Genomic DNA, 139,346 nt, shown 5'->3' with positions numbered 1-139,346 from the left:
CCTGCCCTCAGGTTTCTTACTTATGGGCCATCAGGAGATGTAATGGAGGGCGGTCTCTGATCTTTCTCTTACCAATGATAACTTCATAAACCATCCCATGTTCCTATTTGCATTTGTAGGGCTAAATTTTAAGCCCAAGTAAAATATCCGTTTCATCACCACTCCTGGAGGAATTGTTTTTAATTCAAATATGGATTCTCACCACTCTAGCAGATTTTATTTTAAAACCACCTCTTACACATGATTTTCGAGAAAGACTCCTAAACTCCTATTTGGGAGTGGGAGGGCTATACACTGTTAAAGTGATACTATAGGGCTTCCCTGGTGGCGCAGTGGTTGAGAGTCCGCCTGCCGATGCAGGGGACACGGGTTCGTGCCCCGGTCCGGGAAGATCCCACATGCCGCGGAGCGGCTGGGCCCGTGAGCCATGGCCGCTGGGCCTGCGCATCCAGAGCCTGTGCTCCGCAACGGGAGAGGCCACAACAGTGAGAGGCCCGCGTACAGCAAAAAAAAAAAAAAAAAAAGTGATGTTATATCCCACCTGATGGGCCTGCCACCTTCCTTTGAGCTACAATAGCTGTTCCAAATCTTTAATAGAGATTGATAACAGTGGTTCTGGGGTTAGTCTTGGGAAATACAAATTAAAACTGGTAATAAGGTCCCCAAGTGATTATGATGACTGTAAGTGCCACAGTTTCCCCTCGCCCCCGGCGCTCTCTCAAAATGCAAACAACCCTGAAAGGCCATTTAACTGTTAAGACCTGCCGGGCCGACCGGCAGGGCTGTGCGGATCAGGGAGACGAGGGACGACGCTTGGAAGCCCTAGCAGGTCGAGTGGGGTTAGGGGTGGGTGGACAGACAGATGAAGAGCAAGGGTACAGCCACCAAACCAAGCCGGGTACTCTCCACGAGGACCTTGCACCTCGCGCCCAATCCTCTCGGGATCACAGGCCACAGCGAGTAGCGCGCAGGTGCAGAGCGGTGCCAGCGCGGCGCATTGCATGCTGGGAGTCGCCGTAGGAGCTGTGGGCGGGGCCGAGCGGCTCACCTTTGACCCCGCCCCCCAAGATTTTTCCCTGTTTCTAAGTAGAGCCTCTCTCCCCGGATGCATGACACAGACCTTCCCCACTTGCATCTCGCACTCTGGGCGACCCCTCTTCCAGGCCAGGAAACTTCGCGCCTGCGACTCTCCGAGTCGTCGACGATTCAGGCCCAGTGAGACCCCGACACGTCAGAACTTACGTTTTCGTCTCGGTAAAGCTAGGGCTTGGACTAGAATGAGCTTTAAGGTCTCTTCTAGCTTCCCCGCCCTGCCGCCACGCCCCCAGTCCTGGCGCTGCTGGGAATTGCAGTTCTTTGAGCCCGCTTTCTCCCCGGCCCGCCCGGACGTCATGCTCTGCGCCACTAGCCGTCTCCTAGCGGCCCGGGCGGCGACCGCGCTCCCCTTCCAGCCCAGAGTCCGGGGTAGGGAACTACATTTCCCAGGGCCCCCGGCTGCCGGCGCAGGGAACTACATTTCCCAGGGCACCCCGAGCCGCCGCTTGGTGACTTATTGGCGGGGCGGCTCGCAAGACCCAGCGTGCTTGCGGGCAGGAGGGCCATCCTGAGGAGGGGAAGGATGCCGCCGGCCGTAGGCGGAGGCCTGGCAGGGTCTGAGCTGCGTCCCCGGAGGGGCCGCTGTGGGTCCCAGGCTGCTAGGGCCGTGGGCCCGGACGTGGCCACCGAAGCTACAACGCGGAGCCCCAAACGGCCTGCTCCGAGCTCGCGGCGCTTCGAGGCGCCCGGCCGGTGGGCTCTGCTGGCCCTGGTGACGCTGATGTCCTTTGCCACCCGCTTCCACCGTCTGGACCAGCCGCCGCACATCTGGTGAGTGATGGGAGGGACTGGGCAGGCACCATGGCAACTGGGAGGGAGGGGCGCGCCTTCTCATTGGTCTGGAGGCACGGAGAGGGCGGGATTCACAGGCGGAGGGGCGGGGCCGCGCTGGAGGGGAAACAGGTTTCTGGTGGTTGCCTCTGCCCAGGTGCAGTCTCCGTGAGAGAAATCTTTTTGCTTCGGTGTGTGTGAGAGTGGGATTCCTTAGGATCTGAGGAAGCAGTCTTCATGTCTTGCAGGTTATGCTGCAGCGTCTCACCTGGCTCTCAAATGGTAGCTTTTAAAGGTGCTTTGAACTGACCCAGGAGAATTGGAAATTCTTAGTACAGAATTTCCTAAGGCCTGAGTTCCTAATCTGCAGGATTTAGACCTCCACGGAGGGGAACATTCCTATCTGAGTACCACATTCTCGGGAGCCAGAACAACCTGTTTGCCCACGGATGATAACAAGGGTCCCAGGAAGCAGGTCTGGGGTCATCCTGTGAGGATGTATTTTCTTAAAGGCTTTATTTTGTAGGACTAAGGTGCAGGAGTCAGATTTCGTTAAAAAAGCTTAAAAGGTCTACAGCTCGGAGGAAAATTTTTATACAGTTTGAAAATGGTTAATTTGTTTGGCCAAGACGTGATACCATGTTTTCTCAGTATCACTGAGGAGAAAGTGTAGAGGTTGTTAGAAATGGAACTCCTTGACTAAAAAGCAAGCAGGCTAACAAGCTATCAGGGTTACCCTACTTGGAAGTTAATGAATTAGCTTGTTACTATTTCATGAGTGCTGGCGGAAGATGTGAGACTCCTGGGTCAGAGTCAAAAAACTTATTACTCGTAGCAAAGGAAGCAGGATGAACATCGGCATATTGGATTCAGTTTCTCATGGCTCCGAAGTCCCACGGGGTGACGCTGTGGGCTCAGATGGATGACTGCACACACTGTGCGTTGCCTTGCAGCTAAGGAGCAACAAGCTTGGGGAATTTACAAAAAGCAAGCGTACTTTTTGCCCTGGAGAGAGATGTTACCTCATCTCTCAAGGCTGCTTGGTGCAAACACAACTTTGGGAAATGGCCCAGGTAAAGTGCAGTCAAGGCCCTGCATTCTCCACATACCCAGCAAGATGTGTGGAAGTACAAGAGACCCATGGAGGACTGTCTCTCCCAACAGTCTCACTCCTTGATATTACACTCTCTTGGCCTCTAGCAAATTTTCACATGAATGTGCAACTCCATTGAATACTCTGATTAACCTGGCTGAGGCAGGGACCCAGTCTATTTAGTTTGTCTCATACAACATTTATTTAAGGCTGCTTTCACCAGGAGTCAAAACAGCAGGGTGGGGCTTCCCTGGTGGCGCAGTGGTTGAGAGTCCGCCTGCCGATGCAGGGGACACGGGTTCGTGCCCGGGTCCGGGAGGATCCCACATGCCGCGGAGCGGCTGGGCCCGTGCGCCATGGCCGCTGAGCCTGCGCGTCCGGAGCCTGTGCTCCGCAATGGGAGAGGCCACAACAGTGAGAGGCCCGCGTACCACAAAAAAAAAAAAAAAAAAACAGCAGGATGAGGCCAACCTGTGGTGTTAACCTGTGCCCTCCGGGATGCTGGAGTGGGGTGGGGAGGGACCAGGAAGTCTTATTTCAGATAGCTGAGATGTAGTCTAAGGCCAGTCTGTTATCCATTATAGTCTGTACACAGATGTTTAGACTGACCTCTGATTTTTGATGTCACTGCCAATAATTACAATGAGTTCTCCCATTTAAAAAGCAACTCCCATGCCCAGTGGAAAGGCATTCCACAGCACATTCTTCCCTGCATTCTAATATACTACCTGAAGGGGTGCAGATCACTTCAGTTCAGGATTTTTTGTTAAATATTATTTGGATTTCCATCAGATTTGATTTAGATCATCATTACAGTGATTTGGTTAAGCCCCACGGGCAGCGAGAGTCACTGCGTAGCTGCAGCCTCAATCACTATACAAGGCATAACCTAAGGTCCCTAGGGTGTCAGGAGAAGCTTATGAATTTATATCAGTCATACTAACAGAAGGTTGTGCCAGTCTGTGTTTTTGCGCACATGCGAGGGAGGTCCATGTTTGGGAGTTAATGTTGATGTCGTCAGGGACATGAGGATAGTTCAAGACTGGCCATGTCCACATGAGTTTTTCTGATTTCATGGTGGAATAACAGAGTCAGCAATAGGTCAGATTGCTAGCTACAGCTGCCACTGACTTAGTTGAACTGTGTTAGTATTTTGCCAGGCTGGGTGCTGGGCCTAGGAGGCAAAGAGAGCATTCATTGTTTCCCTTCTCTTTACATTTCCAGGGGCCTAAGATGTTCCTTCCCCAGGTGGAAAGGTTGTTTGTTTCCTCCCACTGCCATAGAATCAGTGTGTCCCACTCTAGTACCTGTAAATTCACCTTTACTCCAACTATTGCATACTAATATCCAGACCTTTCTGTCATGGGCACTGTCAGAAACTTGACAGAGACTTATGTCTCCCATCTTGGCCCATGTGAGCCACTGTAGCGGGACCTCACAAGCAGTGTGCTCAACCAGGTGATCTTTATGCTCTAAAACCACGTCACTCCAACAAGAAAACCCAAGTGACTGAACTGGAATTAAGTTTGAATCCCATAAACCCCCAACTGCACCCCCAGGCTGATCCAGAATTGCTGTTAGGGGAGACCAGTCGAGCCCAGGAATAGTCAAGGAAGAATCTCAAATTTTCAAAATGGGTTTTTATAACCTTCCACCCCTTTTGTTCTGATCATTACCCAGTTGGTGGCCGAGAGGAGATGAACACCTAGTTAGGTGACCAAACTACTTGCCTAAGGTGTGTGAACAAGGAGGAAGGTGAGGGAAGTTGACTCAGAAATCTTTTTGAGAAGACTGTTCAGTGCTTGACAATATCAGATACCCGTGGATGGCCTGGAGTGTGGAATGTCATCAGATTTTTGGCTATTCAGCCATTGCAAAAAAAAAAAAAAAAAGGGTGTACCATTGTCAGACTGTAGATGGTTTGGAAAGCTGAAAACACAACACAGTTTCGTTTCAAGGGCCGCAGTGATATATCTAGAGTCAGATGATTGGACTGGAACAGCATCATCAGCACTAACCCGAAACGGTGTCAACAGCAGTGGGGCACCAGTGATAGCCTGGAATGAGGAACAAAGGCCTAGTACAATCAGTTTCCTTGGAGTCGTCAGTACCCCATGCAATGTGGCTTCCTTCACTGCAAGACAAACGTGCCAACTTTTGGCAGGAGTCACAAGTTACCACAATGTAGCAATGGCTTCTGCTTTGGAGACGTTTAGTCCTTTACTTTGTGCCCAGTCCATGGTGGTAGATGTGTTTCCATGCCTGGTGTATTGACGTATGCAGGTGGCAATGGCAGCAGTCTGGATGGTGCAGGTTTGATCAGCAGCTTGATTCTAATCCGTCTTATCAGAATACTGGCCCTTACTGGGGGCATCTACATGAGTGATCCAGATTGGCCCATTGGCAGGCAACCATGATTTTTTTCCACAGTTCTTGGCTCCGAAGAGGGGTGTTTTACATTTCTTAGTATATAGCCTTACACCAGATGGTTAGGCCAATGGCAAAAGCCTAAGGGAAAATAAAAATATAACTTGTCTGTTTCTTAGGAGTATTGTCTAAGGCAAGGGTGATGACTTTCAATTCAGTGCATTGTGCCAATCAACCCTTATTGCAGTCGGTCTTCCAGAAACGTCAGTGGGGCTGGATGATAGCTACTGCCCTGTGGACACCATCTGCTTTTAATTTAGCCTAACCATCAGTGAACCAGGCACAAACATTAGGAGGAACCTCTGGGAATCAAGACCCCACTGAGTCAGCGGCTTTGCTTCAGGCGGTGGAGTGGAAGATAGTTTCTTCCAAAGGGGCAGCTGCCACCTCTTCTTGAAAAACCAAGATGCCTCTAGGGCCAACACTTGAATATACCACTTCCATTTCACCAGCGAGCCTTGTTGAGCCCTTCCGTCGTTAGCCATAGATTTCAAGTTGACCCACCCCAAAGTGACAGTATCAGGCCAAAGAGTCCTAAGGTCTTCATGGTTCAGGCCCTCAAGTTCAACAAGAGCTTAGTAGTAGGTTGACAGTTGCCCCTTTAAAAGGGTGTGTACTTGGTACCTATGTCCAGCAGATGGCGCTGTCATGGAGCCCTCCAAGCCCCCCTCCCCAACCCCCCCACCCTGAAATTCCATCTTTAAAGCTGTAATGTCCCTTTCTCGTCTTGTGATTTATATTATTTCTGTAGGACCACTTGGGAGGGGACAGGATCACCTCTCACTAAATTAGCAGTCTCTCAATGGGATAATCTTGGACACATATGGGATAAATACGACTATGCCTTCAGCAGTGGACGCAACTGTAGTTGCAAGGGCCCTACCCAAGGCCACTTTCCCTTCCCTTCCCCACTGGGAACTTGGCTCAGACCCTATCAGTTGAATTTAGGTGCTTTTTCCCCTTTCAACTAACAAGTCTAATAGACCTGCATCAGGAGCTATAATGACAGCCACCTAGAGGTTATGCCATTCCCAGGTGGGAGGTGTGGCGAGTGCTGGATGCAGGGCGCAGGAGGAGGCCTTTTTGCTCCTTCAGCCCCTCGGCAGGCTTGGCACCACTTCTTCCCAGCCTGCCTTCCTGTGTCTGGTGAGCACCTGGGCTTAGGGGCTTTTTCTTTCAGTCCCTGTACACACTGCCATGGTCCTCCCTGCAGTCCTTGGCACCTTTGGTAATCCCTGCGCCTAGCAAATCCTCTTACTCCAAGGGATTGAGTAGGGTGCTCGTGTATCCAGTAAGACTTTGAGCTTGAGTCCCCCTCCTCCCCAGAGTTCCCCACCACACTAGGATGGGTGTGTATGGCCTTTAGTCCCCTTTAGGGACAGGGAGACCTTAGCCCCACCTGTAATCATCTTACTCTTTAAAGAAGCTGAGATTGTGCCAGAGGGGGAGGGATCACGGGACACGGAGGGACGGAGTGGCTCTGAGCCTCTAAGCAAGGCACACCTTTGGCTTGAGCACACAGCTCACCCGAGAACCTTTCAATGTTTTCATTTTACCCAGAGTTCTGCGTTGAATAGCAAGGTCCTTACCACTGGCACCGTTAAGCTTGGGGGCCTCCTAGATTCGTCAGCCCGTCCATCTTGCCTTTTGGCTGCGGCTTATTGCCCCAGGGTTGCGATTATATCCTTTCCTCCTTTTGCCCAGAAGGCCGTGGGCAGTAACCAAGGCAGCATTCAGACTGTTTGTTTCAATCCTGCCTCTCTCCCCTCAACCTCATTCATAGGCAGGACAGTGGGGGATTCTTACTACCTGCCTTCCCCACCGCTTGGGCAAGAGCATTCACCACCAGATTCCAGGGCGTCTTCTCTTATCCCTAACCCAGTCCATGATGGCCCTTGTCCTTTCTCTTAAGGAAAGCTATGACTCAGCATCCTATGCTTGTCACCAAAACTGTCAGGGTTGGGGGTTTTATGCTACTTGCCAACTAATGAGTTAGCCTGTCAGTGTTTTATGGATGCTGGCAGGAGACAAAGTCCTGGGTCAGAGACAAAGGCCTTTATTTCTCACAGCACAGCAAGCAGGATGAGCATCAGTATGTTGGCATCAGTTCCCCTTGCCCCCAGTGTCCCATGTGATACCCTGGGTCTGGATGAATGCCTGCACATGCAGGGGGTTGAATCACAGCTAAGGAGTATTGATCTTGGGGAATCTGCTGTTTTATAATAAGCAGTAAACAAGACTGCTCTCTGTCCCGAGGGAGACGTGGTGTCTTCCTCAAGGTTGCTGCAAGCATAACCCTGAGAAGTGGCCTGAGTAAAGAGCAGCCAGGACCTTGCATTCTTGGCGTAGCCTGCAAGGCCTGCAGAGCAAGAGAGAGCCAGAGAAGACCGTCCATCCCACCGCAAACACGCAGTAAAAGCCAAGAGGAAGCGTGACTATTGCTACTAGTTTTACTTGAAGTAAAAATCTTGCACCCCTTTATCAATATGTTTCCAAACAGACTTCAAAACTAACCGCAAATGTTGGGACAGTTTAAATAGTGCCCAGCATGTGTGGGACTTTATAGTCTGTAAAGTTCTTTCCCATGTGTTACCTCATACCTGCCTCCCTGCGAGGTGGACTGGCAGATGCTACTGTTGTCTTCATCACGTAGATGAGAAAAGAGATCCGGAGAGGGCGAGTGATTTTGCCAGGTCATGCCCCCACAGTGGGTGGCGGAGCTGGGACCGGATCTCTCTTTTTTCTGCAAATGTATTTTGTCACACTGCTTGGAAGGTATTTTTCTGTTTGACATCGCCATGTCACTGTCCTCATTTCATGTCAAGCCATGTGCTTAGCAGACGCAGAAGTAGATTTACCCTTCTGCCTGTTTATTAGACCCAGTGTGTAAAACACACAAACAAAAAAAAGACCCTGCATTTTTGGTAAGAGCATGTTTTGCCCCTTATTCTGTAGGACAGTGATAACTACTTATAGAAGCTGACCTGGGGATGGATAGTCACTAGAAAGCAACTGTTCTTCTTAGCTGCAGGGAGAGATTGAAAAACAGAAATGGCCAGGTTCTGCTGGGTTACTAGCCTGCCGCTGTGAAGCCCCCGTGTAGGGTGTGAAAGGTTTACTGTGGTTGTGTAGAAGAACAAGATTTTTGCATTGTGTCTAAAAGCTAGTGTATTAGAATCACTTACTTGCAAAATAATTTTTAAATAATTTGTAAATAATGAGGATAGGTTTTTAGACTGGTTGTTAACTTAGTAAGAAAGCCCTCACTTTTTATATACTTGTTAGTTCATTATAATAAGGTCAGTGAGTTCATAGTTAGCAGGTTAATTATCACAAGGTTGGGAGCAAAATCAGACTCCAGGCACAACCATGGTCTATAGGCTCTTACTGATCAGTAGCCCACAGTGTAGTTTGTAACAGCAAGAGTAATGTAGTTTCTAGTAGCAAAAATAGTCTTAGGGTTAGAAGTTAGCAGACTTGGGGCTTCCCTGGTGGCGCAGTGGTTAAAAATCCACCTGCCAAGGCAGGGGACACAGGTTCGAGCCCTGGTCCAGGAAGATCCCACATGCCGCGGAGCAACTAAGCCCGTGTGCCACAACGACTGAGCCTGCGCTCTAGAGTCTGTGAGCCACAACTACTGAGCCCATGTACCACAACTACAGAAGCCCACGCACCTAGAGCCCATGCTCCACAACAAGAGATGCCACTGCAATGAGAAGCCCTTGCACCACAACGAAGAGTAGCGCCCGCAACTAGAGAAAGCCCGTGCGCAGCCACAAAGACCCAATGCAGCCACAAATAAATAATAAATAAATAAATAAACTTATTTTTTAAAAAAAGTTAGCAGACTTGGAAGAAAACTCTTATTGCAAAACTTTTTATAGTATAGGAACTCTTCGCCTTTTTAAAATAAATAGAAACTCAAGATACAGAATAAGTATAGATTTAACTTAAATTTATGAAACTGGTTGGTAAGTATTTGCTAGCCTTTCTCAGCTGTCTAAATGAAGATTAAGGAACAGCCTGATGTCTTGCTTCCTCAAATCACTTGTGTCAAAAGCTTTTTTTTTTTAAAATCCAGATTTTCTCATTAACTGCTTGAAACTTATAACCTTTGGTTTTAACTGTAATTTTAACCATGCTTTATTAAGGCTGTTTGGGTTGTATGATAATTTTAAGAATTTCATTTCTCTTTCTGTTTTCTTTTTAGTTGGGATGAAACTCACTTTGGAAAAATGGGAAGTTACTATATCAACCGCACCTTTTTCTTTGATGTGCACCCGCCTCTGGGAAAGGTGAGCAGTGTGGTGAATGACGGTGCTCTCCTAAGAGTTGGAGCCAAGTCTTAGATTTGGATTTAATTCTTGGGCTTGTAGAAAGAATTCCCTGACATTCCAGAACAGCTGCTTTCATGGGAAACCTTTGGTGTTTTTAGGAGTCCTCTGGGCTCAGAAATGGAGAGAGATTCCACCAACTGATGGATGGATAAACAAAATGTGGTATTATCTATACAATGGAATATTATTGAGCCATAAAAAGGAGTGCAATATTGACACATGCTGCAACATGGATGGGTCTCATAAACATTATATTAAGTGGAAGAAGTCAGACATAAAGGGCCACGTATTATATGTTTCCAGAATTGGCAAATCCACAGAGACAGAAACTAGATTAGCAGTTGCCAGGGTCTGGGGGGAGGGAGGATTGGGGAGTGACTGTAAATGGGTGTGGAATTTCTTTTTGGGGTGATGAAATAGTCTGGAATTAGGTAGTGGTGATGGTCGCACAACCTTGTGAATAAACTAAAAGCCACTGAATTGTACACCTTAAAATGGTGAATTTTATGGTATATGAATTTTACCTTAATTGAAAAAAAAAAAAGAGACGGAGAGAAGGAATCTGTTGCATAAAAAGCAGAAATAGCTTAGGGGAGCTGACTGTCCACGAGGGCCTGAAACTCCTTCCCACTCCCCATTCCCAGCGTGCACGTTGTTTGGCTTGTTCCTTTCACATGATGTACAATTAGAAATTCCACCAATCAGAATTCATTTTACTCTCTTAAAAACAAACACCCCCGAGAAGGCTAATGGATTAGCCTTGGCATTTCGCTCAGTCCTTTCTTCCTAACTGGAGGCTGAGCTCTCTGGTACTAAGGGGACAGGAATTTGCCTGGTATGAAGATGGGGAGTGTTCTTGGAGCGTGGAGTACTTGGGGATGAAGGCAGGGGGTGAGGGGTGGCAGGGGTGGTGACTGTGACAGGTGGGCTTAGGGGAAAAGCACCAGAGCATGGGGTAGGGACCAGGGGCAAGGCCCTGCAGGTGGGAGCGGTGGAGAGGAAGGTGGGATAGGTGGCCTCTTCCTTCCTTCCTTCCTTCCTTCCTTCCTTCCTTCCTCCCTTCCTCCCTTCCTCCCTCCCTCCCTCCCTCCCTTCCTTCCTTCCCTCCCTCTCTTCCTTTCTTTCCTTTCTTTCTTTCCGGGTCTCAGTTGTGGCACATGTGATCTGTAGTTGCGGCATGTGGGCTCTTAGTTGCGGCATGCAGGATCTAGTTCCATGACCAGGGATCGAATCCGGGCCCCCTGCATTGAAAGCGTTGAGTCTTAACTGCTGGACCACCAGGGGAGTCCCTAGGTGGCCTATTTCAAAATTAGCTCCGAGCCCAGAGAAGGAGCAAAAAATGTAATGCCTCTTTCTGTCTCCTTTATAAGATAACAGCAATAAGATTGGAGCAATTGAACAGTCTCTTTTAGTCACTTTAGATGCATTAACTTATATAATGCTCAGGACAACCTTATGAAGTAGGTACTGTTGTATCCTCATGTTACGGAAGGGGAAACTGGCACTCAGAGACGATAAGTAGTTTGCCATAGGGATTAAAGCTAGTAAGTGGCAGCTGGTAAGGTTCAGACTGGCTTAGAGTCTGCTCTGTTAACCATTATACCACTGCCTGATGAACTTGCCTTGCCCCAGTATTCGGGCAAGTACATCTGTTACCGCTGTAGAATTAAGCCACAGAACGTGCTGAATATTTGCACTGGGCTAGCCTGGGACCCAGCCCGCCAGTAGAGGAGGAAACCTAGCCCAGTCTTTCATCTGGGGACTGCCTGTCTGTTTTTGGAGTCTGCTAGTGCGCAGCACAGTGAAGGCGTGTGGAAAACACTTGCTGATTTGTTTTTGCTGAAGCCTTCCCTTCCTCACATGTGGCCCCTGTGTGAAGGGAGAAATGTGAGGCTTCTTTCTACGGCTGCCCCCAGAGAGTGTGATCCATCTGCCCCTCGAATTTATCTCCTGATGGTCCTGTGCTCTACCTGGACAAAAGAGTGATAAGCAAAGTAGCTTTCATAGATTCTGAGGCCAAGTCAGTCCAAGAATCCAAAAGCCCCATGAAGTGGTGAGTAGAACGTTTTCTCCTACAGTACTGACCCCAATACCTGCCTCTTCACACTGGTCCCAGCCCTGGGCGCCAGGGGCTCCAAGGAAATAGGTACTTTTAAAAGAAATAAAAATACCTGCACATAGCACAAAGTTTGATCAGTACAGAAGGAAATAAAAGGTCAAAAGTTACCTTCCCTCACATTTTTATTCCTCAGAGGCAGCCAGGGTCACCTTTATTAACAGATTCTTAAATATCCTCTCAGAAACTTTATACAAATATAAGTGTGTATGCATTTCTACACACATATATACTAGCACACGGGAACAGCACATTATATATGCAAATGGGATCAGGCTAAAATTGTTGAGCAACTTGTATTTTAAACATAATATATCTTAACTTCTTTCCACATCAATACATAAAATGTACCCCATTCTTTTTCATGGCTGTAGATTATTCCGTTATACAGTTGCGCCGTAAATTATTTTGCCTCTCTTCAGCTGGTGGGCATTTATGTTATTTCCAGTTTTTAGCCATTACCAAAGGTAGTGCAGTGAACATCCTGGTACATTTATCTTTTCATAGTTTTGCAGGTGTAGCCAAAAGAGCCTCAGTGGCTGAACTAAAGAGTCAAATAATATGCACATTTAGATTTGTGTTAGACATTGTTAAGTTTTCCTGCAAAAATGCTGAGATACTACATACTCCCACCAACAGCGTATGAGGGTGCTTGCTCTCCTCACATCGTTGCCAGCACTGGTATGATGATACTTCCAAAATTTTGCGAATTTGAGAGTAAAAACTGGTATATCACTGTTTTCATTTGCGTGTCTTTCTGAATTACGTTGAACATTTTTCCATATGTTTTTTAGCCATCTGTGTTTTGTTTTCTATGAAAACATTTTTCTAGTAAGTTGCTCTTATTCTTATTGATTTGAATGAGTTCTTTAGTTAGGAAATTAGCTCAGGGCTACTTTTAACCTTATGGAAACTGAGAGGGAGCTGAATTTTGAGTGCTTGTTAAACGCTTGTCAGAGTGCTAAGTGTTTTACCTACAACATTAGCTCTAAGCCTCACAACCATCTGCAAGGAAGGTTTTATTACCTGTAGGTAAGAGATTATTATGATCAGAGAGCTAGTATGGGGGGCTCTGAGATCCAAACCATCTGTGCATTTCTTCACTCTACCAGACCAGCCAGGAAGTCTGGGGATTTATGCCAGCACCAGGCGGGTCTGTCCTCTGAGATCCCAGGGGGGAAGGGACATTCATTTGATTGTCATTTGTCAGTTTAAGTTCACCTGGGTATTCGGATGGCTCTGTCTTCTCAATACCTTATATTACTTTACATTAAATTAATTAATATTAAATTAACTTCTGGACCCTGGGATTCCTTTTTTTTTTTTTTTTTTAAATAAGGCTTCATAATAATTTACTGCTGAACTTTGGCTTCTGTACCTTGACACAGAACTACAGAGAGTGACTGTGTTTAGAACTACTTAGAGAAAAAAGTGAGCTGGTTAGCGGTCCAAATCCAAGCCCGCACAAGCAGCGTCGCTGGGAAGGGCTTTCCCTCCACACAGCCAGTGTATTCTGCCCCTCCACACAGCTGAACCCGAGCACAGGGGTCAGGCCAAGGCAGCCTGGGGCCGTTACAGATGCTTGATATTTGCTGACAGTTTTTATGTTTTAGCTGCTTCTGATTACGTGTGTGGAAAAGAAAATTTCACACTGTTGACGGTCAAGGAAAGACAGAAATGAAGAGGCTGACCCTCTCGAACGTTTTGAAGCATTTACAGCTCACAGTCTAAGTTTACAGTTGATTTGTTCTGTTTTGGGAGGTGCCAGGTGGCCTCCCTTTGGAATATTGGCGGTAGGAGAAACCAGTCCCAGGCCTTTTGGCATTGTTTCCACTGGGCCTTCTCTCTTCCCCTCTGGGGAAATGCATCTGTGTTTGCATTCTGCTTTCCCATTTTCTTCCCTTCTCTCTATTCCTGGTGTGTAGCAACTTGGCCACTTTCCTCCCTCCTCATTCTGACTTGGAACCTCATTTTCTTTTCAGTGGCCCAGTCTCCCAGGAATCAGCCCCTGCCCATGGCCTCCCCCATGAGCTGTCGTGTTTTACTTCATAACAAATGAAAGAAGGCTGAATGAGAGAGCCCCTCACTGGCCCTGCCCTTCGAATTGTGGGATATTTTTTCTTCCTAAATACTCAGTCTGCACTGTTCCCAAGAACTTGGCCTTAACACAAGAGAGGATTTGTTTCAGGCAATGAGCTCTGTAGACAAAAGATTCTTTGCTCTGCAACAGCTGCCAGAGAAAATATCACAGTGGGAGCTCCTTCTATGGACAGTTGTCAAGGGAAGCCAAGGTCTGGGCGCAGCTGGAGGGAAGTTCAGGGGGCGGAGGCATCTTCTCTCTGAGGCCTCTCCTTCTCTCCTCAGATGCTGATAGGCCTTGCTGGCCACCTGACTGGATATGACGGCACCTTTTTGTTCCAGAAGCCTGGGGACGAATATGAGCATCACAGCTACCTGGGAATGAGAGGAGTAAGGCTTCCTGACTTGCTATTGCCCAACTCAACCCTGGGGCCACGCTCAGTCATAAATGTGACAGCTGGAAGCCCTGGAGTGGTGGCAGGTGTAGATAAGGGGACTTTGGTGGGGGAGCATGATTGGACCTGTGCCCTGTAGTAGAGATTCAGAGCTGGGGTGGGCGGGAAGGAAGAGGGAGGCCACAGATAATAAGCGATGACACAGACAGGAGCAAGCGCACCCCGTCACCTGTTCTCCTGCCAACGTGAGGCATCAGATTTCAGATCAGAGGGCAGCCCGGGACTCAGGCAGCCAGGAATCTCCTGCAATCCCAACATTGGCCTCAGCACATTGGCAGGCTACGCGTCCTTCCCCTGCAGCCACAACTGCTAGGGTGTTGCCTACCTCTGAGGGCCTTTATTAACATTTCAGCATCCCCACACCCATGTCACCAGGTTCTTCTTTCTTTCCCCACGAAGTGTCGGGCACACAAGGGGTTTTCCAGTCTTTTAAGGGAAGTGTGTGTTTGCCTGGTCCCTCTGTGCTCTGAGTCCCAACACCAGCCTTGATGGGGCACGGCAGGGCCTAAATACCCAGCTGTCTGGGGACCTTGTATCTGGAGCTAATGAGACCTGTGGAGACTGTCCTCAGTGTGGCGCTCTCAGAGCAGGTTGCATTTACAAACCCCTTTCCTCAAGGAACCGCTTTATCAAAGCAGTTTAGATAAATGCCATGGGATTACTTGGGCTAATCACTGGCTTGTTTGTGTGGTCATACCATTCCATATTAAACAGGAAGTGTCCACTACCCTCAAGTTCATATTCTTAAGTGATTCTGTGTCTTCCTAATGATGTTTGAATACCACATAGCATGCATAATTGGATATAGGCCTGACTCACTGTGAACTTGCTATGGAAATGAAAAGGCCAAATATATCAGCCCTGTTCCCTTTCACACTAGAGCACATTGCTTTCTGCTAACAAAAAGTGACCACCCAAATGTGAGAATTTCCATTCCCCTGGGTTTGTCTGATTACTTTTGATGGACAGGGTAGGGGAATGGAGAGAACTCTGGTGGTTAAAAACAAAACAAAACTGAAAAACAACCCTCCAGATGCTGAAGTGTCAAGCAGTCTTTTTTCTAAAATCAAAATACAACCTATAGATTAAAGAGTGATTCCTGGTGTGATTGAATAAAAGGACCAAGGGAGAAATAACAGAAATAACATTAGAGTTCTCTAAAATATTAAAACACCTTCAGAGAGGTATTTCTCAACTTGCACCCAGTTTCATAACAGAAGCTAGTGTTTATCAAGAACTTTCTGTGTGGTAATAAACTTTAGCTCATTTAATCTAAAAAGTAAACCCTATGAGGTAGGAACTCTTAAGTTTCACATTACACAGAAGGAGAGGCTGAGATACAGAGACGTGACTTTGTCAAGGTCACAGCTAGCAATGATGGGACGGTCCGTTCCCGGAGTCTCCCACTTGAAATCGTGGGCCGTCTTGCCCACACCTCCCTGGCTGAACTTCGCTGATTTCTTGTCAGTGCACAAGTTGGTGCTTAGTGGGAACGTAAATGTTGCTTGATTTGATGCTTCACTGTTACACCACCCCTTTCATATTTAAACATATTGCAGGTGATTTTAGATCACCAAGTCATGCCATCATCAGGGCCCTCCATCTTAAAAGATTAGTTTGTACCAAGCCAAGTAGGTCCCTGATGCTTTGCTTAGTTAGTTACTTGACTGCTTCTCCCGTTCTTCCATAGTTCTGTGCGTTCCTCGGCGCTTTGCTGATCCCCTTTGCCTACCTCACTGTACTGGAGCTGTCCCAGTCCCTCCCGGCAGCGCTGCTCACGGCTGCCCTCCTCACCTTTGGTAAGTTGTCCTAGACCACGTTTCTTGGGATATTGACTGCCACACTATGAATGTAGCTGGAAATCAATATACTTAAAGATCCTGTCTACGGGCCCAGTTCTTAAGTAACTTGAGGATTGGGTAAATGTACTACAAGTCTCCTTTTATTCACTAGTAATACTTACATATATAAATACTTATATGTAGCAAGCCTTTATATTTTATTGGAGTGGTGAGTTGGTATGGGTAATCCCAAGGAATAGATTATCTGCAAGTTACCCACATTTGAGTTTGGAATGGATAACAAGTTTATGTGTGCTTGTGTGTGCTTGTGTGTGCGTGTGTGTGTGTTTGAAGGAGGCTTACAGTTCTAATTCTGCTTCTCTTAGGTTACTGTCAAGATTAGTTTGCATTCCTTAAACTAATTTCAACTGAATGCAAAGGTAGATGCCACAGAAGTAGCTGGGTGGCAGAGGATAAAATGGGAACTTTATTTCTGTGGATAATTCTCACATGGCTAATTGAGAGTTGATCCAGAGAAATTGATCCTGTTTTTAGCCTTGCTCATATGAAAGTGAATTCCTGACCTCATAGAGCTTAACATTTGAAGAAGTCCAGACCAGTTTAGGTGGTTAATTTAGGGGCGATTCTGGCTTTGTTTTTTTTTCTTTGTCTTCGTTGGGTCTTCGTTGCTGCGCGCGGGCTTTCTGTAGTTGCAGTGAGCAGGGACTACTCTTCGTTGTGGTGTGCGCGCTTCTCATTGAGGTGGCTTCTGTTGTTGCGGAGTATGGGCTCTAGGCGCTCAGGCTTCAGTAGTTGTGGCACACAGGCCTTAGAGTGTGTGGGCTTCAGTAGTTGCGGTGTGTGGGCTCAGTAGTTATGGCTTGCAGGCTCTAGGGTGTGCGGGCTTCAGTAGTTGTGGTGCACAGGCTTAGCTGCTCTGCGGCATGTGGGATCTTCCCGGACCAGGGATCAAACCTGTGTCCCCTGCATTGTCAGGTGGATTCTTAACCACTGCACCACGAGGGAAGTCCCTCTGGCTTTGCTTTGACAGATGATGTTGCAAGACTACAGGGTCTCTTTCTAGAGGACTGGTGGCTTTTCCCTTGGGTCTTTAACTTCCCTCTTCAGTTATTCGTTTATTCATTTTTCATTCCACAACTATTTTCAAGCATCTACTCTGTGCTAAGCCACTTTCTTGGCCTCAGAGGATACGCTGATGAGACACTGCTATCATGGAGCTTGCTCATTAGTGGGGCAGATGATAAATAAGCAAGTAAATTAAGTCTGTAATGTAACACCTTAAGCAATACGTACAATGTAGAAAATAGGGTAGGGTAGGGGATAGAGTAATGGGGAGTGATTCTGTTTTAGGCAGGGTGGTCTGTGAAGAGCCCCCTGAGGAGGTGGCCTTGAGCAGAGACCTGAGTGAAGCCAAAGATTAAGCCATGCAGAGATCTGAGGGAAGAGTGTTTGGGCAGAGGAAATAGCATGTGCAGTGGTCCTGGTGCAAGGCGGCACTTGGTGGATTCAGGGAACAGCAAGAAGACCAGTGAGGCCAGAGTAGAGTGAGTGAGGCAGAGGGTGTTGGGAGAGGAGGCTGGAGGAAGGCTTTAGTGGCCGTCTTGAGGCTGTCTGAAGGAGCTTGTTAGTCTGAATGAGATGGGAAGACATTGGAGGACTTAGGCCAGGCCATGATGTAATGAAATTTTGTTTAAAAGAAAAATCGCTTCAGCACCTGCATGGAGAATCAACTCCCAACGGAGACTTCGTATGAAGTGGTAAGATTCTTTCCCGGGTGAGTGTAGTTTGTGGCTGCACAGGCATGGTAGCAGAACTCCCTTTTTGATGGTGGAAATTAGCAGGAGCCCTCCTCTCAGGATCTCTGCATCTGAATGCATGACATGATCCCTTTGTGGGGCAAGGGCCTGGAAGCAGTGTGAGATATTCTTTCATATCATTGGGCTTTGGTGTACCCCAAAGCTGTGGCCTTCCACCTTCCAGATGACTCAGTTGCCCGTCTAATCTTGACTGCACAAATGCAACTAAGCACAAGGGGGACTGTTTCTTACCACTGGGGTGTTTGGTTCTCAGGGGGGCCCATCTCTGATTCCACTTTTTGACCACTGAGCTCATGTTTTTCAGACACAGGATGCCTCACTCTGTCCCAGTACATCCTCCTTGACCCCATCTTGATGTTCTTCATCATGGCTGCCATGCTGAGCATGGTCAAGTACAACTCCTGTGCCAACAGGTCAGAAACACCATCTTTGGGAGGGGGTGTCAGAAGCTGTGGCAGCTCTGGAATTTATATAATGGCCAGGGACAGGGTGGGTGTGATGCCTAGGGTGGGGGGCACCAGAATAGGTATTGTCTGGGAACTGTTTGTCTCCCTGCCCTCAGTGGTTGCAGCCAGTCCTGACTTGGTGATGGGAATAAGGTATATAAAGTTTGGCTTGAAGGGTCTACATCAGTCAAGAGGATCCCTGCAGGCCCCAGTCAATTCTAAAGCTGTTCTGGAGGGCCTGGCCTGCTTCCAGAATAGTCCCTTCCAGATCATCCTTCTGCCTCTGAGAGAGTAGAGTAGGTCATTCATTTTATTCAGACCAAAAGAGCTGGCTCTGCTAAGGCTTTTTCAGAAGTCACCTTAGTTTCGCCACAACCAAGCAGTGACCACCAGCTCTCTCCGGATTTGGGTTATCTTCTACTTGCACCACATCCCCTTCCACCTGCCATTTCTTTTTTTTTTTGTTTTTTTGTTTTTTTTTTTGCGGTACGCGGGCCTCTCACTGTTGTGGCCTCTCCCGCTACGGAGCACAGGCTCCGGACGCGCAAGCTCGGCGGCCATGGCTCACGGGCCTAGCTGCTCCGCGGCATGTGGGATCTTCCCGGACTGGGGCACGAACCCACGTCCCCTGCATCGGCAGGCGGACTCCCGACCACTGCGCCACCAGGGAAGCCCCACCTGCCATTTCTTGAATACATGCTATGTGCCAGGTACTGTGCCAGGAGCTAGAGGTACAGGAACACATAGGTCTTGGCTGTTCAGGAGCATTTGCTGTGGCAGGGGGTCAGCCAGGGGATGAGGAGACTGCAGCTCAGAGCACCAGGTGATCTAAGTGCAGCAAGCTTGGGAACCGACTGCTGGGCTTAGCACTGTGCTCCCCTGCTGGCTGGCTGTGTTACCTAACCTCTCTGGACCTCGAGTCCTCGTGTGGAAGAAGAGGCTGATGACAGGATCTGCTTCCAGGGGGTTGTAGGGAAGGCTAAAGAGTTAATACGTGTAAAGTGCTTGCAACAGTGCCTGACACATAGTAGGCACTCAGTAACTGCTGGCCTTTACAGGGTCCAGAGGTGGCACAAAAGACAGGGCTGACTGAATCCATCAGGCTTCTCTGGATTTTCCTTTTCCTTCCACTTGATTGGTCACCACTGAAGAATAAGCCCCTTGCTTACTTGAAGCCCTGTACTTAGCGAGGAAAGCGATGGCGCGTCTCCCCAGAAGAATCACCTACTGACTCTCACACTGTGCTTCCTGCAGTTTCAGGGGTTTCACAGACCACCTTCTCCTCAGAGCCATGCATGGTCCCTGAGGTTGGGGGCCCTCAAGAGAGAGGCCACAGTGCAGCCTCCCAGAGTCAGAGGACCTCTGCCTTCCCCATTGCTGCTCTTGCTTTTGAGTTTGGTTCCAGCTGCCAAACTGAACTCTGTGCCTTGTTGATTTTCAGGCCCTTCTCTGCCCCCTGGTGGCTCTGGCTCAGCCTGACTGGCGTTAATCTAGCTGGTGCTCTGGGGGTCAAGTTTGTTGGCCTCTTTATCATCCTGCAAGTGGGGTGGAACACCGTTTCAGACCTTTGGCACCTGTTTGGAGACCTCAGTCTTTCAATGGTGAGAACCCAAGTGCTTGTAGAAATGTCTTTGCTCCCCTGCTCCTCGCTTAGCAGAGCCAGTGGTCTTTCTCTGCTTCTGCTGCAGGTGGCAGAACAGCTGTGTTCTGGGCCCGAGGTGGGCTGCATCCGGCTGCCCTCTGTAGGGAGCAGGGCAGCAGGGAGTGGGCCATGGCTGACAGGCTGGAGAGGTATAAAGAGGGAGGATGGACTGATATCCTTGGGATTCTCTTTTGGCATTTGTTCCTGCATTGGTTTTTAAATGCTTTGCAAACAACCCAGCCTGAGGATTCTGTCCATCTGGGCTCATGCCAAATGTGTGACAGACACTGACTGCCTGGGACTTGAGGTAATATTGGTGGACTGACTTCCTGAACTTAAAATTTTCTTTTCCTGACCCAGAGTCTCTGCATCTGGAGGCTGGTAAGGGCCTTATGGTTTATTACAATATTATTTATTAAGAGCTGACTCTGTGTCAGGCAGTATGCAAAATGCTTTACTTTCATCATCTCATTTCCTCCTCATAACAAACCCGTGAGGCAGGTAGTTATTACCCTCTTGCCAAATGAGGAAATTGAGACCTAGAGAGGTAATAATGTTCCCAAAGTCATACAGGTAGTAAGAGGTAGATCTAGGATTCAAACAGGCGAGGCTGACTCCAGGCCTGAACTATTGATACTTTGCTGTAATGCACCTCTGAACCAAAGTCCCAACAAGTTCATTTATTCATTCAGAACATATAGACAGACCATCCGCTAAGTGTGAGACACAGAATATGCAGATGATTAAAACAAGATTCCTGCCCTCTAGAGACAATGGAGAGAGAGAAATAAGAAAGAAAGAAAGAAAAGAAAAAATAAGTCATGGTCCAGCCAACAAAGGCTGTGAAAGCACAGAGGAGAGCACAAGCCCAGTCTCGGGCAATCCAGGAAGGCTTCTAGGAGGAAGCTGAGGCCTAAAGTTAAGATAAGGAGCAGTTATCAATGTGATGGGTGGGGCTGGTACAGTGCAAGAAGCATGGGGAAAGTGCAGGGCGTCAGTGTGACTAGGATGGAGAGGGAGTGATGAGTGACGATGCTGAAGATGCAGGCCACACCTTGGCAGTAATGCGGGGACAGCCCGGGGTCCTCGGTGAGGGTCTGGACAGGCAGCGGAGGGCTGGCCCAGGTTCAGCCCCCTGCAGTGCTTGGTTGGTGGGGGGTGTTATGGGAAGGCTTAGGGTTTCCCCATGTCTTTCTTTCTTGATAGCCATTAGTTTTTCAATTGTTTCTGATTATGACTTACACATAAAAACTTACAGATAACACACATGTCAGGCATAAGGCAAATAATGCCTCACATGCCCAGCACCCTGCACTGGCTTGGTTTGCAGGTGACTGTGGGAAAACATCTGACCGCTCGCATCCTGTGCCTCATAGTGCTGCCGCTGGCTCTCTACACGGCCACGTACGCTGTTCACTTCATGGTGCTGAATAAAAGGTACAGCCAGAGCCTTTCCAGTGTCTCACTTCTGGTCTTCCTCTTGCCTCTAAGCCTATGGAGGGGCCGTGTGATTTCCTGGGTCTGGTTGGGATGCTCGGAGGGGACCCAGGGTTTTTTTTCTGTTGGTTTCCTCTTATGTTCTCTCTTTTGGGTACCCTGGCCTGAAGGAAGAAGAGAATGTTCTAATAACCAAACTGCCCCTTATCCCTAAACACAGTTCCTTGTGCTTAACAGGGATGGGCCACCATAAGCATGTGCAGTTGGAGTGAGGATAATAATAACAATAACACCAGCAGCAGCTCCCATTTAACAGGTAGTGACTATGTGTCAGGAACTGTGTTCAGCATTTTATATACGTTATCTCATTTAGTCATAATAATTCTTTTTTAAAAAAAATTTTTGGCCGTGCCACAAGGCATGTGGGATCTCAGTTCCGCGACCAGGGATCTAACCCGTGTCCCTTGCGTTGTAAGCACAGAGTCTTAACCACTGGACCACCAGGGAAGTCCCATAATAATTCTTTTGATTTTTTTTTTAAATCCCTGATTTATAAATGAAGAATTGAGGCTAAACAAGGCCAGGTATCTTCCAAAGTTCACCTAGCTAGTAAGTGGCCGAGTTATAATTTGGACCCCAGTTTCTCTGACTCTATCCCCCATGTCTGTCCACAATACCACACTGCCACTCCCTTGTACTTCTTTTAAACCAGCTGTGCAGAGCTCTTCCTAGGGCTCCTGGGAAATCACAGTTTCACTCCATTAATTTGGCTGTCTTCTCTCTGCCTTTCCCCACAGTGGTCCTGGCGATGGCTTCTTCAGTTCTGCCTTCCAGGCCCGGCTTTCAGGAAACAACCTTCACAATGCTTCCATCCCCGAACGTGAGTGTGTCTTGTCCTTTACGAAGGTAGAAGGACAGAAGGGATTCCTGGGAGTTGTATTGGAAAAGATGATATGACAGCCTGAGTTATTTTAGATGGGCACAGTGGGAGAAAGATCCAGTTAAATCTGGTCCGAGCACTCAAGAGAGTGAATAGGAGCACAGGAAGTGCAGAGGAAGACGTCCTGAGCAACGAGCTCTTTGACCCTAAAGAATAACTTGTCCGTCGTGGCTGTGGGAAGACCAACAGAGAGAATCTGGTGAAGGAACAAGGCCCTTCAGGGCTAGAGGTCAGTTCCCACCAGAGTATCCTGCTACTCGTATCCATTCACTATTCACACCGGGTAACTGAGCAAGTGTTAGCCACGTCGGAGACTGTAAGCGGATGCCCTCCAGAGTAGAGAGTCTGGGGTAGAGTCTGCAGTAGAGGACCTCTACATGATGTGACCATATGTGTTAAGTATAGAAAGAGGGAACGCAGAGCTGTGGGGATCAAAGGTGTAAGAGATCACTTCTGTTAGGGGGTTGGGGGGTGATCAGAGTGAGTGAGTTGCCTTGGAGTCAGGCCCTGGAAAAATGGGTAGGTTTCAGCAGAGGGAGATGGGGGAGAGGGCGTATCAGGCAGAAGGGAGAGCATGATCAAAGCCAAGAGCAGGGCAGAATTTAAGTCATAGGTTATATGCAGAAAAATACTGGAAGATAAGGTTGACAAGATAGGTTGGGCCCAGGTCATTATTTCCTGGAGGCAAGGACAATGTCTTTTAGTCTCTCCAGGGCCTAGAACACAGTGGGCCCACCCAGAGTGTGGAAAGAATGAAAAATAGGAAAGCAGGCAAATATTGGTTCGGAAAGGCAGACACTGGATTCCACACTGGAGAAGTCAGCCTTGAGTTGCTTGAGGAAATCCATGCAGTGGGGCCAGTGGGCTTGGGGCTGAGGCTTTCAAAGGAGGACTAGCCAAGTAAGGGATGGTCGATGTTGTGCAGTGGCTGTGGTCTGTGAGGAAACTGTAGAAAGAGGAAGACGACAGGGTGCGGTCAGGCCACTGGGCATGCAGGAGGAAGGGGCTGCTCAGGAGCAGTCCGTGAGGGAGTGTGGGGTTGAGATGGGGGACAGAGCATAATCGAGAAGCAGGCCTAGCTCAGCTATATTCTCTTCCATCAAGCCATCCTCTTTTTACTCTTCGGGCAAGAATTTGTTCTACCCTGCTCTGGGCTCCCACCATGTCACACCTTGTCGCACCTTTGCTGGAGCGTTTGCTGATCATCCTGTGCTGCTCAGTGTGTGACACCATCATCCCCAAGACTGGGCTCCACTAGGTCTGCAGCCAGGTCTCCTCCACCTTTGGATCCACCGTGTAATTGATAGGGTCTAGTGACCAAATGAATGAACAAAGGAAGACCGGAGCAGCCAGCACTGGTGCAGTGAGACCTGTTTCGGTGGAGTGGGGAATGGCGGGCAGCCAGATTGCAGGGCGTGGAGAAGAGGGACAGTAAGAAGGCACAGAGGCTCCTCCACAAGCCGGGGCCTGTGTGGGGAGGGGATGGATGCTCCTGGGTAAGCTGTTAACTCTGGGTTTTTGTTTTTGTTTTTTTAAATTCAGAGTAAAAACCCAAAACACCATTGAACAGTTACTACATGTGGTACTAGATTCAAAAGGCACAAAAGGATATATAGTGAAAAGTCTCTCTTAACAGTCTATAGTAACACTGTATCTTGGAGAATATTCCAGATGAAGATATAAGATGCTTCTTCCTTCTTTATTCCATGGAATGTATATGATAGACCTTGAATGAAGGACAAGTTGTTCCTAGTCTTTTGCTTTGATAATAGCATTGTTAATACCCAGCTTCTTCTGAAGTCCTTAGGAAGGGGGGGAGGGGACAGGCGAGACTATTTGGTGAGATCCTCTTGAGTTGACCCCACTGGGGTGAGAAGGCAGCCGCGCATCTTGCTTTCGGCAGTCCGGGACCCAGTGGAGTCTGTTAGGGGCTGGGGAGGCCTGTGGCTTCAGCGGCCCCTGCAGTCAGGGGCAGGTCTAGCGCTGCGCCAGCTCACACCGTCGCCGTCTGCCCGCAGACCTGGCCTATGGCTCTGTGATCACCGTGAAGAGCGCGCGGATGGCCGTCGGCTACCTCCACTCGCACGGGCACCTCTACCCCGAGGGCATCGGCGCCCGCCAGCAGCAGGTCAGTGAGCCCTTTGTGCGCTTGAGTTGCGGCAGCACTAAGCTGTTTGCCATGACTGAACCCTCCGTTCTCTTTCTGGCTTCCCCTCCTTTACCCGCACTGTTTCCCCGGCTTGAAACATCCTTTTCCTCTGCCTAACTCCAGCTTCCCTAGGCTTCAGCTGGGGAGTTCCCCTCTGACCACCATGACCTCCCTCTGCCTGCTCCTGGGTTAGGTGCGTCTGGTGTGGGCGGCTTTCCCGGCACCTTTACAAGCTTGTGTGGTAACCCTCTTCGCATTGAATTGTGAGTGCTTCCTTCCTCCTGTCTCTTTGCTGTTTGATTGCTGGCTCCTGGAAGGCTCAGTGCCCAGCACGAAGTGGATGATGGGTAGAGCGTAATGGTTATAAACACAGGCCTGGGAACCAGACTAGTTTATCTGGGTTCGAATCCTGGTTCTAGAGTGTGACTTTGAACAAATTCCTTAACCTCTCTGTGCTTCAGTGGGCTCATCTGTAAATTGGGGAAAATAAATAGTACTTCTCTCCATCATAAGGTGGTTGTGAGGATTAAGTGAGATAATCCGTATGACGTGCATGCTGGAGGATTAGCCGTGAGTATGATCTGAACGAGTGAGCGACACTGTCCGCGTCCACGTTAAGGAGTGGTGGATGTGGCTGTGGTGGATGATGCCTGAGAGGGAGAAGGATGGGGTCGGAGAGGTCCGTGGGGCCAGATTATGGAGAGGCCTTACGTGTTACAGTAGATTTAATTTTGTTCTGTAGACGCTGGGGAGGCATTGAAACTTATTAAGGGATAAGATGTGCTTAGATTTCTAGTTTAGAAGGACAGCTCTAGCAGGAGTGTGGTGGATTGGAAGGAGGAGGAGACTAGAGGCAATAATCATGACAAAGGATGGTGAACGGAGGCAGAGGCCACAGGGAGAGAGGTGGGAAGTGATTTAGGAAACTCTTCACAGGTTGAATGTCAGGGCCTGGTAACTGATAGATGTCAGGGATGAGCCATGTCCAGGTCTGTAGTCTGGAGGTCAAGGTGTTTGTGTGATAATGCTGTTTCACCATAATCAGAATTGGAGGAGGAAGCATGGCTTTGGAGATGAGTTTCCTTTGTGTATTTTAGCTCTGGGACTTGGCTCAGAAAAGAGACATGAGTGTGTAGCATACAGGTGTCAGTGACACAGTGGGGGATGGGTGACATTGCCCTGAAGCAGTGTGCAGAGGGAGGAGGGCCAGCAGAGGAGCCCTGGGGAGCAGGAGCACGTAAGGCAGCATTAAAGGCGCTCAGAGTGGTGCTGGTAGAAGTGGCTGAGAAGGAAGGGGTGGACGGGAAGGTTGGAGGAGAACGGGAGGAGAGTGCCGAGCAGAGGGTCTCCAGTGGGAGGAGATGCCAGCAGTTCAGGTGCTGCAGAGACCTCGGAGAAGGTGAGGACAGAGGAAGAGGCCTTCGAAGGGCAACATGGGAGGCCTGGCAACTCTGACAAGGGTGGCTTCCTTGGCGTGGGCAGGGCGGAGGCCTCGGATGCAGTGACCCGAGGAGAGGAGAGTGCGGAGGTCGGGGCTTCAGGGCTGGCTGCTGTTCTGAGAAGCTTGAAGTGAAGTTTCTCTTCCTGCAAAATGATCAAAACCTTTACTTTGTGAAAAACTTTTGCTTCTCAAAATATTTGATTGTTGTTATTTCCTTATTTACTAGAAAGTTGACCCAGAGTATTGGGTTTTGGTATCAGTTTCCCATTCTTGACTCTCCGCTTCTCTCTAGCACAGTGGTTCTCAACCCTGGCTGCGCTTTAGAGTCCATTGGAGAGCTTTTAAAAAATTCTGATGCCTGAGGTCCACCCCAGAGATTCTGACTTAATTGACCTAGGATGGGGCCCATGCAGTGTGCATTTTTGTTTTGGTTTTAAGCTCTCCAGAAGAGTCTAATGTACTGCTAGCCCTTCCATAGTGATACCTTGCTGCTGGTGTCATGTAGGAGATAAAGTTACAGATGTGGTGATGAGGAACATCTATACTGTGCAAAGGGAGAGAAGAGCCACGTTCTGAAAGGCCCTATTAAGCTGGCCTTAGTGTTACACACTTGAAGCCCATGGGTAGAGGCATGAAGTTGTGACAGTCATCTAGAGAGAGCACATTAGGCCAAGGGACAGAGAGCCTGGCTTTGTCACTGACTGAGTCACTGAGCCTTTCGCAGCCTGTGTCTTCATCTGTAAATTGAGGGGACCGCACTAAATAACCTCTAGTAGCCCTCCTCTGCCCTGTAGTTTAATGTCTTGTTAACAGCTCTAGGTCTCGATTTTTAAATGTTTTTAAAGCATAACGTTTATAAAGTAAGATTGGAAAGTGTAGAAAAGTATAAAAAAAAAACCCCAAAGTTACACATAATCCAAGGATCATTGTTTATCCACGTAGTTTGATGTACAACATTCTGCTGTAATAGCATACCTGTGTCCCTAGGAGACCTCATATTGTAAAAAACTCCATTGTAAAAATAAATGTTTCAAGGGGAAAAAGAGGCCATGGACTATATTCACAATAAGTGATTTTTCTAATAGGAATTTTAATAATAATGGTTTTTGGAAACAAAAAACAAAATGACAGCGCAGGGTGCACACACAAGCACCACAAAAGCTTAACATCCTTGAGCAAAATCGAGCTGGGTGAGCTTGATGTGTGCAGCTTTTGATGGGGAGCGTGGACTTAATTTCTCTGTGGCTGCCACAACTTTTAACGTGTATGTTCTTAATACCATTATTCCTAATTGTTTCTGAGAAAGCAAAAACCACTGAAACAAAGCAGCCATGATACACGCATAATTATTTTCCTACACGCTAATTCCAAATCTCTTTGCAAGTAAATAAGTCATGTTTTGTCCAATTGGAGTTATTAAAACTCACGTTGTAAGAGAGATGCCTTTGTTTCCGTTGCTTCTGGGTATTTATGTGCTTGTATACATAATTAGCATAATTGTGTGTATGCAGTCTCTATCCTGGGAGCTTTGGAGCTAGCTCCCTCCATTTGAATCCTGTCTCTCCAGCTGACAAGCTGTGAGACCTTTACTTAACCTCAGAGAATTACTTACCCTCAGTTTGCTTGCAAGTAAGGTGGAGGTAACCATAGTCCCTACAACCTAGCGATAAGACCTGTCCAGTGCTTAGAGCAGTGCCTAGTGATAAATGGTAACCATTTTCAACAGCAGCATGTTATACACCTTCTCCTGTGCTGGGTAAAAATGCCGTGAAACATTTTCTGCGGCTGCATAATATTCTATCCTGTGGACATAACCAGCACGTAACTCTTCCTTTAGTATTGGACATTTATATTGTTCCCAGGATTTTTGCTGGTAGTTTAATTGCAGCATTACATGCGTGTACACACATGCACACACATACAATTTTTAAAAAATCAGTGTATACAAAATGGCTATGTCTAAAACTTTAGGCTTCTAGGATAAGATTTTTTTTTTTTTTTTTTTTTACAGTACGTGGGCCTCTCACCGCTGCGGTCTCTCCCGTTGCGGAGCACAGGCTCCAGATGCGCAGGCTCAGCGGCCATGGCTCACAGGCCCAGCCGCTCCACGGCATGTGGGATCCTCCCGGACCGGGTCACGAACCCGTGTCCCCTGCATCGGCAGGCGGACTCCCAACCACTGCGCCACCAGGGAAGCCCCTAGGATAAGATATTAATAGAGTTTTTTTCGTTTCATTTGGCCATATTCTAGAAAATATTTGACCATATTCTAGAAAATACCATGAATTTTTCATTTAGAAAGTTTGAGACATGGTCTTGATGACTTTTTAAAAATGAATTAAATCCTCTTTGTGTGCTGGAGACTGTGTTACACAAGGTGTTATTGTTCCTCCCTTTAGGAGGTGGGAAGTTGAAAGATAGGATGCAGAAGGGTGCACAGAGACAAATCAAAAAGGCTTTTGTGGGAAAAGACCTCTAAATATAGAAGGAAGGAGAGAAAGTAGCATTTACCAAATGCTACTTCGGAGCCCTGTCGGGAAACACAGCCCCTCGGGTTGGTGGCTGGGGATTCTGAAAAAGGCTTAAGCAACATTGGCTTGCTATTGATTGTCCTGTGGCCGGCTGTGCTGATAGTGACTGTCTTCTCCCTCCCACCTCCTCCTCCCTCCCCCACCCTACCCAGGTCACCACCTATTTGCACAAGGACTACAACAACCTGTGGATTATCAAGAAACATAATACAAATTCAGGTAATGCGGTAGGGAACTGGCGCTTCTTGTATTATTACTTACTCCGAGCCCTCCTTAACATTTCTCATGCCTCCAAAAGAATGGTGCTGGGATGGGCTTTCCTGAGCATTCTTTGCCATCTTTACGGATCTCAGTTATCCTTTCAACAGTTATTTATTGAGCCCCTGCTACGTTACAAGGACTGTTGTTGGCATAGGGATAAGCAGTGAGCAAGACAGATAAGATCTCACTCTTAGAGCTGTCTTTTCTTTTTTAATTTTTAAATTTAATTTTATTAATTTTTTTATACAGCAGGTTCTTATTAGTCACCCATTTTATAGACAACAGTGTATACATGTCAATACCAATCTCCCAATTCATCACACCACCCCCACCCCCACCCCCCACCGCTTTCCCCCCTTGGTGTCCATACGTTTGTTCTCTACGTCTGTGTCTCAATTTCTGCCCTGCAAACCGTTCATCTGTACCATTTTTCTAGGTTCCACATATATGGGTTAATATACGATATTTGTTTTTCTCTATCTCACTTACTTCACTTTCTGTGACAGTCTCTAGATCCATCCATGTCTCTACAAATGACCCAATTTCGTTCCTTTTTATGGCTGAGTAATATTCCATTGTATATACGTACCATATCTTCTTTATCCATTTGTCTGTCGATGGGCATTTAGGTTGCTTCCATGACCTGGCTATTGTAAACAGTGCTGCAGTGAACAGTGGCGTGCATGTGTCTTTTTGAATTATGGTTTTCTCTGGGTATATGCCCAGTAGTGGGATTGCTGGGTCATCTGGTAATTCTATTTTTCGTTTTTTAAGGAACCTCCATCCTGTTCTCCATAGTGGCTGTATCAATTTACATTCCCACCAATAGTGCAAGGGGGTTCCCTTTTCTCCACACCCTCTCCAGCATTTGTTGTTTGTAGATTTTCTGATGATGCCCTTTCTAACCAGTGTGAGGTTACACCTCATTGTAGTTTTGATTTTCATTTCTCTAATTATTAGTGATGTTGAGCAGCTTTTCATGTGCTTCTTGGCCATCTGTATGTCTTCTTTGGAGAAATGTCTATTTAGGTCTTCTGCCCATTTTTGGATTGGGTTGTTTGTTTTTTTAATATTGGGCTGCATGAGCTGTTTATATATTTTGGAGATTAATCCTTTGTCCATTGGTTCGTTTGCAAATATTTTCTCCCATTTTGACTGAGGGTTGTCTTTTCGTCTTGTTTGTAGTTTCCCTTGCTTTGCAAAAGCTTTTAAGTTTCATTAGGTCCCATTTGTTTATTTTTGTTTTTATTTCCATTACTCTAGGAGGTGGATCAAAAAAGATCTTGCTGTGATTTATGTCAAAGAGTGTTCTTCCTCTGTTTTCCTCTAAGAGTTTTATAGTGTCCAATCTTACATTTAGGTCTCTAATCCATTTTGAGTTTATTTTTCTGTATGGTGTTAGGGAGTGTTCTAATTTCATTCTTTTACATGTAGCTGTCCAGTTTTCCTAGCACCACTTATTGAAGAGACTGTCTTTCCTCTGTTGTATATCCTTGCCTCCTTTGTCATAGATTAGATGACCATAGGTGCATGGGTTTATCTCTGGGCTTTCTATCCTGTTCCATTGATCTATATTTCTGGTTTTGTGCTAGTACCATATTATCTTGATTACTGTAGCTTTGTAGTATAGTCTGAAGTCAGGGAGTCTGATTCCTCCAGCTCCGTTTTTTTCCCTCAAGACTGCTTTGGCTATTCGGGGTCTTCAGTGTCTCCATACAGATTTTAAGATTTTTTGTTCTAGTTCTGTAAAAAATGCCATTGGTAATTTGATCGGGATTGCATTGAATCTGTAGATTGCTTTGGGTAGTATAGTCATATTCACAATATTGATTCTTCCAATCCAAGAACATGGTATATATCTCTGCATCTGTTTGTATCATCTTTAATTTCTTTCATCAGTGTCTTATAGTTTTCTGCATACAGGTCTTTTGTCTCCCTAGGTAGGTTTATTCCTAGGTATTTTATTCTTTTTGTTGCAGTGGTAAATGGGAGTGTTTCCTTAATTTCTTTTTCAGATTTTTCATCATTAGTGTATAGAAATGCAAGAGATTTCTGTGCATTAATTTTGTATCCTGCAACTTTACCAAATTCATTGATTAGCTCTAGTAGTTTTCTGGTGGCATCTTTAGGATTCTCTATGTATAGTACCATGTCATCTGCAAACAGTGACAGTTTTACTTCTTCTTTTCCAATTTGTATTCCTTTTATTTCTTTTTCTTCTCTGATTGCTGTGGCTAGGACTTCCAAGACCATGTTGAATAATAGTGGTGAGAGTGGACCACCCTTGTCTTGTTCCTGATCTTAGAGGAAATGCTTTCAGCTTTTCACCATTGAGAATGATGTTTGCTGTGGGTTTGTCATATGTGGCCTTTATTATGTTGAGGTAGGTTCCCTCTATGCCCACTTTCTGGAGAGTTTTTATCATAAATGGGTGTTGAATTTTGTCAAAAGCTTTTTCTGCATCTATTGAGATCATCATATGGTTTTTCTCCTTCAGTTTGTTAATATGGTTTATCACATTGATTGATTTGAGTATATTGAAGAATCCTTGCATCCCTGGGATAAATCCCGCTTGATCATGGTGTATGATCCTTTCAAAGTATTGTTGGATTCCGTTTGCTAGTATTTTGTTGAGGATTTTTGCATCTATATTCATGAGTGATATTGGTCTGTAATTTTCTTTTTTTGTAGTATCTTTTTCTAGTTTTGGTATCAGGGTGATGGTGGCCTCATAGAATGGGTTTGGGAGTGTTCCTTCCTCTGCAATTTTTTGGAAGAGTTTGAGAAGGATGGGTATTAGCTCTTCTCTAAATGTTTGATAGAATTTGCCTGTGAAGGCATCTGGTCCTGGACTTTTGTTTGTTGCAAGATTTTTTTTTTTTGCGGTACGCGGGCCTCTCACTGTTGTGGCCTCTTCCGTTGCGGAGCACAGGCTCCGGACTTGCAGGCTCGGTGGCCATGGCTCACGGGCCCAGCCGCTCCGCGGCATGTGAGATCTTCCTGGACTGGGGCATGAACCTGTGTCCCCTGCATCAGCAGGCGGACTCTCAACCACTGCGCCACCAGGGAAGCCCTGTTGCAAGATTTTTAATCACAGTTTCAATTTCACTACTTGTGATTGGTCTGTTCATATTTTCTATTTCTTCCCTGTTCAGTCTTGGAAGGTTATACGTTTCTAAGAATTTGTCCATTTCTTCCACGTTGTCCATTTTATTGGCATAGAGTTGCTTGTTGTAGTCTCTTAGGATGCTTTGTATTTCTGTGGTGTCTGTTGTAACTTCTCCTTTTTCATTTCTAATTTTATTGATTTGAGTCCTCTCCCTCTTTTTCTTGATGAGTCTGGCTAATGGTTTATCAATTTTGTTTATCTTCTCAAAGAACCAGCTTTTAGTTTTATTGATCTTTGCTATTGTTTTCTTTGTTTCTATTTCATTTATTTCTGCTCTGATCTTTATGATTTCTTTCCTTCTACTAACTTTGGGTTCTGTTTTCTTCTTGTTTCTCTAGTTTCTTTAGGTGTAAGGTTAGATTGTTTATTTGAGATTTTTCTTGTTTCTTTAGGTAGGCTTGTATAGCTATAAACTTCCCCCTTAGAACTGCTTTTGCTGCATCCCATAGGTTTTGGATCGTAGTCTTTTCGTTGTCATCTGTCTCTAGGTATTTTTTGATTTCCTCTTTGATTTCTTCAGTGATCTCTTGGTTATTTAGTAACATACTGTTTAGCCTCCATGTGTTTGTGTTTTTTTCCCTGTAATGGATTTCTAATCTCATAGCATTTGGTCAGAAAAGATGCTTGATATGATTTCAATTTTCTTAAATTTACTAAGGCTTGATTTGTGACCCAAGATGTGATCTATCCTGGAGAATGTTCTGTGTGCACTTGAGAAGAAAGTGTAATCTGTTGTTTTTGGATGGAATGTCCTATAAATATCTATTAAATCTATCTGGTCTGTTGTGTCATTTAAAGCTTGTGTTTCCTTATTAATTTTCTGTTTGGATGATCTGTCCATTGGTGTAAGTGAGGTGTTAAAGTCCCCCACCATTATTGTGTTACTGTCGATTTCCTCTTTTATAGCTGTTAGCAGTTGCCTTATGTATTGAGGTGCTCCTATGTTGGGTGCATATATATTCATAATTGTTATATCTTCTTCTTGGATTGATCCCTTGATCATTATGTAGTGTCCTTCCTTGTCTCTTGTAACATCTTTATTTTCTAGTCTATTTTATCTGATATGAGTAATGCTACTCCAGCTTTCTTTTGATTTCCAAGTGCATGGAATATCTTTTTCCATCCCCTCACTTTCAGTCTGTATGTGTCTCTAGGTCTGAAGTGGGCCTCTTGTAGACAGCATATAGATGGGACTCAGACAGTTGAGGCTCAGACTTAATCCAGAAGAGGTTACCTGGACACGTGCCTGGGGCACACTGTGGCTGCTTTCATTTCTGATTTAGAGCACACCAAGCCTTGCAGACCCCAGCATGTGGTACAGCTCAGGTTGTCTGGATGTGATAGAGGGCTGCTGCCCACTGGTCATCCCAGACCTGGGCCAGTCTGTTGGAGATCTGCGGGCCTGCCAGCCCTGTGGCTGGGCTCGTCTAGGCTGGTGCCCGGGACCTCCCTCAATGCCTGCGCATCTGCCTCTGACAGGCCAGGGTGAAGCTGCTCTGAAGCACACCTATGGGGCTCCCAGGGCTTTGTGACAAGGGCTATGTCTGGATCTTCTGGTTTTTCGGTCAGACAGCTGGCTACCTGCAGACTGTGCCCTTTGCTGCGGCCGAGAAGAGAACAGAACAGAGGGCATCTCCCGCTCACCTTCTGATTGTCTTATGCCACAGGTGTTCTCTCCTCAGCAAACACCACCTGGCTCAGCCTGTCTCGAGTCAGCTGCTCCTGACCTTTGTGGGGAAGTGGGCAGCTGCTCATCTAAATTTACCTTCTCTGTTCCTTTCGCCACCTCCCCTTATTGCCATGGTTTTTAGCCTTGAAACGTGGCCCGTATGACCACTGTCTTTGCATCCTAGTCCTCGGTAATATAAATTATGACACCATTGGGCAGGATCTATTTCTGTCCCTTATAGTACTGTTATAGATTGTGTTTTGATTCAACAGGCCAAACATAAGTGGTCTGTTGCAATGAGGGGTTCTGAGGGAAGACCAGCTTTCCTTCTAAAGTCATGTGGGCACGGACCAAGTCTTTGAACGTCCCTGTTCTGTTATTCCACTGTGGCTTCCAGGTTAAGGTGGCTGCATATCACTCCAGTGACTAAGGATTCATGTGAAGGCAGATCACTACAGGCATTCTGGGAAGGGGGAACTGTCTAGACAAAGGTCTTTGTGTTCTTGAGGGCCATAAGTGCCCCTCCCCCACAGATCCATATTAAGTAAAACTTCCCTCCCCTTTGACTTATTTGATTTGTCATCTTGCTGATTCTTCTTCTTTTTTTAAATAAATTTTATTAATTTATTTTTGGCTGTGTTGGGTCTTCGTTGCTGCGCACAGGCTTTCTCTGGTTGCGGTGAGCAGGGGCTACTCTTGGTTGCAGTGCACGGGCTTCTCATTGCAGTGGCTTCTTTTGTTGTGGAGCATGGGCTCTAGGGAGCGTGGACTTCAGTAGTTGTGGCATGCAGACTCCGTAGTTGTGGCTTGCAGGCTCAGTGGTTGTGGCTCATGGGCTCTAGAGCACAGGCTCAGTAGTTGTGGTACACAGGCTTAGTTGCTCTGCGGCACGTGGGATCTTCCTGGACCAGGGATCGAACCTGTGTCCCCTGCATTGGCAGGCGGATTCTTAACCACTGTGCCACCAAGGAAGTCCTGATTATTCTTCTTAAGAGACCTTAGAAGGCAGCGCAGGAATGGGCATTTCTACAGTTGAGTTCTCTAATTCTCTTGAGAGCCAGTGATTTGTCCTGGCAGATTTGTCTTTCCTGACCTTGAGTGTTAGTGTCTACTGCCTGGGACAGACATTTGCAAGGACCTTCTGTGTTGCTGTGATTACTGCCAACTCCTTTTCCACTGTCATCACTTTTCTAGATCCTCAATGGTCTTGACTTCTTGACAATACAGAAGTAGTTCTTTTCTTTCATCATTTTCTTTGCCTCACGTTTATCAAATCTATAGCCAGAGACAAGATAATCACTGGCCAAATATGCAGGGTTTAACATTTGATTTTGAAGAGAGCTGGGCAAATGGTCTTTTGCATGGAATTCATGTTTGGAAGACTATATTTTTACTTCTAAAAGGGAAATCTTATTATTTAGCTTCCCAGCTTAAAAATCCTCTAGTGGGGGCTTCAGTGCTTGTCAGATAAAGGCCACATTTCCTAGCATGGCATACATAGTCTGGCCCCGTTTGTCCATACCCTCACCTATTCCCACTCTTCTTCCTGCCCACCCTCCCTAACCATGTGAATTCATTTGCCACTGATTCAGATGAGTTTTGCTCTTTCATACCTCTCTGGCTTTTCCCCACTTGCTCACCTGACAAGTTCTCCCTCTCCTTTGAGAGTCTTTTCAGTCATTATCTCTGGGATACCCTTCCCTCATCCTCTGAGACAGTTCACTTTGGTCCCACAGCACTCTGTCAGTACCTCATGCGCATACCACGTTGTACTATAACTCTTTACCGGTAGGTCCTTAATTAATGCTAGCTTAATGAGTGAACGGTTTCAGACATCAATGCTTGTTTCTCCTTGACAGATCCCCTAGACCCTTCACTCCCTGTGGAGTTTGTAAGACATGGAGATGTCATTCGACTAGAACACAAAGAGTAAGTAAATTTGCTGTTTGGGATAAATGAGTGGCATGAGCATCAAAGGTACAGAGCTCTTTTAAGCTGGAAATAAACAGAAGTCAAATGTGGATGAGGCTCTAGTAAATGGAACAAGGCTGCTGTGCTAGAATGGGAGAATGATTACTTTGCCTGTTTTGGCTTTGGGAAGCTTTGGATTTTGAAGGTGCCTTTCAACTGCCCTTTTCCTAGGGGGAAGAAAGAAAAAAATTGAGTTGCCCAAAGCTTTTTCTTAAGCGGCTGCCTTGAGAAAGGTATAGGAGTCTGTTTCTGAATATGGCAAACTAGTTCATTTAACCAGTGTTCTCACTGAGAATGACTAAAAATGCTGGAAAATGTAGAAACATCTTAAAAGCATAAAGAACTGACAAGATAGTAAGGAGTTACTAGGTCAAAATCGCAGTGAAAGGGGGAATCCAGAGAAAAAGTGGGACACTGTGGCCACTTCTGCCTTGAACCCACAATCTTGAGTTTTGGTTTTTGGGTTTTGACTGCCTCTAGAGAGAAGAAGTTTTAAAGTCAAAGCTCTAGGCTCACCCGAAGTGGTAAATTATTGGATCTTCCCCAAAGTTTGTAACCCCCAAAGGCTTAGGGTTAGGATAAATCCGCCCTATCTACCTATATCCAGAGTGTGTTTGGGAGAGCAGGGCGGGGGGTGAGGTTGGTAGGGACACTAAATCTGGTTCCTGAGAAGCTGTAATTACCAGTTGATCTTCACATGGATTTGCAACCCAAATTCATTTCACCTGGATGGTCTCAAAATCTTCAGGCCATGAATTTAAATGAACATGGTCCTAAGACTGTGGTAATGTTCCCTAGGTGCCTGGCTAAAAGCAAATGTTAATCCTCTTTTGGGAAATACATGGTTATCTATTCCTATAAATAGTTTTTCAGTGACAGTGAATAGTACACAGTAAAAAATAACTAAGCACACAAGGAAATAGGGCACCATGTGCAAGAATGAGCAGGAAAAATAGGCAACAGAAGCAGCCCTGCAAAAATTTCATGTGAATTGTCAGATACAGAATTTTTTTTTTTAATCAGGGATTTTTTTAATATACATATAGAAAAGCTATGAGCAGTGTTTTTTCCCTAGTCAGTAAGATTATGGATACTTAAAATTTTAATTTAATTTTTTAAAATAAATTAAAATTTATTAACTAAATTTTATTTTTGCAAATTTCCAATATTTTTATAATGAACATTGATTACTTATTATGGATAAAAGTAAGGATTATTACAAAAAACATGAAGTAAACAAAATCTAAATGAAACCCTCCACTTCCCCCACAGATCCCTACTTTGTAAAACTGGTGATAGGAGTAGAAAGCATAGATGGTAGGGAGGAAGTTTACCTATCTCAGGCATACATAGATCACAAATTTTAATTTTCTTCTCCCTAAACCTGCCTCTTAAGTCAGGCTAGCTTGCCTCAAAGCCACCAATGTGTTCAGTCATCCCCCTGCCCCCCACCTGAAGTTGTGGGGTGAACAGGAAGTGAAGCCCCTTTCTTGGCGTATGGTCCAGTACTCCTCACGATATGTTGGATTTAATGGTTTGGATTCTAATTTTTCTTATCCAAACAGATGACTCTGAGTAGCCTTGGTAAAAGAAGAAACATTGCACATCTCTTTTCTTCAGGATAGTGGCACTTCTCTCTTTTAATTTCTAGGACTTCTCGGAACTTGCACAGTCACTATCACGAGGCCCCCCTGACCCGGAAGCACTATCAGGTCACAGGCTATGGCATAGTAAGTGAGCCACTCGAGTGTCAGCAGGATGTCAAAAACTGTGGGGCCTGGCTCAGGGCCATGTGGCGGAACACATCCTCCCCAGAATTCTGGAATGTTCCTAACGATTGGCTGCACAGGGACTCTTAACATTTAGGAACTTCCTGGCTAGGCTTTTTGCTGTGGGAAAGGCAGCCTATGAAGTCTATTTGTTTCCATCTCTTGCCTCCCATAATTACCATGCCATTTTTATGTTCTGACACTTAATAAATGTCAAATATGAATACTGTAAGGGTCCCTTTTAAAATCATATTATACTTAGAAGCCACAGGGCCACAATATGACCCCAGATGAATATACAAGTTTATCCTTTGCCAGATTCCAAATTCTCATTGGCTTTAGTTTTTTATTTTTATTTTTTTTGCAGTACGCAGGCCTCTCACTGCCGCGGCCTCTCCCGTTGCGGAGCACAGGCTCCGGACGTGCAGGCTCAGCGGCCATGGCTCACGGGCCCAGCTGCTCCGCGGCATGTGGGATCCTCCCGGACCGGGGCATGAACCCATGTTCCCTGCATTGGCAGGCGGACTCTCAACCACTGCGCCACCAGGGAAGCCCTCATTGGCTTTATTTTTAAGGATTACTTCCCTGTTCCACAGAGGGATATTGTCCCCATTGCTTTGGATTTTTGCTGCCTTGGGGTGATGCAGTTAATAGAGGAAGCTCTATGAGTATTTATGGCTTGGGGAGTAATTTGAAAACAGAAACAACTAGTGGGAAAGTAGATTTATGACTATCTGTTACGTTCCCTTCCAAGGGCTTTGGTGCTTCAGTAAAGATTCTGGGTTCCTTAAGGTGGAATTCCCAACCTCTTTCTATTTGCTCATCCCACATTATACTAGAGCCAAGACTCTGAACTTCATCTTTTTCTGGTGAGCATTTCCTGAGGAGAATGAGACACAACTGTCTTAATTTCCACAGTACGATATCTAGGCCAGACCTTTCTTCGATGAGTGAGTGTCCCCATGGCCACCAGTAATGGACGCAAATAGCCCATATTTATTTCTGTTGGCACACGGTGATGTCTTGAGTTTAGTTTAAGGGCAAAAACATTTATTTAGAACTTAAACTCTAGTTCTATAAAGTGAAGAATTAGAACTAAGTTTTGAGGAATTATACTACTTTTCTTGGTTGTAATCGCGAGTGCTGGGACAATGGCAGTCACTTGGTGTATTTCTATGGCCCTCTCGTTCCCTTTCCCACCTCAGTCATTTAGGCCAGTTTGGTCTTTGGCCAAACTGTAACATGATGGCATCTGAAAGGGTGACCATCTCCCTTTTCTGATACGTCTTCTCTAAAGTCATCTTACTTTCTTTGTATTTTTTTCTTGATTTATGTGGCAGAATGGGACAGGAGACTCAAATGACTTCTGGAGGATTGAGGTTGTAAACAGAAAATTTGGAAACCGAATCAAAGTGCTGAGAAGTCGAATTCGCCTCATCCATCTGGTGACAGGTTGTGTCCTGGGCTCCTCGGGAAAGGTCCTGCCCAAGTGGTGAGTCTCTGGGGTTTTGATGTCCCATTAGTGGCTCATGCTTTTCCTTTCACACTACGAGGACACCCAAAACTTCCATTTCGCAGTGGTCGATGTTTACCTCAGGTTTGCTTTTTCTTTGTGGTGAATGGAGGGAGGAAAGGCATCAGGAGTTTTATGGAGCCCAGAGCTCCAGAGTTCCTCTGGTGTTTCGTGTGTTGTAATAGTTGAGCATTTGTATATCTGGCTTGTGATAACTCTCTGGATCTATGTCTCCTTCTAAAATGGGAATGTTGTGTGCTCGAGTCCTCCTAGGATAGTTGTGGAATATAAAAGTGTGAGGCTGAAAAAAGCATGGCCACTGGGTTGGAAAGAGAGGGGCACCGTAGATTGAAGAGCAGTTGGCAGTGTTACTCTCCGGTGGGTTTCAGGTCTTCTGAGAGACATCTGTGACTACTTTTCACAGGGGCTGGGAGCAGTTGGAAGTCACCTGCACTCCATACCTAAAGGAAACCCTCAACTCCATCTGGAATGTGGAAGACCATATCAATCCCAAATGTGAGTGAGGCCATGTCCTGGGCTGGCTCTGAAGGGAACATTTCTAAGTAACTCTCATCTTAGGAAAAGAAACCTTTACAGACTCTGCTGCCACTTTATCTTATTGTTGCCATTTTCTTCCTTTTTTAAACCTAATCTCTTCATATGAATTGTCTAGATAGGGAGCTCCTTTTTTCTCCCCACCCACTCAAACTTCCCATCCTCTTTAAACTCCTCTCCCTAAAGTGACCTATGACCTCACTCGGGGCCAGAGCTGGTTGTCTCTGGTCACTTTCCTTGCCTCCCACTGGATATGACTCTCTTGCCGCCTATAATGCAGGTCCATCTGCTTGCCTCCTGGGCTATTCTATCCCCTCTGTGGTTACCTCCCCACCCTCAAGGCTTAGAGCAGGCCGGTTCTTTCCCTTTCTGCCCCTGTGTAGGCTCCTCCCCTCCCCACATCCAGCCAAGGCTTTTACAGAAAGCAATGGCTGCAGCCCTTGATCTGAGCCCCATATTTATACTACCAGGCTCCAATTGACATTTCCACTCCCGCGTCATCTTCAACTCAACGAGTGTCTGGATTCATCATCTGTCCTCTTAAGCTACCCCCTTCGCACTTCTGCTTGATTTCTCCTCTTCATGCTTCCCATTTCATTCTTTTTACCACCTAATTTAACCAACCAGCTAATTAACTAAGTAATTAAACAGCTCTTTGTTTAGATGCTGGGAGCCATGTGGGGCCCTGGGGATGCCTTGGTGAATGAGACAGGCTCGGGCCCTGTCCTCACAGACCTGCCTCGTGCGGGAGCAGCATTTGAGGGAGCGGCGTCATGAAGGCTGATGGTGCCGAGGGCTGTGGGAGCTCCGGGGCCAGGGCTTTTCGTCTGTTGCCATTGCCTCCCTCAGAATATCTGCTGAGTGCTTAATACGTGCTCAGTGAATGATCGAGAATCCTTCTGTCTCCTCAACACTCTCACCTGCTGGTTAGCTTGTCAGGAAGGCTACACTCAGACCCTGACAGTAGTGTGGATACCATGGACAGACAGCCATGAGGAGCGGGTGTGTGAGAAAGGTTTACGCCTCTGTCATTTCTTTTTCTAGTGCCAAACATCAGCCTGGACGTGCTGCAGCCCAGTTTTCCTGAGATAATGCTGGAGGCCCACATGGTGATGATCCGGGTACTGTGGCCCCTTCCCATTTGGCAGCTTCTCTAAGAGCTCTTGGGCATCCACAGATTTGGATCATGGATCAGTAACCTTGGTATAGACCCACTGCCCCCTTGTGGAGGACTTAGTGTCTTCACCTATACTGGCTTACTTGGTCTTCAAAGGCATTGAATGGTGGTGGCGATGATGGTGACGGTAATGATGATGAACACTTATGTAGCTCTTATGTGCCAGGCACGACTCTAAGCACTGCACATATATTAACTTAATACTTATTACAGTCTTCCAGAGATTATCGTTCCCAGTTTACAGATGAGGGAATTGAGGCACAGAGGTTAAGGAACTTGCCCAGGGTCACACAGCTAAATGTAAGAGGTGGATCCAGGCCTTCAGAGTCAGTGCTAGTTACCACTACACTCCTCTGCCTCTAAGTGAGTCTCACATCTGTTGAAGTGGCAGAGCTCCTGAAAATCATAGTGCCCTTGGTTGAAAATCATGAGACACTGATAGGTGATTCCATCATATGAAATTAGGATTAGTTAGGATGAACAGCTAATTTGAGTGTGTTGTTTATATGCAGCATAAAATCCCAACCAAGAGCCCACTCAGGTTCCCAGACAGAAACAAACTGTTTAGGGGGCATGGTTGATTCATTTTAAGGTTTTAAAGACTCGTCGTTTGTACTGTCTATCGTTAGTAGCTGACAGCTGACATCAAAGGTTTAAGAACAATTGAGAGAAGAAATCTTTAAATTGAGAAAGTTCTACCTAGTAGCTTAAAGTTTCCCCTGTGAATTGGAAAAACCCTGATGCGGTTTTGATGTTGAGGGGGAAACCTCTTTACTTTGGCTTCTGGAAAACCGATGTTCTGCAGGAACGATGTTTAAGAATCACAGTATCTCAAGCCAGTTTCGTGTATCTGTGCAGGATTGCAGAGAGGTGTAGCAGTTGTTATTTTTCCCCTGGTGAGCCATTGTCAATTGGTCTTTCCTGGAAGTGATTATGTAAGCAGTACTCAGTAAATATAGTTGACTTATTTCAACAGATTAAATTTAAAAATTCAAATTTTGTCATTTCTGCACATTGGGAGGTGATGAGTTGACAATAAGCAATCTCTGGGTACCTTCTTCTCTGACTCTCTGTTTGTAGCTGTCACTCTGGCCTGATGACATAGTTCTTTTGAATATGTGCCTGTCGGTCAAAATAGCGTTTTAGATCCGGGTAGAATTTTAAGACTAAGTCTAAATAAATAGTCTCGTTTTTTCTTTCATTATCTGAGAGGTAGAGTCAAAGAAGAAAAGGGACATAAGGAACCTTTCTTATTCAACTGATGTAGAGTCAGGATGGGGAGAGAGATCAAAATTGTCTGGACCATAGAAACTGCAGGGGACAGGGCTTCTGCTATCTGAGCAGAGGGCCTAAGGCCTGGGCGGAGAAGGCTGCCCAGCCTGCTGAGGTTAGCTGGAATAAGCCCACTAGGCGTTAAGCACAGAGAACAATGTGCAGATACACATGCCTATAATGGTTACAGACTTTCCTTCCTTCCGTTTCTTGGTTTACTAAAGGAGCTGGATTTCTTAAGAGTTTAACGTGTAGGATGCCCTTGGCTTGGTATAGCTCCGGCTGGAGTGCCTGGGTTTGGGACTGGACTGGACTGGTTGAAGGAATTGGTTGCCCTCAGCAGCTGCTCTTGGGTCCAGAATGATTCATTCTTCATTCCAAGGCCCTTCAGATGGCCATGATGGTTCAGGGGCTGTGCAGCTGACCCCTTTGGGCGTGACACCCCACTGGCTCTTTTAACCCTGGAGGATCAATCCAGCCACCGTAGGGAGGCCTGCAAATAATTCCCAAGACCTCAAGGAGTTGGGTTAGCAAGGCACTGGGTGGTGGTTCACTGAACCAGACCTGGATCTTTCTTGGGCTAGGCCAGTGGTTCTCAACAGAGGGCGATTTTTGCCTCTGAGGGGATATTTAACAATGACTGGAGACATTTTTGGCTGGCATCATGGAGGGCTAGGAATGCTTCTGGCATCTAGTGAGTAGAGGCCAGGGATGCTAAACACCCTACATGGCACAGGCCAGCCCACACCAGAGACTTCTCCAGCCCCAAATGTCAATAGTGCCGAGGTGGAGAAACCCCAGCCTAACTCCTAGCACCTCACTCCCCTTCTCGGGAATGACTTCTCAGTCTGTCCTGATGATGAGGCTGACGCCATCCTGCTGGGTAGGATCCAGGATCCTGCTCCTTTTCCTTCTTGTTTCAGCAAAGGCCTGCTTTTGCCATTTAGAGACAGGTTGTTGGGTATTCTTGGCTGTTGGACTAAATGGGCTGCGTCTGTCTGGGTCCTTCAGGCTAAAGTGTGCATTCTCAACCAGAGCGATATCGCTCCCAGGGGGCAAAATGTATTCTTGGAGGGTGGGAAAAAGAAAAAAAAGCCCTTAACTTTTTAATGTATAAAGCACAGGTATTCCTGCATTATGTAAACAGATATACAGAATAGCTATGGTATTAAAGTGTCATGAGGGGACTTATTGTGGTGATTGTTTTGCAATATATACAAATATTAAATCATTATGTTGTATATCTGAAACTAATATGTTATATATCAATTATACCTCAATAAAAATTTCTTTAAAATGTCATGGCGGGGGAGTGTTTAGGGAATAGATGTCTTAAAAAGGTTGAGGGGGGGCAGGCAATAATGGGAAAAAACGCTGAGAAACATTAGGCTAAAGTAACTTTTTCAAAGTCCAGGAACTTAGAGTTTCTGGGTTTGTGTTTGAGATTGGCCTTCCAAGGGAACAAGTGAGTCAGCCCTGATTTTCTGTGCCCCACCTCATCCTCTTGACACCTTATCCTTGGCCTGGAGACGGATATGTATTTTGTGCCTGTGGGAAACAAGTCTCTCATTCCTCTTTCTCTCGAGCAGAGAGGGTCTGAATGGACTGTCTTTGCTGGGACATGGAGGCTTGCTTGTTGGGAAAAGTAAGTCAGTTTTTGTAAGCAGGTGGGCAGTGACTGAGAATGAGCACCTGATTCTTCCCTGCAAGGGAAGGGGAGGGGAGAGGAGAGAGGGTTTCTCTTGACACCTGGCCACACATCAGATCCCCATCCCTCACGTTCCTGTCGGCCTTCTAGAGCTCTGCTTTGACTAGCTTTTCTTTGCCACTTTCCTGCAGGGGAACAATGGCCTCAAACCCAAAGACAACGAGTTCACGTCCAAACCCTGGCACTGGCCTATCAACTATCAGGTAGGGCCCGAGGCAAGAAAGAGGGCGTTGAGATTTGGTGGATGTGGGGTGCACTGGGGGCGCAGGGCGCGGCCTCGCCTGGCTCGGGGTGGCCAGAGGCGGGCTCTGTCTTCTGCCCCGATTCGGATCAGCCTTCCCAGGGAGCTCCCATAGAAGGCGCCCACTCCGAGCCTCCCGTCAGGGCTCCCTGTCTACGAAGGGTGACCCGTCTTCCTCCTCCTGGAACTCGTGCGGCTGGGAGGAGCTGAGCTCTGGGCCAGCAGCGTGTCCTCTGCTCCACAGGGCCTGCGCTTCTCAGGGATCAATGACACCGACTTCCGAGTGTATCTGCTCGGCAACCCGGTGAGTGCCTGCGCACCGCGCTTTGGGCCCTGAGCTGTGCCCGTGGAGAGCTGCTGCTTTCTCTCACCCTCCTGTTCTCGTTTCCCTGCAGGTGGTTTGGTGGCTGAATCTGCTGAGCATCGCCCTCTACCTGCTCTCAGGGAGCATCTTTGCTGTGGCTCTGCAGAGAGGGGCACGTCTGCCCGCCGAGGTTGAAGGTCAGGTCCCTGGGCTCTCCTGCCCTCCCACCTAGCAGTCAGGAGGGCGCCTGCACTCGGGGAGGGCCCGCCTGCTGATGGCCCTTCCTTTGCCTTTCCCTCCCCTTCTTCCCTCCTCTTTTGCTTTTTGGAACTCAGTCACCAAAAGCCCAGTGCTGTGTTAAACACTACATCCTCCCAACAACCCTATAAAGTAGAGTTTATTACTCCTGCTTTATGGATTAGGAAATCAAGGCACAAAGAGGTTAGGAAACTTGTCCCAGTAAGGGATAGAACTGAGGTTCACACCCAAGCGGACTGAGTTCACAGCCTTCACTTTTGACCTCTATGCTCTATGCAGAGCTTCCCACCTTTTCTCTTCTGCCCCTTCCTCGTCCCATGGCCCTGTCCTCTAGTCACGTAGAGAGCAGCCCCCAGGCCGTGGGCCACAGCATCTGAAACATTCACACAGGCTCTCTCTGCCTCTGCAGCTCCGCGTCTGAACAGACATAGTCCCCGACCGCCCCCTCTCCCACCTCCGTCCTTACCTCTGCCCGCACCTCCGCCCCGTCTGCTGCTGCAAAGACCTGCATGACAGCAGAGATATGGGAGCTGGAGCTGGAGGCCAGGCTGCCTGCTGCTGGGGTTTGGCGCCCCTGCCGTGGGTGCCGAGGCCTCCCTGGGCCGGGTAGCAAGCAGTTGCTCCTCTCCTGCCAGCTGCTGTAGGATTGTTCAACTTGGGCAGAGGAGAGAAGGAAGGCTTATGCAAGTCACACAGCAAGGAAGGGGCAGAGCTGGGCTAGACCAGGCTCTCTGCCCCCTCCCTGTCGGCTGACCGGGCTGTGCTGCTTGGGGCCCAGGGCTGTCCCAGGTCCTGCTGCAAGGAGGCGGGCAGCTCCTCCTGGGCTGGATGATGCATTACTTCCCGTTCTTCCTGATGGGCCGGATCCTCTACTTCCACCACTACTTCCCCGCCATGCTCTTCTCCAGCATGCTGACAGGTCAGTGCTGCCCTCCTGGGCCTGGGGAATGAGGGCGGGGCCGGGGAGGAGGCCACCATGGAGCGTCCGTGCTGGGGGGAGCCCTCTGCTTCCCTGACCTGGGGGGCTCTGTCTGCTGCCTCCCCAGAAGGCATCCTCTGCCAGACCGGTGCGAGGTTTCTCTTCCTTCCATAGGCCTTCTGTGGGACACACTTCTGCGGCTCTGTGCCTGGAGCCTGGCCTCCTTTTCTCTGGCTGGGCACGTACACACGCTGGGAATCCTGAGCCTGCTCCTGGGAATTGCCTACAGGTGAGCACCCCCTGCACCTTGCATTGCTGCCCCCCAGCACTGAGGCCTCGGTCCCAGGTGCGTTTTAGAACCCCCTGGCATGCTTTTGAAGCACACTGGTGTCCGGCTCCATCTCCAGAGGTTCTGATTCAGTTGAGCCCAATTTGGATCCTGTGGTCCAGCCACAGTTTTTAAAGCTCCCCACGTGACCCGAATGTGCAGCCAGACGGGCGAAGCACGGGCTACCTCTCTGCATTCTTTCCTCTTGCCAGTGGCTCCCAGCTTATGGACCACTCCGGCTCACGTGGGAGGGCGCCCCTCTTTAGTCACGTGGCTCCCAGCCAGAACAGCTCTCAGTGGGGTGAGGGAGCGGGTGGTGGAGGGGCGCCCGGGCTGTGGTGCGGCTCAGAATGGCTAGGAGGGGGTGTCGTTTGGTAAGCCGCCCTCTTCCCCACCTCGCAGGCCTCACAGATCCGCGCTGAGAATCACTGGCCTTTAGGGGCGGCGGGGCAACATAAAAACCTGAGCAGGGAATCGGGGGCCTGAGGCCCGGGAGCATTTCCACATTTTAACAAAAGGTCTGGGCCAAACAGTCCATGACCAGACCCTGGACTTCTCTGTCTCCTGGACCTCTTGGGAAGAGCCCTTTCCCTCACTGGCATTAAGCCAGCCTCTTCCAAGTTCACAGCCTCTGGTATGGCCAGGTGGCAAACTCATGCAGACATGGTGACCAAAAGGGGTGGGTCTTGTAGGTAGAGAGGGTCCGATGAGCCCCGGCAGGAGGAGCTGAATCTCATGGGTCTGCAGGGCACCTCGCCTCCACTGAGGCGGCAGGGCGCCCACTGCCTCCCCCTGGGTTCTCTCCCTCAGCTTCTACCTCTTCCATCCTCTGGCGTATGGGATGGTTGGTCCGCTAGCCCAGGACCCCCGAAGTCCGATGGCAGGACTAAGGTGGCTGGAATCATGGGACTTTTGAGGCCACTGCAAGGACTCCAGCCTGGGTCCAGGAACTTCCTGGGGACAGCCAGCTGTGGAGCCAGTCCCTGGACCCTCCCAGCTGTGGAGGAAGCTGCCTGAGGAGCCCGCGGAATTCTGCCACCTGCCAGGACCACGCCCTGGGAGCATACCCGGAGTGTAAGCCACTAGAGAGGGCCATGGCTCTGCTCTAACCACAGCCGTTCCTCCGCTGGGGCTGGCTCAGCAACAGGCGACACATCTCTCAGGCCCGTTTCCCCAAGTCTGCAGCATGAGGAGGGATGAGTGTGCAAGAGGGTGGGTGTGAGTGTGTGGGGGAGTGTGCGTGTGAGGGTGCGTGTGTCCGTATACCTGCGGAAGGTAGACCGTGACTGTGGACAGCTGAGTGTCATAAACTCTAAGAAGTCGTCCAGGGCTACAGTAGTATTCTCTGGGGGTTTTTTCACACTGGACTTGGTTTGTAAGATTCATCAAAAATTCTCAGACCTCCAAGAAGACTGAAAGCACTGACCCCACCTTGGGATGTCACCAAGGGCAGAGACGATGGTATCATCACGGCTGTGCTGCCCTCCTTCCCACAAATAAGCAAATACAGCTGAGGCCCCTGAGCTGGAGGGCCCGCCTCCCAGCTGCTTCCCCACGTGGCTGCCGGGAAGTCTCCTCCGTGGCCGCAGGCGGCTGGACTTCTGCCTGCGATGTGCGCAGAGGACTGGGCCCCAGAGCGAGGCAGCTGAGGACTCACCAGCCCTGTTGGCCCTCCTCAGCCCTCGGTTCCTCGCTGTCTGAGAACATCACGTCACGAGGTTGGTGGGAGGGGTGGCACCCTGTCCTTGGCTACTGTGTGTTCTCAGGCCCTGTGAGCCAGAGGTGATTTCTGGCTGCCCATCCCTTACCCTCTGCGTCCAGCCTGACTGTGAGGGTGGGCCCGATGCATTCTCCTGATTGCAGGGAGCCTTTGGGGCCCCTCTCTTAGCAGCTGAGGTGGATGTGTGGCAGCGCAGGGATGGGTATGGTGCTGGGCTGGGGTCCCAGCAGGGCGTCGGGGTGTGGGCTGCCTTGGCCTTTCCGGGCTGGTGTTCCTGTCACTCACTAAGCTTTCCCCAGTTTTACTTCTCTAGTCCTCCCCTGCTGACAGCCCCCTCCCTTTCACTTCATTTCATTTCCCTTACTCTGTGTCACTGTCTCACCAATCTCTTTTTCCCCAAAGACCCAGAGCACCTAGAAATGCCTTGGAGCTTCTCCTCTCTACCACTCTGAAGCCCAAGCAGGAAGCTCAGAGCTGTTCCTTTTACTTCCTCCCCATATGAAAGAGATAAAGAAAACCCTTGGGTTAGCACTGAACAAACCCAAGGCCAGTCCTTCAGCCGTCCTCCGTCCTCCCAGTGCATGACAAAATATTATTTTGTCTCAGAGAACTGTCATGCTTCAAGGTTTAATGATGCATCTCTGCCACCCTCCATCTTCCCTCCTCTGTAGCCCCCACCAGCTCTGACAGGGTCAGAGCTCTTTAGAGCATCTTTGCTAGGCGGTTGCCACGGAGACTGGAAATTGGTCCCAAGGACAGGCTGCGCTACGTACTGGGTGGTGGGGAGGGAAGCTTCTGGCCATGCTCGGACGTTCAGACCAACCATCATTAAAGTTAATAGAGGAAATGCAGCAATGTCAAAAGCAAGGCAGGTTCGTTAATTAGATCTGGGGCCTGATGACCTCCCTTTCCCAGGGCTGCAGCCCTTTTGACTTCCCCCAGCAGGAAGCGCTGCCGGGTGCTGAGTCTGGGCTGCTTGCTTAATTGAATTTCTGGAAGGGAAGGAGAACTGGGATGGAGAACCTCCCGCTCTCCCCTCCTCCTCCGCTTCTCCCTTTCTCTCCCCCAGGCCAATTTCGTTTCTTCTGAGCTGGGTGGGGGCAGCCATCTTGGTGGGCTCTCCTGGAGGTGGAATTCAGGAACCTGTGCTTGGCTCTTAGCAAAGAACAACGGCCCCACGATGACAACCGGAAGGTGGCTGATGTTCCCTTGTGCCTTATTTCCTAATAGGAACTTGTTGGAAGGGAGGTGCTCTGAAGGCAGCCACTCTGAGTGAGGGTGAGGAAGGAGAAAGCTCAGCCGGCTTCCTGCCCATCCCTCCCTCCTAATTTGGCCACACTGGGGACAAAAGTTTCCTTTGTCTCTTACACTGCTTTCCAAAGATGCAGAAGAACTGTCCGCCCACTCCCTCCTCTTCTTCCTTGCCCAGACTGGCAGACACTTCTCTGGGGACAAGGCCGCATGGGTTGATGCAGCTTCAGGTACTCAGGTTCTGTTGTTGGAAGATGCTGAGGAGAGGGGCTGTCGTGGTGGTGCTCTGAATATGGGCTCCAGCCCCCAGGAGCAGGCAGAATGTGACACGCCCCACAGACTTGCTGGCGGAGGAAGGAGACGTTTGTTAGCCCAACCTCCAGCCGACTTCTTGAACCACATTTTATATTGAAAAAAACTTTCCATAGATAATCAGAGGCCGTTTACTTTTGTAATAAATAGCACTTATTTTGAACGCCATGTTGTTCTTGTTGTACTTAATTGAACCTGACTTGCCCTCTGGCTCCCAGAAAGAAGAGAAGAATGTTTTGAGTGCAGGAACCATTCCATTGTGTCTGGAGTCTAAGGCCATTCTAATTCCAGCAGAGGCCCTGGGCTAGGCAGGCGAGCCTGATTACACCAGGGAACATTTAGGCCCTCTCATGGATAAGGTTACTTGAGTAATGTTGGTTGTTATTGTGATTTATTTAAACTTATTCTAAAATAAGTAGGAAGCTGGACCTTTTTCTCTTTTAACCTCCTCACACAAGTATAGAAAGGAATGAGAGAGAGTAACGGTTGTCCACTTCTGAGACAGCTGAGTGGCCCAGCATGGTAGCAGCAATGTCCATTCTGCTTACAGAGCGGCCCCCATCTTTTTTGTTTTGTTTTATTTTGGTTTTTTTGTTTGGTTGGTTGGTTTTTGGCCGCACCATGCGGCCTGCGGGATCTTAGTTCCCTGACCAGGGATCAAACCCGTGCCCCCTGCATTGGAAGCACGGAGTCCTAGCCACTGGACCGCCAGGGAAGTCCTAGAGGCCCCCGTCTTGACAGGGGTCACCTGTTATCAGGAGTCATGTTAAGGGTCCAAAGGAGGTAAGAGCTGACATGTTTTAGACAGAAGCTGAGGGAGGAGAGGAGTCCACTGCATTGTGAAACTGGGGATCTTCTGGGCTGTCTGACCAACCTCCTTCTTAGGACCGAGAGTAGCTGGAGGTGGAGAGGGGATCGTGCAGATCCTCAGGAGACGGAACTGCCGCGGACAGGAAGGTTAGAGAAGGACCAGATGCTGCTTGACGCACAGCTTAGCTTACCAGCTCATGCTGCGTCTGTGACACTGAATCCTCATAAAGGCCCAGTGAAGTCCGTGCCGTTTTTGTCCCCATTCCACCCAGGAGAGATTCAGTTAATTGCCTGGTTAGTAAATAGCAGAGCCAGGACTAGGTGCCGAGTTGGGCTTTTTCTGCTTCTCCAGCCTGGTCCTGGGACTAGGAGCGCCTGCCCAGGACAACCTGGATCCCCTGCGGAAAAGGCTTAGATTAGCACGTTCCTTTGTACCTTCTGCCTAAAGCATTGCTAGCTCATCCAGGGCCCTGTGTTTCCTGGTGCACCCAGACCAGTGGTTTGCTGGGAGAAAAAAAGCCCTGATTTGTAGTATATGCCAATTTTCATGGTGTATATACTCCACCATGGCCTCTTTCAGGCTACCAGCCTGATGTTCCTGAATGAGAAGCCGGAAAGGTGAGCACAGTTGGCTGTCACAAGCCATCTGAGAGCCAGCTCTGACACACCTTTGACCCAGACCCAGTGATCCGGGCTTGGTCTGAACTTTGGGCACAGCTCTTGGGCACAGTCCGTTAGAGTGAGGAAGGCAGTGGAGCACGGAGGCCCACTGGAGGGGCCAGGGTCAGTCCAGAGGTCAAATCCTGGCCCTACCACGGATTAGCTACGTGACCTCGGGCCAGTTACTCAGCTTCATTGCCTCCGTTTCCTCAGCAGTAAAACAGGCTATAATAGATAGGGTCTACTTCGCAGAGTTATTATGAGAATGAAAAAAGTTTGCAAAGTCCCTTGCACAGTGTCTGGACATGGATGCCCAATAAAGGCTAACCCTTTACTGTTGGTGATAAGTCGGCCTCAGTGACAGCACTGGCTCTAGAACAGCACTTGAACCCTCTCCTCGATTAGAACCTCCTGCCCAAGTTGTGGCCAGATGCCAGGGAGGGGAGCTCCGGTGACCTTCCCCCAGCCCCTCAAATGTGGAGTCAGACCCTCTGTCTCCTGGCTGGAAAACACCACGCTGACTGCTTAGGCCCAGCCTGGTTCTTGGGCCTTTTCACTAAGGGGAGTGGAGACCAGAGTGCACTCAGCTCTCTCCTCCTACCTCCTGGCTCTAGAAAGGCAGAGTGAGTGCTGGCTTCACCACTTACTAGCTAAGGCCATCAACTCATTAACCTATCAGACTCCAGACCCTGCCCAAAGGAGAAAACAGGCAGGGAGGGTCCTGAGTGTAGACTGTTGGCAGGAAGTGCAAACTGGGTGGCGTGGGAAGCCTTAGACAAGCCAGGTGGCCTGGAGCACTGGGCATCTGGGCACTGAAAGGTAAAGGTCGCCAGAGATATACGTGGTTTTCTCCTGTGACCTGCTGACCTGGCTGCAGGGCCATGGGACACCAACCTGGGAGTCCAATCCCTGAGACCCTGGCCTTCTCCCTTCAGCCCCCAGGCCCTTTGTGTTCTCACTTGGGGATCTCCTGGACTCCTTAGGACACAAGCCAGGCTGCCTTACAGCTCTGCTCCCCTGCTCCAGCCCAGAGCCCCCCGAGATGCGGGGAGGGATGGGGAAGAGAGGAATAGGGTAATATTCCTATATTATTAGCTAAATTCCTAATAGCTCTAAACTCTCGAGTCCCCGGAAGAGGGAGGGCAGCGGGATGGTCACCGGGCTCGGCTGGGAGCAAGAAAGAGGAGTTCTGCTGAGGCCCTCAGTCCTGACGGGGGACCAGCAGGAGAAGTTCTAGAAGGCAAAGATTCAACACTTCAGGCCTAGCACAGGGTTGCGCACGGAGCCGCAGCCTGTTCGTGACCCAAGGCCCCAGCACACTCACCTTGTACCCAGGGACCGAAGGAGGCGGGCTGAGAGGCTCCTGGAGACCTCTCTCCCAACCCCTCCATACAGCTTAGGAAACGGAAGAAGAGAGGTGGGCAGACTGAGAGGAGACAGGCTCAGAAACTTGACATAATGAAAGGTAAATGAGGGTCTTGCTCTTCAAAACCTGGGCCACTGGAACTGGGCTGGGGCCCGAGGAACTTTCATGCTTGAAAGAGAAAGGTTTAGGACTTCCCTGGTGGCGCAGTGGTTAAGAATCTGCCTGCCAGTGCAGGGGACACGCGTTCGAGCCCTGGTCCGAGAAGATCCCACATGCCGTGGAGCAACTAAGCCCGTGCGCCACAACTACTGAGCCTGCGCTCTAGAGCCCACGAGCCACAACTACTGAGCACACGTGCCACAACTACTGAAGCCTGCACGCCTAAATCCCATGCTCTGCAACAAGAGAAGCCACTGTTGTGAGAAGCCCGTGCACCGCAACGAAGAGTAGGCCCTGCTTGCCGCGACTACAGAAAGCACGTGTGCAGCAACGAAAACCCAATGCAGCCAAAATAAATAAATAAATTTATATTTTTAAAAAAAGAAAGAGGTTTAGGTCTAATTGACTTCACACCCTGAATGGCAAACATGAGATTCTGTATCCTGAACTTCAAATTAAAGAAAGAAATAGTACTTCTATCTAAACATTTACAAAAGTCTATTTAAAATCGCTGAATAGTAGAATGTTCTAGCGTAACTCCCTTAATGTCCAAGTAGTGGAATGCTCACAGCTGCTGCACCCAAGACCCCACCCTGGCCAAGCAGAGCTGGGTTTAGAACCTGAGCTGACAAAATTTCTAAAGATGGCAGCTGACAGATTTCTCAAGAAAACCCAGGCCTGGCTGGAAATGGCTGTGGTCTTGGCCCTGTCCCTAAAGCTGAGAGTCCTGGTGGTCCCCAAATGTCACAGGGTGCCTCAGTCATACCCAGAACTGGGGCAGACCTCCTCCCCCCGTTCCCTGGCTTCTGCCTTGTCACACACGTAGGCGCCCTGGCATTCTCTGGCCCACCTTGGGGCATAAGGAAGGGGACCCTGTACCAAGGGATCAGATGCCTCCAGGCAGTGTTTGAGTGGGGCTCTTGGAGAGGTGGCTCTCGCAGAGCTTACCTAAGACGATCAAATTGAACTCCTTGCCCTAACTAGGGAGTGTCACCAGATGAGAAACTGAGGTCCCAAGAGGCTCGACGATTTCTGCAAAGCTCTGAAGCCCGGCCGTTTCCCAGGCCACCGGGTCATCCCCGGCCGGAGCCAGTTGCCCAGAGATGCGCGTCCTTACGGACGAGAGGAGGGCGGGGGCGCGGTTGCTTTAAAGCGCCCCAGCCCGGGCGGCGGGGGGCGGGGCGCTCTCGGAGCCGTGGGGTGCAGGGCGCAGCGGCCGGAGCGGGGTCCCCGGAAGCGCCAGCGGGGCAGGCCCGGCGGGGGCTCCTCCACCTGGGCGGGGAAGGAGCGGTTGCAGGACCCCGCCCGGCCGAGGCGCGGGGGCCGTAGGAGGTGCCGACTGGCCGCGTCGCCGCGGAGATGGCGCGGCACGTGCGGTGACGGTGCCCGCGCCCCGAGGGTCCCAGCCTAGCGCCCCGCGTCCCCGGGCGAGCATGGAGCGCCCGGAACCCGAGCTGATCCGGCAGAGCTGGCGGGAGGTGAGCCGCAGCCCGCTGGAGCATGGCACCGTCCTGTTCGCCAGGTGAGGGCGGCTCGAGCGCCCCCGGGGTGCGGGTACTGGGGTGCCTCGCCAGGAATGGGTTCGAGGCGGCTGAGCTGGCGCCGGAGGAGGGAAACTAGCCCGCTGCTGGGGCGCTGGGGCGCCTCCAGATGTGCGCCAGAGGAGCGGCGCAGGGCGACGGGCGGCGCGGCCCCTGCTGCTCTTCCCGCGGCGGTGGCCCGTCTTGCGAGCCAGCGCGCCCCGCTCTCTATGGGGCTCTCTGGGTGCCGGCCAGGGTCCGCTCCGGCGGACCTCCTTATACTTGGGCCAGCGGCCTCCGGTCCCCACGCTGCACCCCCTCCCTGGCTGTGTGCCTCCTGAGTGGTCTTTTCTTGGGTGGTGACTGCAGGGGTGCCCACTGCTGCCCATACGGGTAGACTGGGGTGTCCCGAGAGCTTGTGTGGGGAGGGTGTACTGGGCGCCTGGCCTGCAGAGCACAGGGTCTGGGCCCCAGAAGTGTGAGCTTCCAGCAACAGGAGAATAAACCTTTCTGAGGAAAGGACTGGGCTAGGACCAGAGGACTGCCAAGGAAGGGATGACAGATGCCCAATTCTCACCACTAGAGAGAGGGGTAAGGGGGTGTGCAGACCCCAAAGGGGAAGGGGAGGCCAGTCTTCAACTGCAGCTTGAGGGTGTCTAGGTAATCCCTCTGCCGTCACCAAAGAGGCAATACTACCTCACCATGGTTTTTCAGGAGCCTTGGCTCCCTAAGCCAGCCCAGAGCTTCTGAAGAGGCTTTCGCAAAACCTCCCGCAAACAAAAAGGGAATAAATTTGCAGTTACACAAAACCCCAGTGGCTTTCCCAGATGTGGCTGAGAGCTTCTGCTTATGCCTCCCAGCTTTCCCCAAACCCACTGTTTTCTCAGGCATCCTCTGTGGCTCTGCTACTCCTAAGCTGTGTGACCTTAGGCAAGTTACTTAACCTCTCTGGGCTTCTGTTTCCTCCTCTATAAACTTGGGATAACAGTTACACCCACTGCTTAGCATTGTGAGGAATACATGCGTTAACCACGTGTAAAGTACTCAATTCTCAGTAAGTGTAAGGGGTTCTATATACTATAATTATCATTGCTGGCCCAAGCCCCCTTGGGCATGATGACATTGGGAGGTTCTGACCCAAGAATGGGAGGGAGGGAGAGGGATAGAGGCAGAGAGGGGGGTGGGTGGGGAGAGAGGGGGAGATAGGGAGAGAGAGAGGTTTTCTTTTCTCCACCGTGGACTCCAGGCTTCCTGTTTGAGAACCCCTTCCTGTCCCAGTCCACACCCCTCAATGGTTTATGGAGGGCTACCCTATGCCAGGTCGTATGAGAGGCCTGGGGACACATTGTTTTTTCCAGGATGCCACTTCCAGGTTGTGGAAGAGGTGCGAGAGGGGCACCGGCAAAACTGGCCAGGGGGTGCGTGCTAGGTTGGAGGGTGTGCTATAGTTCACAGCCAAGGCTCTGCCCACCCTCTCCTGCTGCTGGGCAGCCAGGGCCCACGGAGCCTGCAGGGGCAACGCCCCAGGGCTGACACCGGGCCTCCACCCACAGGCTGTTTGACCTGGAGCCGGACCTGCTGCCCCTCTTCCAGTACAACTGCCGCCAGTTCTCCAGCCCGGAGGACTGCCTCTCTTCCCCTGAGTTCCTGGACCACATCAGGAAGGTGAGGGGTGGGCAGAGCACCTTCCTGGGAGAGAAGGAGGAGGTCGGGAGAGTTACTTCCTTTCCTGCCCCAGCCTTGGTCTTAGCCCCTCCTTCTGCTCCCTCCTGTCAGAGGCATCTGACCCTTTCCCTTTGCGCTGAGCTGGGCAGAGTTTGGGGCACCCGAGTCAGCCTCCTCCCCCACCCTGTTCTCAGCCAGCTGCTCCCAGCTCTGCCATTTGCCCTTGGCCTTGTCCCCTGGCTCCTGTAGGTGGTGTTGGCACTGATCCATCAGGGGCCATCTGCCTGTGAAAACCAAGCTGGGGTTTTCTTAGAGGCTGGTGACTCTCACAGGGCCTCCGTGTCCCCTCGTCCCAGGAGGACAACACTGTCCAGCAGGTGTGTTTAGGGCTTTGAGCCCCTCAGAAGAGAGCAGCTTCCTCCATGGTGTAACATTAGTAGTTTGGCCACCATATGTTGAGCGCCTACTGTATGCAGACGCAGGCTGCCTTTCGTCTCTGATACTGGAAAACTGAGGGTCCTCTCTCCCTTCTGGTTGGGACCCCCAGGTTCTGGATTATGGTTGTGAGCGGGGATGGGGAGTTGCTCTGGTCTCTCTTTCACCACCACCTTGGCCTTGGCAGGTGATGCTCGTGATCGATGCTGCGGTGACCAATGTGGAGGACCTGTCCTCGCTGGAGGAGTACCTTGCCAGCCTGGGCAGGAAGCACCGGGCAGTGGGTGTGAAGCTCAGCTCCTTCTCGGTGGGTAAAGGGGCTCTTTCTCTCTCCAAAGCTCCTGGCCTGAGGCCACCACTCTCTCCCAGGCCTCTCCTATCCACCTGTTCATCCTTCCCACTCCTATACCCTCAGATGACCAGGGCTGGGGCATGCACTGTTATGTACTTGCTGTGTGACCCTGGCACTGCCTTGACCTCTCTGAGCCTCCAATTTTTCTTCTCTGGTATGGCTTCCCTTAGAACCATAGGAGGTGAAGGAGCCTTTGGGATTAGCTGGTCTGCTCAGTTTTATATTGCTGTGTATGAAACCATCCCAGAACAGCCTGGCTTAAAACAATGATTTCTGATTTCTCTGGGCTCAGTTGAGCGGTTCTTCTGTTCCACGTGCTGTGGCTGGAGCCACGCGTGCACTGCATTCAGCTGGGAGCTCAGTTGGGGCTGGAATGTCCAAGATGGCCTGTCATCCTTTGGGATCTCTCTCCGTGTGGCCTCTTATTGCTCAATAGTCTAGCTGAGATTCTTTACAGAGTGGCACCTGAGTTTCGAGAGGGAGTGTTTCAAGAGGACAAGCCAGCCTCTGCATGCTAATGTCCCATTTGCCAAAGCCAGTCACATGGATGAGCCCAGTGTCAAGGGTGTGAATCCTTGAGGTGTGGCTCACTGGGGACCCTGACCTGACAGCCTACCACACAGTCACCTTGCCAGACGTACGCACCTTGAGGAAGGCACTGAGTTTGTCTTGTCATTTTCTCCATCCCCAGCACTAGCACAGTATCTGGTATTTAGTGCATATTCAGTAAATATTTGTGGAATAAATAAACTGTATTTTATAATTACTAATAAAACATGAGAACGTTATTATTGCTGAAGACTTACTGTGTGTAGATGCTGTGCTAAGAGCTTTTCATAGATGATCTCATTTAATCATCCCAACAATCTGATGAGTTGGAAGTGTTACATTCCCTGTTTTACTGATGAAGCATCTGAGGCTCAGAGAGGTTACCTAACTTGCTCAAGGTCACACAGCTCATAAGTAGTAGAGTCAGAAAGTGAACTCAGGTTCATCTCAGGTTGCAGAGCCTGGACTCTTAACATCATGACTGCTGTCTTGCAGAGGAGGAAACAGGCCTGGAGGCAATGACTTTGCTTGGTCTGAGCTGGAGGTCCCAGGCAATGCCTCGGCTCCACTCACGGGGTGGTTGTGAGGCTGGGAGTGGAGTGAAATGCTTTGTTCACTTTAAAGCCTCACCTTTAAGGTGTACACAAGGATTGGGGCAGAATCCTGCTCAGGAAGCATGGACCCCCGTGCAGGAGAGAAGAAAAGCCCAGGAGTCCTTACCAGCCCCAAGCCTCAGTTTTCTCACCTGTGGAATGAGGGCACGCCTTCCTGCCTTTGGGAATGACAGGTGCCCCTTGCCTCTGCAGACGGTGGGTGAGTCCCTGCTCTACATGCTGGAGAAGTGCCTGGGCCCTGCCTTCACACCAGCCATGCGGGCTGCCTGGAGCCAGCTCTACGGAGCCGTGGTACAGGCCATGAGTCGTGGCTGGGATGGCGATTAAGAGGCAGCCCTGCCCAGCGGCCTCCACCTGGTGGCCCCTGACGGTCTGTGTCTACCTGTTGGTCTGTGTCCATTGTAGCCCAGGCTCCCTTAGGCCTCCCTGCATCATGGTCCTTGTCCCCTGGGCCATGCCAGCGAGGTGATGGAGCAGGGCTGCGTCTCAGTCTCCCTCACCCCCAACTGCAGACAGGGTGGCTTTTCCTTAGAAAGGGGCCTTCGGATTTCCTTGAATTTCCAGTAGCTTCCTCCCTGCCGGCCTTCTTTCCTCTGCAGCCTCCCCTCTTCTTCCAGGAGGAGGAGCAGCGTTTTGGTAGCAGAGGTGGCACGGACCCAGAGGGTATGGGGTTTGAGGGAATGGGCTTTTCTGTCACCCTCCCTTCCCAGGCGAGCCTGGGCCAAGCGGGGCAGTGGCGCGGCTGAGCTTCGGGCAGCTTCCCAGCTTGCCTGCCTTCAGTGCTTTTCTCTCCCAGGGGTGTTTGCTTTTCACAAGGAAAGAGGTGGGTTAGCTTCAGCCTTCATGGTGGAATCACGGGCAGCAGGAGCAGGGGGCCAGGAGAGCTGCTGAGGAAGGGAGACCTGGCTCCGTGATGGGGCTTATCTGCCCACTCACGTGCCACCCGACAGAGCAGTTTTTCTTTTGTAGTGTCTGGTGGGAGTGCCCCTATTATCGCTCTGTAAGAACCAGCCAGCCAGCCAGGGTGGGGCGAGGCTGCGGAAGGGCAAGGAAGGAGGAGGGCTTCATTCCCAAGAGACCTGACTCCCAGCGGCTCTTGGTCACCCCGGACCCCGTCAGACGCTGAGTCTCATTTCCCTCACCAGCCTTTCTGCCTCTGCCCATACCGATGGCAGGTCCACAGACCCCCGTATTTAATACCTGCTGTGTGCCTGTAGTTAGCTGGATGGATAGAAGACAAAGCTTCAGGAGAGGCCCCCTGCCCTCACCCCGAGCTGTCTCCACTTTTATCTTCTGCTGTGTGCTGTGGTTGTATAAACTTATGAGAAATAAACCTATTTTGTGTGCCCCTCTGACCCGCTGGGACTGGTGTTTTCTTTGGTGTTGGCTTGTGGCCAGATGAAGATGCAGGGCGGTGGATGTAGGACAGGGTGGGAGGATGGGTTCAGCAGGGCCAAGGCCAGAGTGGGTGGAAAAGTAGGAAAAGGTGTGGGGAAGCCAGTGGCGGAGATGGAGCCAGGGGTCTGTGGTGGAAACTGACTGGCAGGGTACACAACTGGACTACATTTCCCAGCGTCCCTTGCATTTAGGTGGGACATGTGACTGAGTTCTGGCCAATGGAATGTGTGGACATGTATACCACTTCCAGACCTGGTCCCCACAAACTCCTGCATGCCCCTCTGTGCTCTGTCATCCTTCCACCAGCTTGATGCAGACCTCACAGTGACCTTGAGGGCCACGCATTGAACGTGGCAGAGTCACAGGTGGAAGGAGCTGGGTCCCTGAATCACTGCTTGGAGGAGAGCACCCACTAATCGGAAGTGCCTTGCAGGGTCCAAGTACTTCTCCAGCATGTACAGCAGGGGCTCACCGATTTTGAATTTTACAGGAAAGAGACATAAACTTCTACTGTGTTTGTGCCATTGTGCATTTGGGGGTTGGTTTGTTACAGCATATACCCACACTAGTCCAGAGTCTGAAGCAGTTCACTGCTCAGGGGTCTGGGAGCCCACCTGCTGGTGGACAAGGTGAGGCCCGGATCGAATGGATTAGGTGCCAGGACAGCAGCACCAAATCTTGCAGTGTTTCCGAGGAAAGTTTCTAGATCCTCTTGGCAGGGGTAGGTGCCAATCCCAGGGAGGTCTTTTTAAGGAGACTAAACGTGATAACCCGGGGTGCACATTGGAGTTGAAGAGCAGGTGTGAGTGTGAGTGTGTGTGTGTGTGTGTGTGGTTATGAGGAGCATGCAGACAACGGTAGAGACATAGCCAGGGGCACGGGGAGCGAGTGACTTTAAGAGCGGGCTTCCTCCGAGCAGGCTTGGGCTTAACCCGCCACGTGCTCCTGGCCTCCTAGGGGTGGGGTCCTGGAGCTGGGCTGTGAATGGCTGGAGGGACTGCACGCAGGCCAGCTACCCACACCCCGAGGTCCGGTTTTCTCAGCCCAGACCAATGCCACTGGCACCAGCAGAGCCTCCCTAGCTCCAGCTGGGGCCTCATTTTTGTTGAGCTCAGGGGGCCAGGCCTGCCAGGCTGTGGGACTGCAGATGTTGGGTCTGGAGCGTGTAGGAGTGCTTTTCCCACTGGGGCATCAAAAGTATCTTTTTCTTGTGCCCACACAGGCTCCAGTGAGGAGGCCTCCTCTGCTGTGTGACCAAACAGCAGCTCAGGATCTGGTGGCCAAGCCTGGCCTAAGGCTCCTGAATGTTTGACAGCTACCCAGGAGACTGGGGTGACCTGCCTCTGGAGAGGCCAAACAGCCTCCTCTGATGTGTCTTAAGCCATCCTAAGCATGGGTGCTTTCACCTCTCTTGAAGGCCTCTCTTCCACTTGTGCATGTGTGTGTGTGTGTGTGTGTGTGAGAGAGAGAGAGAGAGAGAGAGAGAGAGAGTGTGTGTGTGTGTGTGTGTGTGCGGGGCGGGTAGTTCCTTCCTCCTCCATTCCAGGTCTCAACCCTGGAATCCTCTCTGTCTTCTCCTCATTCCATCAGCCCATATCTCGCGTCCTACACAAAGAACCTCCCCTCCCTCACCGCCCCCTTCCCTCTCCAGCTACCACCCTATTTCTTTACTTCCTTTGATAGCAAAACTCTTCAGAAGAGTTGTCTTTCCTCGCCGTTCTCACGTCCTCACTCCTGTACGAGGATGGTAACCCATTTCAACCAGGCTTTCATCCACCCACCAATCTTACCGTCAAGGTCACCAACAATCTCTATCCTGCCAAACTCAGGGGCCGCGTCTCAGTGTTCATCTTCCTCTTCTGCTCAGCAGCACCTGGAAGTGTTGATCACCCCTTCTTCTATCTTTAAACTTTTTAGCATGGAGACATGTTAACATACACAAAAATCAGAGCCTAACAGATCTCCATGTACCCTTCACCCAGAATCAGCAGTGAAGCAACTCAAGACCTCCCCCTGCCCTTTTCTTTTGCTGGACAGTTTCAAAGCTAATCCCAGACATCATGTTCTTTCGCTCGTAAAGTCTTCCACATGAATTTCTAGCTGATTTTTTTTTTTAACCTTTTAACTCATGCTGTCAACATACCTACCAAGATGAACAGTTATCTCCTCAACATCACCTAAGAACACCCAGTTCATATTCAAATTTCCCTTGTATCTAAAAGGTGTCTTTCTGCAGCTGGTTTGTTCAATTCAAGATGCAGTCAGGGGCCACACACTGTATCTGGTTGCGCCTCCTAAACCTCCCGTTCTCTACCAGCCTCTCGCCCCCTCCCCCAGGCTATTGATCTGCGGGTGAAACCTGCTTATTTGTTCAGTGGCAGGTCCAGCATTTGACTCGGATGACGCTTCTTGGTGGCGTCTTTGAGCTCATTCCTCTCTGCCCCGTATTTGTTGTCAAGTGTGATTAGAGCTGGGGTCCACCTTCCCCTCTGAGTCCCTTTCTTCCCTTGGCTTCCGGGACACCAGGCTTTCCTGGTTTCCCTCCTTCCCCTCTGCCACTCCTTTTCAGTCTCCCTTGCAGATCCTCCTTCCCATCTCTCTCCGACCTACGCTTGCGCCTGTAGAGGTCACAGCCAGTCCCATGCTTTCAACACCATCCGGACGCTGATGACTCTGGAGTTTACTCCTCCAGCCCAGCTCGCCCTTACTCCAGACTCTGTATCCAGCCACCTGCCCAACATCCACACAAGGCACCATCTCAGACGTATAACACAACCAAAACGGAACACTTGGTCTTTTTCCCAGACCTGCTCCTTCCCAGCGTTCTCTGCTTTGGTAAACCAGCTTACCCAGTTGTTTAGGCTGAAGAACTGGGAGTCATCCTTACCTCCTTGCTTTCTCTCAGACCCCATCAAATCTATCCAGGGATCCCAGGCCCTATTCCGAATTTCACTACCTGTCTCCTCTTTCACTGTACTGTCGCCCCCTGGATGCCTCGAGTCCCCAGCGGGGCTTTCTGCTTCCGTCTTGTCCCCACCCAGTGGCTAGTAAGGAGATCATGTCTCTCCCCTGCTCAGAACCCTCCAGTAGCTTAGTCCGTAGAGCCCCATGGTCCCCTCAGACCTCGCCTCCTTCCTCTCTTCCCCTCGCTCACTCTGCTCTGGCCACTCTGGCCGCCTCGCTGATCCTCGGGCCCGCATTTAGTCCCCACTCGCTTCATGCAGCCTCCACTGGCTCACGTGTCTCATGTCACGTTCCCACAGAGCTCGTCCCCCATCCTCCCCATCTCTAGAAAGCCCCCCATCCTGCTTTATTTTTTCTTCAAAGCACCTATCCTGACCTCCCACTATGTAAATTTGTTTACTGTACTTATAATCTATTGCATTCCACATGGGAAGGCTGTCAAGAAAGCCACTTTGGGCTCTATGTTTGGATAGAAGAGGAGAGGCTTCAAACCATTGCTGCAGGTGATCAGACAGGCAGAAATGACCCCTGAAGCTGGTGTGTGTGTCTCTCTGGCCCAACAGTAGTACTTACTGCAAAGTAAGATGATTACAACAGAAGTTGTGCCCACGCTAGGCATTAACTGCTTGTAAGCCCAAAGGAAAATGCTTGTTTGGGCCTAATCTTTACCTACCGGGCACCTGCCTTCTGAGCTCTCTGGAGGCAGAGTGAAGGGAGGAGAGGTTTCCCAGCCTATGGATTTGTAACTACGCACAAGCCACAGGGCCACCCCCTCCCCGAGGTGAGAGGCAGTGTGAGGTGCTGAGAGCAGCTTGCCTGGTTCCAGGGCCGTGAGGCTGGGATGGTTCCTTCCGGCTCCACGAGAGCCTTGCTCACTCAGAGTCACCGGGGGGATTTCGTAAAATAGAAATGTCCGGGCCCCTCCCCAGTAATTCTGGCTCGTTCATGGAGGGGGCCTGGATGTTTAAAATCTCCCAGGATACTCCAATTTGCAGCTGGGCTAGAGACCCAGCACTTGAAGCTTCAGAGATGCTGGGCTGCTGGTTGTCAAGGTGGGACCTCAGATGTTCAAAAAACAGCCTCTGCTGAAAACACCTGTGAACTGTCTTCCCATAAGCCAGGCTCCGCCACGCTTCCCCGGGCCCTTCACAGAGCGAGCTCAGAAACCCAGAGCCGCCAGCATGGAGCTTCCCGAGTGACGGCTTTGGGAGGGTGGCGGGGAGCTGCCCCAAGCTTGGCCTCCAGGCACAGCCTCCTGGAGCCCAGGGCCCTTCTGCTTCCTCCCCAGTCCCACAGAGCCCAACCTGGCACTCAGTCTGGTGCACCAATGCCCTCTTGGGCAGAGCCCCATGGAGCTGGCATCCTGGACCTCCCTGGCACCAGGCCTCCCTCTTGGCCATCTGCCCACTCCCCGCCTCCTTAACCCCCTGATCCCCATTCCCAGGCGGCAGGACCTAGCCCCTCCCACCCGGCCAGGGTGGTCTTCCTACTCCTTTCTCCACTGAAGCATCTCTTGTGGATTTCATCGGACTCGACTTGGAAGATAATTGCTTTGAGGGGAGAGGGGTCAAGGGGATGGGCCCTGGCCCCCTGCCCGGGTTCACACCATGGGGGGCTTTGAGCCCTTGCCCATGGGTGGACTGTGGAAGCTTGAGGAGAAGGTCCAGCGAGGGGGGCTCTGGAGCATCCTTTGGGCACTGTGCCCCGAGAGTGGCCTCTGTCCTCACGGGGAGCGGCGGGGGAGGAAGCCCCCTCCACACCCTGTTCCCTCTGTCCCTGCGGCTGAATCTGCTCTATTCAGTAATGAGACAGAGTGGTCAGCCTCCCGTCCTCCTGCTTTCAGGATGAGGTGACCAGCCTAGGGTCAGCGAGCTAGCTAGAGGAAGGGCCAGTACACATGTCCCCCAGGGCAGGGAATTGACCCACCTTGCCACAGGTGTGACAGCAGACATAACTACCCTTCGCTAGAGGGTTTTCTTCTCCTGTGCAGGCCTGCTGTGACAGCCCCGCATACCCGCCTAAGGCCCAGCCTCTCCCTGACCTCCCCCTGCCCTCCTGCTGCTGGTGGAGGCTGATGCAGACCTGGGCCCAGCCTGCTGCTCCCTGGGGGCTCCCACCTGAAGTCTTCATCTTGTCCAGTCCGGCTGCTCATCTGGCCGGGGGCCCACTCTCAGGGCCCAGCACTCACCCCAGGGCTTCTGCTGCCCAGGAAAGGCTGCCCTGGTGGCTTCCTGGGTAGCTCATGGACCGGAAAGTTCTCCCCTACTGCTCAGGGGACTCTCAGAGCATCTGCAGTGGAAAGAGGCAGATTCACTTCCTGTTTCTCCAGCAGATGAGGTAGCATTTGCCAGGCCTTCCCCTGTGAGGACAGGGGCCAGGGAAGGCCTCAGGGGTCAAGGGTCCCAGAGTGGCAGCTCTGGCCCCAGGGGCCAAAGCCACAAAGCAAGATGTGGTGCTCCAGCCTGGCCACCTCAGGGAGCTCTGGCTCCTTCTGGATGGAGGGAAAGCCCCGCTGGGCTGGTTCAGATGCAGAGGCACAGGCCAGCAGAGGTTGGGAGGACTTGTTTATTCAAGGCACGGTCATAGCGTTAGTAACAAGAAGGTTCGGCGTTCTGACACATTGCTTTAGTGGTGATGGCCAAGGCAAGTCCACACTCCCCACCGGGGTCCCCAGAGGATGCAATGCTGCTGATAGGCACTTTGCTTCCAGAAGTGTCTGAGGAAGAGGCAGGCAAGCATGGAGCTGCCCTAGGCCCCGGAAGGGGCATTTCTCAAAGGCTCTAGGCAATACCTGGTCCCCCGAGGCAGCTCCCTCCAGAGAGGATCAGGTCTGAGAGGCGGGGCTTGGGGGAACAGATGGGGCAGGGGCGGCTGGGAAGTGGGCAGTGGGATGGGGTGGATGGTGGTAGGCGGAGGCTGGTGGGTGAGAAGCGTGTGGGCCGAGAGAGCAGGTTGGAGGGGAGATGCTTGAGGAGGGCCTGGATGTGGCGTGTAAGGAGCCAAAGTACGCCCACACCCGCAGCAGTGACCACGGGAGGTCGAGCGGCTGTGGCCAGGGTCTCCGGGAAGAGTAGAGAAGCCAGTAGACGCAGCAACTTTCCCAACATCCTCAACATCTTCTCTCAGAACCAGACTGCACTTGACCCAGATTCAGAGGGGGAAGCCCCAGCCATGCTGCCGTAGCATCTGCTGGGACCTTTCCATATGTAGCTTCCACAGGCTGCCAGCAGGGCAGTGGGAGGCGAGACAAGCAGCAGGAACAGTCCCGCAGGGGCTGCGGAGGCCGGGGTGGATGCCAGCAAGTAGTGCCAAGTGAAGGAGAGCCCTCAGGCCAGCTTCGGGCAGGACGGCCCTCACCACACACCTGGGCGCGGGGCAGGGCCTGGGGCTGCCACCTCCCCATGGTGGGCAGGGCTCCGTGCTGGACTGTCCTGGAAAGGACCACTTCCCCCTGTTGGCTGGTGAAATGCTTGGGGGAGATAGCCCTGCGGGGCCTGGGTTTACGAGGGACCAGCTGGGTATTTCCTCCTTATTCCTACCTGGACGAGGAGAGACAGCCTCCTCCCAGATGAGCCAGGCTCTCTGGAAAGATCCCTCACGCCAAGGTCTGGGCTGAGCTCTCGGGGGAGAGCAGTATTTGCCCCTCAAGTGCCATTTCTCCTCTGGGGTCAAGCTTGGAGCTTCTGGAGCCAGGATGTGGGCACGGGTGGAGCAGAAGTGAGGCTCAGGTGATCTGAGCTCAGGAGCACGTGTGTGCCCGGCAGCCGGTGGGAAACACCCAGGTGAGGTGAACCTGGACGCCCACCTTCAGTAGGTTGGCTGCAGGGGCCCAGACCTTTGGAGGAGGGCGCTCAGGAGAGCTCTAGAGCGTGCAGATCCCATTTGACTTGGTTCATTCTGGTGCACCCAGACCCTGGCCAGCCCTTCTTCGTGTCTCCCCAGCTGGCTGCCTGGTGGTCCTGATGGGGGCCTGTCCCCAGAGGCCTGCACACCCCCGGCCTGCAGCAGTGGTGGCACCAGCGTTGTTCCCACTCAGGATTCGGCCCCTCCAGGCCTCGGGTGGGGGCCGCCCCGGGAGGGCAGCCTTACTCTGCCTGTCCATGGAGGACGCAGCTCCCGCCTGCGCCCCTCAGTCCCCCGCAGGGCATCCGCAGTGTCTGAGCCAGGACCACACTGGAGGCCACTGGACTGCTCTTCAGTGCAGAGCGCAGGGCGGCCCCGAGAGGAGAGGAAGGGTCCTGCTCGGAGGCCGGGGAGAGGCCAGTGCCTTCAGTTTGCAGCAAGGGCTTCTCACCCTCAGCTACCCCCCACCTTGGTCACCCTGGGGGCCTAGGCACTCAGATGGGTATGCGGCCAGAGCAGCTCTCAGTGGCCACATCCTCGACCTTGGGGGTCCTCCCATTAGGCCCCGGGGCTTGGGGAGGTATATCGGGTTTCTCATCACTCAGCGTTTTGGGAGAAGACCTCCTTCCATGAATTCTGCCTCTGCCCCGCCCACCTTACAGTAACCAGCAGCCTTCATCAAAATGCACACAGGTCCCGTTTAATGAGCCCTGCGTGACCACATCCCAGCTACTCCTGCAGGAATAGAAAGAAGGCTCTCTACCCTGCTGCTCCTGGGGACATCTGATGAGGGGCAGAGGAATAGGAAGGGGCTCAGTCGCCTCCTTTAAGTCTATGGTCTCAGCTGCCCCTTCCTGCGGGCCGGTGCAGAGACTTTCTCTTTACAGATCCCCGTGCAGGGAAACCCGGAGGAGGTGGCCGTCTGTGTCTTGCTGGCGAGGCCAGCATACATACCTTTGCTTCCTCAGACTGCAGGAGAGGGGTGGGCTGGGAGTGAGGGTTAGGGTAGGACAGCAGCAGAAGCTCCTTGGGCAGGGCAGCTGGTGGAAGGGTGGCGACGACCCCAGAGAGTCTTCAGTGGGCTTCCTCCTGCCTCTTCCCTGATGCGAACCTTCTCCACCATGACCCCAGGAAGTCCCCCAGCCTTCAGTCTCTGTGCTCAGGGCTCCAGCCCCTGCTCCCAAGACATGGTGCTCGCCGGTATCCTCCATCCCATCCTGAGGTCCCTCGACACTGCCCGTCATCTCCCGTTCTAGCTGGTCAGCAGGTCGGGGCCTCCACGTGGCCGACAGATAGCCGGGGCTCCGTTGGGGCCTTCCCAAAGTCTGCAGGAGGTAGTGGGGCGGCGGTCCAGGCCACCCTCCTTGCCTCCCCCTGCTGGGCTCTCCCCTGGCCGCCACTCCCGGCTGGCGTCGCCAGGTGGAGACCTTGGGTCCTGGTCAGTGGTACTGGCTCTGGCCCTCCAGTTCCAGCCCTTCCTGGAACTGGGCCGAGTCCAGCTCCCTTGCAAAGCCCCTCACACCACTCTCCTCTTCTCCCTCTTCCGGCTGTCCGTTCATGGTGCCGTAGGTGTGCCGGGCTGGGGAGGAGGCTGGGGTCAGGTTCATCTCCGGCTCTTGCAGCACGGTGGCCACATACAGCTGCTCGGGACAGAGAGGGGAGATGGGGTGAGGTCACATCTGGGGCAAGGCCCTGGGCACACGCTTCCCCCTCACGCTTTACACGCAGAGCCTCTGCCCCCTCTAAGCCGTGGCTCCTTCCTTCTTCCCCTGCAGCCCAAGTCCTGGCCATCCCGCCTGCCCAGCTGCTCTCGACTGTTTATCGAGCATCTGTGTGCTCCCTGGGCTGGTTAGTGTGAGTCTCCTAGGCTGCTCTTCGTTCAGCACACGTGCCATTCATTCTTGGTTCCAGGTCAGGCTGAACCCAGGGCGTGATGACATGAGTCTCCCTTACACTGGGGTCTGGAGGGACCCCCCCATTCCTGAGCTAGCACATTTTCTAACACAGCTTCCGAGGTGCAGCCAGCTCCCTCGGGCTGTGTCATTGGTTGGCCAGGATTTGAAACTGAGGCTGCTAGCTGAGGTCTCGGTCATGTGACCTGTGAAATCCAGGCATGGGCCCAGGAATGCCTGGGATGGCAGCAGACTAGAAAAATACAAGAAGTACTAGGGTCAGAGCTGTTCGTCACCCTTTGAAGGGACTTTTAAACCAACTCCTTATTTTGAAAATAGGTAATTATTGGGTAGAATTAAACCTTTCCTGTGGGAATTTATCTCAGTGAAACTAAACTGCCCTAGTTGATGAGAGAACACTCTTTCTACAGAAGAACTGAGGTATTTTCATAAGGCCAAAATAAACCCCACAGATGACTTTTGGGTCCTGGGGGAAAAATGGTAACTGAACAATGGAAGAAGCCAGCAGTCATCCCTGAATCAGGGAGTCACTTCAGCATCATTAATGGCAATAAATGGGATATTATATATTGCCTGGTGTGACTCACAGCACTGCCTGTAATGTGTTCTATCTAGGCCCTAGTGTCGAACTTGAATCTATCAAGCCTGGGGATCTAACTTCTAGTTTTCAGGAAATACAGGAGATAGTGTAACCTCCTGTAAGATACCATGAAGAAACAGCCAGAAAAAGCCAGAAGTTGGGACATTCTGCAGGACTCCTGGCTTGGTCTCTCCAACAAGTCATAAAACAGAGACGGTGCTAAATTAAAAGGGACATGCACAGGTGCCGGGTTAATCTCGCACAGAGCCTGGGTCGGATCTTGGTCTGGACAAGCTGTAAAAGATATTTCTGGAACACGTAGGGCAAGTTGAATATGGACTGGGTATTTGAAGAGGTAAAAATGCATATAGGTAGAAAGACAGAGATTGTTAACTTAAAATGCAGGTTATTAAATAGTGTACAGTATTATGTCATTAAAAAATATCTATATATCTGAAAAAATATACATTAAGGTATCAGTGGTCACCTCTAGGTGGTAGAAACATGGACTTTTAATTTTCTTATTTTTGCTTCTCTGTTTTTTCCCCATAATTATCTACAACGCTTAGACCCCTCTGTTATAATAATGAAAGATTAAAAAAAATCAATTCCAGGAATTTTTTTTTTTAAAGCTCGAAGTCTAGAGTCTGACAGACCTGGTTCAAACCTTGTTCTGCCACTTCCTTGCATAGTAGTACTCTAGGGTCTAAATTAATTCACCTTTGTGAGTCTCAGTTTCCCCATCTGTAAAATGAGGATAAAAACCCCCTACTGTGCAGGTTTATCATAAAGATCAAGAGCGAGAATGGTGACGCGTCTAGTTTGTAAGGTTTCAATAACCTATTGATTACAATATTCCAGAGGGGTCATCTTGGAAGGGCCCCAGGGGAGATGCTATGTGAAGAGAGACTTTCCTGCTTCGAAACCTTTGTTGTCTCTCTGGTACTGGAGCTCCTTCTTGCCCGCCACCTCCCAGAGCTCATCGGGCCCTATCTGTAGGGTTCGTTTCAGAGTGAGGCAGACCTGTAGTTCTAGGCACCTGGTGTGGGCACATCCGCCCACTGTTGCGTCTGTGAGCTTTCACCCAACGCTGCCATGACTAAAGGGCCTCCCCTCGCACCAGTCCCTGCCGCCCACTCTGCATTTGCTCCAGGCCCCAAACTGTCTTAGGTTCCCCGGTGCTCCAGATTCTCTCTTCGGGGTCTTTGCACAGGCTGATCCTCTTCCTTGAATGCTCTTCCCCCACACACTCTTCCACCTGGTAACCCCTACTCTCCCATTCCTGGGGTCGGATTAGATGTTCCCTCCTCCGGGAAGCCTTCCCTGAGTGCCCAGGCTGGCTGGTACCCTTCTTCAGTGCTCCCCAAGGCACCCTGGCATCGGGGCACGGGCTGACCCGGTACCCTGCTCAGTGCATGCATCAGTGGCCCTGCAGCCACACTTGTGGCCGGGCTGCGGGCGAGCGCTCACGCCCCTCCAGGCTGAGCCACAGTGTGGGAGCCAACGCCCAGCCTGCTGGACCCCCCGCACTCTGAGTCCGGCCTCGTCTCTTCACAAGCTGACGGACTCACTCATCCGGCACGGCCCCTGCCTTACCATGCGGTGCAGACTTCCAGTAGCTCGCTGCGGCTCTATCTGCGCCACTCTGCCTGGCCCCTGTGCCCTTGGAGGCAGCCTTCGGTCCTGAGGCTGAGCCCCAGCAGGGCCCTGCGTCTACACGACTGAGCTCCCTGTGGCTGGGTTCGCCCTGACTGTTCTTGTCCTCTCTGAGCTCCTTCTAGAGAATGTCCTGGAGTAAATCCCAGATCTTCTATCTTTCTGAAGGCTCTTCAGCCAGGGCCACGGGCTGCTGCCTCAGAGGAGGGGGTCCAGGGACGCCCGGCTCCTCCCCAGTACCCAGGGTGGCCACTAACTGCTGGTATCCCCGCAATGCTGCTGGAGTAGCCCACCCCTGCAAGCACCCGCCTCCCGACACGTCCCAGGGCGAAGGCACTGACTCACAAGGGAAGTTGGCGTGGAGGAGGTGCTGCTGGGCTCCAGGTCAAACACGGTCTCCATCTCCTCCTCGGGCTGCAGCGGCGGAAGAGACAAGGAGGGTCACGGGGTGCCCCCACCCTCCCCACGTCCAGAGAAGCCTGGACCTTAAACTCAGGCTTAAGGGGCCTGCTGCTCCCCTTAAACTCAACTCATCTTCTATTTTCCCAGACCCGCAGTCCAGCCGGCAGGGCTGAAGCCCAGGGGGACAGAGAATAGACTGGGAAGCTGGGGAGACCCTTCTGAAATATTCCATTCGCAAGGACCACAGTGGGAGAGAGTAAGCAGAGTGGAGGCTGCGGTTCAAAGATGAGACTGCTCTGACTCTAGGAGAAGCCTTGACTTCCATAATACCTTATCTCCTGCCAGAATTTCCCCTCTATCTCTGTAATGAGATGAGGGGTTAGGTCCCCCGTCACCTTCTGTCTCTAGAATGGACCCTTGAGTAACCAGATCCCAGATCCCGTTGTATTGGGAAGACAGAGCCAGAGGCGTCGTTTGCTCTGGTCCTTCACTAGCGTGGACTCGGGCCAGGGGATGGAGGAGGGTCCAGGTAGAAAGGGCAGCAGGCACCTGTGCCCAGGGCCACAGATACGGAACCACTGGAAGCAAGAAGATCCTCTTCTCAGAGGCTCCCTCCTCTGACTCAGCAGGATGCTAGTACTTTAAATCAACTTTCTTTCTTATTTAAATTCATTTGAAAAGGAAACAATTCACTCTTATGAACAGAAATCCTGTGTCAGTTGCCATAAACAAGGTTAAGTAGAAAAATAAATGTGTGACCATGAAAAATATAAAATGTTTTAGTCCACTGGAAATCATTCCCGTACACCTCTACGGTCACTCCACTTTAGGAAGTGCTGATCTAGAGCACACAGTCCTGTTGGCATGGATTAGATCCCTTCTCTAATAATTGGCTCGGCCCCACTGGCAAAGAGCCGAAAGAGTCATGGGGCCCAGGGAGCCAGGCCTCCCTTCCAGACAAGTTCAATATCCTGAGATTCTTAAAAGTGAGATGACTGACCCCTTTCCCCAGGTTATCCTCCTTTACCACCCCCTCTTTTACTCCACTCCATCCTCTCTCTCAAGCCTCCGTGCCTTGGAATGGCCCTCGCGGCTCAGTGGCTGATTAGGCTCACATCGTAGGAGGGATGGGCCAGCAGCCTGTGGTTCGGAGGAGATGAAAGAGGGGAGAAGAGGAGAGGACAGCTGTCTTCTGGATTTCCCCGCCCCGGGAGGTGTGATTCCGGGGCCAGTGCAAGGATACATGCAGCACGTACACCCGGCACTGAGTCTGCACATCCCGTCATCAGAGAGGAAGGCAAGAGCCTCTCGTCATCATGGTGCTTCGGGTGGGCGTCCAGGAGCTGTGTGCCCTGGGGCCGGGAGAATCTGCGGAGGAAAGCCAGGCTGGCGACTCACCTCATAGTCAGACGCTTTCCGAATCTTCCCCAGAAAAGTGCCAACGCAGGCCAGTATCATGGAAACGATAAGGGTGGAGAGGGAAAAGAAGGTGATGGCGTGTAGCGGCCCTGCAAGGAGAAGGAAAGGCATGGGCGTGGCGCTTGAGGCCCAGAGCTGTGGGCAGGGGTGCCGGCTGAGATGCCGCCCGGGCTGACAGATGCCTGGGGCCCAGCTCAGCACCCCTGTAGGAGTTTGGAGCCTGGGGCAGAGATGTCCCTGCCCAGTTCTCCCCTTAACAACTTGATCAATGAGCCCGACACAGGGACATCAACCCTGTGTGCTATTTGGCCAGTTTAGGATTTGGCATCCAGTGGATTCCATGAAAAAAATTAATTGACTTAAATATCCACTTAGGTGCCCATTAAACGTCCTCCTTGATGTCAGTTACCTTCCATCTCACGGTCCCTGGGAAGTATCTCTGAGTCACTCATTTATGCCACTGCCCCAAAATACAGTCAGTCTCAGACCAACACCTTTTCTTGTAAGCCCTTTTTAAAAAAAATTTTTTTTAATTTTATACTGGAGTATAGTTGATTAACAATGCTGTGTTAGTTTCAGGTGTACAGCAAAGTGACTCAGATATACATATACACGTAACTATTCTTGTTTCAAGTTCTTTTCCCATTTAGGTTATTACAGAGTGTTGAGCAGAGTTCCCTGTGCTATACAGTAGGTCCTTGCTGGTTATCTGTTTTAAATATAGCAGTGTGTACATGTCAATTCCAAGCTCCCAATCTATCCCTCCCCGACTGCCCTGGTAACTGTAAGCACATTCTGTAAGTCTGTGAGTCTGTTTCTGTTTTGTAGATAAGTTCATTTGTTATCATTTTTTTTTTTGAGATTCCACATATAAGCGGTATCATACGATACTTGTCTTTCTCTGTCTGGCCCTTGTAAGCCCTTTTGGAGTGAGTGTGCTCGGTTACACGTGCTAATGGCATGGAAAAGCAATTCAGAATTTTTGTTTGGGGATGTTTGGTAACTTTTTTATCGTAGCAGTTTTCTAACTACATGAATATTGAAAATCAGTCTTTACAGTCAGAAGTTATTGCATAACGATGTTTATTGTTGTGTTTTTATAAAAGCAAAAAATGATAAACAACGTCAATATCCCAACCATGGAGAACTGACTAAAAGTGACAGAATTTCACGCAGACGTTAAAAGGCATGTACTCAACAGTATTTTGATAATGCAAGAAATTGCTCAGAACATAATGTTCAGTGAAGAAACTCAGGATACAAGTCTGAATAGTATGAAGTGGATATCACAATTTTGTAAAGTAAGAGTAAACCAATAAACTCCCTCCACTTTGCCCTGTCCCCCAAAACGTATGCACAGAGTGAGGTGTGGGAGCGATAGACATGAGGCTGTAGGGGAGCTGGTAGGTCATTCAAATTTTGATCTTTCAATTTTCTCTATTTTTGATAATAAACATGCAGTTCTTTATACTTAGAAAAAAAGCATTATTAAAAAAATGAAGTCTGCTGGGGCAGGAAAGGCTTCAGGGGCGACAACAAATGGACAATGCATATAAATAACTGTGAGCTGAACGTTGCCTGACACCCCTGTGACAGGCAGTGAAAAAACATGGACTTTCCCTTCTCCACACCACTGAGAAGGTTAAGGTCAAGTGTCTTGAGGGAAGGCAAGTGTGGCGGGTGGGGGGGAAGAAGGAGGACGGGGAGGTCAGCATGAGCCTTTTCTGAGACTGGGAAGGGGCTGGCAGAGACTGCTGCCTGGGGCATGGGTGGCTCTGAGGGGAGAGAGCCGGGGGGTTCCAGTATGTGGCCTGTGGGGCCTCTCTCTGTGAGGGTGTCTCTGAGCTCAGCTGGGCGGGGTCAGCAGCTCTGTGTAGCCAAGCTGGCTGCTAGGGCAGGCTCTGAATCCTCCTCTAGGTTTTTGACAACACATAAGGCCAGGCATCTTCTAGGATCCCAGAGGGAATGTCTTGCGAATGGAGCCTGTTAGCTAATATTTTATTTCCTGCCAGTCTTGAGTTAGAATGAAGGAATAGGAATTTTTTTTTAATTTTTTGTTTGTTTGTTTTGCTTTGGTTTTGCCCTGAAAGTTGTAAACCAAAATGTATATGATTTGGACCACGCTGGTCCTCCGCTTAGCTTCCAAGGTCTGCCGGGACTCTAACACGAGCCCTCAAGGCCTAGAGAAGGCACTGGGCTTTGCCCTGTTCCACGAGTAACACCTTGCTCTTCCCAGGCTTTTTCTGCTCCTCCAGAGTTGCTGAGGGGTGACGGAGCCGTGGGGAACGGGCAGAGGCGGGATGCTGGGGCGGGCTGGGTACCTACCTAACCGCAGGACGGAGAAGAAGAGCATCCAGAGCAGACCCAGGAGCGGTGCGAAGACGGCCTGGTGGACGGCAGCCATGTGGATCTGCTCGTTGAGTTTAGTGGGTGCATAGGAGTAGTACATGTTATAGCGGTCCGTGACATGCTTCATGCACAGGTAGAGTAGCCCTGGGGGCCGGGAGATGGACGCACGCTCAGCGGCCGTCCCAAGGCTCCCCACCCAGGCCTGAGATGCTAGATTCAGGTCTGTCAGAGTGGCAAGGGCCAAGAACAGGCTGTGGGAGCTCCATGGTGCTGACCTCTGGGACCAGCAGCTTCCCTTGAGCCCCTAGAACCTATTCTGTCAACAAACATCCTATGTAAACAGCCACCCAACCCCTGACTGGCTTGGCTCTGACCTGGCCCCTCCCACCCTTCCGACAGGCTGTCCCTCCTGATCTAGGAGGGAGCTGGATGCTGTGGGGCTCCCAGTCCGAGGGTGTGCAGTCCCCAGGGAGCTTCAGGGATGACTCACCGAAAGGAACAATGATGGGGCAGGTGATGCTGTACGCCATCACCACGCTGAAGACGTTCAACGTCCACGCGTACTCGCGCCCATACTGGAAGTCCATGGCCTGGTTCTGGGGCAGAAGGCAGGGGTCCTCCTCAGGTGGCCTGGTCCACTTGGCTTGCTGCTTCTGTGCTCCTTGTCTGGGATGGCAACCTCCCTTCCAACCCTGGTGTCCGAGAAGCACCTCGCCCCACCTCACCATGCCTCCCACCTCCGGTCCCTCCGTGCTTCTAACAGGCCCCCTTCCTGACACCCGCCCAAGGGAAACTCTGAGGGCCGTGCTCAGGGAAGGGCCTGGCCCTCACCATTCTGATGTGGACTCTCTCCGGCTCCGACCTGGAGAAGAAGAGGCGGGTGGTGTACAGAAAGAGGGACCCCAGGCGCAACAGCTCCATGCCTGTGCCAATCAAAGCTGACGTGATCACGTAGTTGACAAAGAAGGCGCCATTGTCTGGCAGGAACACACACCTGGGTGGAAGACAGCCACAGAAGCCGGGGAAGAGGGAAAGGGCAGAGGTATTGGGAGGAAGGAGGAGAGAGAGGAAACGAATTGAGGAAGTGGGGATGGGGTGGAGGTAGAGATGGGGAGAATAGCTTTCCAATACAGTCATCCCTCGGTATCTGTGAGGGATTGGTTCTAGGAGCCCCTGTGGATACCAAATCCAGGGATGCTCAAGTCCCTTACATGAACTGGCATAATATTTGCATATAACCTAGGCACATCCTCCTGTATACATCCTCCTGTATACTCTAAATCATCTCCAGATCGCCTATAATACCTAACACAATGTAAACAGCTGTAGATACAACGTACATGCTGTGCAAGTAGCTGCCTGCACACAGCAAATTCAAGTTTTGCTTTTGGGAACTTTCTGGAATTCTTTTCCTGAATATTTTTGATCTGCAGTAGGTCAAATCCGAAGCTGTGGATATGGAGGGCTGACTGTATACATGTGTTCTCTGACCAGTTTAAGTTAACAAGGGCCCTTCTGAGCAGGGCTGGGGGTGGTCTATGGCATTTGTGGATGGGTTAGGAGATACATGCACTGGCTTGCTCTAAAGAAGGGCTGTTTGACGAGTGGATAAAGAAGATGTGGTACATGTATACAAAGGAACATTACTCAGCCATGAAAAGGAACGAAATTGGGTCATCTGTAGTGACGTGGATGGACCTAGAGACTGTCATACAGAGTGAAGTAAGTCAGAGAGAGAAAAAAAATCGTATATTAACACATATATGTGGAATCTAGAAAAATGGTACAGGTGAACCGGTTTGCAAGGCAGAAATAGAGACACAGATGTAGAGAACAAACGTATAGACACCAAGGGGGGGAAGCGGGGGGCGGGTGGTGGTGGTATGATGAATTGGGAGATTGGGATTGACATGTATACACTAATATGTATAAAATAGATAACTAATAAGAACCTGCTGTATAAAAAATAAATTAAAATAAAATTCAAAAAATATAATAAAGAAGGACTACTTGACTTGGATCCACAGACCCTGGAGAGTCCATAAGTAGAATTTTGCGGGTCTGTGACCTTGAATAGGGAAAAGATTACATCTTTACTTTCTCCGATTTAGCACCTCCTTCCATTAAGAGCAGGGGCAACAAATCACAGCGATGTCAGCCATAGCCATGAGTCTGTCACCAGTTGAAATGAGGTGTTTTCATATCGTGTTGTACTTATTGCTGAGCTCTTACGATACCATTTGTGCTCATCATCATTTCAAAATGATGCTAGTTATTAGTCAGGCCACTAAATTAGACATGCTAAATTCACATGATTGAGACTTTTCTGTCTGCACATGCGTGTTTCACATAGCTAGCTGGCCGACTTCAACTAGTAGTCATTCAGCCACCTGAATGGATGGGCACACTGCCTGTTCTCACGCTGGTGACCCAGGCATCTCTGTTGCTTTCCAGTGTCTCCATCTACACAATTCTGTCACCTTCCTTGAAAAGAGAAATCTGTAAGCCCCTGGACATATTTCATAACTCCTTCAAACACTATTCTTTCTTGAGGGCATCAGAGTTGAGTCATGAACTCACAATTCTTTTCTTTCTCATATACAAACTGTATTGAAGATAATGACCTAGCCAAAGATGAACTCACTCATCTTGGGAAAAAATCAACTTATTACAGTTATAGTTTAATTGTAGAAAGCTTGGAGAATTCTGGTCCTTGCCCTATAAAGCAAGCTATGAAAGCTTGCATGTCATTTGCAATAATATACCTTTGAAAATTGGGACTTTCAACATTTGGAACCCTAAAACCAAAACAAAACAAAAAAGAAAGTGGCTGGATATCTAACACGACATGCATGTTGCCTTGTCAAAAATCCACTCCCCTGCCCAACTTAATATTCTTCTTCTAGGTAAGTAACATCACCTTTCACACCGATGCCTTTAAAACAATAAAATGTTACTTTTGCTTGCCTACCTTTAGAATGCATCAGCCTATTATTAAACGTGTTAATAGAGATTGCATTACAAATTTGAATTTTAAAATATTTTGATAACTATGTTTCAGCATAATTGGTTTTTGTTATAACCCAGGTATTTTGTACGTTTAAAGAAATCTACTAAGAGTACATGTAAAACTGGCAAAATCTGAACAAGCTCTGTGGATTGTTTCAACATCAATTTCCTGGTTGTGATATTGTACTATAGTTATGCAAGATGTTACCATTGGGGGAAACTGGATAAAGGGTACATAGGGGGCTTCCCTGGTGGCGCAGTGGTTGAGAGTCCGCCTGCCGATGCAGGGGACACGGGTTCGTGCCCCGGTCCAGGAAGATCCCACGTGCCGCAGAGCAGCTGGGCCCGTGAGCCATGGCCGCTGAGCCTGTGCGTCCGGAGCCTGTGCTCCACAATGGGAGAGGCCGCGGCAGTGAGAGGCCCGCGTACCGCACAAAAAAAAAAAAAAAGGTACATAGGACATTTTTGGGGGCAATTTCCCTCGAATCTACAATTAGTTCAAAAACTTCATTCAGAGAAGGAGTCCCTGGGCTTTACCCCCAAAGGGGTCCATGGCACAGGAAATGTTAAGAGGCTGCCTAATGAGAGTGTTAACACGCATTCATCTCTACCTGTATGAGCAAATAAAGGATACACATATCCACCTGGTGTGAAGCCCCAGTGCACATTGGGAGTACACCTGAAACATGCACTCTAGTACTCACTGGAACCTGATGGATGCCTGTTCCAGATAGTAGATGTCAAAGAGCCAGCGGAAAAAGACATCCAAACTAGAAAAAAGAATCAAGCACAAGAAAAATAACAAGAATAAAGCAGACCCTTCAGTTAATGAATCTATGACCTAAGGCCTGGGGCTCAGTTCCTCTTGGGCTGGCCTCCTTCCTTTCAACCTCCCTTGCCCAATCCCCAAAGACTCCTGCATCTTAATATTCTAGCCGGCCAATCCACACTGCCTCTCTTCTTAATGCTGGGCCCTAACCCTTTGGCCTTTCAGCTCAAGGCCTCCCCTCTAGCAAACCTTTGCCAGCCATTGCTCCCATAGTGTTCTCTCCCTCTTCTGAATTTCTACTGCACATTCTTCCCACCTTGGGCTGTCAGTTAGCTGATAGGTACAGCTTGTTTCCCCAGCTGGAGGATAAGCTCTTTGAGGTCAGAGTTCATGGCTGACAGCCTAGAGTTCACATGATACCTGACTCATGCTAAGCTCAGGACAGGCACTGGACTGTCATTTGAGGAATGGATTTGCAGCAACCAGAGGTGGGCCTACAGTGTCTGAAGGAGGAGGTTCCAACTCTAGGGTGAGCCTGGCTGACAGAGGAGAGAGAATTGGAGGTGAGGTACCTGGTCAGTCCCATAGAGGGCAGAATGACCACCATAAACACCAGAAAGATGTAGCACTTGTGCACTATGATCAGATTCTGAGCTGATCTAGAAGGAAACAAAGAGAGACATGATAAGAACCAAACGCCTTACTACAGAATGAAGAGAGAGAGAGACGGCTACCTGGCCTAGAAAATGGTTTCACAGTGCATACCAGTGCCATCTCCACGGAGCACTGTGAGCTGTGCTGTGGCTGGGAGCAGCAGGAAAGAATAGCATGATCAACTAGTGATGTCTGCCTTGGGCATAAGAAAAGGAAGGGAAGGCACACACATACCATATACCTGACATCTCTGTTCAGGGGACATTACTAATGATACTCAGAATTCTTGCAGAGTTTCAATAAGCAACATGAGCCCTGTTCTTGGCCAGAGGAAAGACCAGTAAGGATTTCTGTTAGGATAAACCTCCTGGCTTACTGCCTGATAGGATGATAGAAACTTTTGGTGCAGGAAATAACTTTTGAGACCCACGCAGCCTTCAGGCCAAAGCAGGTCCACCTGCCCCAGTATACGGTAAATCCTTTCTAACTAATTAGCTCCTGCCATAGAACTATTAGTGCTAATAAATAGGAAATAGCTCTTAATTGTTTAAGATGTGGGCACTGTGTAGGCTACGTGGGTCTGCAGTCAGATTGAGTGCAGGGGCTCCTCTGCTATGGCCATAGCAGCTCTTCTGACATTTTCCAAACAAGTCCTGCTCTCTCACTCTCATCCTCTGCCCTCTGCCTGGAATTCCTGGCACTGCCTATCTCTGCCCGCAGCTCCAGACCCTCAGCGTGTGGCTGGAGGCTGAGGGAGCAGCCCGAGGAGGGCTGGGTTTTGACCCCACATGCCTGGTATGGTGGCCCTATCTCAGCATCCCTGAGCCCAGAGGCCCAGAGGCAAACCCGTCCCCTCTTTCCAAAGAAAAAAAATATCGTTAGTGTTTTGGGATGGTTTCAGGCATCAAAGCCACCCCATATCTATTCCACTCCTGAGGCCAGACAGGAAGCCAGAGTCCTAAGCTGGTGGGGTTTGGGGGGGCAGAGGAAGGAGCAGGTGCCGAGAGCAGGGCTAGGAGGGGGGCCCCAGCTCACCTGGTCCAGTGGGCTTCAAGGAAGGCGGACAGGTAGACGATCAGAGGCAATATCACCGTAAAGGCCCAGAGCAACAGGGAGGGGAAGAACTGGGTCACGATGGGGCTCTGTAGGGGTGGAGCGGAGGAGGGCAGAGAGACGTCAGTGCAAGAAGCTCCATTCTCCTTGCAGGCTTCCCTCGCCTTCGCCCACGTCCCTGGCCTCTTCTCCAGCTCAGTCCCAGAGCAGGCCTGGTGTCCCCGAGGCTGCACAGTGCGCCTGGCCTTTCTGACCCACCTTCCTGGTCAGGGGTCTGCCTGGCTGGGGCGGCCGGAGGCTGACACCCCAAGGTCAAGTGACATCCCCAAGGAGTGCAGGCCTTCGACGCTGAGGTCACGGGAGGGGTGCCCTAGGCTGCCCCTAGTGACTTGGCCCTAAGGCCACAGCCAGCTGCTGTCACTCATGTCTCAGACCTCAGGGAGGAGACACTGCTTTTTTTTTTTTACGGTACGTGGGCCTCTCACTGCTGTGGCCTCTCCTGTTGTGGAACACAGGCTCCGGACACGCAGGCTCAGCGGCCATGGCTCGCGGGCCCAGCCGCTCCGCGGCATGTGGGATCTTCCCAGACCGGGGCACGAAGCCGTGTCCCCTGCATCGGCAGGCGGACTCTCAACCACTGCACCACCAGGGAAGCCCCCGGAGACGCTGCTTTTGTTGTGATGTTGTGTGAGAAGTGGCGAAGAGGGGGAGGGTATGGAGCAAGACTTCCCAGGGAGAGCTGTGGTGCCCTTGCCTGGGGCCTATTGAGAAGCTGACCAAGGAGGCAAAGGTTAGGCAGCGGCAGCAGAAGTGCTTGGTGCACGCGTGGGTGCGTGTGTTTTGCCGGAACAGGCACAGGGATAACAGGAAAGGAGGGGCCTTCTGGGATCACTACGACAGCCTTGAGGCTATAGAACTTGGAAACGAGCCAGTCCAGTTCCTCGGAACACCTCTGTCCATATGAAGCAGCCCTTCCCTCCAGGGATGACTCCTGTGAGCCGCGCACACGCCCAGCCAGGTGTGGGTGTGTCTGGAAGTGCGGGAAGTGGAGACAGAGCTGGAGGGCCTTCTCCTCTAGAAGGGCTGCCTTGGAACTTACCTCTGCCTGCCCCGCTCTCAACCCTGTCTTCAGAGCAGGGAGCCCAGCTCTAGGGAACGTGGGGAGAACAGAGCTGTCACGCTCGCCACATCTTCTGCTGCCCCTTTTGTACCTCTAGCTTGGCCCAATGTAAAGCAGCCCTCCAAGCCCACCCCCCAAACTCATCCCAGAACTTGCCTGGGGCTCCCCCACTCTTCAGCCCCGGTCCCTAAGATGGGCAACGACCCACATTCATGCCCTTTAGAGCACAGGAAGCGCTGTGCCACCATTTACACCGCTGCCACGGCCACAAGTGTGCGGGCATCGGAGTCATGTCCCAGTGGGCCTCCCACCCCCTCCTCGCCTGAGTTCTTCCTTCATCTCCCTGGGGCCCCCGCGCCTGGCCTGGGCAGAGGAGGCACCTTCAGCTTCTCGATGGGGCGGGTGACGTTGTACATGTCGATGGTGTTGATGATGATGGCAGGCGTGGTGAGGAAGAAGAAGAGGAGGAAGAGGAAGGTGTTGATTGCGATGAAGCGGGCCCACCAATGGAAGCGGCGGACAGACAGGTGTTTCCTGGGCAGGACGGAGGAGGGAGACGCACTTAGGACCCCGGGTCTCAGCCCTCAGACACAGCCCGTGCTGCTTGCTGCGTGCCAGCTGTGGACCAGGCTGCCCTGGTCTAATTCAAGCCCGTGGGCCCACCCACACCTGCATGAGACAGCCCTGGGCCTTCCCCTCAGCCACACCACTTGCAAAGCGAGCCAAAAAAACGATCCGAATTCTTTCTGCAGGAAAAAACTCTTTCCCCAAAGACTGGTGCCTTCCATGCTTGTGGTGGGGTGGGCTTGGGCGTGGGAGGAGGCTGTGATGCCCACGAGAGAAACAGCCCAGTGGGGGGCCGTGTGTGGGCAGTGAAGCAGGAGGACAGGCCCTGACTCCCTTCCCCGTCCTACGGCCTTCTTCAGTCCCAGAGGAGCTCAAAGGAGAGGGGAGGGACAGAGAGGGCTTACCAAATAATGTCTTTGGGGTGTGGGGCAAGGACAACCCTCCAGCGGTCGGATTTGACGACGGTGGTCACCGAGGACTGTTGGGCCGACACACCGCACTGGATGAACTTGTAATCCTCCAGGATGCTGCGGAGATGCGGGAGCAGACAGAGGTCCGGGGGTGAGGACGATGGCCCGCGGCGGGGGGAGGGCTCATGCCAGGGGCCCGGGGCCGCTGTGGTCATCCCACAGGTAGAGACTCATCCACTTCCTGGGAAGTCTCGGAGACTTGGATATGTCTCTCTCGACCTTGTAAGTGGGCAGTCCCCAAGGCCTAGTCGCTGAACGAAAGGGGCGTTAGAGGGAGGGACTGTCCAGGAAAAAAGGGGGCCACACGGTTCTCAGTTCACGTCTTTTCCCCTTAACAGTAGTGACAGCACAAAGACGCGCTCTTTCTGTGAGGTTGACAGGAGAGGTATTCATTTCAGCCCCATCTTAGTATCCGTAGCTACCGACTATTGAGTTCTACACAGTGCATGACGCTGTGCTAATTGGTGATTAACATCGTCTTAATTGCACAGATTACTGAAGACACAACCAAAGAGGGGCGGGTGCTGGCACCGGAGCCTCATCTTTGGTTTTCTAATTCACACATCTGCTGTAATTAAACCTTAGATCCTCTCTGCAGAGAGTGTTCTCAGCAAGTTATTGTCTTATGTAGATGTATTGTTTTCTATAACACATACACTAACTAGAACACATATCCCTTCTTAACCCTCTGGGAGGAGGACAGGGAAGATATAAGTAATCAAATTTGATAGGTAAGAAATTAGAGGGTGTAAATGACTTGCAAAATTGTACACAATTTTTTGCGACTAAACTCTAGCCTCTGCCGCTGTTCCTTGGTAGGGTTGCGGGGGGTGAGGACAAATGTTGTGAGTGATCAGGCTCCCTCGGCGAGAGGAGGGCCCCATAATCCTCAAAAGACTGATTCTGAGGCTCCCATCTATTTGACCCAGTCCTAAGATTCCTTCCAGAACATTCCAGAGTGGCCCTCATCCACTCCCTATCAAGGTGGGGCTGCCAGAGGCTGGCGGGGAGGAGAGAGGAGGCAGTAGGGCTATGAATCAGGGGAGGTTTGCAGCAGGAGAGGAGAAATGGCAAGCAGGGCTTCTCTACCCTGACTCTGTCACTCATGGTGAGGGGAGGGGTGATGTGCAATGAGGGAGAACTGGGTGCCATTCTTGTCAAGGCCTGGAAGAGGAACCAAGAGGTCAACGGCTACTCTGACCACTTCTGTGCTGAAGCAAGAACATATGGGAGTGAAGAGCCCAGGGCCTGGGCATCTCTGGAGACAAGCTGAGCCTGGCAGCTGGGGGAAGACGGATGTGGCCATGCTCTAGAAAGCAAGATGGCGGCTCCATGCCCATGAGGAGCATGGAGGGGTCGAGGGGAGGGCAGAATATGGCAAACCGGAGGGAGGCTCTCTCTCCTCCTCCCCTTGGCTGGAATGGGGGTGAAAGAGGATGGTTTCAGAGAAGCAGAGGCCCACTGTCAGGGCTGGGCTGGGCACAGCAAGCAGCTGGCCCTGGCACTCACTGCTTTGTCATCCTGGAGTCCTGGAAGGTGACAAAGATCAGGTCCAGACGCTTCAGCCGAACGCGGTTGAGCTCAGCGTTGAACTCATCAGTCAGCTGCTCCTCCAGCTCACTATAATACTGCTCTGCGTCTACCTGGGGTGAGATGTGGCCCTCAGAGCTGGAGCAGCCAGAGTTCCAGGCCTCACGCCTGGATGTGAGGCCTCTCTCCACTCAGGCGGCAGGCCCGAGGGCTTGGTTCCATCCCCGGCTCCCTTGGAAGCCTGGCAAAAAGCTCAAGACCCCAGGTGGGCTCCAAGATCCCAGCTCTAGAAGAGGAAGAGGCTATGACTCTGAGATTAGCTCCCTGCTCTTAGATCTAGCGAAAGCGAGGCATCGCTGGGGGTAAGGGGGTGCTTTTGGACTCCAAGTAGCCTCCAGAGGAGTGACAGAATGTGTCTGTAGCATTTTCAGGAAAGGGGATGATTCTTTTTCTGGACTCGCTGGAGTTCAGTCCTGCCAAGACCTCCTTCTAGCCACGGTGGTTGGGCGATAAGACTGAATCCACTGCTTTCAAATATTCCTGTCCTAGCTCTCTGAAAGCCTGAGGCCTGGGAGCCTATAGCAGCCTGCTGTGTCCTCACTGGTCCTCCCATCCAAGCCCAGGAGGGGCCAAGAACAAGCGTCCCTGGATCGCTCCGGAGGGGGCCCCAAGGAAGACTCCTCTCAACAGCGAGATAGGACGGGTGGAAAGGAAAGCGGGAGCCAGGTGCCGCAGCACAGAGCAGACCTGAATGAGGCCTGTGGCCCCAGGGTGCGGGCAAGGGGCCCTGCCCAGAGCCCTGGACAAAGCCTGGAGACCTGGTGCCCTAGCCCCTCCGCTGTGTCCCCCGATGCCCTTGCCAGTTACCTCTTTAAAGCAAACCCAGCACTTGCAGAAGCACAGCCGGGAGCAGGGATGGACCTTGATCATCACCTTCCCCTTCTTCTTGGCCTTGGCAGTATAATAGAGCCGGCCCCGCATTGCATGGCGCCTGTCAGCCAATGGGCAACGGGAGAAGGATCCTGTGGTCAGGGTGCCAGCAGAGCCACAACCTCTCCTTCTCTCCCCACCCCAGATTCAGACAGGTCCCGCTACAGCCTCACCTCTGATCGTCCAAGTCAATCAGGGTCCTGACGTCGTAGCAGAAGTGGACTCTGGTCACTACGCACCCTGGATAGGCCTCACTGAAGCCACAAACATGGAGGTTGAGCCATTCCGTAGGGCTGGGGACCTCCCCCTTCCCCACCCCCCACCCCCTACCCAGAGCTACAGCCTACAGGGCTAGGGGGCTCAGCTATAGCCATGGTTCCTGGTGCTTGGATGGTAGAATCCACCCCTTGCTCCTAAGGCTGGATGTCAGGGTTGATCCCTGTTAATCTGAGAGTTGCCACATCTTCCCCAGGTGACACAGAACAGGGCCAGGGAGCAGAGCTGGAAATTGCTGCTCATGGAGAGATAACTGGCTCCTGTGGCTAGGAGCTCAGGTCACAAAAATTGCCTCAAGATGACCCGCTCTAGATAACTGCGTCTGGCAGCTCCCTGGGCTCCACAGTTGGAGGTACAAGGGAAAGGCATCCCCCATCACACCCATGCCATGCAGAAATCCCCTGACTTCAGAAACCCTGCTCTGGCCCCAACCAGGGCCTCCCCCATTCTGAAAGGTTGATCCGGAGCTGAATCTAGGGTGAGCCACAGCCCCACTCCACCATCCTGTGCGTCACTACCCACATGAGGACCCAGGCAGGGTTACCAGGAGGAGGCAATCCACGCCTCAGCCCACCCGACCCACTTACTGAAAATGCTTAATGATGATCTCTGGGTCCTGGATGTCCGTGGGGACATAGGTGATCATTAGTGTCCTTGTGACCTAGGTGGGGAAGGTCAATGGAGAAAGAAGCCTGTGCTCACACAGGACTCCTGGAGTCTGGGTCTTCAGGTGGCCCAGAACCTGGAGTAGGCTTTCTACTCACACCAGGCCGCCTCCTTGCTGGGTGAGCCAGGTGTCAGCTTCCCCAGCCTGTGTCCCTGAGGTCAGCAGGCCGTGGGAAGCTGCAGCCAGGGAAGCTACACCTCTGTTAACCTCTGTGCCCCCCGTGGACCCCTTGCCATAGAGGCTGTGATGGAGGGCGAGCCAGAGGCTGCAGACAGGGCCTGGGGAAGGACCACAGCCCACGCCCTGCAAGGGCTGCTCATACTCTCTCGTTGATTACAGTCTCCCCGCACCTCCGCCACTCCAAGTGACGTCCCACCTCGCTGGGTCGTCCCTCTCATCAGACTGCGCAGGGCAGTTAGGAGGCGAGCTGGACTCTGGGGAGGGAATGTGGAAGCCCCTCAAAGTCCACATTTTATTCTGTGAGTGGGAAATGTCTTCCTGAGCCATCGCCTCAAGGTGACAGTCTGGTAAACTGTGCTGCAAAAGAGGGGAGTCTGGGCAGAAGCTTCTGGTGGCAAGAAGGAAAGCTGAAGCGGCCGAGTCCAGACTGGTCGGGGTGCCCAAGCCTCAGGCTGAAACATTCGGGATTACCTTTCAGGGGTACGTGCGTTTGCATTCTGGGGTGGGGTAAGGTGAATCCGTCCTGTAGGATGGACGGCTTGAAGGAGCTGACCTCGCTTTTACCTGCCACCTTCCACCGCAGAAGACCCTACCCACCTAGTGGTCCTTCCTGGGATCACCTCCCAAATAAGTGAACGCTCCTCAAATCCCTCTCTCAGGGTCTGCTTGGGAGGTAGGATGGGGGACACACAAACCAAGACAGTGGGGACAACACTGGGGCAGGGCATGTCTCTGACCTCAGGGAGATGGTGGAAGGGCAAGGAGCTTGGGCACAGCAGGTCAAAATATCTACCCAGAGGGTCAGCAGGGGGCCCTGGCCGCTGAAGACGGAGGCCCCTTGCAGGTTCAGGGCTTAGTTAAGCCTTTAGTTTTCTGATGGTGGGGAGGTCCAGGGGTCCTTGGAGAGGGTCCAGGGCAGCAGGGGTGCAGGGGGAGGAGGCACCTGGGAGCAGCTATTTACCAATTGGTTTGGAAGTGTATTAGTGGTTTAACAGCCCAGACAGATGTGCCAGGTGACGATACCCAGGGATAAGCGGAGGAGGCTTGCCCTACTCAGGTGAGACTGCCCACCCCCAGGTGTGCAGAACACACCAAGCTGGGATGCCTCTGAAGTATGGGCGTGGGATGGTGTCCAGCTGGGGAGAGCCTCTAGCCGAGAGGGTGTTGCTCTAGTAGCTCTTTTCACTTACTCACCTTGTAGCTCTTCTTGGGCACAAACCCTAAACAGTGATGAGTCATGAAGAGGAAGTTGGTGACAAAGTATAAGAAAGCGAAGAAGCTGTGCAGCCACAGGAACTTACTCCTGCCAAGAACGAGACACAAGAGGCGTGAGACCCCCGCTTCCACCCCACACGGTCTCCCCAGCGCCACCCTCTGGTGCCTCCGCTCAGGCACCTTGGAAGGGAATGGAGAAGGGGACGTCCACTCCGACTAATAGAGGCTCACGTTCATTGAGTGCTTACTCTACGTCAGGCCCAGGGGGGGACTAGATGCTTTGTGGACATTTTCTCCCTAGACTCTTGCACCTCGTGAAGGTGGTACCGTGAATGTCTTCATTTTACCCGTAGGGAAACAAGGGCTAGAGTGACCGCTCGAGGTCACTCCTAGCTGTGGCAGTGCCGGGAGGTGAGCCCGGAGCTGCAGAAGCACTTACACTCTTCACGCCGTGTCGTGCTGCCAGCGGCTGTGGCTCAGGCCGCCCCCGCCGACCGTGAGGACAGCAGGAGGGGCCCCCCGGCCTCTGTGGTAAGGGACTCCGGGGTCACACGCAGGCCTGCAGATTCGGCCCGCCTCCCTGGGGTAGGAAGAGGGCTGGCCCTTGGGCTCTGTGCTCACGTGATGCTGTCCCAAGGCACCCAGCCAGGAGGACTGCTCGGAAATGGGGCCCACCTTATGTGGTGCAGTTGGAGGAGAGAAAGGCTGCCTTGCTTCAGAATATCTCCTCCACTGTCCCCGCGCTGGCATTTCACCTAACCTCCCCCATCTAGTTACATGTTTCTCTCCTCAGTGTTCTCGGAGGGGGCAAGGTGACACGGTCCCTAAGGGACATTCCAGCTCTCTGCCAGTATGGACTTACAAACGTTGAAGGCTCTTTGCTGTCCTATTAAAATTCACTTCTAGTTGGGAAGTTGTAGGTGCCACACTTACAACAGTGGCTGGCCTGGGAGAGGCTGGTAAGCTCTGCTCTGGTGTTGCCAGTACCCGGGAAAGAGTTGGTTGAAGGTGGAGGCGAGAGGGTGCCCAACCATTCTGCTGAGTTTGGACTTTGATGGATTTGGAATTTGATGGAGTTTGCAGGGTGCAGGGGCAGGGGACCAGGGGTGGGGCAAGGGGAGGTGGGGCAGGAGTGTGCAAACCCCACTCACACCTGCTTCAGGTACTGGAAGTAGTGCTTCAGCTCTGTCAGGAAGTCGGCCAAGCCTGGCCATGAGACCTAGGGGGGGACTGATGTCTCAGCCTGGACCGGCAGGGCCGCATCTGGCTCAGTGCAGATTGATCTGGTCACCAACTGGGTTGGCTGACGTTAAAATCCACAGGTTCCCGGACCATGAGGGCTGGAGGGGGCTTAGAGGTCATGTCCAACAGCTCTTCCCCCCACCATGGACTAGGGATGAAGCTCAGAGCGGGAGGGTGCACTGCCCCAGACCCAGGGCAGGCTAATGGCAAAGCCGGGGCATGAACCCAACTCCTGTGGTTCCTCTGTCTCGCTGCTGTGGGAGTCAGGTCTGAGCTTCACTCGGTTATATGAGGGTTGACCTGAACTATTTTGTGGGCAGGGAAGCAATACCTTAAACCTCTGCTTACTGCAGTAATCCTGTTGGGAGCTGGACATACTAAGCAAATAGGACCATATTTGCAAATCTTCAGGAGTGACCGGTTTAGGTAGTTCCACCCATTACAGAGATGGGGACACTGAGACACCAAGAATACTTCCTCACCAAGAGGATGCAACTTCCGGCATCCCACCTGGAACCTGGGCTCCCCAGGAAATCAGGCCTTTCTTATCAGCAGAGTGGGGCTCATGCTTCGGACCCACACATTGGACCATCTCTCCACGCTAACACCCAGCCCCCAAGCCAGTAGAATGGGAGGTAAGAGGATCAGGTACCTACTCTGTGGAGACATTGACAATGGTGGTCCGACCAAAGTGACTATTCCAGTCTGAAAGAGAAGAAAGTTGCTGACCTCAAGCCTGGCACCTTGACTGGTTGGGTGCCAGACTTCAGGGTTCCTGAGCGAATGCCCGGGGTCTAGAGATGCTTGTCTACGTCCTGGTCTTCCTCCTAGTTCCCCAGAGGTTGTCCCCAGCTTCCAAACAGCCCCATCAGAGGCCTCCTCTCCTCCCTGGGACTGCTGACTGGGGCTCCTCGGCTGTGAAGCAAGACCGAGCATTGGTGCGGCAACCCCAGAGCGTGACTGACTCAGGGTAGACACCGGTGAACGCTTGTGGGAGGGACCCGGCAGCCCCACCATGAGCGGAATGATGAAATTAGCAACACTGTTACCGCTGGCAACAATCACAAAACCCAGAACTTCTGAAAATGCATTGCTGCCTCATTCAAACAGAGTAAATCCTTCTGGCTGAGTGTATCAGTGCGCTGGTTTAGACATCTCCAAGTTTTATGAAATCATACTATCATTGCCGTACTATCATACTATCATTGCCAACATACTAGCTCTTAGGATGAGAATCTGGGAAGGCAGGGCTCAGTAGTTATTTACTCTGGTGGTGGTATTTGGTAGCATGAGAAATGGGTGCTACCTTGAAGTAACTGAGGTCTACCACTGGCCGAGGAGAAATAGGTGGAAACTTGAGCAATCAGCGTACACCTGGCTGCCACCTGGGCACTTAAGGTGCTATCCTGTACCACCTAGTTGTATGGGCCTCATACAGCTCTATGTTTGCATTTCCTAGTGAAACCCTGGCTGTTATTCAAAGTGCCCACTATCAGGCACTGTGCCAACCACTTGACACGCATTGTCTCTCTATCCCTATGACAGTTGAGGAAACTGAGGCCTGAGGACACTGTATAAGATGAAGTAATTTTCTGGGAAGCAGATGTGGGTAAAAGTTGGGGAACCATGATTTTTCTGTCTTTGAAGCCCAAGCCCTCACCCACCACATTATTGTGTGAAAATTTACCCTGTTATAAGGAGTGTGGATAGAATCCCTATGAGAAATTCTGCGTGCTGTGTCCATCAGAGTGGGTACAGAGAGAGATCAGGTCCAGAGATCTTTGTAGTGGGTCACATGTCATAACAAGGCCTCCAGGAACATCTGGACAGATGCAGTGTGGGGTCATAAATAAACATTCAGTTTTAGACTGAATTACTACTATCTGCCTTCTGTGTGCCAGGCCCTGGGCCAAATTTATACCAAAAGAGGTATCATCTCCGGTTTCCATGTGAGAGAACTGAAGCGTGGGTTGCCTAAGGTCACATAACTAATTTTGGGAAGTGCAATTAACATTTAGATTCCTAGACGCTCAAGACCCAAGTTCTGTCCTGCCTACCGGGCTGCCTCTTAGGTCTAGTGGGCCGGGCCCGGGACCTGCTGAGCTCTGCCTACCCAGAACATTTCCAGTGTAGTTGATGGGCAAAATGATGCCCAAGGAGGGGATGCAGAGGATAAGCACAAGGATGATGAGATGATACTGGAACATGATGTAGATACGGGCATCGTCTCCACACTTGCTAATCAGATCTTCGTTCCTGGAAGAGACACAGAGACAAGGACATTGCTCAGGAGCCAGTGTGGCTACAACGGAAGTCGGAGGTAGAGGAAAGGGAGAGAAGATGACCACCCTACCCCCGAGTTTTTAATCTTTAGAGATATCACCCTTCTCAAAACTTGTTATGCCTGAAATGTATTTCACTGAATTTCACAGGCGTATCAAAGATAGAGGCTACAGATACACTCCTGGGAATCCAGAAGCCCTCTTAAATCAGGCATTTATTTCCTCTTTTATTGCTTCTTCAAACATGTTGAGTGCTTGCTATAGCGCAGGCACTGAATAAACCATTAGTGATAACAGGATTCATCCTATTTTTCAAAAAGTTGTTCCTTAAATTAAAAAGGGGTACTCAAAGCCACAATGAGGTATCACTCCACACTGCCAGACTGGCCAAAGTTGGAAAGTCGGTGAGGAAAGTGTTGATGAGAAAGTGCTGGTGAGGGTGTGGGATGCCGGGAGCTCTCTCACACTCACGGGTACTTACTCTGGCACACAGCTTTGGATAAGAGTGGACATTATCTACAGAAGTTGACTATAAGTATACCCTATGACCTAGCAATTCCACTCCTAGGTTTATATCCAACAGAAATACATGCACATGGGCACCAAGAGACATGTATAAGAATGTCACAGACACGTTATTTTGTAACAGCCCCAAACTGGAAACAACCTAATTGTCTATCAAAGGTAGAATGGACACAAGAATTGAAATATATATGTAGTGAAATATATATATATAGTGAGCTATATACATCACATTATATGTATGTAATGAAATACCATACAGAGATAAAAATGAATGACCATAGCTGAACCCCACAAATGCAACGTTGAGTAAAAGATGTCAGGCACAAACAATACATACCATATCATTTCATATACAAAGTTCAAAAATAAGCAATACTGAACTACAGAGTTAGAAGTCAGGATACTGGTTACCTTTGGAGAGGCGGGAGGTGATAGGAGATTGGGAGGGAGAAGGAGGAGGGCTTCTGGGGTCTTGGCAATGTTCTAATTCTTTATCGGGATGGTGCTTGTATAGGCTTTGCTTGTGATGATTGAGCTGGACACATTTTTTGTGCACTTTTCTGTATGTGTGTTATACTTCAATTAAAAAACTTTAAAGCAATACATGCTTATTATAGAAACTTTGGAAAATAACAAAAGAAGAAAATCATTCACCTACAATCTCATCAAACCTAAGATAATGGCTATTAATCATTCTGGCCAATTTCCTTTAGCTTCTTATTGTATTGCTGGTTTAACTTGTGACTGTAGTATAAACAGCATTTGATGTACTGCTCTTTTGCTCAGCATTTAATCTTAAGTCTTTTCTGACCGTTTTACATTTTGTCTAAATATTTTTATGGCTGCCTAATAATAATGGTGACAATAGCCTCTGTTTGTGGATTATTGATTCACACCCAGCCCCAAGCTGCACGCCCCCGCCTTTGGTGGACATGCCATAGTTTACTCACCCTTGCCCTCTGATCAGACTTGAAGGTTGCATGCAACTCCTAGCACTCAGTCCAGGATTCAGATTTATTTTTCAACAATATTACAAAGAGCATATCTTTAAGGCTTTCAGTATCACCATTTAGGTAATTATTTAGAGCTCTCAACCTTTTTTTAACTTCAAGCAGTTAAAATACTTCCTGCCTTGGACTTGAGAATTAAATCCCAAGAATGGGGGGGATGAGAACTGGTGAGAAGGGAGAATGGGGGAATGTCCCCCTGCAGGCTTGGGGTGCCAAGATCTGCTCACCTGATAGAAACAGCGTGCCAGAGGCAGGGTGAGAGCCTCCATCCAGGTGGAGGGAGCAGAGGGTTGGACGGGACGAAGAACACAAGAATCTCCTTTCTGGGCTGACAATTCCCGCCTCCCCACTGGGCCCATTGCTCCATCTGCACCAGCGCAGGTTATACTCAGCAGCCTATCTTACAGTTCTGAGGGAAGCCTGAATTTTTGAGTCTGCCTATACATATTCCTCTACTCAATTCTGTTCTCTTCCCGCCACTTTTTAAAGTGCCGGCCCCATGACATTCCAGGCATCACTCTTTCTCCTACTCACAATTAATTCTCATCTCTGCTCTAATCACTTCCTCTCCTCTACCTCTTGCTGGAGACTTGCTCTACCTGTCTCATCTTTAAATTAACATCCATCTGTCTCTACAGATGCCCACACTTCTTCCCTTTCAACTACAGCCAGGTTCAAGGGCTCATTTGCTACTCTTAAAAAACAAAACCCCAAGAAACTCCTTAAGCATCCACTCCTTCACCAGTTTCCCTTCAAGTTCCATCCAATATCCTTCCTTCCCTGCTCCCACCCACCTCTTGAAAAAGGTGGCTTCCATTCTCTGCCCCTACTTCTTGGACATCTCCTCGTCCCGGAACTGCGCTCCCAGTGGAGATTCGCATCCCCAAAGCCGACATCCTCTGCTGAGCGCTCATGCTACTCAACCTTGTAGGGCTGGAGGCTGCTGACCACACCGTCTGGACCTCGCGCCTGCCTGGCTTCAGTGAGCCCGTGCCCTAGAGGTTGCCACCTTTTCCTCTTGTCCCAACCAGTCTCTTCCTTGGGCCCTTTCCCTTGGGTGTCCCATCTGCTCCCATGACTTCAACTACGACCTCTGTGCACCCATATCCCAAGTCTAAATCTCTAGCTCCGACCTTTCTCCTAAGCTTTAATCCTGTTTCTCAACAGCCTGCCGGTCAACTCACATGCTCACCCCGGCCCTATGTCATTAATTTCCCAACTCATCATCTCTCCTCATCTCCCAACTGGTGGTATTATTACCCTCCGCAGAAGCCAGACCTCGATTTCTCCCTTTTTCCTAACCAGGTGGAAACAACCCATTGACTGCTGTTGCCCCATCATCTCCCTCCCCACGTCTCCTCCGTGTTGTTTCCCTGGTCACCACACCTCTCACCTGGACACTGGAAAAACCTTAGCTGCTCACGTTGCCTTTGGACTCTTCCTACTGCCATTCACCCCTCATGCCCCTGCCTACAGACATCACCTGAGTGTCCCGCTCAAAAGTAGTCGCTGGCTCCCTGCTGCCTCTAAACCAAAGGCCAAGATTCTCGGTATGGTAGTCAAGATCCCAGCTGACCCTTCCGGCCCAATCTTTCATCCCCTCTCTTGCTATGTACTCTTGTTTCTAGCCACACCAGAAGATTTACCATTTCTGGACACTCCCTGTCCATCTCTGCCCCAAACCTTTGCTCATGCAGTCCTTAATTTCTGATGGGCCCTCCACATCACAACGGTCAAAATTCTTCCCATTCCTCAAGGCCTCGCTCAACACTATGCTTCTTCTGAACTCCCAAATTGGAATTAATTTGTCGCTCTCCCAAATGCCCTCTGCCCAGCAGTTATGCTCTCCCCATTATCAATCATGTGTAGTGGGTCTTGTCAACCCATGTTTTTGTAACTAGACTGAGTGGGCTTTGCGCGCTGGGACTTTGGCTTCTGCAGGAAAGGGCGGTCATGAAGAGGGGCATGAGAGACTGGAGGTATAGGTTTCTCTTAATAAAAATGTATTTATGCAAGCTGGTGCATGTTTTAAAAATTAACAAAGCAAAACCAGAGAAGGTGCTAAGAAATAAAAGCCTCCCCCCCACTCCCCCAACATGTGGCTAAGATTCCCGCCCACGCACAAACTAGCTGTATCACTTCCTCGGGACTCTGGTGAACGATGAACGAAGACAAGAGGCCAAGGCCATGGGGCGTCCTCCACCAGTGGAGCTGGGGCTCAAACCCCAGAGGCTGCTGGTCCCAAGCCCAGCTCTGGATTCCCAAGGCCCAGTCATGGTATCTTGTGCCCCCAAAGGGTCCCAGGCCCTTCAACAGGTCTGGGGAAAGAGAGGTGCCCTGGTGTAGCTCATGCGGGTGGATGGGATCTTACGGCAATGTCTGAATGCTCCCAGCAAGGCCCTTGAATGGTGTGGGCATGGAGGTACATGAAGGAAGAAGCCCTAAGGGCCTTGGCAAAGAAGCAGACGTGCATGTCCAGGCAGGCCCCTGGTGCAGGTGGCCTCTGGGGAGCACTGAGGCTGCACCCTAAGGCAGGCATCACCAGGCAAGGACGGACCCTGGAGGAGGGGTTCAAAGGACAGGCAGGGCAGGCCAGATGGGGGATATTTAGGGAGAGCCCAGGAACACACAGTGCTCTGAGGTGGAGACAGCTGTGTATACACATGTAAGTGTGTATGCCCATGTGTGTGCACGTGTGTGTGCATGTGTGTGGAGGCATGGAGCTCTGACAGGTGTCTGCTCTGCGGAGGCGTCTGGCTGGTATGAGGCCATCGGGAGATGACAGGTGACTCGGGGTCTCTCTCCTTGCCAAGTGGGGTCTCACACTAAAGAGATCCAGAAGGTGTGGTGGGCCAGGGGCTGTCCCTCCGTAATGGGCATGGAGGCTGGGAGAGGAAGCCTGCCCTTCCGCCTGGTGGTTTTTGTTTTTTCCATCTAGGCAAATATGAAGAACGATGTTCACAGAAGTAAAGCAAAGAGTACCTGGGAAGGATTTCTTTTTCCTTGTGTGGGCTTCATAAAAGCATTTTTACAAGCATGTGAGAGGGGTCTTTCCTGAGAACTGTGGCAGAGGGAAAATGGGCTGTGGGCAGCGTCCAGTTCCCATTTCACCAACGGAACACGAGAAAGCGTCCTGTGCCAGGGCCGGGCTGCGGTGGGCAGGGGGAGTGGGGAGTGGCCGTTGGGGCACAGAACTTAGGCCCAAGGCCTGGTCCTGCAGGGCAGGAGACCCTGTCCCCACCCTCCCCCAGATAAGGCTCCGGAAGCTCAGGCACTTACTTCATGGTGATGGTGTTGAAAAACCAGGAATAGAAGCCCTGGGGAAAAAGGAGAGAAAGTGTGAGAAAACCCAGCGCTGGGGCGTCTGAGGCAGTGAGGCAGTGTCCGGGGCTTCCCCACCCCCGGCAAGGTCTGGACTGGAATCGGTGCTGAGGGAGATGTCTTTTCAGACTTTTCAGAAGTCGGGCATCCTGTTACAGCAAGTGGTGGCTTAGAGGGTGGGCCTCAGACTGGAGGGAGAGAAGGGACTTTGGGGTGGACGTCAATTGCTTTCTGTCTGTCCCTTGTTGCTTCCTTCTGGGAAATGCCCCTCCCTTATGCATGTGGCCCGGCGGACTGTCCGTCAAGAAGGTGTCTGCTACCGGTGGTCAGTTGACCAACGGGAACATGACCCAAGAGGGGCCAAGCAAAATGCTCTTAAGGGGACTGATATGGGTGCTGGGAGAAGGGTCTTCCTCTGAGTTCTTGCATCTCGGTCAACACCAGGCATCCTGGAGGGGCTTTGTGAGTCTCTGATGCCACATGCAGGAGCTTGTCTGAGATAAAAAGCCTGCTCAGAGGAGAGAGGACCACAGAGGGGATCCTGGTGGCAATGCTGGACTTCCTGGATCTAGCTGTACCTGAAGCAGCTGCTTCCCTTAGATTTCCCCGCACTCAGGCCACACATCACCCTTTTGTTATAATGCTAACTTGAGCTGGGTTTCTTCTTCTGCATCTGGGGGTCCTGTCGATTATACATTTCTCTCAGGGTCTTGCTGTCTGGAGTTTCCGGGTGGTGGGGAAAGGTGGCCTCAGCCGGGGGCTGGGAGGGGCTAGAGAGGCAGTCAGCTCGGGGACTGTATGCGTAGCGTAGGCAGAGGGCCACAGCTCTAAAAGCTGCCAGATGTCGTAGCTGCTTCAGTTACCCTGGTCATGCTTCCTTCCGGGATCCCAGGGGGTTTGGCGAAACCTTGGAAAAGGCTGCAGCTCTTGACTGGGTCGTGAGCCCATCAGCGACCCAGGCAGGCCCACTTGGTTGATAGTCCCCCAGAACCACGTGGATTGGGGAAGGCATATTTCCCAAAAGGAAGAAATGAGGGGCAGGCAAACATGAAACAGAAGGAGGCTCCCACCTTCTAGGCCTCCTCCCTGTGCTGGGTGGGTTGACAGTGGGAATGTCCATCAGGAATGTCCACTTGTGGGGGGACCATTTCCCCAGCTATATCCTAGGGAACTAAAGTAGGGATAAAAGCCCGGGGATGAGGCAGAGCGATGACGGGAAATGGCATGATGGTGGCAGCGGCGACTGGGAAAGTCCCAGGGAGGGGGTGAATTGCTAGACAAGACTTGGGCTGAGAGTCTGGCCACCCCTTCCCTACATGGGGAGTCTTTCCTCACCTCCCACCTCTGGGCCAACGTGCAATTCATTAAGGGAGCAAGCAGGTTTGCTGACGGGCCCTAGTGGATATGCGGAGTGGAGGAGTATCGGTGGGAGGACAGAGGTAGTGAGTAGAAGTGTGGCCTATGTACCCATGAAAGGCACGTGGACACAGATGTGTGAGTGACCAGGTATGGACCCATATTCTCTCTTTCTCTCTCCCTCTCTCTCTCTCTCACACACACGTGCACACACACACACACACACACACACACTCCCCTGCATATATATTGTACCTCTGAAAGGCATAAACCATTCAGAAAACTTAGCAGCTGAACAGTGGGCCTGAGAAGCAGACACATCTCTCCTTTTCTCCCCACCCCATGGAAATGGCCACAGGCTCCCAGGAGCCAGCTCAGCTGACAAGCCTGAGTGACAGCGGTCAGTTCACTGCACCCACCTCAGTGGCTCCATCCTCCCCACTCCCGCCACATCCGCCCTGACTTGCTGAGGGCGCTATGAGGAGACCTGTTCGCTTCACCCACTCCACTCAGCCTGGCTGAGGCCTCGCCATCTGCCTGGGGCCCTGCAGGGGCTACCTCAGCGCACTCCTCCTCCGTGTCTAATTTCTACCCTCTTCTGTTTGACTACCCCACTGCTGCCATCATGATTTATCTTCTAGATATTTTTAAAATAAAATGTCATTGTACAGAAAAAAAAAACCACACAAAGCTGAAGTGATGTTTCTAAAGATAAATCTGAGAATTGCCTTGCAAGGTAGGTGGTGCTGTCCTTATTCGACAGAGGAAACCTCCAGGACGTGAACCTGTCTGAGGCTCCCATTCTTGTCAGGGGCAGGTCTCGGCAAGTAAAGGGACCAGGTCTCTTGGAGGGATGAAAATGGATGAAAATTTGCTTCCAACAAACACATATCAGATACTAATTACACGACAGGCTGGACCAGGTGCTGGGACAGTGGGGAGTAAGACCGGTATAGCTCTCAGTGGGGGAAGCGGGCACACTAGATTAACTGTGTAGATGAGGAATCATCACGGACTGGGTTAAGACTGCTGAAGAAAAGGAATGCAGGGACCTCACTGGTGGTCCAGTGGTTGACAGTCGGTCTTGCAATGCAGGGGATGCCGGTTTGATTCCTGGTCAGGGAACTAAGATCCTACATGCCACGGGGCAACTAAGCCTGCAGGCCACAACTAGAGAGAAGCCCATTCGCTGCCACGAAAGATCCTGCGTGCCGCAACTAAGACCCGACGCAGCCAATAAATAAATAAATATTTTTTAAAAATAAAATATACGTTATTTAAAAAACTTAAAAAGAGGGCTTCCCTGGTGGCGCAGTGGTTGAGAGTCCGCCTGCCGAGGCAGGGGACGCAGGTTCATGCCCCGGTCCGGGAAGATCCCACATGTCTCGCAGCGGCTGGGCCCGTGAGCCATGGCCGCTAAGCCTGCGCGTCCGGAGCCTGTGCTCCGCAACGGGAGTGTCCACAACAGTGAGAGGCCCGCGTACCGCAAAAAAAAAAAAAAAAAAAAAAAAGGGAGGGAAGATGATCTGCAGGCTCAGGTGTTTCTGAGAGATGAGAACTGAGGAAAGCCCATTGGATTTCATCGCATGGGACCGTTGGTGGCCCTGGGGCTCTCTGGGTGGGAGCCACGTGTGAGGGGTTGAGGAGTGAGGGGGAGGTGAGAATGTGGAGACAGCAAGCCAGACCGCTCTTCTGGAGTTCAGCTCGGACCAGTCCCGAGCGCCATCTAGAGCGCTTTAGCTCCACTCCATCGCTCTGGAGGGCCTTCCTTGCTCCCTTTCTCCTTCGTGCACTTACTGCCACCACCTTCTCGGCACCCTAGGAGGCAGGTACGGTCAGTGTCTCCCTATTTCCGATGGGGAGACAGGCTTGGCAAGGTGGAGGCATTTGTCCAAGGTCACGTTGCTAGGAGTGGTTGGGTGGCTGATTGCAAAGCCCCAGCTGATGAACCCGCTCCTTCCTGCAGATGCCCGGACCCCTGCCCCCGCCCTCACCAGGCCCAGGCCCACCCCAGCACCCACCTTGTCCCTGTGTTCCATCTCCAGGGAAATATCCGAGGGAGACGTCTTCTCGCTCTGCTCCCCATAGATCAGCGAGGTCAGGCTGCCGGCCGGGAAGGGTAGTGGGGAGGTGGAAAAGGAGAAAGTTCTTAGGTGCCAGCCTTGCTCCCTGGGCTGAGGGCTGTGGTCCCCTCCTGCCCAGTAGCAGACACGCCTCAACGTGTTTGCTGAGCACACAGCTCTGGGCACAGACAGGTGGCCAACGCATCTTGGGAGCCATGAGATCCAGAAAGGCTGAGATCTGAGAAAAAAGTGGCCTCGTGCCCAGAGGTGGCTGCTCTCCAAGTCACCCTAATGCAGGGAGGGCTAGAACACGGGCAGGGGTGGTAATGAGACGCCACCTGCTGACGAGACACCTGTGCAGTTTGGGCACTGGTCACGGCAGCACATCCCCCGATGAAGCTAGCAGCTCACTCCCGACGCCCAGCCTCTCCTCACCTGTCGTTGTGTATCAGCAGAGCCAGGCGTCCGTAGTCCCATGCGGCTTTCCGGAGGAAGGAGTAAACCAAGACGATGACCTATAGGTCAGGAAAAGCAATATGGTGCAAGAGAGCTCATGGATGCCTTCCCCTCGACTGACCCCTGAATTCCCATGGGGAAGACTGTCCCTGAGGTCCCCAGGGGCTCCCCGCTAGGTGGCCAGCTCTGTCAGGGTGGGGGTCATGCCTTCTGCAACTCTAGATTCCCAGTGCCCAGCAGCATCCTAGCACAGAGTGGATGCTCAGAGCGGTTGAACGGAGGCGCTGGTGGCATGTTCAGAACAGTGGACAGAGCACTCGTTGAATAAATCAGGGGACAGATGGGAGGCTCAAGGGCACTGGCCAGGGGGACCTTTGGACAAGGGTGCAAGGAAGAGAATCAGGGATTCCAGTGCTCCTGCAGCCTCCTCTTCTCCAAGGCCCACCCACCCTGGGCCTCCCTGGGCAGGACTGACATTCAGATGGTTCCCACCACTGTGGCTGGCATCCACGGACAGCTGGGGCCCCTTGTATCATTTGTGAAAGCTGGACCATCCACCCTGGGTGAGACCTCTCTGTCTGCCCACTGCACTGCCCAGAACTCACCACCCACAAGATAACGTTGAGGAACAGCACAGTGGGGATACCCCCAAAGGGCTGCCCCTGCAGGACAGTGCTCCGAGAGTGGAAGCAGTCGTCAGCCGAGAAGTTCCGGGACTTTTCCACCATATTCAGGTTGCCCGGTGAGACAGTCATCCTGGGAGGCTCCCTGGTGAACAGAGGGGTTTCCAGGTCAAACATGAGGCCCCCCCCCCATTACACAACACGCAGAAGCCTGCCAGGGAGCTGGGAGGGGTGTGCTGAGCTTATAAACGGTCAAGGCAGGAGGCTCAGCCCTGAGATGGCATGCAGCCCTGTCCTTTAAGACAGGGGTCCCCAACCCCCTGGTGGGACATCACACAGCAGGAGGTGAACAGCGGGCCAGCGATTACAGCCGCTCCCTTCGCTCACATTACCGCCTGAGCTCCGCCTCCTGTCAGATCGGGGGCAGCATTAGATTCTCACAGGAGCGGGAGCCCTACTGTGAACTGCACATGCGAGGGATCTAGGTTGTGCGTTCCTTATGTGAATCTAACGCCTGATGATCTGAGGTGGAGCTGAGGCGGTGATGCTAGCGCTGGGGGGCGGCTGCAAATACAGATTATCATTAGCAGAGAGGTCTGACTGCACAGAGACCATAATAAATCAGTTGCTGGCAGACTCATATCAAAACCCTATCAGTGAGTGGCAAGTGACAATTAAGCTGCATCTTACAGAGCAGACTAGACGTAAGCAACACACTTCGGGTGTCACTGTCTCCCATCACCCCCAGATGGGACCAGCTAGTTGCGGGAAAACAAGCTCAGGGCTCCCACTGATTCTGCATTGTGCCGAGTTGTATAATTATTTCATTATATATTACAATGTAATAATAACAGAAATAAAGTGCACAATAAATGTAATGTGCTTGAATCATCCCGAAACCATGCCCTACCCCCGCCCCCAGTCCATGAAAAAATTGTCTTCCATGAAGCCGGTCCCGTGTGACAAATAGGCTGGGGACTGCTGCTGTAAGACACCACTTCCTCAAACCCAGGGCCAAGATGACAGAATAGCCCAGATTCCCCGGGAGAGTGTTTATTTTGTACCACTTGCTCCTTTTGCTAAAAGAGTTGTAAAATGCACAAAGCAGTCGTTCCAATGGGCCTTCCTACTTCTACCTTTGTGAAGGTTTTCTTGTATATAAATGAACCAGCCTCACAAAGGTCTCAGGGAGGAAAGATTCAGTTTAGAGGATGGAACCACTGTATCACGGGGTGCCGCGCAGGTAGGGCCACTGACGATCATCTTTAACGTCTTACGATTCTCTCATCTAGTTTCCAAGAAAGGCAATAGCTCCCAAGACTAAGTAAGGAAAGGATACAGAGTGCCTGACACACAGCAATGACTCCCTGTTTCATCTAGAACTTGAACCGGGGAGATCAACACCTGTTCATGGTCGTGAGCCAATACAGTGAGTCAGAGACTCAGATGCTGAGCTCGTGGTCACGGGCATCCGTATTCTTCAGGCCTGGGTAAGAGCGGAAAGTACGAGCAAAAGCTGGATGTGACCAGCAGCTGCTTGGACTTATCTGCAAGGTTGGTCTGATTTTAAAAGATCATTTGTTTTGGCTCCAGACTGCATCACACCCTAGAAATTCTTCACTCCCATTCAAGAAAAGTAGGCTTGTTCATTCGACAAATATTTGGTGAACGACTGCTTTGTGCTAGACTAATGCTGGTGGTATATCAGTGAACGAGACAAAAAAAGCCCTCCCTCGTGGGATTCTAGTGGGGAGAAGCAGTGCAGGGGTCAGGGTGAGATTAGGATTGTAAAGAGGGTGATTGCGGAAGGCTTCACTGAGAGGATGACATCTGAGCGAAGACTTGAAGAGAGGGGAGCAGACCATGCAGCCGTGGGGGAAAGACACTGCAGGCAGAGCAAAAGCCTGGGGGCGGTAGTAGTGGTGGTGCAAGCTTGCCTGGAGCAGAGGAAAAGCTAATGGGCCGGCGTGGCTGGACAGGGGAGAGTGAAGGGCATGGGGGTTACCTGAGCAAAGGAGTGACATGAAGTGACTCATGTTTTAAAGGGGTCACTTTGACCCTGGCACTGAGAATAAATGGGGGTGAGGGCAAGCAGAGAGGTCATTTGGGAGGACTCTGTGGCAACCCAGGCAAGAGACAGCGGTAGCCTCGGGCTTCCCTGGTGGAGCAGTGGTTGAGAGTCCGCCTGCCGATGCAGGGGACACGGGTTCGTGCTCTGGTCCGGGAGGATCCCACGTGCCGCGGAGCGGCTGGGCCCGTGAGCCATGGCAACTGAGCATGCGCGTCCGGAGGCTGTGCTCCGCAACGGGAGAGACCACAGCAGTGAGATGCCCGCGTACCGCAAAAAAAAAAAAGAGAGATAGTGGTAGCCTGGACTGCGATGAGAGCCGTGAGGTGGTCAGATTTTGGAAATATTTTGAAGGTGGAGCCAACCAGACTTGCTGATAGATTGAACGGGGAGCGTGAAAGAGAGGAATCCAGGATGACTAAGGCTTGTGGACTGAGCAACTGGAGGTGCTGCCATTGGATGAAAAAGACAGGAAATGCTGGATGGGAAGTGCAGGACGGCAGGGGCACCGGGAGCTGGGTTGTGGACATGCCAGGCAGGCGGCTGGATATGCGTCTGCGGTTCAGAGGAGAGACTGGACACACAACATGGGAGTCGCCAGCATGGAGACAGATGACGGTTCGAGGCGTAGGACTGGATCACTGGAGTGGAGAGTGAGGGTCAAGTTCTGAGCCTTGGAATGCTGCTCTAATATATACAAGTTGGTCAGATGAGGAGGAAGCAGAAAAAGAGACTGAGACGAGCAGGCAGTGAGGATGGAGGAACAGCAGGAAACGGTGCTGTCCTGGAAGCCAGGTAAAGAAAATGCTTCCCGGAGAAGGGAGGGACCAGTTGTGCTGATGTGGTCAAGTAAGAGTAGAACTGAGGAGGAGCCATAGTTGAAGCAAGGTGGAGGTTATCGGTGGCCAGACTAGAAGAGCTGCAAGAGAGAATGATAGGAGAGGATTTGGAGCCAGGGGCGTCAGCAACTCTTTCGAAGAGCATGGAGAGGTGGAAGTGGTTAGGAAGGGAGAAATAGCTGCGCATGGTATGCTGATGGGAACGATCCAATGGAAAATAAAAATCTGGCAATGTAAGAGACGCAGAATCACCAGAGCAAAGCGAGGATGTAGGAGGGGTTGGGAACTAGTGCCCAAGGAGAGAAGCTGGCCTCTGCTGAGAGCTGAGGGCGGATAGCTGACCCGCGGTAGCAGGAGTGCTGGTGGAGATTGTGGACATGCTTTCCTTACAGTTTCTATTTTCTCAGTAAAAGAGGGAACAAGGTCTCAGGTGAGTGTGTGATGCTGGTGGTAGGCAGACGTGGGCTGTTTGAGAACAGGAAGAAAGGTAGAAGCAGAAATCCAGAGGAGTGAATGGGTTAGGGGAATGTAGCAGGACTGACGGGCAGCTCTAGGGGCCCACTGAGGTTCACGGTCTTGAATTTCCAACAAGAGCAGCCAGACTTACTGTGCATTTCCCTCAACTGTATCCATCTGTGTGCTTACAGGTGTGAGTCACACAGATAGTTTTAACCAGGGTGGAGGTTTTCCCAAGCAAGTATGAGAATGAAACAAGAGGACCGAAGGTGCAAAGGAGTAATTTTAATGACTGGCCGTGGAATTTAAGGCACGTAAGGAGAGAAATGAAACATGAGAAGGGCGAGGAACAGCGAAAGCTGTTGGACCTCCAGTGGGTAGAAGAATTTTTGAGTCCTAGAGGGTGTGAGTTGACAGATAGAAACTGGCTGTTGGAAAATGATCTGGGTGATGTTGAGATTAAGAAGGGATTGCAGTTATTGGCAGTGATAAGGTCTAGGGCATTTCCATGGAGTGAGAGGCTGAGTAGTGTCAAAGAACCATGGGGCTAGACTGTTAGACGGATCATCTCTGTGGATATGTGGATACTGAAATCAGCAAGAATGAAGACAGGAGCAGTAGTGTCATGACATTGAGGCAGGAACTGAACTCTTCCAGAAAGGAGGGGTGTTACCCGGGTTGGGGGGAGTAGATGCCTATGACACAGAGGGGGAGCAGGACGTCTAGGCTGACACCCGTGGGTACAAGACGGGAGCTTTTGCAGGGAGGAGGGAAGAATAGTCTGAAAGTTAAAAAGAAGAGCAAGAAAGGCATCTCTCCCATCCCCAGGTCCATGGTATTGGGAGAGAAACAGAAACCACTTGCGGAGAGGGTGGTAAGGCTCCTCGGGAGTCTTGGGTTTCAGTTCCCAGTGAAAAGGTGATGCTCTGAGGATCTGGGGGGTGTTTCTGGGCACCGTGAGCTCTGCCACTGAATCCCAGTTCCAACTCCTACTTGCCAAGCGACCTGGAGCAAGCTCTTTATCCATGCCTCATTTACTCATCTGTAAAATGGGGATGGTGCTATCAGTTAGTACCCACTTCACAGTGCTGTTAAGAGGGACATGTGGATTAAGGTTTATCAGTCATGGAGAAAAATGCCTGGAACACAGGCAGTATCCCATAGATATCTGTAAAATGAAAAGTGGACACAGAGTTCCAGGGGACACATTGGAATGGTTCTAGGTACTAGGGATGGTTGGGTGCTGGGGATGGAGAAGGGAATAAAGGTAAAGGGACTGGAGTACAGGAGACAAGAGGTGGCCCGGGAGTCTGGATTCCCTGTGCTAACTCACAAAAATAGGGGAAAAGGGCGTAATGAGATTAGTCCTGGAAAAAGGAAGGAGGACAACACCCGCCTCCGGATCAGCATCTGACGGGAGCAGGGAGCCTCTTGCCTATCTCCTTAAGTTTCCCTACTTTCTGCTCCCCTCTCTTTCTGCCTAGGTTGCCCACAGTTTAATTATCCCAGGTCGCTGGTTTCCACGCATTTACACGACATGTTTAGCCAAATGTAAAAGTGTAATAGTTTACGTTGAACACAGTACATTTTTTTTTTTTTTTTTTTTTTGCGGTACGCGGGCCTCTCACTGTTGTGGTCTCTCCCGTTGCGGAGCACAGGCTCCGGACGCGCAGGCTCAGCGGCCACGGCTCACGGGCACATCCGCTCCACGGCATGTGGGATCCTCCCGGACCGGGGCACGAACCCTTGTCCCCTGCATCGGCAGGCGGATTCTCAACCACTGCACCACCAGGGAAGCCCGAACACAGTACATTTTAACAGTAAGCCATCTGCCCGAGAGTCAGAGTAGCAGCGATGGCATTCCTGGGGTCTCCTGGCAGACGGAACAGGCATCTCAGCCATCCCAGGCTCTGGGTCAGCTGTGGCGGGAAGCTACAGTTCTGCCGGTGGCCACTCAGGGGAGCCCTTGTTGAGGAAGCAGGTGGAAAAAGGAGGAAGGTGCAGCTGGTTAAGTCTGCAGGCCTTGGGAGAGACTTTTCCTACCTGAGTCAGTTCTCCGGCGAGAGTCCCAGTCAGGCCTGGAGGCCCCACTCAGCTACGGGGCTGCTGGAAAAGAACACATGCAGTGGAGAGTCCACGAGACTTAGGAACCCACACTGTCTCTGCTGGAGGCATCATCCCTCAGGGCCCCTTCCGTCATCTTTGAGCTTGGAATGCTCTTCCTTGATCATGTGTGTGTTTTGCCAATAGGTTTTTGCAGTCTTTTGCTTATCTTTTCATTTTCTTCGTGGTGTCTTTTGAAGCCAAACTTACAACCGAAGTTATAAATTTTGACAAAGTCCAATTTATCAAATTTTCTTTTATGGACCATGTTTTTGGTATTGTATCTAAGAAGTCTCTGCCTAACCCAAAGTCTTAAAGATTTTCTTCAATGTTTCTAAAAACCTTATAGTTTTAGCTCTTACAGTAACGTTGATGATCCATTTTGAGTTAATTTTTGCATATGGTGTGAGGTAAGGGTCTAAGTTCATCTTTGGGCATGTGGCTATCCAGTTGCCCAGCACCTTAAAATGAGGGGAACAGGGGCTTCCCTGGTGGCGCAGTGGTTGGGAGTCCGCCTGCCGATGCAGGGGATACGGGTTCATGCCCCGGTCCGGGAAGATCCCACATGCCGCGGAGCGGCTGGGCCCGTGAGCCATGGCCGCTGAGCCTGCGCGTCCGGAGACTGTGCTCCGCGACAGGAGAGGCCACAACAGTGAGAGACCCGCGTACCGCAAAAAAAAAAAAAAAATGAGAGGAACAATTCATAAGGCCCTCTCTTCAAGGCTGTCTGGGGACTGGAACCAAGGATGTGAAAGAGCTTTGGTGAGCTGCTGCACAGCCACAAGGACTTGGGACTGTTGCTATTATTTGGTTAACACTATGCATGATGAGGGCAGGGGAGGGGTCCTGGGCTGTGAAGAGCTCTGGCTTCCATCCGACTCTAAGGAGGTTTGAGTTCTGTATGCTGTTCTTTTCACTCATCAACTCCCACTCCCTCATTCTCTCTTATTCCAAAAGAACCACCCCGTCCTTCCTGACCTTTCACAAAGAAGAGCTGCACACTTACTATGGGCCAGGCCTCATGTCAGGATCTAGGGGCCTGGCAGACATGGTTCCCACCTGCACGAGGCTCCCAGACTCACTGGGGAGACACACAAGCACACAAGGCACATGCCTCTGCACTCCAGCACACGCCCATAGCCCAGGGGCCATGGGGAGGGCCCACCCTCAAGCAGTCACAGAAACCCTCTGTGGGCATGTAACCTCCAAGCTGAGACGTGAGGTGTCAGAATCAGCACAGTGCAGTGGGGAAGCATGGGCAGAGGGAACCGTATTGGCAAAGACCCAGAAGGGAGACAGAGCATGGAGGTTTGGGAACGTGAAAATGAATACTCGTAGCTCTAGTATAGGATGGATTGCTGGTCTGTTCTTTCATTTGTTCATTCATTCATTCAATAAGAATCCATTGAGTGTCTACTCTTGCCAGGCCCTGTGGAGACCCTGGAGGTACAAACATGCTGTCCTCTTTAGGGAGTTCACAGCCTTTGGGATCTGGGGAGGGGAATGCTGTTGAGAGGCCTGGCCCAGGCTGCCAGTCTGCCCAGGAGGACTCCAGCTACAAGGTCCCAGCCTCTAAGCTTGGAGTCGGGTGGAATCCAGCCAGCAAGGTTGTGTCAGGTGCAGGCTTTCAGCTCACCTGGCTGCCCAGCCTGAAGGGATGGTGAGGAAGGAAAGGAGAGAAGAGAGCCTCACCCCCACCTCACCACCCTCCTCAGGTTTCTCAGCAGCAAACAAAGCAGTAATGAGGAAGGCTGCTGCATTGCCATGGAAACACAGAGCAGCACCCAGCCTTTTCTCCTCACCCCTAAACCATGCCTGGACCTTCCTTCTCTCTTCTTTCCGGAAGGAGAGCTTTCTGGAGGTGGAACTAGCTCTTGTGTGTGAAGAAGATGACAGAAAGCTTTCTGGAGACCAGAGTATCGGCCCTGGAAATGATAAAACTTGAAATTTGGAGGGTACTAAAGGAACACAGAGCAGGGACACCAACCTGCCTGGTGCAGGGGGCATAAAGGAACTCCTCTCTTTGGGCATGAATTTCACAGCAGAGCACAGGGAGGCTGTTCAGAGCATCAGGGAAAAGTAGGCTCTCTGGACCCAGAGTGTCTGAGCTTAAGTCCCAGATCTACCCTTGCTAGCTGTGTGAGCATGGACAGTGACTTCACCTCTCTGAGCCTCAGTTTCCAAATCTGGAAAGTGGGGATAACAACAGTACTGCCTCTCAGGGTTATTGTGAAGATGAAGTAAGATAATTCACATAAAGCCCTTTACATGGTGCTTGGAAATACATGTGTTCAAAATTAGCCAGCACTGTCATCCTTGTCATTAGCTTCTTTGTGAGATGGTAGTAAGGGGCCCAGACGGGACCATTCCTAGCATCCTTCCCCCTACTCTGCTCTGGAACAGGCAAAAGCATGGGAAGGACCTTACAATATCCTCCAACTGCAGCCTGGGGCTGGTGCTGCTTCTGCTCTTCCTGTACATGGAAAGCAAATGTCAGCCTTGCTTTTTGGGCCAAGGAGGGGGGATGGTGTTAAGAGTGATTGGTGAGTCAGGATTCTCAGGTCCCTTCAGTTGCACATCTTACCTGATAAGGAAGTGCGAGGCCTTCCTCCCCTCCCGTTTCTGCCCCATCCGTCTCCTGCAGCACAAGCTGGAGGCTCAGCAGTCCCAGGCCTGGCCAAAGTCTTCCTCAGAAACTGGGCAAAGGCTTCAGAAAGAACTGGCTTTGCCCTTATTACTCCTCTGGTCCATCGTTCACTTCCAGGCTTCCAGACCTGGCCTGGTTTCAGCTACTGCCGTCCTAACTAGACAGGCCAGCACTTTGCTCCCCACTTCTCCTCCCCACTTGGCCATCTCAAGGCCAAGTCCAAATCCCAGAGTTTAGGTGGTCCAGGAAGCCCTAGAAGCGGCCAATCTTATTAACCCCTAACGCTTTATTGAGCATTTATTATAGGAAAATATTTCCTATTGAAGTACTAGCTCATTTAATCCTCAGAAGTACCCTAGGGTACGAGAATCTCCCCTAGATGAAAAAGAAAATTAAGGCTCACAGAGGTTAAATAACTTGCCCAAAGTCACAGTGCTGGTAAGTGGCAGAGCTGGGCCTTGAACTGGGCAGTTCATAACCCTCTGCTCTGACACCTCCTAGACCCTCTGGGCCTCTGCTGGGCTGGCAGTGCTGGGCAGGAGTCAGAGGGAGGGGATGACCTCGCTCAAGCCCTAGTCCAGGGATAGAACCTTTCCCAGCCTCTCAGGGTGGTGCAGTGGAAGGTACTGTGGACTGAGGGATCCCAGGAGAGCTGGGCTCTAGGCCAACTGTGTGACCTTGGGCAGCTGCCTTCCCTTCTCTGGGCTGGGGTTTTCGTAGGAGGCTTCCGAGGTCCAGGCTGGAGCCAGGATTCCAGGTGTCCCAGAGACAGCCTACAGCCACACGGCCTGCATTCCCGGCACTGGCCAGAGCTGACTCTGCTCCACCATCCCCATGAGCTCTCAGGAACTGGTCCATAGGGCCCGCATTTTGATTTGGAGAAGCAAATCACTGTAGTCACAAGCCACGTCCTAGGAGAAGCTGTGGGCAGGAAGTCACCCCGATCCCCCCCCAGGTCTCCCCCCCCACAGAGTACACAAAGCTATAGCACCTGCCCTGCACCCCCTGCCATCTGGCCTTCTCAGTCTCTTCAATAATTCATCACCTCTTGTTAACAACAAGAAAGATTATTCCCCATGGTTCTGGACCTTAAAAAAATAGCGTTCCTGGCCATGGGCACCCCTCCCATCTCCCTTTCCTCTCTGGGTCTTTCCTTAAATCCCCTTTGCATGCCCTCTGCTCTCAGATCTGCTCCCACCCCCAAGCTTTCCAGGACAAAAGCTCAGGGGCTCAGGTTCACTCTTACCACTAGGGGGCAGTGGCTTTGAGCACAGGGAGGAGGGGAAGCGGGTGTAACCGCCTTGAGGTTCTGGTTAATGTCTTTCCCCACCCGCCACGCAAGCTGGCCATGACTCTTCCCCAAGTGTCAGTAAGCCCTTCCTTGCTCTAAACTGCTCTTGGGTCTCCTCATATCTTCACAGGATGGTTTGTCCAACTTTACACATGAAGAAACTGGGTCACCAGCAGGCGAAGACATCTACCTAAGGCTGGGAAAAGTGGTAGATTTGGGATCAGAACTTGGGTTTTCTGGTTCCCCATTCAGCACTCTTGGGCTTGGACCAGTGATCCTCAGCCTGGGGTGGGGGACACTGGAATTACCTGGAAGGTGTTTAGTAGATCCAGATACTCACACCCCACTCCAGACTTTAGAAATGAGAATCTCCAGTCAATTCTTATATACAGCCAGGAAAGAGAAACACCAGCTTAAGATTTCTAGGGTTATTTGCATCTAGATAAGGAGTTCTTGAAGATCCCAAAGGTTTTCTGACACCCCCTAAATAAGCAGGGAGGATGAGGAGATTTGGGGATAAAGGATGGAAGCTCAGTGCCCCTTAAATCGTGCCACCGTGGGGCAGCTCATGAGACGGGTCCTTATATTCCTCTCTCCGGAGAGCTCCCCTCCCCTTCCCAGCTCATTTTGAGTCTGCGGAAAGTTGGCTGGAAATCTAGAGGCCCACACCACCTCTTCACTTGAATCCCCAAACTCTTGCATTTCTCCCTATGTCAGAGATCAATGGCCTGGCCACTTCTTCACGGCGCACCATGCCTGCCGTCTGTCCTGTCCCCATATCTATCAGGGCTGCTCTTCCTGCCCTGACTGAGCTTGAGCCACTTCTTCCTGGCCTTGGCTGGAGTCTTGGTCTCAGCAGCCTTACAGCCCCTGGATCTGGGTCCAGCTCAAAGCCTTCCTCCAGTGAGCAGCCCGGTCTGTACCTTGTCCCCACCCTCTTTTCACAGCCGGCCTTTGCTACCACCACCTGGCACAATTCTCCTGGTTTTCCGTGCACAAGAGTGGCCAGTTCCCTGACAAATCTGTGGGCTTTTTTTTTTTTTTTTTTTGCAGTACGCGGGCCTCTCACTGTTGTGGCCTCTCCCGTTGCGGAGCACAGGCTCCGGAAGCACAGGCTCAGCGGCCATGGCTCACGGGCCCAGCCGCTCCACGGCATGTGGGATCTTCCCGGACCGGGGCACGAACCCATGTCCCCTCCATCGGCAGGCGGACTCTCAACCACTGCGCCACCAGGGAAGCCCTCTGTGGGCTTCGTGATGGCAGGGCCTATGTCATTGCGGTTCCCCCCACCATGACCAACATTTATAGGGCTCAAGGAAATAGACGGGTCTTTATCCAGGGCCACATTTGGGGCAGGAAATAAAATGTGGGTGATTTGCATATGCTTGCATAGTGTGCAGAGAGTACCTGAGTCATTCATTTTCACCTCTCCACAGCACATAGTGGGTTAACAAGTCTTGCGCCTCATGTCACAGCATAGAGGAAAGGGAACATATGATTTGGGGTCAGGAGATCGGGTGTGGATCTGGCTCTATTATTTGCTGTTACTTAACCCCTTGCTGCTCAGTTTTCTCTTTTATAAAATGGACATAATTATGTCCATCCTGCCTATACCAGGGTGCTATGAAGATTGCTTAAAGGAGATAATAAGTGGAGACATTTTTATAAACTATAAGTACCCCAAATATGGGTGGCTGCCTCTGCTATCCTCTTCCTAGGATTGAGGATAGCCCCTAAATGATCCCCTCCATCACCCTTGTGGCCAGCCCCAGCACGGGGTGAGCGGGTTGGTGTTCCATTTTGCGATCACGCCAGCTAAAATCAGAAAGGCACTCAGCACCACGGACAGCGCCACATAGAGCAACTCATTTCCGCTGCTGCTTCTCTGTGCCAGGGCTCTGTGGGCAGTGCTTGCTGATACCCCTGGCCCAATAACGAGAAGGCCAGGTAACAGCTGTTGAATGAGCTCTATGTGCCAGGCACTGTGCCAAGTCTCTTGAAGCATCATCTGGGTTAACAAACCTATCAGATCGCCCGTTGGCTACGGTCGATGGCCTTTGGCATCCATCCCCACCTCTTTCTAGTGCGCCTTCCTCTACTGCAGAAGCTGGAAAGCTGAAAACTACATTTACAACACCCCTTTGCAGCTGGGGTTCTGAATACAGGTCAGGTTCAGTCGATTAGATGCACTGGAGATAGGTTTATAAGGCAGAAGTGGGGCGGAGGCCATCTTCTTGCTGTTCTTGCTGTGCTCAGCTGACAAGCAATGTTGAGGAGGGGAAGGAGCTGTCTGCAAGAGATCAATGCCCAGTCTTTGGCTCCCGGGGAAGGGAGGGCAAGAAGAAACTACGGTGCAGGCTGCAGAGGCTCCCTGGTCCTGGCTTGCAGGTGAGAGGATGTGAATTCATGGCTCCAGTAGTCCCATCCTGGCTGTGGCTGAGGAGCAGTTTGGCTAGTGGGTCAGTTCTGTTCTGTTTTAAAGACTCAGGTTCTAACTCTTCTGGTGATTTTATGAGCATGTAATTCTCTGGTTTAAATTCTATTTGCTTAAAGTTCTTAAAGTGGTTTTTGCTTCCTGTACTAACAACAGGTAGGTACTATTATTATCCCATCTTGGGCACAGAGAATCTCAGGCACAGAGAGGTTAAGTGACTAGCCTAGTTCAGGCAGCCGGTGAGCAGTGGGACCTGAGCCCAGGACATCCACCTACCCAGCCCCCTCCTAATCATTTTGCTGTGCGCCACCCCCAAGGCAGAGAACACCAGCAAACATCCCAGCAAACAGGAATAAAGCCCCCAGGCTAAATACAGAAGCTAAATGGAGAGAAGAAAAAGATGACAAAGAATTCTGGAAACGAACTCCAGGCCCGAGTGGACACAGCTCATGACAAATCCTCAGAAGAAGAAGGGGAAGGAGACGACACAGATGCTTGTGAAGGGCCAGGCATGGCACTGGTGCCTTCGCATGTTTATCTCACTGACCATCACTCACACCTCACGAGCAAGCTAAGAGGTAGCAGCCTAAAATGTAGGTACCATCAGTATCCCCATTTTAAAGGTAGAGAAACTGAGGCTCAGAGAGCTCAAGTAATGGGCCTAAAGCTACACAGCTGGAGAGAGACAGAGGCAGGATTGCAATCTAAGGGTCTGGTTCTACTACATCATGTGATCTCTGAAGGCACAACTGGGGAGAGAGCTGCTTTGCCCATTCCAGGAGGGTCGTATTCCTGGGGTACAGGAAGACAGGCCCCCCCCCCCACATCTGTACTACATCCAAGGGACTCTCCACTAACAGGGAGGAAAGGCTGCGGTGGGCAGAGGGAGCTGCAGCACAGCCAGGGGAGATGGTAGCCATTTGGACCCAGGCTGGAGGCTGCGTGCGCCGGCTTCCCCCTCACCCGTCTTACCTCTGGGACCTCCATAGGAGGCCCTCTTCTTGCTGGGAAGGTTCCTTCCCTTGCCCACCAGACCCTGCACCCCAACCCAGGGCTCATGCCTTTTTGCCTATGGCCCCCAAGTCGGTGAGCAGCCATGATCATGTCCAAATGGGGCTGGGGGCAGGGGCGAGGCAGTGGTGGGGATGTGTTCGACACCAGCCCCTGGGAGCTGGGCAGTGACAGGGGGACACTGGGAGATGGAGGGGCAACTGCCTACTTGTGCCAAAAAGACGAAGTAGGAAGTAAAAACAGGATATAATGACGTTAAACTAGATGATTTCAATTCTAAACGAAAGGCGGGGGATGGGGGGAGAATAAAAAACCAAAATAATGCCTGTAGAAAAAAAGACCAGTTATCCCTGGGTGGTGAGACTATGTTCTTTCACTGGTCTTTAAAAAATTTTTCTGAATTTGAAAAACTATTGAATATGAGCATGAATTATTATTTATAATTAGAAAAAATCATATTTTAAAAGGCAGGCTTGATATTTCTAAGCCTACCTGCAATCAGCTTCCCTTCAGCCTTCGGCATCAAATCCTTCTTCTTCCCCCCGTCAAGTGTCCACATTTTGACCAGCTGCCACTCAAGCTTGTCAGGGGGGTCAAGGGGGTAGTGCGGGGTGCAGGGGCCTGGCCCTCGGGGTGATAAGTGGTCCAGGGGTTCCTGTGCAGGCTGCCTGCTCAGAAAGAAGACTCAAGGCCTGAATCTGAGGCCACCTTCTCCTCCCTCCAACCGCAGGGCCTGGCTTGGCCAGGTGCAGGAAGGTCAAGGCTTGACCTTGCACCACGTGGGCCAAGGGAGCCGCCAGGCCCCTGGGGGTCAGCCTGGAAGCCGAGGCAGCTCAGTAGCTCCTCTGGCAGCTGCGGTGCTGACCGCAGTGTGAAGACCCAGGTGCAGTGATCAGGGAGGGGGCTCCGTGGCTCCCCAGCCCAGTTCTCACCTGGGCAGGCGGGGGCCAGCCTGCCCTGCCCCCTGCTCAGCCCCTCCCTTCTTCCCCAGCCCACCCCAATCAATCAGTGGAAGATGGGGACCACTTGGCAGATGGTCTGAACCTAGATTCCCGTGGGGAAGGGAACATAAGAGACACAGGAGCCTCCTGGGCTGGGCCTGACCTCTGGGCTGTCTCTGAGGTGCCCGACAGGCTCTGGGGCACACTCCCTTCCAGGTTATGAAGGGTGTTTACAGCCGTCATCCCACCTGACCCCCAACAGCCCTGTGGGGGCAGGAGTGATGACTGTCCCCATCTTACCAATGAGGATGCTGAGGCCCAGAGAGGGTGAGGAGCCTGCCCAGGGTCACACAGCCAGCAGTGGTGAAGCAGATGGAGGTGGGGGTCTGAAGCCAGCGCCTGAGCTTTTCCACAGCTCACTGCACCTTCTGACATCTGAGCTCTTGACTCCTGGCCTGCTCCAGGGGGAGGACCCCTTGGCCCCAGGGACTCCTCCAGTCTTAACTCCCCCCTCTCCCTCTAAGAAGCCTCAGTTCCAGCAGATGGGTAGACCCCTGTCCCTCAAAGGCCTTGGCTTTCTCTGCCCACTCCGTTCTTCCGCTTTGTGGAAAGGCCTCGTGAGCCTCCCCACGACAGGACGCTCCACTGTCAAGCCAGCTCAGCTCTGCTTCCTCCAGGCACCCTGGGTCTCAGCAATTTCATCCTCCCCTCAACTCTTAGAGCCCTCACTTATCCTTTCTTGAGTTCTCTAAGGGTAGTAGGGGCTCAAGAGAATGAGACGTGTCTCTCGCTTCGCCAACCTCATTCTAGAAGGGACGTGACAAAGGCCTTGCTTGGCTAAGAGGCATTATAATATATAGTGTGTAAAAAGGGCTGCCACAGGGGCAGGACTCGCCGTGAGGGGAGCTGAGCCCAATCTGGAGTGTCTAGGGACCCTTCCAGGATCAGGGGAGCCTAAGTTGTCCTGCAGGTCATGATGGACTCTGTTGGAAGGGCTCTCTGTAGCTCTCCTTAACTTGGCCAACAACGTCTGCCTATGGCTCTAGCTTCGTCTCACCCAACTCTCCCCTCATTTCCAACCCCTGGCCCCTCTGTCTGTCCCTCAATGCCTGTAGCATGCCACCTTCCCTCTTGCCACAGGGCCTTTGCACATGCTCGTCCTCCTACCTGGAATGTTCCCCTTCCCATGAGTTAACTCGTTCTCCCACTAGTTGATCTCAGCTCAATTTTTGCTTCCTTAGGGAAGAACTCCAGACCAGGTCAAGCCCACACATTCCATCCTGGGAGACAGACATAGGGGGCATTTAGATGTGGGTCCCTAGGGAGAGCTAGACTCCTTGGGTCCAAATCCTGCCTCTGCTGTTTACTAGCTTCATGTCTTTAGGTGAGTGTCTTAACCTCCCGGGCCTCAGTTTCCTTATTTGTAAAATAAGAATGTTAATAGCATCTACCTTACTGGGTGGATGTGAGGAGTACATGAACCAATTCACGTGAAACACTCAGAACAGTGCCTAGCACATAGCCATGGCTCAACACAGTGAAGTGTTATTTCCTTGTGAGTACCTAGTACCTCTGATTTTATTTATGGGATGACACAGCAAACGGCTGACTCCCCCAGTGGATGGAAAGCTCCTTGACGACACAGCCCAGGGCTGGATTTGCTCATTATTTTCTCTGCTGTGCTGGGTAGAGCACAGTGTTTTACAAATATTTGTTGAAGAAAGGGACGATTGGCAGTGGGGCTAGGGCGGGTCTCATTTGGCCCCAGGATCTCAAACTCAAGAGTGTTTTGGCTGGAGAGGCTCTTACAAATCCTCTAACCTAAGCCCCTCCTTCCCCAGAGGAGCGAAGGTTGCTGCTGGCTAACATTTCCCTGGCTTCCAGTCTCACAGGTCTCCTGCCCAACTCCCTCTCCCCCTGCGTTCTGCTCACTCAGTGGATTGAGGGCATGGTGAAATCTTGGACTGAGGCATCCATTTCTGTCGATTTAGGGGAAAAGAAGTCACACATCATCTCATATCTGAGGGTTGTGGAAAAAAATACATGCCCACCACAGCCTTGTGAAGCTGCAGGCTTCCATTCAACCTGAGTTATTGCCGTAATTCCCGTCTCCGTGGTAACAAGGCCAGACTAAGCCTTCAGCTAGCGGAGACTGGGCAAAAGGCTTGTCTGCAGCAAGACCCCATCCCCCAGCCTAAGATGCCAGCAGTGTTGTTCTCTCTTCAGTCTCTTCCCTGATGGATTCCTCTGCAGGAGTCCTGGGTGGACTGAGAGAGGAGGGCAGGGGAGATGCAGCCACAGCAGAGGCCCCAGTCCATCCCAGAGTCAGCCCCAGTTAGAGCCGGGATGAAGGCGCCTGCAGCAGAAGCTAATAGACTGGATGCTACTGGGTGCTGTCCTACCCCAGCTGTGTCTGCTGCCACATGGGCTCTGGTGGATGGTGCCACATGCTGGGGGAGACAGACAGACCCAAGGCTCTGCAGCCGGGAGGCTGAGCCCTAGTCCATGCAGACCAACCAGCTGTTGATGATTCGCTGGTGTGCAGACAGAGCCAGCCTTAACTGAACACCTGCTCTGTGCCCGGCACTGGACTAGGAAGTGGGGAGGAAAGACACATAGCAGACGGACCTGCCCTCAGTGAGCTCACAGTCAGGCCAGAGCACACAATCAGAACAAAGAGGAACAGGTGCTCTGTTCAGTGAAGAAAGCAAGATGCAGATGCCATCTCCCATGCACCTGCCTGCGTCTGGACTTTCTCCAGAAGGAGACTCAAGGAACTCTTGACAGTGGTTGTCTCCTGGGAGAGGAATACCACCTGGGGGGTGGAGGCCGAGGCAGGGAGAGGAAGGCTTTCTTTTCATGATATTTTCATGTTAATTTTTGGATTTTGTACTAAGTTCACATCTAACCAAATTAAACCAAAAAAAGCAAAACAAAGATGAAAAGCACCACGTGACAGGTACCACAATAGGGTGTGAACTTTGTGCTGGGCTCGGGGAGGAGGAACCGGCAGCTCTGACATCAAGGGACTCAGAGTTCTCATCTGCAAGGGGTGTGTGTGTGTATCTGTGTGGGTCTGTCTCTGTACCTGTGTGTTTGGGATGTGTAGACCTACTGGGTTGAATAGTGTCCCTCCAAAGTTCATGTCCACCTGGAACCACAGAATATGACCTTATTTATGTAACTGTATATGGTGATGGATGTTAACCGGATGCTAACTGGACTTACTGTGGTGATCATTTTGCAATATAAGCAAATATCCAATCATTATGTAGTATATCTGAAACTCATATAATGTTATCAATTATACCTCAACAACTGGGGCTTCCCTGGTGGCTCAGTGGTTAAGAATCCGCCTGCCAATGCAGGAGACACGGTTCGAGCCCTGGTCTGAGAAGATCCCACATGCCGCGCAGCCACTAAGCCCGTGCACCACAACTACTGAAGCCCGCGGTGAGACAACTACTGAAGCCCGCGCACCTAGAGCCCGTGCTCTGCAACAAGAGAAGCCATCATAACAATAAGCCTGCGCGCTGCAATGAAGAGTAGCCCCCGCTCGCCACGACTAGAGAAAGCCCGCGCGCAGCAACGAAGACCCAACACAGCCAAAAATAAACAAATAAAATAAATAAATGTATTAAAAAAAATTATACCTCAACTAAAGAGAAAGAATACACCCTTATTTAAAAACAGGATCTCTGCAGAGATAGTTAGTTAAAATGAAGCCATACTAGATTAGGGTGGGCCCTAAATTCAGTGACTGGTGTCCTTACAATAAGGCTACATGGAGACACACAGAGAAGAAAACCATGTGAAGACAGAGGAACAGACAAGCAAAGGAACACCCAGGTTGTCAGCAACCACCAGAAGCTGGAAGAGGCAAGGAAGGATTCTTCCCCAGAGCCTGCAGAGGGAGCGCGGCCCTTCCAACAGCCCGATTTTGGACTTAGAGCCTCCAGAACTACGAGAGAACAGATGTCTGTTAAGTCACCCTGTTTATGGTAATTTGTCACAGCTGCCCTAGGAAATGAATACAATAGGTCTATGCATTTGTGTTTGTGTATTCTGAGGTGTGTGTATCAATGGGTTTTGAACGTGTGTGTATCTGTGTATGTTTGGGCGGGTATTTGGATGTGCTTGGGAAAGTGTTTATGACTGTAATTTGAATTTGGGGTGCTTGTGTGCGTTTTGGGGTGCATGCGTGTTTATGTGTTCATATATGTGTAGTTGAGTTATGTGTGTGCGTTTACATATGTGTGTATGTGTGTTTTGGTGTGTTTGCGGGCATATGTGTATACAGCCAATGATCTATCTCTAGGGTCTCGCTCAGCCCTACCATTCCAGAAGCCTGCCCTGGGGCCCCTGCTGTAGAGGCTGGCCTCCAGAGCATGCAGGCCAGTGGTCGTGGGGAGGCACTAGCTTCAGGCTAGGTTGGAGCAGCAGAGCCACCTGGGAAAGGGGAGGTCCGTGGGGAGAGTGTCCTCCATTGCGCCTGTCCTGTCGGCCTAAGGGTTTCAAGGTCAGGATGTAGGTCTAGCAGGAGCCATACTCTAGGGGCCTAGCCTGACAGCCTTCTTGGAAGCCTTCAGCAGAACAGAGGCCCCTGAGAGAGAGATCCCCTCCCATGAATCTGAGTTACTTTGAAGCATTAGAGCAGTGGTTCTCAAACTTTGGTACGTCAGCATCACCTGGAGGGCTTGTTACACTACAGATGGTTGGGCCCCACCCCAGAGTGTCTGATGCACTAGGTCTGGGGTGGAACCTGAGAATTTGCGTCTCGAATAAATTCTTGGGTGATGCCGACACTGATGGACCTGGGACCTTGTTTTGAGAATCACTGTGTTAGACCATACAACAGGGGATGGGGTTCCTCTTCCCCCTTGCGTAGGCCTTGCAGCAGGCTTCCAGCTCTTTTAGGACAGGCCCTGGCCAAGTCAGGGCTGGCAGGCTTAATCCTCTTCTCACAGTCTGTCTCTCACAGTTACCCACCTGTCACTCAGGAAATCATTTATTCAGCAAAATAATGGACTCTGTTCCCTGCACTCAAGGCACTTACAGTCTAGGCACAAGATTCTGGTGGGTACACAGACCCCCAAAGAAACCACGACACGTCTGCATAAGTGGACTCAGGAGGCCTGCTGAAGGGATGCTGGGAGCGTTGAGGAGGAGCCCGTGACTGAGCCTGGGGCAATCTGGAAAGGCTGCCTGGGGCAGGTTCCAGCCAAGGCAGCTCTTAAGGGAAGAACAGCAGTAGCTACACTAATTAAAACCTTACTGCCAGGTACTGTGCTAAGACTTTGCAAGCATGAGCTCTTTCAATCCTCACAACAATCCCAAAACGGGAACTGTTGTCACTGAAGGGAGATGTGAGCCCAGTCTGCAGCCTCATTCCCAGCCTCGAGGATCTATGGGGATCCTGACCTGAAAGAGGAGCTGTGGTGTGGAGGCCGGGGCAGGACATTCCAGGAGGAGACCATGTGTGCATCCCTGCAGAGAGGGTGGTGGGCTCAGATTGTGTCCAGGCTTTCCTGCTGGAAAGGCACCACCCCTCCGTCAGGGCAGCAGACTAGGAAGGGACAGCCCACTGGCTGCCTTGCTGCCTTGGGCAGGAGCTGGACAGAGGCAGAGGGAGGGTGCTCTCTCTCTGAGTGCAGCTGCTCCAGTGAACGGTGGGAGCCTGATGGCAGAGGCTGCAGGTCTGCCTCACATGGCTTCACTTGGCCGGGGCCAAAGTGCGGACACAGGGGCCTGAGACTCCCAATGCTGCAGGGGTGCGGCCCGCTATGTACAGACTTGTTTGTGATGAAGTTTAGCCCTGAAGACAGGCTGAGGGGTGACTGGCTGGCACAACCTCCATGACTTCACGTGGCCCCCAGGCAGTCTCTGTGTGGCTCTAGGGGTCCCTGACCTCCTCAAGTAGAACACAAGCCCCCAGGCCAGGGGCCAGCCTCCTTACAACCTTGCTCCTGCCCCTTGGGTGAGGGGTAAGGAAAGCCACTCTGAGCCATGCTAAATGAGTACTCAAATAGTGACCTGAATCCAGAGGATAGAGCCAGAGGAAATGAGCTCCAGCCGCAGCAAAACGTATTCTAGTTAGAAACCAAGAAGCACTGGCCTAGGATGCTCACGAGAGAAGAGAGACCGTCTTCTGGGGAAGAAGAGGGGCCTAACCTTGTGTCTTTGACAGTTCGCCTGTCTGGGAAAAATATGGTGGGGCGTTATCTCTCCCCTTCCTTCACTAGCTTCTCCATCAAATCTTACCTACATTTTAGTTCCTTCTCTCCTTTCCTGCTCACCTCCCATTTCTGCCTTCTTTGTCTGAGTAGGCAAAGGCTCTCTCAGCTTGTCTCAGTGTTGCTGCGGGCCTTTGAGCCTGGGCACACTCAACTCAGCCAATGTTCACTCAGCCCTGTATCTGCTGGGCTCTGCCTGTCAGGTGGGAGATCAGACAGTTAAACCAGTGCCCACACCCAAGGCAGCATAAGGGCCACGCAAAGAGAAAGGTACAAGCCAAGGTGATGGGGCTAAAAGACCACAGCCTCAGGGGCCAGGGAAGGCTTCAGAGAAAGGCACGTGGGATTCCTAGGCTGGCAGAAACCAGTGGGGGCAGGGGCAGTTCAAGCAGAGGGAACAAGTGAGTGGAGAAGGGAAGCATAGCATGGAATATTCCAGAAATAGCAGGTAGACTGGCTTGGCTGCAGAAGTGGGGTGGGAAGAATCTTGTAAGATAATAGGCAGGTTGGGGACCATGAGGTCCTGGATTTCAGGCTGAATGATTTGCACTTGATTGTGCAGGCAGTAGGGAGCTATTGAAGGTTTCGGAGGAAGAGCATGACATTATCTGGGCTGAGACTGGAAGGGATTCTAGATTTTGCTCCTCTGTTAGGAGCTCCCGAAAGGCACCTGGCCCTGATTCTGAGTCCACAGACTTCTCAGGGGTTCCCAAGGGGATCAGACAACTGGTGTCTCAAATGTCACCTTTTTGGTGAGGCCTATCCTGATGACCTTATTTAATAACTCAATTTCCCCAGCACTCCCCATCCCCTTTGCCTTCTTTGTTTTCCCATCACATTCATTGCCTTCTAACATACTTCATCCATGGTTTATGCTGTTTATTGTCTGCCCCACCCTCATTAGAATGAAGGCCTCTTGAGGGCAGGGTCCATGTCTGTTTTACTTGCTGCTGAATGTTCCAGTGCCTAGCATAGTGCCTGGAATCCCAAAAAATCCATTCATGTGTGGAATGCATCAAGAGAAAAGTACCACCCAGCACGAACTAGCACAGTCTGGTTTGTTTCCTCCCTGTCACTTCGCTCCTGGCTTCCTAAGCTTGGCAGTGCCTGAGTGGAAAAATCTCTGAGAAAATCAGACAGAATTCTGCTTCTTCCCTGCTGCGCCTCTCACCCTTGCCAGGAGTCTGAGAAGATTTGGACTGTTCCTTCTTCCTTATGCTGCCCAAAATGCCACCACTTCCCTTCATCTTGGAGTGGGGGCCAGTCGAGGAAAATTTCAGTTAAGGGAAGCAAGAAGCTTGCAGGACTAAGGCAACCCCACTCGGTGGCCTGGAAGAACAACTCGGATGGACTCATCAGAATAACTGCACATTAACGAGCTTCCAGCACTGCATGCGCTATACAGGGGCTCTAGGCATTTTGTTCCATTCTGACTTCCCATCAGCCCTATGGAGTGGGAATTACCCTCCCATGTTACAGATGGAATAATAGAGGCTCAGAGAAGCTAATGGATAAGGCCAAGTTCTTCCCACCAGATGAGGAGCCCCATTTTGAACATGTATCTATCCTCCTCCAACCCAGTGCTTGCTCCTCCACGGCACATGGCCTCTCTTCTGCCGGACAAGCAGCTGAGATGCGCGGAGCAGAGCGGAGCTTGCTGAGTTCTCTGTCCAAGGTGCCACATCATGGGTGGTCTCTGTTGGCCTCGGGCTTCCCACCTGAGCTATGGAAGCTGAAGTTTTGGCCACGTCCCAATGATGAACGAGGACAATGACGTCACACCTGCCACCTGGCCTGAGCTCATCAGGGTGTGAACACTGCCCGTTCTGGCCCGTGGCCAGGCGTCCTCTCCTCACTCCGGTGTGCACCATGAGAGCTGGAGTCCAAAAGAGGGCTCCCTGGCTTTGCGGCCCCAGCAGATGCAGGGAAACCAAACCTACCCCTGTGTACAGATCTAGCTCCCCACCAGTGGGGAGGCCAAAGAGCTTGGATCAAAACTCCCGCTGTGGGTTCCCAGCCGAGGAACACAGTTAACCTACCTGGAGGGTAGAAACTCTCTCTCTCAGCAAACATTCAGCAGTCACTAAATAGGCAACGGGGAGCCACGGATGATTTTAGAGCAGGGGAGTGAGATGACTGCGCGGTGGTTTAGGGAGGTGAATCAGGCAGCAAAGCATGGTTGGGGGAGAACAGGCTTTCATAATGATCCGAGCTAACGTGTCAAGCACTCACTTACTGAGTGCTAGAGTTGTTTCAAGTGCTTTACAGATATCAACTTTTCTCTTCATAGTAACCCTAGGGGGTAGTACGTTGTTATTCCCATTTTACAGATGAGAAGACTGATGTGTAGAGAAATTACAAGGCTAGTAGGTGGTGGAGCTGGGAGCTGAACTCACCTGGCTCCCAAGCCTGCCTCCTTTACCATTATTTGATGCTGCCTCTCACAGGGATCTGGCTTGGGGGAACAGGGGTCCAGCATGGCCTGGGCGGTGGGCAGGGCCAAAGGAAGAGAAGTGGAACACTGCCTGCGGTTTAGACCCCTTGCCGTGGAGGGCTCTCACAAGGCCGGACCAGGAGAGTACAAGGGAGATGTGAACATCAAGCACTTTGATCTGAACTGAAAAGAACTATAGCTCAGATCACTTTTATTGATAAAAGCAACAATCACAATGTTCTTGGCCAAGAGCCCATACAGGATAACTTCTTTCATGGAAAAGAAATTTTAGAGACTCTCAGACAAAGAAATCTTATCACAGTTATAGCCTCCCTTGACTATCCAATCCTTCCTTGGTTTTATGTATTCACTTATTTACTTAAATAGGAGAGAAAGCCTCATTTTGATGCTAACCTGGCTTTAACACCTTCGAGCTTTGGAGGTCTGATCACCACCAGCGTCCCTTTCGCAAAGAAGGATGAGTTTCTGGGAGTCACCAGGTAGATGGAAGGAAAGGGAGGGAGCAGGGGCTCAGGGTGGCTGAGGCCGTGTGGGGAGGAGGCCGCTGCACCCAGGAAGGGCCCTGAGACCCAGGGCTTCCTGTGCTGTTTTAACAAGATTACGCTTGATTCCTCTGAGATGTTCGCCTACACCATTTTAAATGACACTATTCATATAAGTAATGCTTGAGAAGTTAAAAGAAATTGAGGTTGGAACATATCACTGAGTCCTTCCAGCTCCAACAGTCTATGAAGATACCATCTGTCTTAACCTTTTCCCAAGGAAAAATTGTCAAGAGGCAGGGAACTCTCAGAAGAGCCTTGTCAGGCTGGGACTAGGCCCGTTCCCAAACTGGAGTCAGCTGGGCAGGAGCCACTCGGGACTCAGCTAGCAGCTCGGGCTGGGGGCATCCTAACCAGAGCCAGAGAGTCTTTGGCCCCTTTCCCAGGTCTCAGGAGCCAGGGTCACCTGGGACAGTGTCCTTCCTGGCCTCTCCTGTTAGGCTATGGATTTAGGAGGGCTGGGGAGGGCCTTTGCTCAAGCGTGGACTAGACAGCCACGGGCCATGGGCTTGAGGAAGGAGCGGGTGGTAGGGGCTTTGCCCTGCTGGGCAGGATGACGGCAACAGCACCTACCTGGAGCAGCAGGTGAGGTCGGGGACTCAGGAGATGGCCTGTCACTGGCTCTCCCTCCTCTTAATCAGTCCTCAGGTGCTTCCAAGCGTCCCGGCTGAGTCCCTGCTTAATTCCTGACCACAAAGATGGGTCCTCCAAGGCTCTGTGGCACAGGGACAAAGAAGCACTCTCAGGGCAGGCGGGCATGGATTCCAGTCCTCCCTGAGCCTCCCTGTGGCTCCTCCCCCAGCCCAAGCAGGCCAGGCCCCTCCCAGGTCAAACATGCTTGTCAGCACGTTCCCACAAGGCCTGACTCAGGGGAGCTCTGATGGGGTGAGGGACACCCAGGATGCAGCCATGACCCCCAGTCTGCCCCCACCTCCACATCCAGCTGCCTAGCCCTGGGTGGCTGAGCCAGGAAGCCATCCCTCATCGCAGATGGGCAAGGGCCCAAAGGGAGGGGGACCATGGACAGAACACTGCACTGGAGTCCCGGCACCTAGGTCCGCTCTGCTACTTCTCCCTGGTGAGCTAGAACACTCCCACTTTCCCTCGGTGGGGTGGAGGCTTCAGTTAGATACACAGACACTGCCTGCAGGGCTGAGCTGGGGAGATCAGAGGGACCCATAACCATCAGGTGACTTCAAGTACGACCAGGATCATCTTGAGGCGGAGGTCTTGCTAAACTGCAGGTTTAAGGGCCCTATCCTAGCCCATCTCCAGGAAGGTGCCTGGGAACATGCATTTTAACAGGTTTCCCACGTGAGTGCAAATGAACTAGGACCCGCTGCACTATGTGCTGGGAAAGGGTCTACAAGTCCAAGGATGAAACTTTGATCATACACATGAGGGGGTCATCAGTCCCTCCCCTAAAAGCAGCATCATAGGAGCCCAGTCTCTGCAGCAGACTCGTCAGGGGCCCTGGGCAGCCCCTGAAAACCTCTCTGGGTCTCATTTTCCTCGTGGACAAAATGCAGATTGGAGATGACCTCTTGGGCCCTTCCAGGTGTAAAATTATGAATGTAAGGAGAGGTGAACCCACTGAGAAGTAAATTTATAAAGAAAGTTCAGGGAGCATTTTAAGTAGTATTCTCTCTGTATAAATAGTTTTTCTTAAATTCACTTTTTGAATTCTGAAAATAACATACTTACGGTGGGACAAATCAAACCATTCAAAATAATGCAGAATGAAAAGTCTCCCTGCTATTCCAGACCTCTGTTCCACTCCCAAACATAAACATTGTTAACTTTCCTGTTTGTTTTCTTCAAGGATTTTTCCATAAATATTGACAAATATATATCTATGCCTGCATCTTTATTTTAAACCCAACCAGGACCATATTCCTGGTACTCTATCTTTGTCTCTTAGTTAGTATACATCACACATCTCTGCAAACCAAGAGGCAGATCCTGCATTCCTGTAGCAGTTCATAATGTTCCACTGAAGGACGCACTATGATTTACACGAATCTGTCCTTGTTGGTGGACGTTTAGATTGTTTCTACGTTTTTGCTGCACAAACAAAGCTGCAGTAAACAGCTTTGGTTATACATCTTTGTGCATAAGTGTGAGGTTAGCTGTAGGATAAATCCCTAGGCGTAAGGAGTCAAAAGTTAGGTGGATCTAAAATTCTGATATTGCCAAATTGTCCTCCAAAGACGATGAACCAGTTTGCGCTGCCCAGCCACGCGTGAAGAGTGCCTGTTACCACCCCCCAACCCTTGACAACACTGTGAATTATCGAAGTTTTAAACTTTGCCAATATGCAAGTTGAAAAGGGCAACTTGTTTCAATGTGTAATTCTTTAAATATCAGAAAGGGCAGGCATTATTTTCATGTTTATTGATTGACTGACCTTTGCATTTATTTTTCTGTGAACTATGGTCTTTCTAATTTATCTTACTGATTTTTAAGAGGTTTTTCTAAATTAAGGCAATTAACTTTTACGTGTGTTACAAATTGTCATTTGTCTCTTTTTTTAACTTTATTTATGGCATTTTTGTTTATAGAAATTTCAGATTTTTCTGTAGTCAAAAGTATTTCTTGGGGCTTCCCTGATGGCACAGTGGTTAAGAATCCGCCTGCCAGTGCAAGGGACACAGGTTCGACCCCTGGTCCAAGAAGATCCCACATGCCACAGAGCAACTAAGACTGTGCGCCACAACTACTGAGCCCGCGTGCCACAACTACTGAAGCCCACATGCCTAGAGCCCGTGCTCTGCAACAAGAGAAGCAACTGCAGTGAGGAGCCCGTGTACCACAATGAAGAGTGGCCCCCGCTCGCCACAACTAGAGAAAGCCTGTGCGCAGCAATGAAGACCCAACACAACCAAAAATAAATAAATAAAACAAAATAAATTTATAATAAAAAAAAGTATTTCCTACTAGAGGATCCTAAAAATATTTGCCCATGTTTTCCACTAGTATTAGGAATTTTTTTTCTTTTTAATCTTTTCTTTCTAGAATTTATTTTGGTGTTTCAAGTGTGGTAGGCCAGCTTTATTTCTTTCTCCAAAGGGCTAATTGTCTCAAAGTCATGTTTGGATAATTCATTTTCTGCCCGTCACCCCTCTACATTCAAAATCTCAGTTTAACTACGTATTAGGATAGATAACAAAGAGTCAAGTGCTGAGTCAAATGCCAACTTCATTGGATCCAGGAGAAGTTACCTAACCTTCCTGTGCCTCAGTCTCCTTGTCTAAAAATGGGGTTAACCGAATTATGTAGGGGAAAATATAGGGAAACAAAGTATTGTGGGGATTTTCAGGCAGTTCACTAAGAAAAATATTATATTATTTCTATGGATTTTAGGATATGTGTGGTACTTGTCAGCTTTCTGACACATTATTTGATATAATTTCATTTCTCATTCTAAATAAATAAATATTTCTAACTTTGGGAAGAAATGAGGACAACAATAGCACCATCTGCTTAGGGTTATTATGAGACTTCAATGACTTATTTCAGAAAAAGGATGTAGAAAGATGAAACTATGAGACTCACCTTCGCTGTAAAGACACACACAGGCTATAAGTGAAAGGACGGAAGAAGATATTCCATGCAAATGGTAAACAAAAGAGACCAGGGGTGGCCACACTTATATCAGATAAAACAGACTTTAGGTCAAAAGCTGCCACAAGAGACAAAGAAGGATATTATATAATGATAAAAAGTCAATTCCCCAGGAAGAAATAACAATTATAAATATATATGCACCTAACAGCAGAGCACCCAAATATATGAAGAAAGCATTGACAGAATGGAAGGGAGGACTAGAAACACAATAATAGTGGGAGATTTCAATAAACCTCTTTCAATCATAGGTAGAACAACCAGACAGAAGATGAATAAGGAAACAGAGGACTTGGATATATTCAACACTATAGACCAACTGTACCCAATGGACATATATAGAACACTCCACCCAACAGCAGCAGAATACACCTTCTTCTCAAGGGCACACAGAACATTCTCCACGATAGATCACATGTTAGGCTACAGGTGAGGGCCACAGAACAGTGCCTGGCACATGGGAATTACTATATGTTGGTGATTACTATTATCATCACCACATAGTAAACGTCCTTGGGTCTTTGTCTAGATATACTTTTTTGTTTCATTGATCTGTGAGGCAGTTCCATCACTCGACAAATATCTATAATTATGTGTGAAGCCCTGTTCTAAGTAAGTGTTGAGAACCAGGAGTGAGCAGCAGTAATAAGAGCTGTTCCTGCCCCCTCGGGTTAGACTCACTTCTAGTTATTTTTAGCACTTTTACTGATATAAAAAATATTTTTTTCATTTTATATATATATATATATATTTTTTTTTTTTTTTTTTTTTTTTTTTTTTTTTTTTGCGGTACGCGGGCCTCTCACTGCTGTGGCCTCTCCGTTGCGGAGCACAGGCTCCGGACGCGCAGGCTCAGCGGCCATGGCTCACGGGCCCAGCCGCTCCACGGCATGTGGGATCATCCCGGACCGGGGAGCGAACCCGTGTCCCCTGCATCAGCAGGCGGACTCCCAACCACTGCGCCACCAGGGAAGCCCCATTATATTTTAAAAGAGGCTAAAGTTTATATACAGGAAAACGATACATTTTTGTTCTTAATACTTATTAGCAGTCATCTTAGTATATTCCATTATTATTTCTAATAGTCTTTCAGTGGACTATCTTCTTTTTTCTCCAGATGGCCAATCTCATCATCTACAATTTAAATTGATAAACTGGCCTCCTTTTATAACTCGCATTTTCAAACTTTGTATTGGCTTGTACTTCTAGGGAAGTGTTAAAGAATGAAGGTAATGGTGGTCACTTGTTCCTTGTAGGTATGTCTTTGTACACCCATATACACATACATACACAAACACATAAAATGTTAAGCAATACCCATCTATTCCTATTAAGTAAGAGTTAAAATCAGGGACATATGTTGAACTTTATCAAATGCCTTTTAAGTATTTTTAGCATTTTTGGAGCTGCTTATATGATTTTTCATCTCTTTTGAACTGTTAGTTTGTTCAATGATATTAATAGTTCTCCTAATATTGAATCTATATCTCTGGAATATAACCCCACTTGCTTGTGGTATATTCATTTTTTAAACATAATGTTGTGTGAGTCTATCTGTTTCTAGTAATTTATGAATTTTGCACCAATATTCATAAAGGAGATTTTTGTAGTACTTTATCTCTTTTCTGTGTGTGTGCTGTTTTTGTCAGGGTTGTGCTGGCTTCATAGACTACTCTGGAATCTTTCCTTCTCTGTGATTTGGCACAGTTGGTGCAGTTTAAATAACATTGGAATTATCTCTTCCTTGAAGCTTTGATAGAAATTAAGAGCTATCTAAACCTGGGGTTTTTGGAGTGGAGTTTTATGAAAACTCAGTTTCTTCCATGATTATTGGTCTGTTGGGGTTTTCTAGTTCTTCTGGGGTCAAACTGATGATTTGTATTTTCTCAGAAAACTCTCAGTTTCAGATGGTTTTCAACTTGCATGTGGTCGAGCACAGGATCCTTAAAGAATTCTTTCTGTTTTCTCTGTATCACTGGCTACTTCTCCAATTTAACGTTCAATGTTATGTTTGGCTCATTCCTCCCCCAACTCACATTAGATTATCTGGACTTAAAAAAATCATAAAGTGACACATGATTTTTTTTTTCCAGGAGCCTATTTGCTATGTGCACAGCCCACACATAGAGGAGCTAGAATGAGGGGTGAGGATGAGGAAAGTAGCAGGGGAGGGGCAGCTTGATAAACATTTGAAAAGTGCAAAGAGCCTGCCCACCTGCTCCCTGGCCTTGAACACCCTACATCTCCTTTCCCCAACTCCCCCCACCCAGTTAAACCCACCAACTCCCACCCTTCCTTCAACACCCAGCTGTCACCTCCTCTTGGAATCTTTCCTGATTTCCCTGGGAAACGTCAGCACCTTTCCTCTGACATCCCAGATTACTCAATTTTTTTCTTAATTTTGAAAAATTTTAGACACAAAAAAGTTAAAAGTATAAAACCAACAAAATTAACAAATGTTAATATTCTGTGGACCTAATCAAACTTACAAGCTTTTGCACAGCGAAGGAAACCATAAAAAAAACAAAAAGACAACCTATGGAATGGGAGAAAATAACTGCAAATGATGTGACAGACAAGGGCTTAATCTCCAAAATATACAAACAGCTCATACAACTCAACAACAAAAAAACAAACAACCCAATTGAAAAATGGGCAGAAGACCTTAATAGACATTACTCCAAAGAAGACCTACAGATGGCCAGTAAGCACATGAAAAAGATGCTCAACATCACTAATCATTAGAGAAATGCAAATCAAAACTGCAATGAGGTACCACCTCACACCAGTCAAAATGGCCATCATTAAAAAGTCTACAAATAACAAACACTCGGGGCTTCCCTGGTGGCACAGTGGTTGAGAGTCCGCCTGCCAATGCAGGGGACACGGGTTTGTGCCCCAGTCCGGGAAGATCCCACATGCCGCAGAGCGGCTGGGCCTGTGAGCCATGGCCGCTGAGCCTGCACGTCCGGAGGCTGTGCTCCGCAACGGGAGAGGCCACAACAGTGAGAGGCCCACGTACCGCAAAAAAACCAAAACAAAACACTGGAGAGGGTGTGGAGAAAAGGGAACCCTCCTTCACTGCTGGTGGGAATGTAAGTTGGTGCAGCCACTATGGAAAACAGTATGGAGGTTCCTCAGAAAACTAAAAATAGAATTGCCATATGACCCAGCAATCCCACTCCTGGGCATATACCCAGACAAAACTATAATTCGAAAAGATACATGCACCCCTATGTTCATAGCAGCACTATTCACAATAGCCAAGTCATGTAAACAACCAAAATGTCTATCGACAGATGAATGGATAAAGAAGATGTGGCACATATATACGATGGAATAGTACTCAGCCATAAAAAAGAACAAAATAATGCCATCTGCAGCAACATGGAAGCAACTAGAGATTATCATACTAAGTGAAGTAAGTCAGAAGGAGAAAGACAAATACCATATGATATCACTTATACGTGGAATCTAAAATGTGGCACAAATGAACCTGTCTACAAAACAGAAACAGACTCACAGACATAGAGAACAGGCTGGTGGTTGCCAACGGGGAGGGGGTGGGGGAGGGGAGGACTGGGAGTGTGGGATTAGCAGATGCCAGCTGGTATATACAGGATGGATAAACAGCAAGGTCCTACTGTATAGCTCAGGGAACTGTATTCAATATCTTGTGATAAACCGTAATGGAAAAGAATATTAAAAAAATCATGTCTATGTGTGTATAGCTGAGTCACTTTGCTGTACAGTAGAGATCGGCACAACACTGTAAATCAACTCTACTTCAACAAAAAAAAGTTAAAAAAAAACCCAAATGTTAACATTCTGTCATTTTTGCTTCCGATCTTCCTTGTTAAAAGAAGTGTTACAAATTAGAAGTCCTTTCGTTTCCCCTTTCAGTCTCAGTGCCCTCTCTCTGCTTCTCCAAAGACCAGCAGAAGCATGAACTTGGTAGGTATTACAGCACTGCAACATGTTTGTGTCCATAAATCATAGACATTGTTTTGTGATTTTTATTAAAATTAAATTTTCACTAATGGTACTATTCTGCAATTTCCTTTTTCTGCAATATTGTTTTTGAGATTGATGCATGATAATAAAGGATATGTGTGTGTGTGTATATATCAACTTTTTGAGGTATAATTTATAAAACATAAAATTCTCCAATTATTTATATTTTAACTGCTGTTGTAACATCACATTTTTACTTGTCCACTTCATTATTGTAGATATTGAGGTCGAGACCTCTTTTTTTCTGTTTCGAACACTGCTGCCCTAGATAGCCATGGAACCGTCTCCTTATGCACGTGTGAGTTTCTCTGGATAATTATACAGCCAGATGTGAAACTGTTGGTCATAAAGTATGTACATTTTCACCTTTAATTGCCATTGCCCAAATGTCCCCCGGTGTTTGTACTGCCATTATTGGAGCATCTCTGAAGCTGTCGTCATTATCTGGTGACGTGCCTACCTGCCCCTTCCCCATGAATTACTGGAGGGCATGTATGTGACTGGCACTCAATGAACACGATAAATGAAAGGATGAGCTCACCGTCTAGCAGAAGAGACAGACTCAAATGGGACAAGCACATTAAAGGCTACGAGACCTCCTGTGGCTGGGATCCAGGGAAGGCTTCATGGAGGAGAAGGCATTCAAATTGGGGTCTGAAGACCAGGGAGACCCTGAACAGATGAGGATGGGGATAAGGGCAAGGACTGGGATGGTGGGGGGAGTGGGTGGGACAATCGAGGGTACATTTGCTTTGCCAGAGTAATGGTTCTTAGCCGAGCTGGGGGTGGGGTGTGTGTGTTTTGTAAAAACTTCAAGGTGATCTGATACCTCCCCTGTCCCCATGCAGGAAGAGCCTCTGAGCTGGAGCAGGGTGCGAGGGAAGGGTGAAGGAAGCAGGAGGACAGACTGGAAAAGGTATTTGGGGCTTAATCCAAGATGACCGTTCAGTGGCGGGCTCTGGGGAGCCAGTAAGAAGGGACCAGGTCAGAGCTGGGCTCCAAGATGATTCATCCGACAGGCAGGCAGGTAGCTGCTCTCGGCCCCTGGAATAAGGCCTATGTCAGAGAGCCCGCTCCTCCCAACCTCTTTTCCTCCTCTGTCTCCGGAAAAAATCAGGGCTGTGGGGCCTGGGTTTCCTCCCCAGACCCACAGGAGGGAGGGAGCTCTACCTGCTCCCCCACTTGGCAGCTCTGGGAACCCAGGCCAGGGGCTTGCACATCGCTTCCTGTCCCCTCCACGCCCCCTGCTCCGCGCAGGTGCCTGGACCAGGGCTCCGAGGAGTCCGTCTGTGAAGTGCGGAGCATCTCTTCCCTCTGCCTGGGCTCAGGCATCCTGAATACGCCTTCAGTGTGTCCCAGGGCATGGGTGGGGTGGGGTGGGGTGGGGTGGGGTGGGAATCCTATCCTTCCATTTTCCCTGTTGCCCTTCAGCAGAATCCAGCTCTGGGCACCCTGCCCAGAGTGGAGGGGAAGGGGAAAACGCATGACCTTCACTTCATCTTAAGCAACTTCAGCAAAACCACCAGCAGCGGCAAGGGCAGGCGAGCTGAGGATGTGTCAGCTGCGCTCCAGGGAGGAGGAACCCTCCCCTGGAGACGGACCAGCCTTGGGCCAGTTTAGGCTCCACCACTGTTGTGCGTGGGTGTGGCTGTGGCTATTACGACCCCTCTGAGCCCCAGCTTTCTCTTCTATCGAGTGGGCTACTCACACCTGCTCTGTCCCTCTCCTGGGCGTGCAGAGGACTAAAAAGTAATGACAAGGAATGTGAGGTCGCTGAGTGGCACCAGGATCTCAGGCCAGGGACACTGTTCAGGCTCTTGCTCTTCCGGTGCCTGAGGAAGTCTTCCCAAAGTCTGGCCTAATTCGCAGGCCTGGGCACACTAGGTCCTGGCCCAGGAGGGATCCCTGACCTGGTACCAACCTGTTTGCTGTACTGAAGGATGCCCCGCTCTGGCTCTGAGATGTCCCCCGCTACCAGGTCCTCAGGGATCTGAAGCTCTTTTTAAGGGAACAGCTCAGCTCCAACAGTGCCTATAGGGCCACCAACACCGTTGGTCAGCTACTGCCACCAAAGCATGGCCAGCCAACCCAGAGACCCCAGGACAGCTGGCCACTCGGCAGGTAAAAGGGTGAGCAACTGGGAAGAAGGGGGCTCCCAGTCACCAATCACATGCCAGACACCTTTCTGCTTCCTCCCACTCATCCTCCGAATGGCCCATTGCAGTGGGGGTTATTCTGCCATGTTGTGAATGGAAGACTCACAGAGGTGAAGCGAGCAGTTAATGAAGCAGGTGGAAACTCAGCTCCCAAGTGCCCCCAGGCAGTGCGTCTGGTGTGCCGGCCTCCACGCTCCCAAGCCCTCCATCAAGCATGGCTGGCCTCCACATCAGAAACCTAACAGACAGCCGTATCCTTGGCCAACTGGCCAGAGGTCCACCTTGCTCATCGGTGTCTCCACAGATCTCAGGACGCCTTGCTCTTCTTCCAGGACCCCGTGGCCTGGGGCCAGTGTCCCGCTGGCTGGGCACAATTCTGAGAAGACTCAGCCAGAGGGAGGAGAAGGCTCCTGTCTCCGGGGTCACCTTCCTTGGCGAGGTCACTCAGTCATGGGGAGGGCAGGCTTGGCTTCTGGCTGGAAGCTGGCCTGACCTCTCTGCCTCTGATCCTCTGAGGCTGCCAGAGGCCCCGACCTGGCATCACCAAGGGTCTGCAGGTGGCACAGGGCTGTGCCGTACCTCAGCCACCCCAGCTCAGCTCTTCAGAGCCTGCCTCCCGGGTGCTCGTGCGAAACAGCAGAGTGGAAAGTGAGAAAAGCAGAAGGAGGGGGCCCAGGACACTTGGATCCTGGTTTTCTAATTGGGCCCAGGCTTCAGGTTCTTTCTGGAGCATTACTAATCACGAGGAGGTGACAGTGGGATACCCCCTCCCCCTGCCTCTGCGGGTTCCAGTACCAGCCCCAGGCACGCTGGGAAGGACCGTGGCAGCTTGGGTACCTACCCTGCCCTAGAAACACAGGACAGAAAGTTCTGGCCACTGGTGCTCTTCTAAAGGGCCACGCTTGGTTGGTCCAGAGCAATCCAGACAGATCTAGAACAAGGACACATCATAGCTCATGAGCTGCCCGTGTCATGTTCTCAACTCCCCCATTACCCTGTTTTGCACAAGTTGCACCAGCCACCTCGTGGGCAAGAACGAGGGGCCCGCTGTACACCACCCATGCTGACCTGTGAGTGAGCTGCAAAAACCACTGCTCTCCCGGAGAGGGAAGAGGAGGGAATGCCGGGCCCCACGTCAGGCAAAACAGTGCACTAAAAGCTGCTGGTCTCACCTGAAGCTGAGTGCTTCCCTAAGCGCTTCCATTACAGCCTTCCCAGGGTGAGACTGCCCATGGCCCGAATGCTCTGCAGCCGCCCTGCACCCTGGACACTCTGTGCAAAGAGCTCCCAGCACTTCACGCCCATTATCTCTACAGTTCTTTCACCAGCTCCTTCCCAGGAAGAACCAGAGTGGAGAGTCCACGGGATTCGAGAGTCAGTGGGGAGGATCCAGGCCTGCAGGCAGGTCTGCTGTGCTTACGGTGTGGAAATCATGTTAAATGTCACAGGTGGTTGAGGAGGGGGAAGGGAAGTCCTCAAGGGCCAAAACACAACATGAACTGGGCTGGGGAAGGATGGCCTGCCTGCCAAACCTAGAAGGGTGCTCTAGACTGGCCATGGCGGGGAGAGGGCAGCCTCCGCAGAGGGATTGGCCACATTTCCCCCATCGAGGCCGGAAACAGATGGCTTCAATCTAGACCAGAGTCTCCAGGAATAACATTTCCCATCTGCAATAAACACTTGACATGTGTCCAAAGCCCTCCCACCCAACAGGGGAATGTGTTTTCATGTTTTCAGGTAGGGAAACTTGGAGGGCAGAGTGCCAGCTACTAGGGGCTCTGGTCCAGAAGCAGGTACTATGTTCCGTAAGTGGTTGTCCTCCCACTACCTGAGGGCCTCTCCAAGGCCTGCCTCTGCTTCTGCCAACCAGGAGGGATCACCACCAGCTTCCCTGGGTCATGGGGCAGTGGCCTTCCTCCTGGAGAAGGGCTAGAAGGGACCCTTGGGGGGGCAGAGGAGCCAGACACACGGTGGGTACTCCTCTCTCTGGCATTGTACTGTCACTCCACGGGCAGCTAGCTGTGATCTGGGAACCCCATCCCCTCCCACAGGCCACCCCAGTGATTACTCGGGGTCATCATGTAGCCCAGGGCATGCGATGGAATCACCAGGGGCCAGCTTTCAGGGGCTCTGTGCTCGGAGGGTGTGTCTGAAAAGCATCAACTCATGCACCAGGCACATGGTAACTGTTTTGCTCAGAATCACGGACTTCCCATCCTGTGATGCTGTCAGAGGGATAACTGAAGTCCCTCTGCCCGTGGGCCCCCTCAGTGGCTGTGATCACAGCTGCTGGCACCAGGGCAGGAGAAACAGCTGCTCTTGGCTCTGAGAGGCCCACAGAATTTGTGTGTCCACTCTGGGTGCACGATGGGAAGGTAACCAAGAGACTTTGGCTCCCCTCTTCAAGTTGCTTCTTTCCTAAGAAATCTGAAAACACATCTCAATGGAGGAGAAGATGCTGGAGCTGTCCCCTACCACTGACACCCCCCTCCCATCAGGAGGCACTCACAGCCTCACCTCACCGGGGCAGGGGCTGAAGGTGGAGAGGAGGAGAGAGGAAGGGGCCTCATCTAGTCTGCCCTGCGATGGGCCGGGGGTGTCAGCAGACCTGGGTGCAGGTAAGAGCCCTGGAGCAACTCGCTACACCCTCGGTGACTCAGCTTCCTCACCTGTACAGTGACACTGCCTTGCTCCAGCTCTAAAATAAAATACAGCTCTCTGCCCGCCTCAGTTTCCCCCCAGAGAAAAGTATCTGCACCAGGGAGAAGGAGGGTGAATTCACAAGGTGAATTCAGGAAAAGTTCACCTCCAAGGGCAACAGATCCTATGCAGTCCATTTCTCCCGGGGACAGGAGTTGGGGAGGGAGCAAGGTTGAGATCCACGGGGTGGTGGTGGGGTTGACGCTGAGAGAAGGTGGACTCAGTTCCCCCAGCTCTTCTCCAGGGAGAGGAGGGCTGTTAATGGAGAAAGTCCATCTGCCTGTCCCCCGTCCCTCCCACAGCAGCCTGGGAACTTCCAATTGGCTTTCATCAAGGCTGGTACACGAGACTGAAGCCCAGAACTGGGCTGCCCCTTCCGGCCTTCCTCCCCTGGAAGCCAACTCTCATTCTCTCCCTGAGTCCACAAGCAGAACAGGGGCCCGTAGCTCCTCTACTTAGATGACTGTTTTTCATGAGTAGTTTTTCCCTGTCCTCATACAATTCTGATCCCTGCAGTGTTCACAGCCATGACACTCTGGAGCCTCCACAGAAGTTATATCTCCCTCCATTCTCAGGAATGAGGAAAGGGGGCACTGGGGGCGGGGGGTGTCCACCCCAGATTGGAACGGAGGCCTTCAGAGTAAGCTCAGCTCCTGGCCCTCCAGAGAGCGTCAGGGCAAGGCAGTGCCTGGGAGGCCAGCTCTGCAGGACCTGCTGAGTGACCTTGGTGAAGCCACAGCACCCCTGGGCCTCAGTTTCCCCAGGTCCATCATACAGATCCAAAGTTTCTCTCTCGAGGCCAAGGTGAGGATGAACGCAAGAACCTTTCTGTGAAAGCATATGAGAAAAGGTGCCGTATTTTGTCCCTGAGAGCCCAGAAGTCCCGCCCACTCAGCACAGAATGAGACCGACCCCCCCCCCCCCCCCCCCCCCCCCCCCCCCCCCCCCCCCGACCCAATGAATACGGTCGACCAAGCCACGGCCCTTCCTGGTAGGCGGCTCCTTCCACCCTGCCCTGGGTCCACGCTGGGGGAGAGCCGGCGAGGCCACGGAGTGTGGCGCAGTCTCCCCCGCCCCCATCCCTCCCAGTCCGAGGTCCCGGAAAGCGTAGAGCAAGCAGTCCTGCCCCACCCCCTCCCCTGTCCAGGACCCGGATTGTGCGCCCCTTCTTCCAGCCGGGAAGACCAGTTCCAGCTGATACCACCCGCTTGCTCACCACGTCTGCGCCCTCGGCGCCTCGGCGCCACGGCCCCAGCGCCAGGAAAGGTACGCAGGCCGCCGGGATGCGGTGACGGGCAACACGCTCCCTACCTGGGAGGAGACTGCCAGCCGGTCGTCCTCCTCGCGGGCCTAGTGAAGCCAGCCCCACCTGGCAAGGGACTGTCAGCAAATTCCCCGCTGCATCACCATGGGAGCGGCATCCCGGCCCCTCCCAGGCAGAAGCCAACCTTGGCCCCGCCCCAATGCTGCTTGACCCGCGAGGGAACCCAGGCTGGATTTTCATATGCAAAGGCCCAGGCTCCGCCTTAGAGACTTTGTAGCTACCAGGAACCATCAGCAAATTACCATCGCAAATATACAAGGCTGGCAGTCCCTTGCTGTAGACACTCCAGCACCCTCCGAAGCTTTGGGCCCTGGCAGGCGTCCTGCTGCTCTCTGCCCACCCTACAGCCTTCACCCCCACTTCAAGCTCTCCTTTGAGGCTAGTGCCCCTTTCAACCCACCCAACCCCGCCAGCCAAAGCGAGAAAAGACAACCGCACAAAGGTAACAGCGCTTAGCCCCGCCCAGGGACCAGCTCCTGGCACCGGCCCAGTGATTGGTTCCTTCTTCCCCAGCAAAGGGAACATCTACAAATTGACCACAGCCCTGTCCAGGAGGCCCAAGAGGGTGGGCTGGGTCATTTCCAGTTTGCCATGGGCCACAGTCCTGTAGGTCTCCAGTTTCTTCAAAGTCCTGGCTACTCTGCTGGAGACACTAGTTTTGACTCTGGGGGCGGGTGCCAGTGTTCGAACCCCCAAAGATCAGTATACAAACTAAGGGACAGTAGTAAACAGCCACTCTCCTCTCTCCCAGGAAGGGGCCTAAGCATGTTTATTTAATAGACTTTACGAGAGAGGCAGGTTGCTGACCAACCTTTGAAAGTGACTCTCTTTTAACAGTTATATAATGGTAAGATATTGACAGAGCTGTTAGCAATGTGCTAAGAAGGCCACAGAGTAATCAGTGTGAGTCTAAGGTCGTGAGACACTGACAGGAGGGTCAAAGGGTAGCTAGGCTTTCAGGGGTTGGCTCCCCATAAGCAGCAGCACCGCGCTCCCTCCAGGCTGGCGCACCCTGGTCATCTCTCTCCCTCCCCTGCACCTGCCCCCGCCCCCTCACCCCCTGGTTCTTCTGACCCAGCAGTGCCATGAAAACCCAAAGTGAGCCACTAGGCATTCTGCTGAGATCCGTCCATTTCTTCGCTCCCTCACCCATTCGTTTATTCATTCGTTCAAGGACTAGGAAGGCTTTTGGTTGTCTATCATGCAATGGCAACAGCGTATCAAGGGTCTGGGTTCTAGCCTGGGCTCAGCTGCTAGTGTGCTTTGCAATCTTGGATAACTTGCTGGATCTGTCTTTCTTTCTTTTTCCCTCTCATCTGTAATACTGAGAGGGCTGGGCTCGTTGGGGTTTAAGGCCCCTCTGGCCCTAACATTTCTATTCCTCTCTTCTAGGATAGAGTCTGGTGGGAACAAATATAACCCAGGTAAGTACAAAAGTCATGTTTAAGAACTCTAGCTGCCCAGATTCCAGGCCCAGCTGGGCCATCTAAATATGGGACTTAACCTCTCTGAGCTTCATTCTTTGCATATGCAAAATGGCGGGAATAATAATAACAACCTTAAAGGGTAGTTGTGAGGATTAAATGAGATATTGTATACAAAGTAGATGCTCAATAAATATTGTTGTTTTTGCTGTCGTTGTTATGGTACTGGTGGGAGAGAGTAAAACCTGGACAAAAGCAGCTTGTCCTCCTCTCTGCTTCCTCACTACAGAACTAGTGTCTGACTCCAGGGTGGGAGGATTAAGCGTCTTATGTATGAGGGTAATAGCCGTTCCTTTAGAAAGACCCTGTGTTAAGTGGAAAGAACATGGTCTTTGGATCCAGTTGAAACTTGGTTCAAGTCTGGGCTCTGGGCTTCCCTGGTGGCAGAGTGGTTGAGAGTCCGCCTGCCAATGCAGGGGACACGGGTTCGTGCCCCGGTCCGGGAAGATCCCACATGCTGTGGAGCGGCTGGGCCCATGAGCCGTGGCCGCTGAGCCTGCGCGTTCGGAGCGTGTGCTCCGCAACGGGAGAGGCCACAACAGTGAGAGGCCCGCATACCGCAAAAAAAAAAAAAAAAAATCTGGGCTCTGCCTCTTACTAGCTGGGTGACTTTGCACTAGTTACTTAGCCACTCTGAAATTAATTTTCACATCTATAAAACGGAGATGGAAATAAAAGGAGTCCAACAGTAGTACCTACCTCATAGAGTCACTGTGAATATAAAATGCATGTAAGTTACTTGGGTCAGTTTTTCACAAACAGAGACTGATCAATATTGATCTCTCCCTTCCAGGAAGGACCTTAGATAGAATGGAGGGGAGACCCTAGCGCTGAAATTTCTAGGCATCCTTGACTGAGTGTCCTGTGAGAAGACTGGGTAGTGGGTATTCTAGCTCAGACCCAGAGCTGGCATCAGCAGCTCTCCAGCCCCCTTTGGCCAGGTGCCATCCACACAGAACCTATGAACCAGCCTCCCTGGATGAGCCCGATCCCTGAACATGCCCTCTGCTGGGAGCTGAGGCCAGAATGGGAGGCTGAAAGCAGGTCCTGAAAGGCCTCACACGCGGGGCTCAGGAGTTTAGACTTTGCTCAGCAGGCAAAGGGAGCCATGGAAAGTTTTTGAACAGCAGCCACAGGATAAAGTTTTTGAGCCAACACCCAACCCACTCCAGTTCCTGGAGGCGAGACCTGATAGGCATCAAGGATGTACAATAAAGGGAGATACAGAAAAGGGGGGGGGAATCCATGGGAATACCAGGTGGGCTGCATGGTGGGACAATCAGAGAGATGGCCCTAACCAACTGAACATCAATGACCTAGACGAGTGTCAGGCTGGTAGAAGGTGCTTTGTCGAGACGTGAAGGTGTGTGGGAATGAATAGCTGAGGCTTTTGAGAATAGCTGTGGCCTTGAGAGGCTTTCAAAGAAAAGGTGCTTCTGGCCTGTGGGTGCTGAGAACATCTTTCATGTTCTCACTCATGTGATTAAGGTGGGAGATCTCTGAAAGATGACGAGTGTTGTCTTCGTGACTGCTTTCTTAACCTCCAGTGTCTTGTCCGGGATCGTAATCCAGGACAACAACAAAGACACAAAAGTCCTCTGAGCAATCCAAACGGAAGGAACTGCTGTCAAAATCAGACGCTTTTTCTGTAGGAGAGCACCTTGTGTCTTCAATGACAGCCCACCTGCGTTTATTCTACGCACGGTTTAAACAGATCCAGTGTGGCAGAGACCACTAAGTATCCGCTTATGTCCTTTTTTCCCCTCTTTTAGCAGTAGAGCTTCCAAGGTTAAAACTTGGCTACATGGCTACCCTACTAGAGACTACATATCCCAGCCTCCCTTGCAGGCAAGTGCAGCAATAGGACTAAGTTATAACCAATGGGATGGGAGTGGAAGTGATCTGTTTCATTTCTGGGCCACATTCTTAAAAGGAAGCTGCCTGCTCTCCAGTTCCTCTTTCCCCTTGTGCAGACTGGACCATGGACAGGGGGGTGGAGGCGGGGACAACTTTGATGATGCTGACAAGGACCTGACTTTGGCCAATCTACAAGACCTGAGTCTCATGATGACCTGGA

General features: G+C 50.9%; 4 protein-coding genes and 1 long non-coding RNA gene across 18 annotated transcripts in view; 2 read left to right on the top strand and 3 right to left on the bottom strand.

Annotated features, from left to right (window-relative positions):
- GSTZ1 (glutathione S-transferase zeta 1) overlaps window positions 1-1,469 on the bottom strand; it is a 10,497-nt gene extending 9,028 nt beyond the window's left edge. For 3 of the 4 annotated variants that reach the window (XM_027120150.1, XM_027120153.1, XM_027120149.1), the window contains exon 1: window positions 1,121-1,236. In XM_027120150.1, the coding sequence (XP_026975951.1) occupies window positions 1,121-1,135 (15 nt within the window). In that variant the 5' untranslated portion in view covers window positions 1,136-1,236. The other variant, XM_027120152.1, reaches the window with a different exon arrangement.
- Window positions 1,470-1,493: 24 nt separating this feature from the next.
- On the top strand, window positions 1,494-49,143 carry POMT2 (protein O-mannosyltransferase 2). Of its 3 annotated transcripts, XR_003435576.1 has the most exons (22): window positions 1,494-1,866; window positions 9,597-9,681; window positions 14,204-14,308; window positions 16,064-16,172; window positions 18,297-18,405; window positions 19,880-20,039; window positions 21,411-21,517; window positions 22,315-22,397; window positions 24,476-24,585; window positions 28,731-28,797; window positions 35,537-35,606; window positions 37,300-37,378; window positions 38,758-38,909; window positions 39,355-39,446; window positions 40,530-40,606; window positions 43,774-43,845; window positions 44,128-44,187; window positions 44,279-44,384; window positions 45,224-45,364; window positions 45,539-45,653; window positions 46,503-46,766; window positions 47,092-49,143. XR_003435576.1 is itself a non-coding variant. In XM_027120148.1 (21 exons), the coding sequence occupies exons 1-21, from the start codon at window positions 1,619-1,621 to the stop codon at window positions 46,606-46,608; spliced, it is 2,253 nt and encodes a 750-aa protein (XP_026975949.1). In that variant the 5' UTR covers window positions 1,494-1,618; the 3' UTR covers window positions 46,609-49,143. The 3 variants fall into 3 exon arrangements, 1 of the variants encoding a protein (XP_026975949.1); XM_027120148.1 differs by having other exon boundaries at window positions 46,503-49,143; XR_003435577.1 differs by lacking the exons at window positions 45,539-45,653; window positions 46,503-46,766; window positions 47,092-49,143 and having other exon boundaries at window positions 1,515-1,866; window positions 21,339-21,517; window positions 44,128-44,384; window positions 45,224-45,241.
- On the bottom strand, window positions 41,417-45,217 carry LOC113627512 (uncharacterized). Its single transcript, XR_003435578.1, has 2 exons — window positions 44,912-45,217; window positions 41,417-41,583 (listed from the first exon to the last, which is right to left on the bottom strand). It is a non-coding gene; the product is annotated as an uncharacterized LOC113627512 (long non-coding RNA).
- A 3,932-nt stretch (window positions 49,144-53,075) lies between the features above and the next one.
- On the top strand, window positions 53,076-58,460 carry NGB (neuroglobin). Of its 2 annotated transcripts, XM_027120155.1 has the most exons (4): window positions 53,076-53,492; window positions 55,044-55,155; window positions 55,778-55,897; window positions 57,298-58,460. In XM_027120155.1, exons 1-4 carry the CDS (start codon window positions 53,404-53,406, stop codon window positions 57,430-57,432), a joined length of 456 nt encoding a protein of 151 aa, XP_026975956.1. In that variant the 5' UTR covers window positions 53,076-53,403; the 3' UTR covers window positions 57,433-58,460. The 2 variants fall into 2 exon arrangements, with proteins under 2 accessions (XP_026975956.1, XP_026975955.1); XM_027120154.1 differs by having other exon boundaries at window positions 55,778-57,372.
- Window positions 58,461-65,988: 7,528 nt separating this feature from the next.
- TMEM63C (transmembrane protein 63C) lies at window positions 65,989-135,876 on the bottom strand. 8 transcript variants are annotated; one of them, XM_027120141.1, is made up of 25 exons: window positions 135,678-135,773; window positions 122,541-122,682; window positions 104,354-104,416; window positions 98,930-99,092; window positions 98,304-98,383; window positions 97,827-97,908; window positions 94,408-94,445; window positions 89,425-89,567; window positions 87,968-88,016; window positions 86,049-86,157; window positions 84,595-84,668; window positions 83,905-83,985; window positions 83,669-83,792; window positions 82,781-82,914; window positions 81,206-81,328; window positions 80,615-80,768; window positions 79,097-79,203; window positions 77,980-78,066; window positions 77,343-77,408; window positions 74,461-74,623; window positions 74,120-74,225; window positions 73,606-73,773; window positions 71,260-71,369; window positions 69,805-69,873; window positions 65,989-66,950 (listed from the first exon to the last, which is right to left on the bottom strand). In XM_027120141.1, exons 4-25 carry the CDS (start codon window positions 99,077-99,079, stop codon window positions 66,750-66,752), a joined length of 2,418 nt encoding a protein of 805 aa, XP_026975942.1. In that variant the 5' UTR covers window positions 99,080-99,092; window positions 104,354-104,416; window positions 122,541-122,682; window positions 135,678-135,773; the 3' UTR covers window positions 65,989-66,749. The 8 variants fall into 8 exon arrangements, 7 of the variants coding, with proteins under 7 accessions (XP_026975942.1, XP_026975943.1, XP_026975941.1 ...); XM_027120142.1 differs by lacking the exon at window positions 104,354-104,416 and having other exon boundaries at window positions 135,773-135,876; XM_027120140.1 differs by lacking the exon at window positions 104,354-104,416.
- Between the last annotated feature and the right edge of the window lie 3,470 nt (window positions 135,877-139,346).

The sequence above is a fragment of the Aethalodelphis obliquidens genome, unplaced genomic scaffold (genome assembly GCF_003676395.1).
Source record: "Aethalodelphis obliquidens isolate GAN/ISIS:26980383/991018 unplaced genomic scaffold, ASM367639v1 scaffold21, whole genome shotgun sequence".
Taxonomy (NCBI): Eukaryota; Metazoa; Chordata; class Mammalia; order Artiodactyla; family Delphinidae; genus Aethalodelphis; species Aethalodelphis obliquidens.
This window is presented reverse-complemented; position numbering and strand designations above follow the sequence as displayed.

Excerpts from the sequence above, each read along its gene's own strand:
- POMT2 (XM_027120148.1), top strand. The coding sequence starts at position 1,619 with ATGCCGCCGGCCGTAGGCGGAGGCCTGGCAGGGTCTGAGCTGCGTCCC. Across the intron at positions 16,173-18,296 it reads GGCTGCCCTCCTCACCTTTG|ACACAGGATGCCTCACTCTG; the intron begins GTAAGTTGTCCT and ends CATGTTTTTCAG. Across the intron at positions 45,365-45,538 it reads CTTCTCCAGCATGCTGACAG|GCCTTCTGTGGGACACACTT; the intron begins GTCAGTGCTGCC and ends TTCCTTCCATAG.
- NGB (XM_027120154.1), top strand. The coding sequence starts at position 53,404 with ATGGAGCGCCCGGAACCCGAGCTGATCCGGCAGAGCTGGCGGGAGGTG. Across the intron at positions 53,493-55,043 it reads GGCACCGTCCTGTTCGCCAG|GCTGTTTGACCTGGAGCCGG; the intron begins GTGAGGGCGGCT and ends CTCCACCCACAG. Across the intron at positions 55,156-55,777 it reads TCCTGGACCACATCAGGAAG|GTGATGCTCGTGATCGATGC; the intron begins GTGAGGGGTGGG and ends TGGCCTTGGCAG.
- TMEM63C (XM_027120142.1), bottom strand. The coding sequence starts at position 99,079 with ATGACTGTCTCACCGGGCAACCTGAATATGGTGGAAAAGTCCCGGAAC. Across the intron at positions 89,568-94,407 it reads TTCAACACCATCACCATGAA|GAACGAAGATCTGATTAGCA; the intron begins GTAAGTGCCTGA and ends TGTCTCTTCCAG. Across the intron at positions 79,204-80,614 it reads GCCCCATCGAGAAGCTGAAG|AGCCCCATCGTGACCCAGTT; the intron begins GTGCCTCCTCTG and ends CCACCCCTACAG.